The following is a 144,179-nucleotide window of genomic DNA, read 5'->3' on the forward strand; positions in this document are numbered from 1 at the left end:
CCCCAAATTAGTTTCATAGTAGGGCTGAGTACATTGGGTACTTTTTCTTCCATTCTTGAGATACTTTACTAAGAAGAATATGTTCCAGCTCCATCCATGTAAACATGAAAGAGGTAAAGTATCCATCTTTCTTTAAGGCTGCATAATATTCCATGGTGTACATATACCACAATTTATTAATCCATTCACACTACCAGACCTTTTATCATTTCTGATTGAGGTTATTAGAGATTTTACTTATCTAATTCTACTTAATCTGGCCAATGGTTTATCTATTTTATTTATTTTTTCAATAAAACAACACCTTGTTTCATTACTTTTCTGAATGATTCTTTTGTTTTCAGTTTCATTGATATCTGATTTAATTTTGGATATTTCTTTTCTTCTGCTGGGTGTAGGCTTAGATTATTCTTCCTTTTCCAATTCCATAAGATGGCTTGTGAAATTGTTGATGTGCACTCTTTCTGTTTGTCGAATGTAGGCATCTAAAGTGATAAATTTTCTTCTCAGAACTGCTTTTGCAGTATCTCATAGGTTTTAGTAGCTTGCATCTTCATTGTTGCTGTGCTCAAGGAAGTTAATAATTTCCTCTTTTACTTCTTCCTGCACCCAACTGTCATTCAACAGAAGATTGTTTAATTCCCAAGCTTTGCGTGGGATTGAAAGTTTTTGTTGGAGTTGAATTCAACCTTTATTGCATTGTGGGCTGAGAAGATACAAGGTAAAATTTCAAATCTTTTGATTTTGTTGAGGTTTGTTTTGTGTCCTAGGATATGATCAGTTTTGAAGAATGTTCCATGGGGCAATGAGAGGAATGTATATTCTTTACCTTTGGGATGGAGTGTTCTATATGCATCAATCAAGCATAGTTGTTCTGTGGTCTCATTTAAGTCCCTTACATCTTTGTTTAATTTCTGTTTAGAGGATCTCTGCTGTTCTGGGAGAGGAGTGTTAAAGTCCCCTGTTATTATGGTGTTATAGGATATCATATTGCTCAGACTGAGTAAAGTCTTTCAGGAATATGGGAGCATTTAAGTTGTGTTCATAAATATTTAGAATTGAAACGTCTTCTTGTTGTATTTTTCCCTTGACCAATATAAAGTGAACATCTTTGTCTTTTTCTAATTTAGTTGCTTTAAATCCGCATGTATCTGAAAATAAAATTGCAACCTCTCTTTTCTTCTGAATTCCGTTTGCCTGAAAAGTTGTCTTGCAACCCTTGACTCAGAGTTTAAATTTGTCTTTTGAAGCTAGGTGTGTTTCCTGCAGACAGCAAATGGATGGCTTGTATATTTTAATACAATCAGCCAATCTATGCCTCTTCAGTGGGGAATTTAAGCCATTAACATTTATTGAGATAACTGATAAGTGTGGTAGTATTCTATTCATCTTATTTTGTGAAAGACCATTGATTACTTTTATCTTTTGCATCATTGTGGAAGTTAGGTTCTGTCCTTTAATTTCTGAGTTCTTACTTTGCTGTTGATCCATTGTGATGGTCAGTGTGTAGAACAGATTGAAGTATTTCCTGTAGAGCTGTCTTGCTGTGGCGAATTTCCTCAATGTTTGCATATCAGTAAATGATATTTGATTTCTCCGTCAATTTTAAAGCTTAGCTTTGCAGGATATGGAATTCTGGGTTGTAAATTCTTCTCCTTAAGTAGATTAAAGGTAGATGACCATTGTCTTCTTACTTGAAAAGTTTCATTAGAGAAGTCTGCAGTCACCCTGATGGATTTGCCCCTGTAAGTCAACTGGCACTTACACCTGGAAGCTTGCAGTATCTTTTCTATTGCCTTGACTTTGGACAAAGTCATCACATTGTGTCTTGGAGAAGCTCAGTTGAGGTGACCTGAAGTCCAATATCCTCTGAAAGGAGTGTGTCAGAATCTTTGGTAATATTTGGGAAATTTTCATCAATCCACAAATGGATTAAATAATTGTGGTATATGTACACCATGGAATATTATGCAGCCTTAATGTCATTCAAGAAGAAAGATGGAGACTTTACCTCTTTCATGTTTACATGGATGGAGCTGGAACATATTCTTCTTAGTAAAGTATCTCAAGAATGGAAGAAAAAGTATACAATGTACTCAGCCCTACTATGAAACTAATTTATGGCTTTCACATGAAAGCTATAACCTAGTTATAACCCAAGAATAGGGGGCAGGCGGGAAAGGGAGGGGAGGGAGGGGGCAGGTGGGCAGAAGGAGGGCAAATGGTGGGATTACACCTGCGGTGCATCTTACAAGGGTATATGTGAAACTTAGTAAAAGTAGAATGTAAATGTCTTACCACAGTAATTAAGAAAATGCCAGGAAGGCCATGTTAACCAGTGTGATGAAAATGTGTCAAACGGTCTATAGAACCAGTGTATGGTGCCCCATGATCGCATTAATGTACACAGCTATGATTTAATTAAAAAAAGAAGAAGAAAAAGAAAAATATAGGGAAAGGAGAGGGGTTGAGTAAAAGGGAATATTGACAAAAAGAAGAAAGGCACAGAAAGAGGGAAACAGGAGCAATATAGGTGTACATTTGGGCACTTTGTCCCAACCTTAAAAACCCCTAGCCTGGAGGTGCTGGTTTGGGTGGTTCCCTTGAGGTCAGTAGCTCTTTGCCAGCCTGGTCAGACACAGTATCCCTCTTCCACCAAGTAGAGAAAAAAGACAAAAATGCTATAAATCAAACCAAAACAAGCAAACAGAAAACTTTATGAGATAAAATTTGGGGAAAACCAAATAATAGGGGTAGAAACATTAACAAAAATAAAGTTCTAATTATTAGAACTTCTCCTTGCCTGATTGCATTGGCAGGAACTTCCAGCACTATGTTGAATATCAGTGGTGATAGTGGGCATCCTTGTCCAGTTCCAGTTATATGAGGAAATGCTTTCAGTTTTATTTCATTCAATATGATACTGGCCATTCCTTTGTCATAGATGGCCTCTATCAGTTTAATAAATGGTCCACCTTTGCCTATTTTCTTAAGTGTTCTTGTTCAAAATGGTTGTTGAGTTTTGTCAAATGCTTTTTCTGCATCAATTGAGGCATATAGTATTTGTTTTTTATTTTATTTATGTGGGGAGCCACAAGCTATAAAAACATGTAAGATACTGCAAGGGCAGTCTTAAGGAGGACAGTTATAGCATTAGATGATGCCTTCATCCAGAAGACAGAAAAAGAGCAAGTCAACAACCTAATGAGCCATCTCTAGCAACTAGAAAAGAAAGAACACTCCAACCCAAAACTAGCAGAAGAAAAGAAATAACCAAAATCAGATCATAATTAAATGAAATTAAGAACAAAGGAAAAATTTGGGAGATCAGCAAAATAAAAAATTTGTTCTTTCAAAAGCTTAATATAGTCAATAAACCTTTGGTCAGACTAACCAGAAACAGAAAAGTAACATCTTAATAACCTCAATCAAAAATAACAAAGGAGAAATAACAACAGATACCACAGAAACACAAAAGATCCTCAGTGATTACTACAAAAAGCTCTATGCTCAGGAATTTGAAAATGTAAAGGAAATGGACCAATGCCTGTAAACTTTACCACCATCCTAAACACATCCAGAAAGAATTGGAAAATTGTATTGTTGGTGAAATTTCATTGCTATATATATAGTATAGCAATGAAATTTCACCAACAATACAAAATCTTCTCCCACCTCCAAAATAACAACATCAACATACACACACACACACACTCAAAAACCCACCTGGGCCAGATGATTTCATACAAGAATTAGAACAACTTTCAAAGAGGAAATAGTACCTACTTTGCATAACCTATTCCAAAATATAGAGAAGGAAGGAATTCTCCTCCAACAAGTTCTACCTTATTTCCAAAACCAGGAAAGGACTCCCCCAAAAGGGGTCCTTTCAAAAGGGAAAACTATAGACCAATATGATTAATAAATATCAATACAAAAAAAATTCATTAAGATCCTAGCAAACAGAATATACATACACATTAAAAAATTATACATCATGATCAAGTTGGTTTTATCCCAGGGATATAAGGTTGGTTCAACACACATAAATCCATAAATGCAATTCACCCTTTAATATTATTTATTATGCTTATTCAAATTATTTTTCTGTCTAAGCCCCTTGATTCTGTTTATCCTTCTGTTTTTATCATGGTTGTATCCCAAGCTTTACTTATCATTTATCTATTTTATGTTGTACTGTTTCTTCTCATTATATTCCCCATTGGGAACATTAGTTACTTTGATTCAATATTAACTGGGTAAGGTACTTTAGACAATTCTTCTTCTATATACCCCCTGTGTTAAGAAAGGAGGGGGAGGGAAGAGAGGGGAGAGAGAGAAAGAGACAGACACACCAGGACACTAGGAAGCAGATATGCCTTCAGGTAAGAGTCATGATGTTAAAATTAGGCCAATAGGACTCATCTAGTGTCTTCTTTCACAATCCTACATACATTGACCTAGGCTTCTAGAAATCCTCCACCAACATTGTAACAACTGATGTTTTTCTAAGTGATACCTCTTGGAAAGGTTGGATGGGGGGCATTAACAAATGATTCCATGACCACAATAGTTGTATGGGCTCCCTACTCCCACTATGCTTTCAAGATGTCATGAGATCATATATTTTGGAGGTTTGTTTTTTTTTATTGCCCCAAGTGAAGACTGAATGTAAAATGGTAGTCTGTGATTTTTCTCTATTAGATAATCCTCATTACTACAATATTTTATTTTCACTGCTTTAATTATCTTCATACTTTTCCAATTTCTTTGTATAACTTTAAAGTTTAGGAGGCACAAGCTAAAATATTATCAAGGATGCAAACAAACAAACACAAAAAAGAGCAAAACAAAAATGTTTAGGGAATCCTAGCTAATGCTCAGTGCTGTGAGTGGATTATTGAACTTTACAATACATTTTTCTTACTATAGGCCCAAAGATTCTTAAACAATGTCTTAATTCAAATTATTTGAAAAATACAATTCAAACTGGATGATTGATATAGTAGAGCCTTCCCAGAGAAGTCTGTTTAAAACAAATCAAAAGTCTTCTCTCTTAAGAGAGGATCAGGCTACACTTGGTTGGCTAGAACTTACATTATTGCTAATTTAAAATCTTGAAGATTTTTTTTTACTTGTTTTTCCAAAAAACATTTTTTTAAAGGAAGAAATTTCCATAGAATAAACCCAAGCAAACACCTTTACTTATTAATGGTATGTGTGAGCAGATAAGATAATAACAGCTGTGATATATATTCTCTAACAATAATACACAAATGAAAAGGAGAAGAATGTCTGAACAAGAAAAACTGACTCTTTTCTTCCATTTCTAGAGTTAGGTCACAAACAAAGAACCTTTCATTTCCTGCCAACTGGTGGGGCTCCTCAGTGTGATGGATGTCTCCAATTCCAAGCAGTATTACATCTAGTAGCAGTAACACTGCTCTGCTTAGTAGTGAAGGCAACACAATGTTTTCAACTGGCACTGCAGGGAAGCTGAGATTTTTTCATTTATATCATTTATAAATTGATATTGTAACTCCACCAAACAGCAGTCTTTTAAAACTTAATGAGGATGAAAAATTGTATGTTCACTTGTGCATGTGTCTGTGAGAATGAGTATATGTTTAATATTTTCTGTTTCTAGAAGATGTTAAGTGCAACAATTCAAGAAATTGAAAATATTATATCTTGATGCTTGTTTCTTATTTGTTTGTAAATATATTGTTACTTTTAATTTAGATATTTACAATAAAAAATTCAAGACAAATAATAAAAAATTTTTTCTTGTTTGAAATTGTAAAACTATTGCATTATAAGCATGATATTTCAAGCACTCTGTTTTTTGTCTGGGGTTGCCAGATATAACAAGTAAAAATGCTGGTGCCTAGAGAAATTTAAATTTCAGATAAATAATGAATACATTTTAATGTAAGTATGATTCACATATTGTGTTCAAAAACTTATACTAAGAAATTATTTGTTGTTTATCTGAAAAGCAAATTTCACTGGAAAATCCTGTATTTTATCTGACAACCCTAACATTATCTACCCAAGATTTAATTTTTATAAAGTATCATTTTGAGGAAATATGAATTGTTGCAATGTTTATGCATGAGTACAGAACAAATACTTAGGTAGATCAAATAGATCCTTGAGACTAGGAAAGCTGAATTTTTCCCCCTGCCTTTTTATTTTAGTAAAGTCAAGCAGTGAACAATGTTCCATAAAGGTCAATTGGCAACTGTACCATCTGCTCTGGGTTCCTAGAATAAATCTCCTGCTGGGATCCTGATATACATGAGCACATGTTGTTTTCACAAAGACCAAAATCATATATTGTATTCTTGCTTGATCCCTGCTGTGAATGGCAGCTTAACAGTGTCAGTAATGGTGTTTGTAGCCGAATTCTGGACCTTCATTATGCTGATTGTTGCCAATGTCAGGAATAAAGATTCCACTAAATTAAAAACAATGTGAAATGAAATGCTGGAATCTCTGTGTAGTGGCAAAATGAGTAATGCATTCAGATTACTTTTGCCAGAACTGTTTACTCGTGCCCCATGTTCTGAGACAACTAGCTGCTAAAGTTTCCCATTGCATCTTGCTCCAGAAAATTGCCCTGAGCAGGCAGAAATATCAGGAAGATCTCATATCTCTGTCATCTTCAGCTGTCCATAATCCATAATTAACTGATAATAGGTTGTACAATATATTTTCTAAAGGTGGGACAATTTTGTGGTGTAATTAACACTCCTGAGCTAACTGTGAAATCATGCTGCTTCTATCTTTGGGTAAAACTATATATTTGGGTAAAACTATATATATTCTTTTGCTTTGTCCTCAGAGGTTTTACCAAAGAACACTATCTCATGACTCACCCATAAAACTCCATATCAAATTCTGCTTTTAGGATCTCAAATCACCATACTACCCTATTGTCATAAAGAATATTGTTGATTCAGACAAAATCAAATCAGTGCCTGCAAGGATTACCTGTTAAATATAAAATCATATGAAAAAAGTTATTTATGATCAATAACTGTACTGTCTACCTTCTGTGGCACAGCATAGCACCGCAGTTTTGAAGCCCGGAGGAATAATGCCAAAATTACTGTGACTGTGATTGACCTAATAGCCTAAGAATGACTGAGTTAAGAACAAGGGTCAAAGACAAATCTAGCCTCCTTCCTGTTTTTTTTTTTTTTTAATTTCAAAGTATTGGCAATGATTTTATCCATTGCTCATTATAAAATTCAGTGTCTTGGTGGTGATTTGCATGATGTTATTCATTTTTTAAATTTGTACACTTAATTTTTTTTAATTATTCTTGGGAAATCATTCAGGGTATAAAGAACCAGGTTACACTCTTTGCATTTGTTAGCTAAAGTCCTCCTTTTAATTGTGTCCTGCCCCCAAAAGGTGCGTCACATACTGTGGCCCCCCCACTGCCTTCCCTGCTTCCCTCTCTTCACTCCTCCTTTCTACCACCTCCAACCATGTACTATCATCAATTGCTCTCATATCAGAATTGAGTACGTTGGATTCTTGCTTTTCTAATTTTTGTGATGCTTTACTAAGGAGAATGTATTTCAACTCCATCCATGTTAATACAAAAGATGTAAAGTCATCTTTTATTAGTCGCTAAATTGTATTCCATAGTATACATATACCACAGCTTGTTAATCCATTCCTGGATTGGTAGGCATTTAGGTTGTTTCCACAATTTGGCAATTGTAAATTGAGCTGTGATAAACAGTCTAGTACAAATGTTCTTATGATAAAATAATTTTCTTTTTCTTCTGGGTAGATGGTCAGTAATAGGATTGTAGGATCAAATTGTATTGATGTTAACTATGGTGATATCATTTACTTTTTGGAAGTAAGATAGCTATTTGAGAATAAATGTTGAAAGATTTTATGATTTGCAACACATTATCAAGTCATTTAAGGTATCAAAAACAAAATTTGTGCCAGAACTTGATGATGAAAACTGGCTCACATTTAAAATTTTTAGTGGACTTATCTGCTTAAAGAAAAATTTGATCATGTCTCTTTACTTGACTTTTATAGGTCCTATTTTCCCTAGCTTCATAAACATGCTTTATTCATATCATCACTTTTGGGCAGCACCTAGATTTTTAAGCAACTATTCTGAAGAATAAAGCACACGAAGAGTCAAATTAATACTAAAATATCTGAGGAGCACCTTGAGAAGTCACTGAGTATTGCAACTACTTCTGTTGAACTAGATATTAATGCAATAGTTTCTCAAATATGACGCAAAATATCCTACTAATTTTATGTTGCCTACCTTTGTTTTACTTGTACAATAAAAAAGTCAAAGTGTATGGTGCCCCATGATCAGCTATGATTTAATAAAAATTAAAAAAAAGAAAACAAAAGAAAAATAAAAAAATAGAAAAAAAATCAAAAATAAACCCCACAGATGTTTTATTTAAAAAATTTCAAAGTATTATGGTGATACAGTTATTTGTGGTTACATGGGTCACTGGATCACTTTTATAATGCTTGAGTTATGGTTATAAGTGTTCATTGTACCTGTTAGGTAGGTAATCACTCATGCCCTCTTCCCCTGCCTCCTGCTTGATTTCCATTGGATTTTATCTCTGTGCATATATGCAATTATCAGTTAATTCCAACTTAATAGTGAGACATGTGGTATTTGTTTTCCCATTCTTTAAATACTTCACCTGGTATAATGCTCACCAGTTCCATCTGAATTGCTGCAAAGGGCATTAATTCATCCTTTTTTAATGGTTGAGTAATATTCCAAGGTATACATATACCATATTGTGTTAATCCATTTATGAATTGATGGGCATCTGGGCTGATTCTACATCTTTGCAATTATGAATGTGCTGCTATTAACATTAAATGCCCATATCTTTTTGGTAAAATTATTTCTTTTCGTTTGGGTGAATGCCCAGTACTGTGATTGCAAGATCAAATGGTAGGTCTACTTTTACTTCTTTTGGGAATTTTTTTGATGTATCCATAGAAATTGTACTAATTCAGTCTCTACAACAATGTGTAAATGTTCCTTTCTTTCTTCATCCATGCCAGCATCTATTGTTTTTGTACTTTTTAATAAAAACCATTCTAATAGCAATGAGATTGCATTGATTTTACCAGTTATTTGTGAAGCTGAGCATTTTGCTCATATATTTATTGGCCATTTGTCTTCTTTTGAAACACTTTTGTTTATATCTTTTGCCCACTTTTTGATGAGATTATCTAATTTTTTTTCATGGTGATTTACATGAGTTCTTTGTAAATTCTGGATATAAGACCTTTATCAGATGTATAGCTTAGCCTTTTTTATTGACGTAAGCCATTCCCTTCTTTGTTGTATTTTATTTGACAAAACAGCACTAAACTTTAACCTCCAATTGGCATATGTTGGTTTTTATGTTGAAAAACTCCTTCAAAGTTATATAACCATAGAAATAGGATACTATTATACTGTACAGGGATAAACCATTGTGATAAAATTAAATGTACATTTTTAGGAGACACATTATATGTATAAATAGTTTATGGAAAAATTGTAATTATTTATAAGTATTGATTTCACAACAACTAGAATAAGATTAACGTGTGGCAACAATTTCTCCATATGGATGCAAGAGAGAGGAATGCTGTGTACATGTAGATAGGAATTTATAAAAACAATGATCACATTATCAGATTAAATTTAAACACTCTTCTGTGTACAGATGCTGATAAGTAAATTTGTGTCAGAAATTTGATAAAGGCTCAAGTATGAAAATTGCTGTCTTTTCATAAAATGGAGTTTCCTCCTCATAATCCTTTTATGGAAACAATCTATTATACTGACATTTTATATTAAGTTATGTCTTTTATTTTCAAATATTACCTGTATTGAAGTAAGTAAATTGTCTTTTTTAGGGTTGATTTCTTAATAATGTAACCTATAAAACACTTGAAAAAAAGATTTAAACTACTGCTTGCAAGTCACTTTATCATATTCAAAATATATTTTAATTCATGAAAATAATATGTTCGGTTATTGAAATGAATTATATAGATAAACTTGAAAGTTTTTTTTTCTAGGATAACAAAATGTCACTTCAAAATAGTATGTTCTAAAGTACAAAGTTTTTGTTATTTTGTTTTGGTATTGTTTTGTTTTTACAATTAGCATGCAATTGTAAAGCAAACCTACCACAATATTTTCCCATATATTTGTGCTTATACACAGATATACAGTTTTTCAAATGCAGTTATTGACTTTTTAATTGGGTATATATTACACATGAATGGAACTATCATTGCAAAACCTTTTTATCAGTGTTTTCTAATAGGATAATTAATGGATAAATTAAATAATAAAATAAAATATTTTACCAATACCAAATCTACCTTAAGAGAATACTACGGTATATAAGTATAATACAAAAATGGACAAAAGTCACAGAACCTTCAAGAAAACAGCTACTAAAGATAAAAATCACAGCAATAATAAAAGATTACATGTAGGACGGCGCCTATGGTTCAAAGGAGGAGGGCACTGGCCCCATATGCCGGAGGTGCTGGGTTCAAACCCAGCCCTGGCCAAAAACTGCAAAAAAAGAAAAAAAAAAGAGAGAGAGAGAGATATTACATGTAGTCTTGGCTATAGATAATTAAATTCTGAATCATGTCTCATTTTGATGTATTGTACAGGTACATATTTGTGTAGTGTTACTAAATCTTATTTTGAGCAGAAAAACTAGTGAACCCCTGGCAAATGGCAACTCAGAAGAGCAATCAACTTGTGCCAAAATAACTGAACCAAACATAATATCAGTATCCTCTTCAGCTAATTCCTGAGGGAAAATCCAGTCTGCAATGGCTAGAGCTTCACAAACCTGGGCTATCAAGACATATAGAAGCTCAGCAGAACAAGTAGCAGAGTTTTCAGATTAATAAGAGTTAGAATATCTAGGCAATTATGTCATTCACCCAAGACAACTGTTAACAACCATTATTCCTCTCCCTCTTAGTATCATCCGATGTGCAGAAATACTTTAGGTAGGTTTAGGGTTGGAGTTGTGTGTGATTTGTTGAGTTAAGTACTCCCTGTGTGTCATATAAGACAGAATAACATGGGGCTACAAAGGCCAACTCTTATTAAAAACATTTTCTATTCAAGAGGCCTCTAGACATTTAATGGCAACAAAAATTATCTGAAACTTATTTCAAAAGCCCTTGATCAAGGTCCAGTGCCCTTCAGAAGAGTCCCAAGCATCTGGCTCATTCCAACAGATTTTTTTGGTATCAACAATTTTTATTAAAGTTTTGAGACTTAAATAATGTTAGGTTAGTAGAATATTATTAATAATAATTAATAATCACTTCTTTATTAATTTGGGGAGTCCTAATATTTTTTCTGAGTTTCTTCAGGGGAAAAAGTGTATATGTTCAAACACATTGTGTTGACAATTCCTGTAATAAAAAAATTCAGTAACTATACAATGCTCTAGCCCAAAGGAACACAAATTCCCACTCTCCTACTTAGTTCAGACCACATCTTCACTCTCAAAATAAGATTTATGACTCCACTTGGGACTTGCATTACTGGGCAGTCAGGGAACTTTCCTAGGAAAGGGAACATGTATCTAAGTCATGACAGAGTTCTGACAGATTTTTCTCCTAGAAAGAATGGGAAGATTGAGAGTTACTTTAAATCCCCTTAAGACTCTTTTGATAGGAACCAGTGAAGCAAGTTTAAGGTAATGTCATTTTCTTCTCCTGCTTTATCAGTACTATCTAAAATAAATTTCACCTACTAAACTGCAATATATCAGCATTTTAGTGAAGCTGCAACAAATTTTTCCAAATAAGAAGTTGTTCAAAATGTTTTACCAAAAATAATTGTTTTTCAGTATTATGAGAGCTAGATAAGCTGTAATATTCTCAGTATGACTTAAATACTTTTTTAAAAATAAGCTTGCCTAATTTTTAACACATATAGGGTATTATATGTTCTATATATTTTGTAACTAACAGGAAAAGCTGTTTAAATACTGTGTATATTTCATTCATACCAGACTCAGAAAACTGGACTTCATATGCTGCTCCCAAGTTTTCCCTGAATATTCTTCCTGTTGATTACTTGCTTTAATAAAGGTTAAGAAATGTCTTAGAAACAGTTCTTTCATCCTTTTCTTCACTTGTTTTCTTTCATTATTTACCTTATAGTTTTCTTTTGTGTTTTTTACTGCCTGTGACAATGGTACAGAATGTTAAATGTCAGGTAATAATAAATTTCTCCACTAATGATCAACATAGAAACTAAAAATTATTTTCAAATTTTCTTTTTTAACTTTGCTGGAGGAAATAAGATATCAGTGTAAGAGTCTCTTAATATTCATGCACACTATTATAAAATATGCAAAACTTCTCTCACTCCTACAGAACAACAAACCATATAAAAGGAATTTTACCTTGGATTTCACCCTTTTCTGAAGTGCGTGGCTATTTCAAAGTAAAGTATCCTCCTGTGTATGATAGATCTAGCTCAGTTCTGAAATCTTTGACAATAGCTAAATGCAATTGAATAGGTAATATATGGTGCATTAACCTTCACAGCAATGTTCTCATTTTGTGACTTTAGTCATAATAGGCTTTTTAAAATATTGAGTATCTCTTTTAAAATTAATTTCCTTCAGGGTTATTTAAATATATGCTGTGGTTTCTCTTTTGCTTACCCAAAAGAATGGTCACCATGAAATATTTTCTAACCCCCCACATACTCCATTTGTATATAGTAGTTTTTTTGTTTGTTTGTTTTTTGTTTTTCCTAACAATAATGTAACCAACCTTAAAGCAGTTTCTAAAATGGGTAATGTATTACAATTTTCTTTTTTTTGTAGTTTTTGGCTGGGGCTGGGTTTGAACCTGCCACCTCTGATATATGGGGCCAGCACCCTACTTCTTGAGCCATAGGCACTCCTCTTTGTTAATGTTGTTTCAAGGTGAAAGATTTCTTTCATAAACTCAAATCTTGCCACATTGTGGAATGATTTTCCTAAAACATCAATGAGAGTTACAGTGTATAGGATATTATTATAGCTGATTTTGCAAAATTGAAATTAAAACATTAAATTAAGTCATGTTCTTCTTCCATATTTGCTCCTAAATACTCTTTTGTATCTAACTCTTTCATCTCCTTTTTGTTAGTTTCCACAAACTAATTGATATCAGCCTTTCTTTCGGTTGGAATTTTCTCCCACAAGTTTTCAGCAAAATCTGTACTGCTTGAATTCCATTGAGCTAGTAACAGTGATCAAAATTTGACTCCACATAGATAAAACAATAGGGAACATAATTGGGTCAAATAACTTGCTAATATCAGAAATAGACATATGTTTAGGCACAGATAAACCCTACTATTCAAAAATACCGTGGTGGCTTTTCACCTTAGGTTCTTCTTTTGGGCTTCCTCTGCCCATTTGTTTTGTACAATTGAATTACTCTTCTTGTCAGGAGATATGGTCATTGAGAAGACCAACAGGAGGCTAATGTATGTCCATATCTGTAAATGTTAACATTTAGTTTGTAACTATAAATTTGTTATCTATAAGGACAACAATTTCACTTGAAATATTAAATTGGATTTCATAAGAAAATACAATGTTTTTTTTAAACATTGAAGAAAATTCAGTTTATCAGATTTTCAGAACAGGTTTTCTTGGTCATAAGGAAATGATCCAGTCATTTCCTTTAATTCCTCATATTTCTCATAGTGATTAAGTTGAGGGATGAGTACTTACCAATTTTGTGACTCAGTATAATGATTATGGCCATTAAAATACTCCCTCATAAGCATATGAATGTGTATTAGTGTTCTGTTTGGACTAGCAGAAAACAGAAGAGGTGGGACATAATTACATTTTTCTCTATATCTTATGATCACCTTATTTCTCCTAAGCTTTTATTGATGTGTAAAACTATTAATTTCTTCTTGTCTTGACTTCTTTTCTTGCTTTCTCATTTTTTTCTTCCTTTCTTCTATTCATTTTTAGATGAGTATCACAAGACTCTAATCTACTATTCTGAATCTATACAAGCTTTAAAAGTTCCAGGTTGAGATAATAATTAAAATATTAAAATATAATAATTAAATAATTATTTAATTAATTTAATTAATAATAATTAAATATTAAAAATATAAATGATTTAAAGAAAGTCATGATCAGTCCTGAGACATTACCATTTCAGAATTTATTAAGTGACCCAGCTTAATTTGAAATTTTTTTTTTTTTTTTTTTTAGAGATAGAGTCTCACTTCATCACCCTCAGTAGAGTGCTGTAGTGTCACAGCTCACAGCAACCTCCAGCTCCTGGGCTTAGGCGATTCTCTTGCCTCAGCCTTTCAAGTAGCTGGGACTACAGGCGCTGGCCACAATGCCCAGCTATTTTTTTGTTGCAGTTTGGCCCGGGCTGGGTTGAACCCATCACCCTCGGTATATGGGGCCAGTGCCCTACCCAGTGACCTAGCCACAGGCACTGCCCTGAAATAAAAATTGTATTTAGTAATTGATGTCAAAATAGATTAATAGAATCTACCATATAATAATTGTCCCATTCAACTGGAATTTAAATATAATTATTTTATTAAATTTAGGGAAATATTTTGTGAAGAATACCACATAAGATGCTACAATGCAGCCTATGAGGGTCTTCAGAAACTTCATAGAAAGCATATATTATGAAAAAATCATCCATATATTTCAAAATTATTTTGTAGAATGAACTCACCCTAACTTGTTATAATATGGCTGAACAAGATCTATTTTGAGATATTAAGAAGTATAAGACATCAGTTTAAAAAGAGGACCCTATTGGAGCAACATTAATTCTGCTAAAGGAGAGACAAGAATAAACATCAAATGTATAGTAAAGACTGGGTGGAAAATGGTGAAATCACTCAGCCTTTATGAAAATTTTATGAAGACAATACCACAAAGAACCAACAGTTTACATATAAATCATATTTTTTCTTTTTTTAAGAAACAGCAAGGTGACATTGAAGATGACTTTGCAATAGCAGACCATACACATTAATTTATGAGGAAAAATTTATGTTGTTTGTGCCCTGGTTGAAGAGGACCAACAAGTAAGAGCAAAAAGAATACCAATGCCTTGGAAATCCCAATTGGTTCAACTTACACAATTCTGACTGAAATATTAATTTTGAATAATCTTTCCACTTGACAATGGCTAAAACTGTTGCACCTAGAACAGCTACAGAAAACAGTAGAACTCTTAATAGAAATTAAAAATTAAATCTTTTCACTTGATTAAGGCCAAAAATATTGTACCTGTATCAGCTATAGACAAGAGTAGAGCAGAGCTTGCTCTTGGAATTTTAAATCACTGGGTTCACCAATAATGATTCACCATTGAAGCATTTTTGTTTTTGATGAATTATAAAAAGAGATTAAACATTGGTTACCAGTATGATCCTGAAGAAAAAGCACAAGCAAAATAGTGGCTACCAAGCAATGGAAGTGGTCCAGTCAATGCAAAAATAGGCTAGTGAAGAGTGAAGTTCATGGCAAAGGTCATAGCTTTGGGGGCATTTTGGTTGTTGACTTTCAGGAGGGCCAAAGAATCATAGTATTGACTTCATTATGAAGGTGTTTTGAGAAAGTTAACCACAGCCTTAGCAAAAATAAACATTTGAGAGAGCCTCACCTGAGAGTTTTCTCCACCGTGACAATGTTACTGCTAATTCTTCTCATCTTACAAGGGAATTTTGCAAGAGTTTTGACAGGAAATATTAGGCATCAACCTTAAATCCTGATACAGCTCCTCTGACCTTTATTTTTTGTCTGTTGATCTTAAAAAATCTTTAAAAGACCATATTTTTCTTCAGATAATAGTGGAAAGAAGGACTTTATTGAGATGGTTAGATTCCAAGGATGCTTAGTTCTATAGGGATGACTATGTGGCTGGTATTCTTGCTTACAAAATGTGTCTTTAACTTCATAGAGCTTATGCTGAAAAATAAAGTTTGTTTTCTTTTATTTTTATCAAATAACTTCATTTTTTCTATGACCCTTTTGAAGTTCCCTTATGTGTAGTAACATCTCAAACATCACCTAATATCAGAATTCAGTCCCATGGGACTCCAGTCCCAAAGGTTTCTCCATACTTTCCAGGAGATCTCTCAGTCAGTGTCCCTGAACAACAAAGCATCCCTCCCAGGGGGTGCAGAGGCCACTCAGCTCCCCTCAAGGCTGAAGGCTCAAGAAAAGCAGAGGTGCTAGAGCTGGGCATGCTCTAGGACCCAATGAACTGGTCTGCCTGTGCCTGTGGCCTTCCCACAATGTCAGCACCCAGCCAGCCATCAAGCAGATGGGGCATCCACCTCACCCAGCATTCAACCCCAGCCTCTGGGTACTGTTAGAGTCTACTTGCTGCTGCAGTGAGTAGTCCAGTAAAAAAATCAATATATTGGAAGATAGACCTTTCTTGTCCCCAGACCTGCATGGGGAGCCAGCCATCTGACCAGCCTCTGCCCATACCAAGCACCTGCCTTACACATCAATTTTCCTTAGCCCCACACCTCCTCTTGGCTCCCGAAGTCTCTTGCTGCTTCACTGTCCCCCCAGAGTGATGTTTATGTGTAGATTTGCCCAACCAGAGGTGGCTGAAGTTCACTTTCCCCTGTCTCACCACGAGTAGTTAGCAAAAGATGTCTCCAGTCTGCCATCTTGCTCCAACCACTATACACGTTTTTAACTGGCTGTTTACTGTCACATAATATTCTTATCCTTTTTGTTAAGTAGTTTTTAATAATGATGATAAATACATTGGCATCATAACTTAAACAAGATTGGTGTCAATATTAGGTAAAGTAAAATTCACTTGAGAATTCACTTGAGAATCTTGAAAAAAGAAAGGATAATTCAGTTGCCCAGTTGAGAATTTGCTTATTTAAGGTAAATATATTTCTCTGCCCCCAGGAAATGTAATAGTCATTTTTAGAAAAAGAATAAAAGCCCAATGCCTAGGTTTCTAAGGAAAGCATATGACAGTGACAGAATTGGCAGTAAAGAAAGATAAGAGAAGAAGCTACCTCAGTGAAATAGTGGATGCTGTTTTACGTGGTCTCTCTACCTCATTTTGGATTTTAGACCTTTATATTATTTCTATAGGAATGTTCTGGACCTTAGGTTACTTACACTAAAAAAAAAAAAAAAAATGAAAGACGATTCAATGTGCATAGATGGTTTCCCAAGCCCTTTGATTCATGGTGCTTAAACTCCATCTTATTTATGCTCCTATAATTATGTAACTTATTTATGGTCTGAACAGCCAAATTCTCAATATGAATAATCAATTATGTCATTTGCTTTGCTTATCTACCATCTTCTATGTCCACTCCTGATGGGATGGCCAGGGAAAGGAATCACATGTATTTGAACTATAGAAATGGTCCCTTAGAATATACTATTTGAAACGATAATTATTTTCTTTTGTGGATTCTCTCTCATACACCACATTCATTTTCATCACATTAATTATGTGTTATGTGTACACTGGCTTTCAGTACTGACTTGCCTCTAGTTGAGATTGTTTCCAAGTCTGATTGGTAAAAGACATTGAACATTTCTTCCTGGTCTTAAGATATTCATTATTTGAACTAAGAGTAATATTATTTTTCCTCCAATATGTTGACAGCCTACAACTTGTTTAACTCTAAACAGAATGAATTGCATAATTAATAAACAAGAATAATAGGTTTTTTTAAAAATAGATTTTTTTTTCTAGAGTAACAGCATGCTAGTTGGGAAGATGGTTATTGTGTATTTAAAAACTCTTAACAGAAGATATGAATTCTTTGAATAATTATTGTTTTAAAACAGATATGAAATTATTGTTTTTGAAGCATGCTTCATGGAAAATATTACATAATCTGTGAAAATATCTAAGTACAAAATAGAAATATGTCAAGACGAAATTTCTCTCTTTTTTTTAAGTAAAGTAATAGAGGTACACATAAAACTTAGATTATAAATATATTAATCTTATCCTCAGTGCATCCTGATTAGTAAAACAAACAAAACAAAACAAACAAACAAAAAGACCTGGAAGATGTAAAAAACATGTGCAAATTTAAACTGACCAATGAGGGGAGGAGGTAAATGACCAACTAGAGACAGATTTCAATAGATGTTGCAGTCCAGAGGGAGAGATAATGGTCAGAATGAACCCAATAAAACTGAGGGTTGGGAGCTGAGCTAAGAGGATTGATGAGTGCCCATCATCCTTGCTGAGGCACACTTCAGGTACAAAACCCATTGCAAAAAGGATGAGAGTCCATCCTCTCCCCCAAGAGAGTGGATTGATGTGTGCTTTCTACAAGTGAGCAGTGAACAGAAGAACTCTTGTCTCACCCCATAGGAGAGAGCCACTGAATACCAGGACCTCTTCTGCAGAGAGATCCTTCTATGAGTCTGGGCATTCTCGTGCCCAACATAAGAGGTGAACAAATTTTTCCCCCTCCATTCTGAACTCCCAGTCCACCCTTCCCCCTTGCCTGGAAGTCTGGAGGCCTGCCCACTGCAGAACTCAGAGTTTCTGGTGGTTCCTTGCAAGGAGTTGGCATCACATGGGTGCAGTGCATTGCACTGAAACAGACTTGATTGAAGTGGAGAAATGCAGGGGTAGGGAGATTGGCCTGGAACCACAAAAGTGCTTGGCGGCTGTGGGAGAGACACCTTCCTGATTCTGTGGACCACTTCAGGGAGCTGGACCTTGCCTGCAGGGATACCAGAGGAGGAGTACAGCTGGGGCAGAGGCATGGACTCTGTAGGAGAAAAATATGGTAACATCAGCTCAGGACAGACTCTGGTGGAACACACCCCAGTTTCCATTGAGCACTGGATCATCTTAAATTTGACAAAGTTAAGATGAAGGAGAAAATTCTGTAAGCAGCCAGACATAAGGAAAATATAACCTACATGCGGAAGAATATAAGAATAACTGCAGATCTCTCAGCTGAAACTTTTCAGCCAGAAGAGGATGGTCATTGAACTTCAATCTCCTTAAACAAAACAACTTTCAGCCTAGGATCCTATATTCAACAAAACAGATTTTCATTTGTGATGGAGACATCAAATACTTTACTAACTTGAACATGTTGAAGAAATTTGCCATAACTAAACCAGCACTCTAGGATATTCTCACACTCATTTGCCAAAATGATCAGTTCAGTTCAACTGTCTGCCACCAAAGTCACTCACCCAGAAAGCTTTGAACAAAATCTAACATCCACAATGGTAAAAGGATTAAAAATATCCACTGGACTTCTGAAAATCATGACAACCAAAACACTACCAAGCTTATCAATTCTCTCAATTAATAAATAATCTTAAATTATCCTCTAAAGAGGCATAGGTTGCAGTTATCTGCTGGATACAAGAGACTCATCTTACCTCAAATGTACAAATGATTCAGGGTGAAGGGATAGACATCTGTAATATAAGTAAATGGAAATCAGAAAAAAGCAAGGTTGTAATCTTATCTGCAGATAAAATTGGCTTCAAACCAACAAAGATAAGAAAAGATAATGATGGACACTACATATTTTTCAAAGGAAACACTCAATGTGAAGAGATTTCAATAATTAACACTGTGTGCCCTTCTAGAATGCTCCTCAATTTATAAAGCAAACTCTAAATGACATGAACAATTTGATATCATCCTGCCCTGTAATAGTTGGAGATTTATACACCCCATTGGCAGTTTTGGATAGATCCTCCATGAAGAAAGCAAACAAAGAAATAACAGACTTAAACTCCACCCTAGAACAAATGGACTTAACAGACCTGTATGGAATATGTCATCCTAAGAAAACTAAATACACATTCTTTTCATCAACCCACGGATCATTCTCCAAAATTGCTCACATCTTAGGTCAAAAGTCAAACCTCAGCAAATTTTAAAGAATAGAAATTATTCCTTGTATCTTCTCAGACCATCATGGAATTAAAGTTGGACTCAACATCAGCAGGAATCTTTATCCTCCAACAAAGTAATGAAAACTAAATAACCTTATGCCGAATGATACCTGGGTCAAAGATGAGATTAAGAAGGAAATCACCAAATTTTTAGAACAAAATGACAACAAAGACACAAATTATCAAAACGTGTGGGATACTGCAAAGGCATTCCTAAGAGGGAAATTTATAGCACTGGAAGCCCTCCTCAAGAGAACTGAAAGAGAAGAAGTCAATAAATTAATGGATCATCTCAAGCAACAGGAAAAGGAAGAACATTCCAACCCTAAACCCCGAAAAAGAAAATAAATAACCAAAATTAGAGCAGTATTAAATGAAATTGAAAACAAAAGAATCATTCAGAAGATCGATGAATCAAAAAGTTGATTTTTTGAAAAGATTAATAAAATTGATAAAACTTTGGTTAACCTAACCTGAAATAGAAAAGTAAAATCCCTAATATTGCTGATCAGAAATGATAGAGGAGAAATAATAGCCACCTCAGAAATTCAAAAAATCCTTAATGATTACTATAAAATTCTCTGTTCTCAGAAATATGAAAATCTGAAGAAATGGACCAGTACCTAGAAGCATGCCACCTTCCTAGACTCAGCCAGAAAGAATTAGGAATTTTGAATAGACCTATATGAAACACTGAAATAGTATCAATTATACAAAACCTCCCAAAAAAGAATAGTCCAGGACCAGATGGTTTCACATCAAATTCTATTAAACCTTTAAAGTGGAACTAGTACCTATACTACATAACCTTTTCCAAAACTTAGAAAAAGAAGGAAATCTTCCCAACACCTTCTACAAATCAAATACCACCCTTATTCCCAAACCAGGACAGAATCCAACAAAGAAAGAAAATTATATACCAATATCATTAATGAATATTGATGCAAAATATTCAATGAGATCCTAGCAAACAGAATTCAACAACACATCAAAAAAAGTATACACCATAACCAAGTTGGTTTTATCCCAGGGTTACAAGGTTGGTTCAATATACATAAATCTATAAATATAATATGTCACATAAATTAAATAAAACAGAAAGACTGATATGATTCTCTCAATTGATGGAGAAAAGGTTTTGATAATATCCAACATCCATTCATAATCAGAACACTTAAGAAAATAGGCTTCAATGGGTTTGTCTTAAACCGATAGAGACCATCTACAGCAAACCCACAGCCAATATCATATTGAATGGAGTAAAATTGAAAACATTTCCACTTTGATCTGGAACTAGACAAGGATGCCCATTGTCTCCACTGCTATTCAACATAGTAATGGAAGTCTTAGCCATCACAATCAGGCAAGAGAAGGCAATCAAGAGTATCCAAATGAGTCAGAGGAGACCGAACACTCTTTGTGGATAATATTATTTTATACCTGGAAAACCCCAGGGACACAATTAAAAAACTCATAGAAGTGATCAAGGAATACAGCAGAGTCTCAGGATACAAAAATCAATATTTACAAATCAATAGATTTATATATACCAACAATAGTCAAGCTGAAAAAATAGTCAAGTATTCTATTCCTTTTACAGTGGTGCCAAAGAAGATGAAATATCTTGGAATTTACCTAACAAAGGATGTGAAAGATGTCTATAAAGAGAACTATGAAACTCTGAGAAAAAAAATAGCTAAAGATGTTAACAAATTGAAAAACATATCATGCTCATGGCTTGGAAGAATCAACATTGTTAAAATGTCATACTACCCAAAGCAATATACAAATTTAATGTAACCCCTATTAAAGCTCCATTGTCATACTTTAAAGATCTGGAAAAAAATAGTACTTCACGTTATATGGAATCAGAAAAAACCCTCAAATAGCCAAGACATTACTCAGAAATAAAAACAAATCAGGAGAAATCATGCTACCAGACTTCAGGCTATACTATGAATCTACAGTGATCGAAACAGCATGGTACTGGCACAAAAATAGAGAGGTTGATCTGGAACAGATTAGAGAACCAAGAGATGAACCCAGCCACTTATGGTCATTTGATCTTTGATAAACCTATAAAAATAATTCTTTGGGGGAAAGTGTCCCTATTTAATGAATGGTGCTGGGTAAGCTGGCTGGCAACATGTAGAAGACTGGAACTAAACCCACACCTTTCACCATTAACAAAAAATGATTCTCCCTGGATAAAATATTTAAACTTAAGGCAAGAAACTATAAAAATACTTGGAGAGAGTGCAGGGAAAATGCTTGAACAAATTGGCCTGGGAGAATATTTTATGAGGAAGACCCCAAGGCAATTGAAACAACACCAAAAATATATTACTGGGATCTGATCAAACCAAAAAGCTTCTGCGTACCCAAGAACACAGTAAGTAAAGCAAGCAGACAGTCCTCAGAATAGGAGAAGGTATTTGTAGGTTATGTTTCTGACAATGGTATGATAAATAGAATCCACAGAGACTCAAACTAATTAATAAGAAGAGAACAAATAATCCCGTTTTATTGTGGGAAAAAAGACATGAACATAAGCTTCTTGGAAGAAGACAGGTGCATGGCCTACAAACACATGAAAAAATGCTCATCATCTTTAATCATCAGAGAAATGCAAATCAAAACCACTTTGAGATACCCCCTAACTCTAGTAAGATTAGCCCACATCACAAAATCCCAAAACTACAGATGTTGGTGTGGATGTGGAGAGAAGGGAACACTCCTGCACTGGTGGTAGTAATGCAAGCTAATATGTCCTTTTTGGAAAGAAATTTGGAGAGCACTTAAGGAACTAAATGTAGACCTGCCATTCCATCCTGCAATTCCTCTACTAGGTGTATATCTAGATGACCCAGAATCATTTTACAACAAAGATATTTGTACCAGAAAGTTTATTGCAGCCCAATTCATAATTTCCAAGTCATGGAAGCAGCCCAAGTGCCCATCAACTCATGAATGGATTAACAAATTGTGCTGTGTATAACATTGAATATTGTGCAGTCATAAAAAAGATGGAGGGTTTACATCTTTTATGTTTAGCTGGATGGAGCTGGAACATATTCTTCTTAGCAATGTATCTCAAGAATGGAAGAAAAATAATCCAATGTACTCAATATTATTATGAAACCAATATATAATCACCCACAGTTTTATAAAAATGATAAAACACAACTATAGTCCAGAATGAAGGAGTGAAGAGGAGGGAGAGGGGAGGGAAGAAGGGAGGCCAGAAAGAGGGAGGGTATTTGGTGGGACCTTACCTGCTGTGCACGGTGCAAGGGTACATATCAAAGCTATTAAGAGTAGAGTACAGATGCCTTAACACAACCAATAAGTAAGTGAGGTGAAGGTTAGGTTAACCAGTTTGATACAAGCATTCCAAATTGTATATAAAATCAGTACATTGTACCCTATAAATGCATTAATGTACACAGTTATGATTTAATAAAAAAAATTGAAAAAAAACTGACCAATGAGAAGGGTACCCATGGACATGGAACTCTTGGCTGTAGATAAGAGGGAAAAGACAGAGCCAGTCAGGGAGCTTGGCCATTTTTGGACTCTAGTCTGTTGTGGCTCCACCAGCTGAAATAAAGCCCTTCCTCTATATATACTTTTTTTTTATATACATATATAAACATTTGCCCACCTTAGAATTCTACTCTTACATGTTATTTTTAGTCATTTCTTAAAATTAAGTAAAGTTTGAGCAAGTAAAACTTTTCCTTTGTGTTAGTTTTATTTGTGGAGCTGATATTTATGTTATCTTATCCATGAATGCTATAATTTTGCCCAGAAAAATTTGGGTAATCCATGTCTTTCTACTCACTTTCTTTGATAAATAAGGGTTTATAATTTTATTCTTAAGCAACTGATTTAAGTTTAAATGGAATATAGTTATAAAAAATATTTAAATTATATGGAAGACAGATGTACTTAGAAAGAATGAGATAATTTATAATGTCCCTTAGTTTTTTTTTTTTTCCAGAGGGATTAGTAGCAGGTTATATGTAATTCTGACTTTATATAATTAATCCATTAAATTATAAATAAAATGTTAACTACAAATTACTTTATCTTTACATATAATTACCTTAATAATAATTGCTGTGCTTCATTCATTCTCAAGCAAAAATTGCAAGACTTCTTTAAAAGTTCCCACACTATTTTAGCAACTACAGGGCATTATGGCAGTCTCACCTTACTGTGGTTCAGAGAACTGAAAAATGAATTTTTAAAATTAAAATATAGCTTGTCACATAGAATGAGCACCTGATGCCATTTATAAGGAACAGGTGGGTGTTTATTCAGGCATGTTTTATGTACCAGCAGGAATTATTTCAATTAAATATCAATGTTACTGCCAGTAGAGAAGACTGCAACAAGAGCAAAAAACCCACACAAACATACACACAGAGACACTTACACAGGCAAGTACCTGGCACAGCAATTTAAGTATCAAATTTGCAGAGGAATTGGTTAAATTTGTTTGGATTACCTGCAGGAAGAAAACATACCTTCTAAAATAGATAAAGAGAGGGCAGCGCCTGTGGCTCAGTGAGTAGGGTGTCGGCCCCATATGCCGAGGGTGGCGGGTTCAAACCCCAGCCCTGGCCAAACTGCAACAAAAAAATAGCCAGGCGTTGTGGCAGGCGCCTGTAGTCCCAGCTGCTCGGGAGGCTGAGGCAAGAGAATCGCGTAAGCCCAAGAGTTAGAGGTTGCTGTGAGCCGTGTGACGCCACGGCACTCTACCCGAGGGCAGTACAGTGAGACTCTGTCTCTACAAAAAAAAAAAAAAAAAATAGATAAAGAGAGCTTGACCTTTGTTGTTGCACTACAATGTGCAATACTGCAGGTGACATTATTCTTTGACATTTTCTCTGAGTGAGTGGAGATAATAATTTTTTAGGGGATTAGAGAATAAAAATGAATAAAAAAAGTAGTATATAATATGTTGAATTAGCAAGTTGCATGTTATTTTAGTGAAAAAAATACACAACATAAATATTTGGGTTAATCACAAATATAAAAATTCCAAATAGGAGAAAGAGAGAGAAAATATGAATCAGATGACCTATTTAAATATATTTTTACTTTAAAAATACTTTAAGATAGTATGATCTATAAACATGTATATATCTTTTCACAAAAATTATGGCAACTTAATGTAGGCAAAAGTAAGGCATGTTTAATACTAAAATACCACTCAACAAAACAGTATTATCAGGAACTGTTCACACTGAATGATGTAGATAATTAATCTAATTTTCCCTCTGCTTCATTTTGTTCTATTAGTTTTCTTATTCAAACTTTCAAGTCACAAATCTAATTTAAAACCTCTTAACTGGTCTAATGCATAATGTGTTCTATCTACGTTCAGTGTCTAGCAGTAAGCAGCAAAGCTGGAATACTAATTTGCTTCAGAGTGTGCAAACCACTCCATAATCAAATAATAAAATCCTGTATCCAGTATTTCTTAATGACATGACCAAATGAGACCAATGCCTTGAAATGTGAGCCTAAGTTAAAAGAAAGAACAAAGAATGCAATAATGTAATTGAAGAATGAGGAATCATGCTAACAAGAACTCTATATTCCATATCTTTAGTTTCTATTCCAAATGGTCTCCATTCAACATCAAGACTTGAAAATTAGCAATACAAATTTTGGTTAATGATTTTGCTTATTAGTATTGCCATTTTAGTATTTCTTACTATCTTCTCTCACTTCTGTCCTCTATCAACCTACACAATTATCATAATTTAGATTTAATATTTAAAATTATTTTCTATAATGTATTTATAAAAGTCCATATTGATTTTTTGTGGGTCTTCTTTTTCCTTTTCTTTCTTACTATGTTTTCACACCCACTTTAGTAAAATAAAGTTTATTTCCATAGATTCTCTTGAATTTAGAGTAAATTAAAAAAAAATATTTCACAAAATGAAGAACGAGGGTATGTCAGAAAAATTAACTATGTACTGAGTGATTAAACTATTTTGTGTAGGAATGTCATTTCTGTTTTATTTAAATGTAATGCAACTTACCAACCATAAAGAACTCCTTAGATGAAATGGCTGTTTTCCAAGCAATGCTACTCTGCTGCTGATTGCAATGTATTTTGACATCTATGACAGTTTTATAATTCTTCTATTCTGTGCTCTGAAGTGTCCCTACTGTGCTGAAAGCTTTCTCTTGGGAAAAGGCAGTAAAGTTTTCTGGACAGAGAGGACAAACAAAACAAATAAAATAGTTTGATTTTTGATGAAACAATATCATCATGTGATACATTCTTTTTGCTAAGTAGTTTAATGATAATGTAAGAAAATATTTCAAAACACCTTTACATCAAGATTAAGAGATTTTGTCACACATATGAATCCCATAGCTGAAAAATGAGGAAGAAAATCATGGCAAAACAAATAGGAGTTCACTGTATCTTTGATAGACTCTTTCATCCCATGCAAAACATGTTAGAACAAGTTGTAATTGTAAGGACTATGTTCATAATATATAGTTGTCTATGTCAGATCTTGCCATGGATTGAGTCCAAAAATTGCAATAAACCCCATTTTAGAGTAAACGATGGAAATGCATAATTCGGGAAGTAGTTCATCATAAGTAGTGTCTGAGGATTTTCCCTGTTTATAATATTCTATTAGAGCATATTTAATAAATAATACTCAAATTTTTCAATGATAAGTACTTGATTTCCATAAGTACTTGATTTCCATTTCAGTAAGAGCAGTGATATAAGAAAGTTCTTACTTAGAATGTGTTACATTAAATAACTAGATAAGAAAACATACACAGAAGAGTGAAATATGAAATGTGGCATTCAATACCCAAAAGATAGAATTACTAGGGGATAGTCCGTAATGTTATCAAAAAGGAAAAAAATCAAAAATGTGTGAGTGCATGGTGAGCAGACATTTGTGGATACTCAATGAAGTTATGAAACATATTGAAATGTGCAAATATTCTCATAACTTTCAAGTATAGAACTATACAAATGATTTACGTTGGACCACTATTTAATTTGAGAAGAACTATCTCAAAACAAATTTTAAAATTCATAATTATTTAATAGATGATTCTGTTTACAACAAAATGATAATGCAGTCAATTTTAAGAACATGGAACATGACTTTGATAACTTTTTCATTAAATGAGTATGAATTAATCTTAGAAACAATTTTTATAAATGAAGAGAAAAATCCAATCAATTCTAATAATGAGGAATTTTTTTTTACACTATTAACAGATTCTATGGACACTAGAATAAGGAGACATGCTGACATATATTAATTCATTTAATAATCTAAATATTATAAATTTTATATTTACTATTACACATCTATTACATGAAATATTTCTATAATCATTGTAGTTTTAGATTAGTGGCAAACTTACCTTCTGTGGATACCACATATTGAAAGAACCAGACCAGCACCATCTTAGGAGTTAAGTTTCACTCTCCCCCACCCCCCGCCATTTCACTCAGTAAATTTCACCTAACAGGCAAGCCCAGGCAAGCCCAGGCAATTTCTTGAAATCATGAGACAACTGCTCACCAATCAGGAACCCTTCCCCCCTACCTAACCAATCCAGAAACACCCCCTTTGCTTCAAGCTGTGCACCCCCACCCGCTGCATGGGGCCATAAAACCCCCCTGCTCCAGAGCTTGGGGATCCTGGCTTGGATCTGTTGTAACATAGACCCCAGGAGTCCAAGCTCGAACTTGCAATAAAACGGCTCTTTTGCTTTTGCATTGGATTCCGCTCCTTGGTGGTCTTTGTGGGGATTTCGACTGGACACAACATTTGGTGCATTGGCCGGGAAGATCCCCCATGACCCCCTGAGGATATCCGACCTGAAGAGCCGATACATGGTAAGTGTTTGTCTTGTCTATTGTGCTAACTTTTTGGGATTGAAGGTCTGTGCATGGTGTGGTCGGCGTAAAGTCAAGGTGGACTCCTGGAGGCTGCCAGGCAGGAGAGCCGCAGAGACATCCCGGCCTCTTCAGAAGTGCTAAACTCAGTTTATGTTGTAGAGGTAATCCCAACAGACTGGGACGAGGATACCCCAGGGCGTGGTGTGGAAGAAGTGGTTTTTGAACCCGGGCAATTTCACAGGTCACTCCCGCAGTATGGTCAGAGACTGTCAGATTACTTTCAGTTTTGTTTCCACGAACCATCTGTCTGGTTTGTCCTTTTGTGCGCCGTGTGTTTCATTGGTGTCTTTGTGTGGTTGTGGTTGGCCTTGATGGGGGGACTCCATGGGAGAGACAGACTCAAACAACCCCCCTTTCTCTTTTCCTTAACCATTTCTCAGACTTCAAGTCCAGGGCGCAGGACCTAGGATTCATGGTGAAAAGAACTAAACTCATCACTTTTTACAGCAGCGAGTGGCCAACTTTCAATGTTGGCTGGCCTCCCGAGGGAACCTTTCACCTTCCCATCATTTTTTAGGTTAAGGACATTGTCTACGCTCACAGACCCGTCATCCCGACCAGGTTCTGTACATTACCACTTGGATGGATTTGGTGGAAGATCCCCCTCTTTGGCTAAAGGCTCTTTTGCCTCCAGCAGATAATCACTGCAACAGTACAGCTGTTCTTGCCGGAAACGAGAAGCCCCTCACTGAGAAACCCAAACCCAAACCCTCTGCACTGCTTTACCCTATGTTACAGGACAGTATGGACCAAGATTTCTTTTGTCCTCCTCCGTATCATCCTCTCACCCCTCCACAGGTTGCTTCTCCACCTCCTGGACTGGAGGCAGTGGGGAAGCCAGCCACAGAAGCCACGCCTGCAGCTAGACCTGGTGCTGGGAGCCCTCCGTACACGAGGCAGCAGGCCCAGTGAGAGGTGAATGCTGACTAGACTGTCCTTCCCCTGAGGGCTATAAGCCCCCCAAATGCACATGGGGTACAAGATTTTTATTATTGGCCCTTTGCCACAAGTGATCTTTATAACTGGAAAATGCAAAACCCTACCTTTTCTGAAAAGTCTAGTGTGTTAGTTAATCTTTTAGATTCTATTCTATTTACACACCAGCCTACCTGGGATGATTGTGAGCAGCTTTTACAGGTGCTCTTCACTACAGAAGAGAGGGAGAGAATTCTGTTGGAGGCTCAGAAGTCGGTCGTGGGTGCAAACGGGGCTGTGACTACTCCCTGCTGAGATTAATGCTGTTTTCACCCTTACCCGCCTTTACCCGCCCTTACCCGCCCTGATTGGGACTTTCATACAGGGGATGGTCAGACGAGTCTCCGAGTCTACTGCCAGACTCTAATAAGGGGTCTCCAGAAAGCGGCCCGTAAGCCAACTAATTTGGCTAAGGTGGGGAATGTGCAGCAGGAAAAGAATGAATCTCCCGCTGCCTTCTTAGAGAGGATCATGGAAGCATTTCGTACTTATACTCCCATGAATCCTGAGGAAGATAGTAGCAAAGCTGCAGTAATCGTGGCCTTTGTTAATCAATCTTCTCCTGATATACGAAAGAAACTTCAGAAAGTAGATAGATTGGCTGAGAAAACTTTACAGGATTTGCTTGCAGTGGCTGAGAAGGTTTACAGTAACAGAGAGACACCAGAAGAAAAACAGACTCGCGCTCAGGCCAAACAAACTCATGATTTGGCTAAAATCCTGCTGGCCGCCACAGCTGCCAAACCTAAAGATCGGCAGGCTCGACTGAAGAAATTGACCACTGAAGGTGAGGAGAAACCCTGGGAGGGGGGACGCAGACACTTACAGAGAGACCAGTGTGCCTACTGTAAGGAGATAGGACACTGGGCCAGAGAGTATCCCAAATGGAGAGCCAGTAAACCTGTCCCCCATGGTAAAGCCTGCATCTTGGAGATGGGGTAATTAAGTGATTATAGGGGTCAGGGTTCAGCACCCCTCCCTGAACCCAGGGTAATCCTCAAAGTGGAGGGGACACCGATTGATTTCCTTGTGGACACCGGCACCCAGCATTCAGTGCTTTTAAGAGACCAAGGAAAACTAGATACAAAGAAATCTTGGGTCCAAGGGGCAACTGGGATGAAGCAATATTCATGGACTACCCAAAGAACTGTAGACTTAGGCACAGTCTGGGTATCCCATGCGTTTATGGTTATTCCAGACTGCCCATACCCCTTACTTGGAAGAGACCTATTAACCAAAATCGGGGCTCAGATGTCTTTTAGGCAGGATAACCCCCAGGTAACAGATGGGCAAAGGTGACAAATACATGTTCTGACTATTCAGTTAGAAGATGAGTATGCACTCCACCAAACACGGCATGAAGCCCTGGCTGACATGAGTGACTGGCTCCACTCTTATCCCTTGACATGGGTGGAAACAGGATGGGTAGGGTCAGCCCTTCATCGGCCTCCTGTCTTAGTAGAACTTAAGCTGGGAGCAGAACCCATAAAAGTGAAGCAATACCCCATGGCCGTAGAGGCGAAGAGGGGCATAATCCCGTACATCAGACGCCTCCTTCAGGCAGGCATTTTGATCCCCTGCCAGTCTGCTTGGAATACCCCCCTGTTGCCTGTTAAGAAACCCCTTACAAATGACTATCATCCAATACAAGATTTACGAGAAGTAAATAAGCAGGTAATGGACATCCACCCCGTGGTACCTAACCCGTATATACTTCTCAGTGCTCTGTCACTGACTCAAAAGTGGTACACAGTACTATATCTAAAAGATGACTTTTTCAGTCTGTCTCTAGCCCCACAAAGCCAGGCTATATTTGCTTTTGAGTGGAGCAATCCAGAGGAGGGCATCAGTGGACAACTGACCTGGACCCGCCTGCCCCAAGGCTTTAAGAACTCTCTGACCATCTTTGATGAGGCTCTACATGCAGACTCTGGTGAGTTTTGTAAATCTCACCCCAGCTTGACCCTTCTTCAGTATGTAGATGATATATTAATAGCAGCCACCGCAGAGCACGATTGCCTGCAAGGAACACGAGATCTTCTTACTAGCGTGGGAGACATGGGATATCACGCATGAGCAAAGAAAGCCCAAATTTGTCAGCAAAATGTGACTTATTTAGGGTATGTGCTTAAAGATGGCCAGAGATGGCTAAGCAAAGCCAGAAAGCACACTGTGCTTGGAATTCCTGTTCCCACGACTCCCAGGCAAGTATGGGAATTTCTGGGGATGATTGGATTTTGTAGACTGTGGGTGCTGGGGTTTGCAGAAATGGCTAAGCCCCTCTATGAGTCCCCTAAGGAAGGACAGCCCCTCCAATGGGCAGAGGAAAGAGATCAGGCATTTAAAAATCTTAAGACTGCCTTGCTAACCTCCCCTGCGCTAAGTCTTCCTGATATCACCAAACCTTTCCATCTATATGTGGATGAGCATAAAGGGGTGGCAAAGGGGGTACTAACCCAGACTCTGGGACCCTGGAACCGCCCAGTAGCTGACTTGTCTAAAAGACTCGATCCAGTTGCTTCGGAGTGGCCCCCTTGTCTACGTATTATAGCGGCTACTGCTATCCTAGTGAAAGATGCTGATAAACTCACCTTGGGGCAGGAACTGTTAATAACAACCCCTCACACCATTGAGGGAGTTTTGAAGCAGCCCCCAGATCTGTGGATGAGCAATGCACGGCTGACTCATTACCAAGGTCTTCTTCTGAATCCACCGAGGATTCAGTTCTTGCCCAGTACAGCTTTGAATCCTGCCACTCGTCTGCCCAACCCAGATGCAGAGGTACCGCTGCATCATTGCCAAGACATACTGGTGCAAGTCCACAGCCTCCGCCAAGATTTGACCCATCAGCCACTGCCGGATGCTGAGGAAACCTGGTACACGGACGGCAGCAGCTTTGTGAAAGACGGATACAGGTATGCAGGGGCGGCAGTGGTTTCAGAGACTGAAACGTTGTGGACTGAACCTCTTCCAAGGGGAACTTCTGCCCAATGAACAGAACTTATAGCCCTTACTAAGGCCTTAGTACTGGGAGAAGGGAAGAAGGTCAACATCTATACAGACAGCCGTTATGTATTTGCCACGGCCCATTTGCCACGGCCCATATCCATGGGGCCATATACCGAGAGAGGGGATTACTGACAGCAGAGGGAAAAATGGTAAAGAATAAGCAAGAAATACTAGACCTTTTGACAGCTATCAAAATGATGGCCAAAAAGATGATGGCATCTTTTTCTGAACTGCTAACTGGACACTGTTGAATGCTACATGGGGTATCCATCCTAAAAACACTTGGTACCAAGATTTATATATAGACCTAGATCAAGTAGTGGGGCTCACGCACAGTACCTGAGGCCCTTGACACAGCTTATATTATGTGTGCCCAGGTCATAAAACAGACAAGTGTAGGGGAAATAACTATTTTTTCTGTCAACATTGGAGCTGTGTATCCATGGGTCAGATCTGGTGGACACCACAGAATACCCCGGACTTAATTACAGTAAAGAGAAGTCCTGGTCCTTGGTCACATACGGTCAGCAGAGACAACTGCCGGCATATGGGGCTCCTCGGGGAATTAAGATTATGTGACCCAGTGAGCATTCCATTCACTAGCCTTGGGAAAAATCGTTACACCACCTAGGAAGTAGGAAAAATTTGCGGACTCCGTTTATACAGCCACACTAGAGTGGCAGGCTTTAACAGTGCTGTAGATGACAAGGGAGGGTTCATTAAGATAAAAGTGGAATACAGACCAGTTCCTGAAAAACCCACCAGAGTTGGGCCTAATAGTATCCTCCCTTGCCCAGCTAATGTTCAAGTATTTTCCAGGTTGATCACTCGTGCCCCTATGACGTTCCCATCACCATCCAATGCCAGTGAAAGTTGTGGTCAATTTGCATACCTGGGACCTGCTTACCAGTAGGTAGCAAGTGTTAAATTTAACCTAGCCAGACCTAACTGCAGCCTGTTGGCTCTGTCTCAGTGTAAAACCTCCTTATTATGAAGCTGTTGCCATCCAAGGGCAATACACTACTGGAGACGCCACAGCCTGCCGATGGCATCAAAACCACCCTAGACTTACTGTTCAGACAGTAGTGGCAAAGGGCTTGTGTGTTGGAAAGGTACCCATTTCCCACCAGCATTTATGTAATGCTACTAGCCCATGGGATGGAGTCGAGTATCTGATACCCCCAAGCGATACCTGGTGGGCTTGTTCAACAGGTTTGGCTCTGTGTATACATGAGGGGATTTTAAATCAGAATAATGATTATTGTGTCCTGGTACAGCTTATACCAAAGATAATCTATCATAAAGAAAGTGAAATACTTCAGAAATATTCAGGTAACTTGAGCCGAGCCCCACGAAAGAAACGGGAGATAATCACTGCTCTCACTATTGCTACTTTATTAGGGCTAGGGATAGCAGGGGCTGGGACTGGAGTGTCATCCCTAGTCCTCCAGAACAAGAATTATGGTGCCCTCTGGGATGCAATTGATCTAAATATTCAGCAATTAGATAAATCTATTATTCTCCTCCAAGACTCTTTGACTTCCCTAACCGAAGTAGTCTTACAAAACCGGAGGGGACTGGACTTACTGTTCCTCCAGCAAGGTGGGCTATGTGCCGCCTTAGGGGAAGAGTGTTGTTTCTACACTAATCATTCAGGGGTCGTGAATGATCAGTGGCACTTGTCTGAGAAAGCCTACGCCGACGTAAAAATAGAAAGAGAACATGGTCAGAGCTGGTATGAGTCCCTGTTCAATTGGTCCCCCTGGTTAACAACACTGATATCAGCAGTGGCAGAACCTCTAATAATATTACTGTTACTTCTAACTATAGGCCCTTGTATTATCAACAGGCTCATTACATTTGTGAGAGAACGTGTAGCGGCTGTACAATTAATGGTTCTTAAAGGCCAGTACTGGCCCTTAGCAGAACAAGAGATGATGGATACACAGGTGTAGGGGCAAGGCCCATGATTAGGCCTTTAATTTACAAGTAGAGGGGGGAATGAAAGAACCAGACCATTGCCATCTTGGGAGTTAAGTTTCACTACCATTTCACTCAGTAAGTTTCACCTTCCAGGCAAGCCCAGGCAATTCCCTGAAATCATGAGACAACTGCCCACCAATCAGGGACCCTTCCCCCGCACCTAACCAATCCAGAAGTGCCCCCTTTGTTTCAAGCTGTGCACACCCACCCACTGCGCAGGACCATAAAAACCCCCTGCTCCAGAGCTCGGGGCTCCTGGCTCGGATCCATTGTAACAGACACCCCAGGAGTCCAAGCTCAAACTTGCAATAAAACGGCTCTTTTGCTTTTGCATTGGATTTGGCTCCTCAGTGGTCTTTGTGGGGATTTTGACTGGGCACAACAATATGAATAGAAAAGAAAATAAAACCTAATTCATCTTAAGTAAAGTTACAAAGATATAAATATTGTAACTGGTTGTATATTCCTCTTTGTGTTTTTTTAACATACATTTTTTAAATTTTTAAATTTTTAATTTTTTTTATTTTTTTAAAGACTGGAAAACAATTCAACAGCAGAAGTTTTTGCAGCACTGACTGGTTTCAAGATCTACAGATGGGACAACATTGCATATAAGCTTTGAGATGCACTACTGATTTTTGTACAGTAAAATTCTTATTTGTTAGTTTCATAATTCTATGTGTAATTTCTGATTCTGTTTTAATTTGTTGTTTTCTTTTCTGCTTACAGAAACATTCCCTTTCTTTTGCACATGTATAATAGATTTTGATTAGCTACTGGATACAAATTATGCACGTGGCATAAGCTTTGTAAATGTAATGCTAGAAGAGACAAAACTTACCTAACAAAATAGAAAACTGTTTGAAGGTTACCCAGCGCTGAGAGTTGGGGGAACCCAATGAGAAAAGACCAAAGAGAATATCTGAAGCAATGGACATAGCCTCTAATTCAATTACAGCAGTAGTTATCTGCATGTATGCATTTGTATAATTTTTTAAAAAGATACAAACATTCAAGAGTTATATTTTATTACATGTGAAAAATACATCAAAAAAGCTAGTTTAGAAAGAAAACAGTATCACAGCAGTATACTTTAGACTTTAAGTCACGTCACTTGAGAAGGCAAACTATAAAAGCAAATTACATAGCAAACTATAAAAGCCCAGGCCTTTTCAAATCAGTCCTCATGTGGTAAAAATTAACCATTATCTTTGACACTTGGTTATCTCATGTACAAGGTGGAGAATGATTGCTACACCTCAGACTAAAAGAACACCTGTGACATAAGATATACTCAGAAATGTAATTTCCTCTCTCTCCTTTGGTATATATTCTGATTCCAGTGTATGATTTAAGTTATACTAGTCACCTACTGAAGACAGTGTGATTTAGTCAAAACACTGAGCTTCTCTATCAATGTAGACTTATATTTCAATTGTTTTAATTAGTATACTTAACACTTACATATTCCAGAGCTAAGACACAGAAGCTACTTATGTTGACTTTTCCAGTAAAATTAGCGATGGTCCAGAGGATGATCTGATTTGGGGAATTCAGAAGGTTAATTAATTATTGAAACTTTATTGGCTAATGCTAAACTAGCTTCCAATTTTTTATACATAATTATAACTAAGTTCAAAGTTTATGTCTTAAAATATGAACCACAGTGATTGCCAAATAATTCACTTCTTCACAATATGAACTAATTATGGAGAAAATATAAGCAAACCTTTATGTAAAAATACATTTGAGAATATATCAAAGTAAAATGAAACATGCATTGAAATCTGCAATTGCTGCAGATTGAAATAAAGTTTAAGAAGTTTTTTAACTATTCAATATAAACTGAATATATTTAGGTTTTCATTTTCTTAGGCTATCCCATTTTCCAATAAAAATCATCGCTGTGACCCATTTTGCATCATTAACTGACATCAAAAATTCATCTGCCAGTGCTGTAATAAACAGCCTAAAGAAAGGCTATATGGAAGTACATGGCATATTAAGTAAGCTTGGGAACACAAAGAACTAATAATTTTATACTTTCTTAGAGGACAAACTGTTTAAAAGAAATAAACAAGTAAAGGGAGATAATGGAAATCATATCTGAAAAAGAAATATACTATGGAATACCTATCAACGATTTTGTTATAGAACATCCATTTATCCTCACCAATTATTCCATAAATCATTTCCCAGCACACTTTCTCCAATGATACATTATAAAAAACTAAAAATGCTAAATAATAGATTCATGCTTATTTTATTAATATCTTACAAATGTGGACATATGTATTGGAAATAGATTTATGGTATGCTTTAAAAAAAAAACATGAAAATAGCCACTGGACTAAAAGCCAATTGAATACAATTTTTTTTATGAGAAGTAATAGAACACTTGGCTATTTTCTATTATATGTATATCATTCAAAAAAGTAACACATATTGGAAGCAATGAAGGTGTCCTTACTAAAAAAGATAAAAAATAAAGTATTTCTACCATTAAAGTACTAAAACTATATAATACACATTGGGGGTATTCTATGGATTGGTCAATATGATATGGACTCTGTATCTATTCAAATATTTTATTTTCATTAGCATTATGTAATTGGATAACAATATTCCATTTTATAGATGATTTGCAAGAAGTCAACTGAGAGTAAATATGGGAGCTACAAGTAAAATCCACACAACATAGTACCAGCATTTGCATACTTTTTAAACCTAGGAAGTATTATTCAATTTAATATCAATTAAAAGGGAAGAAAATCCAAATGAAATAAACTATTGTTAATTAATAATACAAACTGATAATTCTTTATAAGGATTTGTGATAAAAAAGACATGTCTGAATTTATGTATATAAAAGGTTTTTAAATCCTTTAAGTGTCATGTATAGAATATAAGAACTATGGGACATTAGCAAGAGATGGAATTTTAACAACTTTCTATAATATATAGCCCTTTAAATATACAAATCTAGAAATCTTTTCCTCTATTGCAATTTGTATGTGTGTGTGTTTCCTGTTTGAAAACTTACAATTGATTATAGTATGATGTTGATAAGTGAATAGAGAAGATTGAGAAGATTGAAAAACTTGACAATGATATTTAATGAAGAACTTCTAACTAGCATCATTTGGCTATCTCCAACTGCCCTTTCAATGTAGTTTCATGTAATTTGATTGATGAATAAAATGCTAGTTTCTAAGCATTTAAATCAATCATATTGTCCAAGTACTTGTCATATCCCATGTCAACCTATTTTACATAGTGTAAAATATTTTAGGAAAACACTATCAAGAGTTTCAAATGGATTATATGCTTTCACTTAAAATAATAAGTGGATTAAATTTATGGATGGATTTAAGCTATGGGTGGATTTTGTTCTTTTTGGATAAAATAACAAAAATGAGGCACAAACTATGTGTTTAAAATGCTTATTCATTCATAGAGTTGAAACTCTGAATGTAAAATATGAAACAAGAACAAAAGTAAAAATACTTTCATTTAAGAAAGCATTATGCCAGTAGATTACCCATACTGATATCCTTAAAAATAAATACATATTCAATAATTTACAAATTTTTTTTGTGAATTTGAGAAAATGTGAATAATAATGCACATACCTATAAAAGCAGCTTATATGTAATTACTTACTTAATACTTATTCATTCATCATATATAATAGGAAACTGGCTTATACCATGGAAGGGAGAAAGTGACAAAGCAAATTCAGAAAGCACAGGGCAGGCCCTCTGGGGAGGAAGAGGAAGAACTACACAGGCACAGGGAGAGCTTCTGTCCACAGTGGAGATTGACTCTCTGGGAAATCTGAAATGCTTGTTTAAAGATTCAAGTGATTCAGTCAGGTCTGCCAAGGGTACTCTCCCTCCCAACTGATTAAATCAAAGTCTCTCAGGATAATCCTCTAACTTGTTAACTGGTTATGAGATTTAACTGCATCAACATCCCTTGGCCTTCATGCTACAATTTAATCTCATAGCAAAATAAAATCTATCATAGCCAAGTCATCTTTAATTGAGGGAGGTATAAAGAGCATTGTTCACAGGGGGTGGGAATCTAGAATGTCATTTTAGAATTCTGTTACCAGAGAATACAAAGATGGCTCATTATTAGAAAACCCATCAATGCAATTAACTCCATTATTAACTTTCAATAGAAAAGAAAATCATATAAAGTGTTTCATCATTTTTAAGTATTTGATACATTATTGAATAAAAGAAAACGGTTCAGATTTGATAGATAATGCTAATTGTCACTAGACATGCAAAAAAGTGTAAGCAATAATAACCTATAGCAAAATTATTCTGGATAGTAAGCTGGAAGACTTTAGTCAATGTTAAGTAAAGGAACAATTTAGAAGCCTGAAATCTCAGGCTGTGTATACATTTCAGATAAATTTTCACACAAATGAATAGTGGGGCATAAATAATTATGTTCAATTTCTTTTTAATTTTTGAGTGTGTTTTGTTTTGGTTGCAGCAGGGAGTTGAAGCCTACATATTTCTTCATCACAGGGGAAAAAGCAAGTACAATTGTCCAAAAAATATACAACAGCAACAATTCCACAAAGCAAGGGAATATGTTCAAATTATATCACAAAACTAAAAAAAGGATATATATATATATAGAAAAATATAATTTATAAAATTAAAATTATACAAAACAGTTCATATGAAATAAGAATTCATACAGATGACAATCACCCTGCATACTAACTATAGTCAGCAAGAAGACACTAAGGGGCAATAATCGCCTGATGAGATTTTATAATTGAAAAATGGTAGTAGGTAAAAATCAAGGATGTGAATAAGAAATGGAAATCTGTTAAAAACCAGTGCATAAACAGTAGTTCATTCTTTAGGACAAATGAATTATACTAATATAAGATTTTAAAAATAGGGAAAACTAGATATGAGTTTTCTAGTACTACCTTCGCAACTTTTCTATGTGTTTATTTTAAAATATAAAGTTAGTAGAGATTAAAAAATCTTTTATGCTATTTTTAAAACTCAGCCAATCTTAATAGAAGCTACATTTCAAAATATTAACATAACAGTAAGATTAATATTGAACACATTACCATGTATTTAGTACTGTGTTGTTCATTATTTTGAATTGGTTATCTACATATTTTAACATTAACGTATTTATTTCCTTAATGTATAGACATATTTATGTACTTTAATCCCACCTTATAAACCAGAGAAAGAAGATCTTAGTGACTAAGTGTATAATGCTAAATGTTTTACATAAATACACAAGTAAGATGCTGCCACTAAGTGACACATGAGCTGCATTGTTTATTACCTTCATACACTGGGACATCTGGGCTGAATGGAGTAGCAGTGGTTAGCAGATTACTCCAGTGTGCCATAACATTATTTTGATTTATTATGTGTTAAGTGATGTGATAATTGTTGAAGAGAATTACTCTATGTTAGTTTGCCTCCATGTTTATACAGATAATGTAAAATAGAAAACTAAGCAAAACTGTTCTTCAAGTTAATTGTTTATGTAAAGGACATTTATAATATGACTGCTGAATACTGCTTGCAAAGATCTGTTTACATAAAAAAGAAGCACTTTTAAAATAGCTTATGATTGATATTCTTGGTGGCTGTATGGTATCTGACTCGTCTCTTTCTGTTTCAGTAATTTCCTACATTTGAAATGAATATTGAATTTCAATTTACAATCTGAATACCTGTTACCAAGGCTTCCTTGCAGCTATGGCAAGGAATTGAGGCTTGGGTAATCAGATATACCTGACAGGGAATCAAAATCCAGTGCTGCAAAGACATAAAAACTGGTACATTTTTCACAATCAAGACTTCTATTTGCATTGTTCCAAAGGAAAGGATCTTAGGGAAAAATGCAGTTTTGGGCACCAGAAGTTGATCCTGTTTTTATCAACAGATGTTGCTGCAAGATACATAGTAAGGACTTTCACTAATTGATTCCTTTTTTTTTTTTTTTCTGAAGTTGTTAAGGGAAGAGAGGTAACAAACATGATTGGAAATTATAGAAGATATAATGCGAAGAAAGTTTCTCCCTTTCTATGGTGGAAATTACATTGTCTGTGAAATAATCAGTTTCTGTCTTTCTGATTGCTTCCTAGATTTCACCTCTTCATGCTACCTCTGAAGCCCAAAGGGCCACAGAAAGATTGACTTACATGCAGTCTTTACCATATTATCAGTATGTGATTATGAAAAATGTGTTTTATTTTATATGGGGAAAATTCTGACTGAATTTTCTAATGATGAAATCATGTTTTGTTTTGTTTTGTTTTGTTTGAGACAGTCTCACTATGTCACCAGCAATAGAGTGCCATAGCGTCACAGCTCACAGCAACCTCAAATTCTTGGACTTAAGTGAATCTCTTGACTCAGCCTCCCAAGTAGCTAGGACTACAGGCGCCCACCACAGTGCCCAGCTAATTTTTGGTTGTAGTTGTCATTGTTTACTTCTGGCTGTGTTTGAACCCACCAGCCAGGTGTATGTGGCTGGTGCTGTAACCACTGTGCTATGGGCACCGAGCCAAATCATGTTTTAATAATCAAATCTTTCAAGCCAGTGATGATTGACATGCTGAATATTTGATCTTGTCAGTGTGCCAGAATAAAAAAAAGAAAGAAACAAACAAAGAAAAGCACATTTCCTGGTAATTATAGAGAGACTACGCTGATGGCATGATATTTTACCTTCAAATGCAGAAAATGCCCAAGAGTAAGCAATTTTCGAAATTTGCTATGGTGCCCAACAAAGAGAGGAGCATATGAAAGAATTGTTACACTGAACTATGATGAATAGTTTCTAGCTTTTCTGATTAATGGAGTGTTCAGAAATATGTGCATCTGGGAACATTGAGTTTAAAATTAAATTTGAGAAATTCCTGAGTTCTAATTACATATCTTCAAACAGTAAGACTCTGTAATTTATGCATACTCTGATGGATATTTTTAAGCAGCATTTAAGACGAGCAGTGTCAGTTTCACAGGAGAATAATAGTGAATTTGCTGTTGGCTCATTACTTCATAGAGGCAACTGAAAGGGAAAATGAAGTCATCCACTGTTTGGCATTCTATAGATACAGCACTTTAAATATTTGAATTATTTATTCAACTATAACTACTTTTTATATAACTAATATTTTAAAATCACATGGTGTCCTTGCAAAATGTCTTTCTGATTGCTTCCTAGCAAGTATTCTGTACATTTTGTTAACTGACTTTGATATTATATTAATTTTACATTTTTCAAAAATAAAGGTTCAGGCTGGATGTAGTGACTCCTGGGTGTAATTGTAGCCCTTTGGGAGGCCAAGTTAGGAGGATCACTTGAGGTGAGGTGTTTGAGACCAGCTTTACCAAGAGTAAAACCAGATCTCTACAAAAAATGGAAATATTAACCAGGCATGGTGGTATGTGCCTGTAGTCCCAACTACTTGAGAGGCAGATGCAGGAACATCATTTGAGCTTAGTTTAAGGTTGCAATGAGCTATGATTAGAGTGCAAGGTATCATTACACTTTAGACTGGGTGACAGAGCAAGACTGTGTCTAAAAGAATACAAAAACTATATATATATATATATATACACACACATAGATACATGCAAACACGCGCACACGCGTGCGCACACACACACACATATATAAATGTAAGCATCCCCAAATTAAAAAAAAAAAAAAAAGTCTTGGCATTTTCTCTCAGAATTAATGTCTTGAAAGTCTTAAACCATAGTCAAGAAAATTAATAATAAAAAAACATAAATAGCCATAGTTGTTTCTTTAACAAATTAAAGGAGATTAAAATAATATGCAACCAGTTGATTTTATGAAGAAAAAGAATTAATGGACTAGAAAGCAACAATAACACAAATCTATGACACATTAAGAATTCAAGATTCATTCTTTATAAAGAAATAAAAGAGGTAATTTCTAACTAAATTTTAACGAGTACAAGGAATCATGTATTACTATTCCATATGTAAAAAAGGACACCTAGTTTGTCCACTTTGCTTTCCACTTTTGTCATTTCCCACCTTATGGGATGACTGACAGGCTGGTGTTATATAACAGATTATAAAACAGGTTACATAACAGAGTGGCTATTTAACAGGTTCCCTCTCTATGCATGTGTATTCCCTAGAATTGTTCACAAAGCTCCACTCATCCTATGCTAATTAGATGGTAATGAGTTCTAAGCTAGTTAATAGTCACTAGGAACTTCTTACTATATATGGTTCCACAAGTAAATAGTTTCTAGCCACAGTTTGGTTCCTAGCTACAATTCAGTTCACCATCCTCACCCACTTCTTTGCCACCTTTTACCGTCCACCAGACCTAACAACAAACAGATTTTAAAAGCCCAAATAATTGAGTATACCTGTTCCATATACATTACTCCTCTAATCTCCTCTACACCAAAACAGAATCCAGAGTAAGGAGAAATGTTTGACAGAAACAAAGTTGAATGTGGTAGGGAGTATAAAAACAAAGAAACATAAAATAAAATAAAAGGCAGGAAGATAATAATGTAAGACAATTCAAAAAGCCAAGTCTCTATTTATTGGAACATAACATCCAGAAAAACACAGAAGAGAGTACTCTTTTTAATTAGAATGGCCATTTTGAAAATTCATCATTCTAAACACCCCCCAAAAAGAATTTCACAGAAAAACGAATAAAAATGTATTGATGTCAAATCTCATAATTTTAAAACAAAACATAGACAGAATTATTTCCATACAGAATATGAAATAAAAAAATATGCTCATAGAATAAATTTTTTAAAAATTAGCTTTTTTGCAAATGAGTAAATATGTTAATAAAATGACAAGGGGTCTGAAGAACATAAATAAAATCAAGAAAAAAATCAAGAACGAGAAAACACAATTCAGAAAAGAATTTAATTTCAAATATATTTCTATTTATAAAAATTCATGAGTAAAGCTTAATTTTATTCCTTATTACTGAAATATGAGACAGATTTTATAATTATAGTTGTTTCATACATGGACTGTTCACACATGGTCTATTTTCTGCTTATTTTATTGTTGAGGTGACCAATGATATGAAGGACTATTGGAGTTTATAATCTAGTTGATAATTTTTCTCCAGTATAGGCACATTGGATATTGATTATTTTCTTTCCATTTCATCTCAGTGTCATTAAGTAGAAAAGAGGCTTAAAATATGAGAATATTAATTTCTGTACAATCTAAATGATAAATCAGCAGTATACTATATTACCAGAGCTCTAACTATTATTATTTTTGAATAATAAAATAATAAATAACAATAATAATATTATTTAACCCGGAGGTGGTAGGTTCAAACCCAGCCCTGGCCAAAAACTGCAAAAAAAAAAAATAAAGGTTAACATATACTCTTCATAATGTCAGAAGTTGCAAAGGAAGGATTATCTTTGAAATAGTCACAGACTGTGAGTTAATAAAGGACAACATACTTTTTCTCTTAATGACTATTGGTAAATCACACCTGCAAATTACCCTTATTTTTTGTTATTATGTAAGATTTAACAATTCCAATCTCATAAAATTATACTGTGGGAACTATCTGCAAAAGACAACAGATTAAATTAATTTACAAATAAAATTGATCCCCAAAAAAGCATAATTGTCAAGTAAATATACAATGAAATGGACTATTGAATCAATTAATTATACAAACATTCCTAATGAAAATGAATGCTAGCAATTTTGTCCTAGTTAACTGTTTATATTCTTGTTTAATTTTTGCTCAATATTCCAGAAAATTTCCTCAAAACTAAACTCATTCTGTGTATATTAACATGGATTATATAGTATAAATTTCCTTGGAGTGAGACCACACAGATTGTCCAATATTCTTATATTCACTTAGGCAATGAACAATAATAAAAACGCAGAGAGAATCAATTAGAAATTTGTGGAAGAAAAAACTAGGAAGATCAAGAGAAGAAACTATACAAGGAAGTTATCACAATAAATGACAAGGAAATTATCAAATAATCTATCTCATTTATTCAATGAAATGCTATAAATAATAAATACAGTGTATTTACAATAATAATTATGAAATTCATTTCTCTGTAACTGTCTTATTACAGAACGAGCCAATGCATATTTTTCTTATATGCCAAAATCCTTACGTATTTTTCATGTTGGGTTAAAAATTAAATTAATAGTAAAAAAATGCATAGTTAATGTGGCATACAAGTGAGCAATAACAAAAGTATTTCATTCAAATGTTCAGTAAGAAGAATTTTTTAAGAGATATAAGAAATTTAGCCCAAATGAAATATAAAGAAATGTAAAGGCTTTAACTACTTTGAATATAATGTATACTTACAACTGACCCTTGAACAATATGGGTTTGAGCTGTGTGGGTGCCCTTATATGTGGATTTTTTTTTTCAATAAAAGTTATACTGATGGAGGCAGGGTCTTGCTCAGAAGTGCCCTCAGGCTGGAGTTCAGTTGCATGACCATGGCTCACTGAAACTTCTAACTTCTACTCCTAGGCTCACACTTCAGCCTTCTGAGTAGCTATGATACAGGGATGCACTGCCATGCTTGGCTAATTTTTTTTATTTTTTATTTTTTGTAGAAATTGGGTCTCACTATGTTGCCCGGACTGGTCTGAATCCCTTACCTCATCATTCCTGTCTTTAGCTTCCCAATGTTTTAGGATTATAGGGGTGAGCCCGACAAATTCTAATTTTAAGTAATGATGTTTTCTGAAGACAACATTCAATGTTATTATCTAATGTAACTATTGCTGCAAAATTATATGCAATTTGATATTAAAAATAGATAGTAAAATTATTTATATGTCATCATTCATCTCTAGCTTCTGTTGAGTTAAGGGAAGTTATTGGTAGATCCAAATATTATTCAAAAGTCTGATATAAATAAATGAGCTATTTATTAATTAGATTTTTAAATGAAACCTTTTTACTAATTGAAATTTTGAAAATAATTTTCCCAATCATAAAGGAATACAAAAAAAGGCAAGAAAAATCACATTGCTATTTTGATGGGAATATGTTAGGATAACTTAGGATATATTTAAAAATAAATAAAATGGTGGATGAAGACTACACTTATTACTTTGGCCCAAACTATACCAAAGAAAATTATGTAAGCAAAATGTGTGTACCACCTTAATATTCTAAATAAAAAAGAGTGAAATTAGAATGTAGCTAACACTAAAAAAATGATAAATAACTGAGATGATGGATTCCCTCCAAACATCTTGATTTTCTTAATTCTGTATGCCTATATTAAAATATCACACGTGCCCTATAAATGCTCACAACTATTCTTTACCCAGAATAATTAAAAATAAAAAAGTCAAAATCTGCCTATTGGGTACAATGTATACTATTTGGATGATAGGTACACTAAAAGACTTCATTTCCATCATTATAAAATTCATCTCTTTAAGAAAAAATACTTGTACTCTCTAATTCTATTGAAATAAAAATAAATGATATGAAACTAAATTAATGTTAAATATGCAAAGAAATTATTAACACCTAAAGATCATGCACTTTCAATATGCCTTCTGATATACTGTCTTTAAATGCTTCTTCTGGGTATAGTATAAATGGAATAGAATAAGCGCTACAATGCATCATTATTTAATGTACCCAAGAGAAAAGACAATTAATGAAGATGAATAATTTTATAGTTTAAATCTTAAAGTAGCCAAAAATTATTTAGTTTGTATTATTATGATTGTTAGAAAAAGTAAATTCACACATGAGGGAAAATATAAAAATTTCAACTAAGAAATAGAATGCATAAGAAAAGGGAACCTAAGGATAGTTATAGAATTAAAAAAAAATATGACTCTCTAGATAAACTTAATAATAGTGTTTAGTTGATAATAAAATTTAGTTAACTCACTAACATAATCACTTTGAACAATAAAAGGAAAAATTAATTGCTGAAATATGAGCAATATAAGAAGAGCATCGGGTTGAGGGGGCAAGAAAATAATCTAATCTACATGTAATCAGTTTCCTAGAGAAGAGAAAGATAATGAGGTAGAAAAATATTTTAAGAAACCACGGCCCCCAATTGCCCAAATTTGGTAAGCAAATTCAATAAGCTAGATATCATATTACATTTAAAATGCTATGAGAAAATACTTCAGAATGTGTAATTTATAAAGAATAAAATTTATTACCTACCATTCTGGAGACTGAGAAGTTAACAAGCAATGTGCTGGGCATTTAATGAAAACTTTCTGGCTGAGTTTTCACAGGGTGAAATGTGGAAGAGCCAAAAGCGGGCAAACTCACATGGCAGAAGATCAGAAGAGAGTGAATCCACTCTCACAAACCAATTTTATAGTGGCCTTTATCCACTCATGTGAAAAGAGTCTTCATGCCCTGAACAGGTCTTAAAAGGCCCCACGTCTAACACTGTTGGATTGGGGCTTAAGTTTCTAACACATGAATTTTAGGGAACACATTGAGACCACAACACTAAGCAAACACCAACTAAAACCAATATGAAAAAGAAAAATTAAGGCCTTACTCAATAGCTGAAAACTAAAGACAAAATTGTTCTTCTTTTTTTTTTTTTGAGACAGTCTCACTTGGTTGTCCTTGGTAGAGTGCCACCGCATCACAGCTCACAGCAACCTCAAACTCTTGGGCTTCAGCGATCCACTTGTCTCAGCCTCCCAAGTAGCTGGGACTACAGGCACCCACCACAATGCCCGTCTATATATTTTTTTTGCAGTTGTCATTCATTGTTGTTTAGCTGACCCGGCCCAGGTTGGAACCCACCAGCCTCAATGCACATGGCTGGCACCGTAACCACTATGCACTGCTGCTGAGCCTAAGGACAAAATTCTTGAAAGCAATCAGAGATACATAATACAAACAGGAGAATAAAAATTCTCAAACCAATGACTTCAGGACCAGTGAAGCCTTGAAGGAGTGATGAAAGGAAAAGAATAAAATTATAAGCCCAGAATTCTATATCCACTAAAAATATCATTAAAAATGAAATCGAAAAGATTTTTTCAGAGTCAAAATAAAAACACTACAAGTATTTATTGCCAGCAGACCTCCACAAAAGGAAATGTTAAAAGATGTTTTTCAGACTCCAAGAAATGATACCAGATAGAAAACTGGTTCTACAGGAAGAAGTAGAAAGCATTGAAAATGGTAAACGGTAAATGTCTGGGTATATGTGAAGAAAAAATACCTTTGGACAGTTTTAGTAGATAATGAAATTCTTAGAACCACCACAATGAGAATAAAAAGATTAGTTGAAGAGCTGAAGACTGGTCTAGTCATTTCTGAGTGTGCAAAGCAAGGACTAAAAAATTTGAGGGATAGAGCATGTTGATAAATTGGAAAATGCAATATTGTTTAAATGTCAAATTTTCTCAATTTTGTATATTGATTCAATTTTAAAAAGACAAGTTGAATATAAAATTTATGTGAAAAAGTAAGTAACCTAAAGTAGTTAAAAATCATCTTATATAAAAAAGAACAAAGCTGAAGTTACAATATGTGACATCAGAATCAACTATAATGCTACAGTAATTAAAATACGTTTCTGGCATAAGAACTGAAAAATTGATCAATAGAATGGAAAAGAGAAGGCAGAAACAAATACACATTATTATCCTCCTTCAATATTTGACAAAGGTGCCAAAGCAGTGAAGTAGGAATGTGAACTGTTTACAAGTGAGATAGGAAGTGTATGTCAACATCGGGAGAAAATAAACATCAAGCTCCAGTTTACACTATGTAAGAAATAAACTGAGATGTATCATAGAGCTCAGGGTAAAAAAATAAATGCTTACATTTTTATAGAAAATTAAAATGCAGTATCTTTGTGTCCTAGAGTGGGCAAATGTGTCTTCCACAGGAGAGAGACAACAATATAGATAAAATGGGAAGGTGACAAATAGAACTTATTTATTTAAGTATTTATTTGTATTTGAGGTAAAATCTAGCTGCTGCCCAGCCTAAATAGAACTTTATTAAAGCAAAAAAGTTTTGGTTGTCAAAGTGTACATTAAGTAAATAGGAAAGTCACAGAATAGGAAAATTATTCACAGATTGCATATATCAGAGTTTGTATTCAGATTATAGAGAGAATGTTCACAACTAAGAGGAAAAGGAAAACAAAAGAAAAGAATAAACAACCCAATGAAAATGGGTAAAAAGTTTGAGCACACATTCATAAATAAAGACATGTGATAGCCAATAAATACATAAAGATGTTCTCAACATCATTTGCCAATAGAAAAACGTAAATCAATATTTTAAGGAGATATCACCACACACATGCCAGAATGTCCAAAATCAAAAACACTGTCAAAACAAAATGTTAGTAAAGATATGATACAACCGAACATTTCAAACACTGTCGGTGGTAGCATAAAATGGTTCAATCATTTAGCAAACAGTTCGGGATAATTTCATACTATTAAGCTTGCTTTTCTGTATGTTTGAAATATTTTACAATAACATGTTGAATATGAACTAGAAAAGGTAAAAATAAGATTTTCTAAAATTCATTTGAAATTGAGATTTTAGAATTTAGGTAAGGACTTTAAAATAATCATGTTTCAATTTACTGGAAATTAGATAACTAGATGCAGAATTCAAGTACACGGCTAGAAACTTGGGGGGCGGGGGGAAGCCAAATGGAAAGACATTGAAAGCGTATGACTAAAATGAAAAGATGGATCCAATGGCAGATTAAACTCAGAGCATAGAGAAGGAGTAATCTGGAGGATAGATCAGATGAAGTATACAAATTGAGAGAATGAAGTGCATAAATTTATGGCAGTCCTTGTTAACAAAGAGACGTAAGGTCTACTGTACAAGTAAAATGATGAGAGAATGCAATGAAACACATTATTTCATGTATCCTCATTTTTCATCCACAAAATATACATAACAGTACATAATCACATTAATTTGGGGGACACTGACTTTCTAAGTGGTGTAACGGGCGGGTCCAGCTTCAGTCTTTTACACGTGGCCATCCAGTTCTGCCAGCACCATTCGTTTATTGACTGGGGATTCTGACCCCATCGTATGCTTTTTTGTTTGTTTGTTTGTTTGTTTTGTTTATCAAAGATCAGATAGCTATAAGAGACTGTTTTTATCTCCTGGTTTTCTCTTTGATTCCAAGTGTCTACTTCTCTATTTTTGTGCCAATTCCATACTGTTTTGACCTCTGTGGACGTGTAATATAGCCTGTAAATCTAGTACAGTGATGCCTCTGGTATTGTTTTATTTTTTTTTTTTAAATTGCCTAGGTTATACAAGTTTTTTTTCTGATTCTATACAAAACAAAGTACTATTTTTTCCAGTTCTTGAAGTATGATGTTGCTGTTTTCGTGGAGATTTGCAATGCATCTGTAGATTGCTTTGGGAAGAATATAGACATTTTGACAGTGTTGATTGTTCTCAGCATGGTGACCTTCCCAGGGGTTGTGGAGCCCACTCATCTCACTCCAAGGATGGATCCTCACGCTTAGCAGGCATGACAGAGCTGGCTGTGCATTAGTTATGAATGTATTTTGCTGTGCTATTAATATTCTATTTCTTTAGTCCTAATGGGATTAAAAGGTGCATTTTTGTGTGTCTTTTTTATTTTGGATTAATATAAAGGTACATCCAATTAGATTACCTTTTATGTATTTGTTAGGTAATTCCAAGTTGTAGTTGAGCCTTCACCCAGGAGGGGTGCCCTGTAACCCTACATTGTATCCACTGGTAGCAACCCTCTTTCTCTCCTGCCTTCTTGAATTTAACTGAGTTTTTCTCTCACGTGAGCATGTAGTTGTTCATCTACTAGTTTCATATTAGTATGGAGTATGTTGGATGCTGGCTTTTCCATTATTTTGATACTTTACTTAGGAGGATTCTCTCTAAGCTCTTCTAAGTAAATACAAATGATGTAAAGTCTCTATCTTTCTTTATGGCTGAATCATATTCCATGGTATACATATACCACAGTTTATTAATTTATTAATTAGTTCATGGGCACTTGGGTTATTTCCTCATCTTGGAAATTGTGAATTGAGCTGCAATAAACATTTTAGTGCAAGTGTCCTTACAGTAAAATGATTTTTTTTTCTTCTGAGTAGGTTCTTAGTAATAGGATCATGGGATCAAATTAAAGGTCTACTTTTAGCTCTTATTTATATGTGATAATTTATCAAGATGTCCTGTAAAGACATATTGTTTTTAAAACAATTTCAGCACAGAGTAAATGTTTATATGTATATGAAATGTATTGCCATAATAAAAATCACAGATAACCTTTGTTTTTGTAATCTTTAAGTGTGTAAAACTTAATTAATGTAGATATTACTAGTAGGCCAACAAGTATGTCATTGTTTATTATTTAATTGTGTATGATAGGTATATTTGTGTGAAAACCTGAAGAAGGCATTAGTACTTATGGTAATACAACAGGGATTCTCGAGTATATATATATATATATATATATATAGAGAGAGAGAGAGAGAGAGAGAGAGAGAGAGAGAGAGAACACCAGAGAACCACTTTCTTTCTGCTTTTCCCTGTTAAGTATACAATGAATCTTGGAAATAATGCAAGAGGAAACTTCAGAAATTCTCTGAAAGGAGTTAAGAGAGGAGGGCCATCTTGTTTACAGTCCCAGAACTGGAGGCCTTGGAGATGGCATCGTGTTTCATGTTTCCTCAACCAACAAAATAAGGCAACCTAAAAGCCAGCATTTCCCTATTCCCAACCTAGCAAAAGAAAGTATCATGAGGTGGGCTCATTCTCCCCCTAGATCAAATACGAGTACCTCCAAGGAATCTTTGCACCAAATGACAAAGGCATCAATTAGATGACCTGTTAATAATAGGAAACTAGGAAAAACAATTCACTTTCCCGTTGGCTTTGAAATTCTCCTTTAATCAATATTAGCCCTTTCTACTTCTGATTGATTTAGGGCAGAGGATGGAAACACCCAGAAAAATCCTGAATTAATAAGTAGCCTCCCAAAATTCTGGGACAGCCAGTGGGAAATGACAATGAGGAAGTCAACACAATTATTGACCCTGGTCAAAGAGGCCCGTTAACATAAAATTTCTCTCCTTCACTAGGAAACACAAGGGTGGCTGGGTCACACTGGTTACAAGAATCTTGCTATGACAAGTGGCCTGAACTAAGAAATTGTTTGTCCTTGTGACATGGGGTATCAGTCCCATTGGGAGATATGAGGGTATCCAGAAAACAGGAAAGAGAGACCCTAGCACAAAATGTAACCCAACTAAAGAATCTTCTCTATCCCAGTATACCTGAGCTACTGTACACCACACAGAGATACTTTTTATGCTTGGGAGCATCTGTAAAGTAGCTTTCTTCACAATAAGTCCTAGTCCAGGAAAGCCTCTTCATTGTCATAAGCCTAAGATTTCCCTTCCTCACTAAGAAAACTGAAGTGACCTGACCTGATAAAATCTATTTTGAACAGTCAGACATCACCTACAGGTATTACAGAGTAACTCATCAGTACCAGATAAACCAAGTTACCTAAAATAACACAGTACCAAACAGATCTCCCTGGATGGGCTCAGTAGCATAATGGAGTTTATTGAGGATAGAGTTGGTCAATGTGAGATAAATAGATTTTACTTTATTTAAACTACACTGCAATATTAACTAAGAAAAGGAACAGAAGCTCAGGGGTGTTTGGGCATAACAAAAAACATCAATTATTGTATTATTATTTTTTTCACAGAAAGAGCAGAGGAACAATATGGAGTTGAAATAATATTAAAAGTAATAATGGGTGAAAACTTTTCAAATTTGGCAAAAGATACAACCCTACATGTCCAAGAAACTGACTGAACTCCAGACATAAAAGCAAAGAAATCTGTTCCAAGACTCAACATAATCAAACATTTGAAATTGAGAGAGAAAGAAATTATCCTGAAAGCAAGCAAAGTGAAATAACACCAATTTCACTCATGGCACATTTCTCATCTAAAACCAGTGCAGCAAGAAGGAAGTGGCACATTTGGGGGGTGTGAAAATTTCTGTCAATAGCAAATTCTGTATTTGACAAAACTATCCTTCAGGGATGAAATCAAATAAAGACATTCTCAAAGGAAAACTAAAAATATCTGTCACTAGCAGACCTACCCTTAAAGACCAGTTGAAGAAGTTCTTTAAACAAAATGATATTAAACATCTCACAGAAAACATTAGAACAGAAAAAAAAAAAGCTGCAAAATAAGTACATATAAGTGGCAAACATTTAGAATTTACTCCATAGCCTCCTAATTCATTACTCTCTATAATTATCAGTTTCTCATTTATTATTTGAACTTCTTCTACAGTGGTACAGAGCTGTTCATTTCAGCTGTTCTATGGTGTTCATTTCACTTAAGGTCCCTTAGCTGTGCTGACCTTGCTTTTAAAGCAAATGGATTGTCACTATTGCAGGCACCAATCACCTTTTTATCACTGTACTCATTACAATGACCATAGTCATTGCCTGTGTCATTACCACTGACTTAAATACCTGAGATTTACTGTTCTTCCTCAATGTTTTCTCTACAAGATAGATTCCTATATCCTAGTCTCTAGTCCAAAGCACAATATTTCTAATGCACTGCTTTATAAAATGTAGGCTCTGATTTAACAGGTATGTAATCAAGTTTGACTATCACTATTAGAAATATTTAATTTAAAAATACTATGGTATATAACAGTAAGCTAGACTAAGATTACTTTGTGACTCTTTTATAAGTTAGATTATTTTTCTTTTCTCTAAGGACATCCAATAGCCTATGCAAATCAAGTAGTAGTAGTAGTAAAAATAATATTTATTATTATCATTCATCAATCATGGGGTCAATGAAGAAATTAAAGGGAAAATTCCTGAGACAAAAAAAATGCCAAAACAAATGGGATATAGCAAAAACCCCCAAGTGGGAAGTTTATATCAATAAACACCTACATGAAAAAAGAAGAAAAATCTCAAATAAACAACAAAATTTTGCACCTGAAGTAACCAGAAGAACAGGAATAAACTAGTCCCATAGTTAGTAGAAAGATCATAGAAAGGAAATAATAAAACAGAGATCAAAAATAATTGAAATAGAGACTATAAAAACTATTCAAAAGATAAAATAAAATAAAAGTTGATTTTTAAAAAAGAAAAAATAAATAGAGAAATCTTAGTTACACTGCCTAAGGCAAAAAGAAAAAATTTCAAATCAAACATGAGATAGGACACATTATAACTGGTACAACAGAAATACAAAGGATCATAAGAGATTCCTGAGAACAATGATATAACCAACAAATGAATAATTTGGAAGAAATAGACATTAATTGACACATAAAACCCACAAAGACTGAATTATGAAGAAATAGAAAAACTGAACAGATCAATAATGAGAAAAGACATTGAATTAATTTGACAAGAACACTATAAAAGTAATGAAAAGAAAAGAAAACTACAGGCCAATATTCCTGATGAACATAAATGCAAAAATTCTCAACAAAATGCTAGTAAACAGCATTAAGCCTCAGGTTAAAAATATCATTTGCCATGATCAAGTGTGATTCACCTCAATGATACTTCAACAAATGCAAACCAAGAAGGATGACATATCATATTAACAGAAACAAAAGAAAAACTGTGTGATATTTTACAGATGCTGAAGAAACTATTAGCAAACTTTAACAACTTTTCATAAGGAAACCCTGAACAAATCAGTATAGAAGGAATGTAACCTCAATGCATATATAACAAACCCACAGCTAACAACATACTCAGTGGGGAAAAGTTGGCATGTTTTCCTTCACAATTTGGAAGAAAACAAGAATGCCCATCCTAATCACTATTTAGCATAATACCAGAAGTCCTTGCCAGAGCAGTTAGACAAAAGAAAGTAACAAAAGGAATCCAGTTTAGAAAGAAAGAAGCTAAATAGTCCCTGTTTAAAGATAATAAGCTCTTATACACATAAAACTCTAAAGACTATACCCTAAAACAGGCATCCTCAAACTTTTTAAACAAGGGGCCAATTCACTGTCCCTCAGACTGTTGGAGGCCCAGACTATACTTAAAACAAACAAACAAACAAACAAAAAAGACTATGAACAAATTCCTATGCACACTGCACATATCTTATTTTTAAGTGAAAAAACAAAAGGGGAACAAATACAATCACACCACCTCATGTGGCCCACGGGCTGCAGTTTGAGGACCCCTACCCTAAAACTATTAGAACTAGTGAAGAAATTTACTAAAGTTGCACATTACTATGAATTATCTGTGAACTTTGGGAAAAAAATTTGAAAACTTACTTTGAATAGCTACAAAAGAAAAAAAAAATTAAGAATAGATTTAACCAAGGAGATTAAAGATCTCTATAATGAAAACTAGAAAACATTGATGAAGGAAATTGAAGAATTCACAAATAAATGGAAAAAAATCCCATTTTTATGGATTAAAAGAGTTGATATTGATAAAATGTACACACTACCCCAAGTGATCTTCAGATTCAGTGCAATCCCTATTAAAATATCAATAACATTTTTAGAGAAATCTGAAAAAAATAAATTTAAAATTCATACATGCTAATAAATGATTTGGACTAGTCCAAGCAATTTTGGGCAAAAAGAGGAAAGCTGAAGACATCATCCTACCTGTTATTGTATTTAACTTTTTTTAGTCCTAATAGATTTTTTTTCTTCTCAATCTCTCTCTTTCTTTTTTTTTTTTTTTTTTGTTTTTTTGAAACAGGTTGCATTGATTGCATTTGTTAGGTAAAGTCCTTTTTATAATTGTGTCCTGCCCCCAAAGGTGTGTCACACACTGGGACTCCCCACCACCACCCCTCCTCCCTCCTTCCCTCTCTCTGCTCTTCCCTTACTCCACCCACCACTGTGTACTAGGTCATTAGTTGTTCTCATATCAGAATTGCAAACATAGGAATCTTGCTTCTCCATTCTTGTGATGCTTAATTAAGAATAACATGTTCTGCTTCTATCCAGGTTATTATAAAAGATGTAAAGTCTCCATTTTTTTTAATGGCTGAATAGTATTTCATGGTATACATATACCACAGCTTGTTAATCCATTCATGGGTTGGGGGGCATTTAGGCTGTGTCCACATTTTGGTAATTGTAAATTGAGCTGCAATAAATAATCTAGTACAAGTGTCCTTATGGTGAAAAGGATTTTTTTCCTTCTGGGTAGATGCCCAGTAATGGGATTGCAGGATCAAATAGGAGTTCTAGTTTGAGTTCTTTGAGGGTTCTCCGTACTTCCTTCCAAAAGGTTGTACTAGTTTGTAGTCCCACCAGCAGTGTAAAAGTGTTCCCTTCTCTCCACATCCACACCAGCATCTGCAGTTTTGAAATTTTGTGATATGGGTCATTCTCTACGGTATTAGATATCTCAGGGAGGTTTTGATTTGTATTTCTCTAACAAATAGGGATGATGAGCATTTTTTCACATGTTTGTTAGCATTTGTTTATCTTCTTTAGAGAAGGTTCTTTTCATCTCCCTTGCCCATTGATATAAGGGATCGTTGGCTTTTTTCATATTGATTAATTTGAGTACTCTGTAAATCCTAATTATCAAGCTTTTGTCCAATTAAAAATATGCAAATGTCCTTTCCCATTGTTTAGGTTGCCTATTTGCTTTGGGTGTTGCCTTCTTATCTGTACAGAAGATTTTTAGTCTAATTAAATCCCATTTGTTTATTTTTATTGTTGTTGCAATTGCCACAGAAGTGGCATCCTACCTGATTTTAAAATGCTCTACAAAGCTATTACCAAATACGATTGAAATGTGCTAGAAATCTAACACTGAACATGGTAAAGAGATAAAGACGGGCACATAGATCAAGGAAAATGAATAGAGTACTCAGAAATAAATCCACACATTTATGGACATCTGATTTCTCAGTGAGTCCCAATGACACACAATGGGGAAAGGTATTATCTTATACCATGTACAAAATTCTTCAATAAAAGCTGCTGAAAAAACTTGAAGTCTACATTCAGAAGAATAAAACTAGACAATTATCTCATGCCATATACAAAACCAAACCCAAATAAATGAAAATCTGAAACATAATACTCCAAACAACAATAGTAGTATAAGAAAACATAGGAAAAATCTCTATAACATTTGCCTAGACAATATATTTTTTTATTGCCCCCAATTCATGGTCAAAACTAAAATAGATGGAATTACTGAAGAGATTTGGACAACTACAGAATGGAAGAATATTTATAAATGTATATCTGATAAGGAGTTAAAACTAAGAAATATAAGAAAATTAGTTGAATAACAAGAAAATAACTCAATCAAAAAAGAGACAAAGGGCCTGAATAGACATTACTCAACAAAAAACATACAAATGGCCAACAGGGGGAGACGGAGCATGAAGGCGGATGGGATGGACATGTAACCCACCTCTCCCAAGTCATCAGGTGAGAGGAAGTGGGGTCTGGACCTTTTCCCTGTGTGGATTATTGGTGTGGACAGACAGTTGGAGACGCACAGCGAATTGGCGGATTGCTATATATGAGGTGTAATTTAAAACCACGGACTCTGTTGTAGAGATTTTCCCTGCTTGGCCATGCTGGCCAGCAAGCCCCTCCCTTATGGAGGACAGCAGCTTGCAAGTCCTGGCAAAACCCATCTGACAAAAATTTATTCCTGAGCAGAGTTTGGCACCCAAAAGGGGAGCCACTCAGAATCACAAGGAATAAGCAACCCAATTAGAAATTGAAAGGAAGGGATCCCGCCCAGGAAACAGACATTTTGAATTGTCCTAAATGGCGGGCATCTTCCCCCAGAACAACAGGAGTGATGAAATAGACCGGACCATTCCTGGTTGGGAATATTGGTATGGGCTGGCAGTTCAGGCTGCGTAGAGAACTGGAGGGTGGCTGGACTCGAAATTTCCAGATTCAAAAGTGAGACTCTGAGCCACAAAAACTGAGTATAAGGTTTCTGCGCGCCACAGCTGCGGTGGCAGCAAGACCCGTTGGCAGCCAGCACCCTCCCCCACAGCCGATCATAGTTGCCAGTTTGCAAGAGAACACGGGAGCAGAGTGGAAAGATTTGTGAAGCGTGGAATCCTGCACTGAGTTGGGAGGTTGTATAGGAGTTCTGTCTGGGACAGAGCAGCTGAGGTTGCACAACAATTAGGTAAAAAAACTTTTACAGAAACTCCAAAATGGCGATTGGCCAGGTAGGGTGGTTACCATGGTAACAGTACAAACTGGGAATCAGATATAAGCCTGGGAAACCCCTGACAGCGCCACCTGGTGTCCAGAAAGTATATTGCATTATAAATATATTCCTACAAAAGTTGATTCCCTACGTCATATATATAGATGTGTATTTCTACATATATACAAGAATAATATTTTTGTGGTTGGTGCCTTTTTTATTTCTCATCATTTTCTTGGAGAAACTATGGTTAATTTTTATTATTTTTTATTTTTATTTTAGCTATTTTTAATTTTTTCTTTCTTCTTTTTTAACATTTTTATGAACACCACTTTTTTCTCCCTTCTCTCTTCCTCTTCTTCACTTTCTATAGTTTCTGAGAGTGCAAAAATCAGATTTCTAGAGGGTTTTTTGTTTTTTCACTTTGTTTGTATGTTTTTTACCCTTTTTTCTCAATTATTTTGTGATTATCATTATTTTTATGTAATTGATTTCTTTTGTTGTTGTTGTCTGTATGTCTATGTGTTTCTGACTGCATCTATGGACTTGTGTGTCTGGTAGCTTTTTTATCTGTTTATTCGCTCATTTGTTCTCAATGAGTTTGGTGTTTTGACTTGCAATTCTGAGCTCCCAGCACTCCCCTCCACTCTCACTCTGAGGTCTGGAGGCTTGTCCCCCAGGAGTCCAGATTTTTGGGTGATTTCTTGAGGGGTGAGGACAGGGCCTGAACTGCAGCAGGTCAGTGCTGATTCTGTGGCATGGGAGTGAGGAGACGACAGTCAGCTGAGAGGGAATCACACCAAAGTGGCAGTGCCCTGAGGCACAGAGCAGCAGCCATTTTTGGCAACAATACAGCCCAATCACAAATATTCTGAACCCACAACTGCTGTCTCCCTGTGCAAACAGAGGAGGCCATGCATCTTCTCAGATGGCAACCACCACGGAACAGATCTGGGACTGAAACACAGGCCCTGTGAGTAAAGGGTTTGCCTTTGGCAGTACCAGCCTGGGTGGAGCACAGGGACTAGAAAACGCACATGCAGAGCCGGGAAAATTCCAGGGAGGGGCTGACCAAAAGGACCACTTAACTGAGCGTAAGACGCACCCGGCCCTCAGGGGATCATCAGCCTACAGACAAAGTAAAGCAGGAGGCTAGAGCTGACCATGCTACGAATACAAACTTGCAGGAGTAAAGACAGGGCCTGAGGCACAGGTTCTTAGAACTCAAAACATCATCTCTTCTGCAGAGGAATTCAGCAGGGACAGAAACAAATTCCCACAAGTAGTTCTGTTCTGTCAGTAAAATCAATCAGGAGTGGGGCTGGAACTGAGTGAACAACCCCCAGCCTCCATCAAGTGCCTGAGGTTGTCAGGCCTCACCAGACCCTGCTGGACAGAGGTAGAGAGCAGTGGCATGGCTGAGCAGATACAGATTTCCTTGTGATTCAGGCAGGTGCAAACCACTGGAGTCTCTGTTCACGGGAGGCAAATGAGACACAGCCCTGCGGGGCTATCAGTGACAGGGTGTGACAGGGCTACAAGGTGGGGAAGGAAGCAGCAACCTTCCCAGACTACTCTATTTGCTGCGTGGGTCCTCCTGACTTCACAGAGCACAGGAGCAAGTCATATTTGAGTTGTCACCAGAACCCTGCGATCCAGTTCCCAGAGACCTTTGAAACTCTCACACCTGACACAGGTGCTGACTGAGACAATTGATTTAGACCTTTTGAACTGAGCCAATCTCCTGAGGACTATTCAAGTGGTGCCCTGGGTGTGTGGTTGTAGGAAGGTTTGATTTTCCTTTTAAATTGTAGCCTATGTGGGCGGGGTGACTTAATTGCAGGTATTTCTCCACAGCTGAGACTTCAACCCAGAGTAACTGTTTCACCAGGGTCAAACACAGACCAGCTGAAAACAAGACAGAACCACTTAGCCCCACTTCACCAAATGGATCCCCAGTTTCTCAGGCCATAGCACTGTATGGGTACACAACAAAGCTCCAGGGGAAAAGTCAAATGGTATAAAATAATCATGGGGTGGAATCAGAAGAAAAACTCTGGTAACATGAAAAACCAGAACACATCAAACCCCTCCCCCCAAGGAAAGATATGGCAGATGTATCTGAAGATCCCTTTCATAAACAGCTGTCTGAGATGTCAGAAATCGAATTCAGAATTTGGATTGAAAACAAGATTAATAGATGGAGGAAAAATTGGAAGCACAAATTCGAAGAGCAATTCAAAAGTCAGAATTAGAAATTCCAGGAGAAATTCAAAAGTTGTCTCAAGAATTTAATGAATTTAAAGACAAAACCACCAAAGATTTTCATGCACTGAAGCAAGAATTTGCAGCCCTCAAAGATCTGAAAAATACAGTAGAATCCCTCAGTAACAGAGTGGAGCAAGCAGAAGAAAGGATTTCTGACATTGAAGACAAAGCTTTAGAATGCTCCCAAACTCTCAAAGAGGAAGAGAAATGGAGAGCAAAACCAGATCATTCTCTCAGAGAGCTCTGAGATAATTCGAAGAAGGGTAATATCCGCCTCATTGGAATCCCTGAAAGTAATGATGTGGCCTCACAAGGCACAGAGGCCCTTCTTCATGAAATTATGAAAGAGAATTTTCCAGACATGACAAGAGATTCTGAAATTCAGATAGCAGACAGCTTCAGAACCCCAGCACGACTCAATCCAAATAAGACATCCCCCAGGCATATCATAATTAACTTCACTAGTGTTAATATGAAAGAGAAAATTCTGAAAGTAGCCAGACGTAAGAAATTCATTACCTACAAAGGGAAGAATATTAGAATGACTGTAGATCTCTCTGCTGAAACTTTTCAAGCCAGAAGAGGATGGTCATTGACTTTCAATCTCCTAAAACAAAATAACTTTCAACCCCGGATTCTGTATCCAGCTAAACTGAATTTAATTTATGATGGAGAAATTAAATACTTTAATGACATTCATATGTTGAAGAAATTTGCCATAACCAAACCAGCTCTTCAGGATATTCTCAGACATACCCTCCATAATAACCAGCCCAATCCTCTACCACAAAAGTAAACTCACTCAGAAACTTTTGATCAAACTCCAACTCCCACAGTGGCAAAGGATTAAAAATGTCCACTGGACTTTCAAAGAACTTGATACCCAAAATTTTACCAGATTTATCAATATTCTCCATTAATGTAAATGGTTTAAACTGCTCTCTAAAGAGGAACAGGTTAGCTGACTGGATACAGAAACTTAGGCTAGATATTTTCTTCATACAAGAGTCGCATCTTACCTTCAAAAATAAATATAGACTCAGGGTGAAAGGATGGTCATCCATATTTCAGGCAAATGGTAGCCAGAAAAAAGTAGGTGCTGCAATTCTATTTGCAGACACAATAGGCTTTCAACCAACAAAACTAAGGAAGGATAAGAATGGTCACTTCATATTTGTTAAGAGTAATACTCAATATGATGATATTTCAATTATGAATATTTATGTACCCAACCAGATTGCACCTCAATTTATAAGAAAAACTGTAATAGACATGAGCAACTTGATTTCCTCCAGCTCCTTAATAGTCGGAGTTATCAACACACCTTTGGCAGTGTTGGATGGATCCTCCAATAAGAAGCTGAGCAAAGAAATTTTTGAATTAAACATAACCATCTCACATTTAGATTTAGGAGACAGCTACAGAACATTTCATCCCAACAAAACTGAATACACATACTTCTCATCAGCCCACGGAACATACTCCAAAATCAATCACATCTTAGGACACAAGTCTAACCTCAGTAAATTTAAAGGAATAGAAATTATTTCTTGCATCCTCTCAGACCACCATGGAATAAAAGTTGAACTCAGTAACAATAAGAATCTGCATACTCATACAAAAACATGGAAGTTAAATAACCTTATGCTGAATGATAGCTGGGTCAGAGATGAAATTAAGAAGGAAATTGCCAAATTTTTGGAACAAAACGACAATGAAGACATGAATTATCAGAACCTCTGGGATACTACAAAGGTAGTCCTAAGAAGGAAATCGATAGCACTGAAAGCATTCCTCAAGAGAACGGAAAGAGAAGAAGTTAACAACTTAATGGGACATTCAAGCAACTGGAAAAGGAAGAACATTCCAACCCCAAACCCAGTAGAAGAAAAGAAATAACCAAAATTAGAGCAGAATTAAATGAAATTGAAAACAAAAGAATCATGCAACAGATCAATAAATCAAAAGGTTGGTTTTTTGAAAAGGTCAATAAAATAGATAAAACTTTGGCTAATCTAACCAGGAAAAAAAGAGTAAAATCTGTAATTTCATCAATCAGAAATGGCAAAGACAAAATAACAACAGATTCCTCAGAAATTCAAAAAATCCTTAATGAGTATCAAAGAAACTTTATTCTCAGAAATATAAAAATCTGAAGGAAATTGACCAATTCTTGGAAACACATCACCTTCCAAGACTTAGCCAGAATCAAGTGGAAATGTTGAACAGGCCAATTCTGAAATAGCATCAACCATCTCCTTAAAAACAAAATCCCGGGACCAGATGGCTTCATGTCAGAATTCTACCAAACATTTAAAGAGGAACTGGTACCTATATTACTCAACATGTTCCAAAATGTACAAAAAGAAGTAAGACTACCAAACATGTTCTATGAAGCAAACTTCACCCTGATCCCCAAACCAGGAAAAGACCCAACAAGAAAAGAAAATTATAGACCAATATCACTAATGAATATAGATGTAAAAGTATTCAACAAGATCCTAACAAACAGAATCTTGCAATACATCAAACAACTTGCACATCATAACCAAGTCTGTTTTATCCCAGGGTCTCAAGGCTGGTTAAATATATGTAAATCTATAAATATAATTCAGCACATACATAAATTAAAAAACAAAGACCATATAATTCTTTCAATTGATGCAGAGAAAGCTTTTGATAATATTCAGCATCCCTTCATAATCAGAACACTTAAAAAAATTGGCATAGAAGTGACATTTCTTAAACTGATACAGGCCATCTACAGCAAACCCACACCAATATCGTATTGAAAGGAGTTAAATTGAAATCATTTCCACTCAGATCAGGAACTAGACAAGGCTGCCCATTGTCTCCACTGCTCTTTAACATTGTAATGAAAGTTTTAGCCATCGTAATTAGGGAAAAAAAGGCAATCAAGGGTATCCACATAGGGTCAGAAGAGATCAAACATTTGCTCTTTGCAGATGATATAATTGTATATCTGGAAAACACCAGGGGTTCTACTACAAGACTCTTAGAAGTGATCGAGGAATACAGCAGTGTCTCAGGTTACAAAATCAGCATTCATAAATCAGTAGCCTTTATATATACCAACAATAGTCAAGCTGAAAAAACAGTTAAGTGCTCTATTCCATTCACAGTAGTTCCAAAGAAGATGAAATATTTTGGAGTTTATCTAACAAAGGATGTGAAAGATCTCTATAAAGAGAACTATGAAACTCTAAGAAAAGAAATAGCTGAAAATGTTAACAAATGGAAAAACATACCATGCTCATGGCTGGGAGGAATCAACATTGTTAAAATGTCCATACTACCCAAAGCAATATACAATTTTAATGCAATCCCTATTAGAGCTCCACTGTCATACTTTAAAGATCTTGAAAAAATAATACTTCATTTTGTATGGAATCAGAAAAAACCTCAAATAGCCAAGACATTAGTCAGAAATAAAAACAAAGCAGGAGGAATCGCACTCAAGACCTCAGACTATACTATAAATCAATAGTGATAAAAACAGCATGGTACTGGCACAAAAACAGAGAAGTAGATATCTGGAACAGAATAGAGAACCAAGAGATGAATCCAGCTACTTGCTGTTATTTGATCTTTGACAAGCCAATTAAAAACATCCAGTGGGGAAAAGATTCCCTATTTAACAAATGGTGCTGGGTGAACTGGCTGGCAACCTATAGAACACTGAAATTGGACCCACACCTTTCACCATTAACTAAGGTGGACTCTCACTGGATTAAAGATTTAAACTTAAGACATGAAACTATCAAAATACTAGAAGAGAGTGCAGGGAAAACCCTTGAAGAAATCGGTCTGGGCGAGTATTTTATGAGGAGGACCCCCCGGGCAATCGAAGGAACTTCAAAAATACACTACTGTGACCTGATCAAACTAAAAAGCTTCTGCACAGCCAAGAACACAGTAAGTAAAGCAAGCAAACAGCCCTCAGAATGGGAGAAGATATTTGCAGGTTATGTCTCCAACAAAGGTTTAATAACCAGAACCACAGGGAACTCAAACGTTTTAGCAAGAAAAGAACAAGTGATCCCATCGCAGGCTGAGCAAGGTACTTGAAAGGAAACTTCTCTGAAGACGACAGACACACGGCCTACGGACATCTGAAAAAATGCTCATCATCTTTAATCATCAGAGAAATGCAAATCAAAACTACTTTGAGATATCATCTAACTCCAGTGAGACCAGCCTACATGACAAAATCCCAATACCAGAGATGTTGGCGTGGGTTGGAGAAAAGGGAACACTTTTGCACTGCTGGTGGGAATGCAAATTAATACATTCCTTTTGGAATGGATGTTTGGAGAACACTTAGAGATCTAAAAATAGATCTGCCATTCAATCCTATAATTCCTCTACTAGGTATATACCCAGAAGACCAAAAATCACATTATAACAAAGATATTTGCACCAGATTCTTTATTGCAGCCCAATTCACAATTGCTAAATCATGGAAAAAGCCCAAGTGCCCATGGATCCACAAATGGATTAATAAATTGTGGTATATGTACACCATGGAATATTATACAGCCTTAAAGAAAGATGGAGACTTTACCTCTTTCACATTTACATAGATGGAGCTGGAACATATTCTTCTTAGCAAAGTATCTCAAGAATGGAAGAAAAAGTATCCAATGTACTCAGCCCTACTATGAAACTAATGTATGTCTTTCATATGAAAGCTATAACCCAGTTATAACCTAAGAATATGGGAAAGGAGGAGTGGGAGGGGAGGGAAGGGGGAGATGGACAGAGGGAGGGTAATTGGTTGGATTAAACCTGAGGTGCTTCTTACAAGGGTACATGTGAAACTTATTAAATGTAGAATATAATTGTCTTAATACAACAACTAAGAAAATGCCAGGAAGGCTATGTTAACCAGTGTAATGAAAATGTGTCAGACTGTTTATAAAACCAGTGTATTGTGCCCCATGATCGCATTGATGTACACAGCTATGATTTAATATTAATAAAATAAATAAATAAAAAGAAAAAGAAATCTCATAATACTGTAAGGGAAGGGGAAAAGGAACTGAAGGCTGTTTAATATTCACATGAACTAGATGTTCTATATATAGATTTTTCTCCTGAGAACAACTTTGTAATATGGATAATATTATATACATTTTACAGATAATAAAATGAATACTAAGAGGGGTTAAGGCATTTCTCTGGAATTAAACAATAAAATGAAGGGCATAACAGATTCAAGCTCAAAAAAAAAAAAAATGACCAACAGGTACACAAAATGGAAAAAAAAGAAAAGAAAGCTCAAATCTCTGATCATCGTAGAAATGCTAATTAAAATCACAATCAGATATCATCTCCTAGCTTTTAGATGTGCTAGTATCACAAAGCAAAGATAATAAGTGTTGGCAAGGATATGAAGGTAAACCCTTGCACGCTGTATTGTGAATGTAAATTAGTACATTATGGAAAACGTTATGGATGTTTCTCAAAACAATGAAAATGTTACCATATGAAAAACCAATCCCATTCTTGGTTATATATCCAAAAGAAATGAAATCATTTTCTTGGGTACATGCCTTCTTTCCATGTTAACTGCGGTATTATTTACAATAGCCAAAGTATGGAGTATACTAAATGCCCATCAATGGGCAAAAATGGATAAAGTCATTAAAAGCAAGGAAACCATGTCATTTGTTAACAACATGAATGAACCTGGAGGACACAGTGTTAAGTAAAACAGGACACACAGACAATTACCATATGATTTCATTCATATGTAGAATCTGAAGGAAAATGATCTCATAGAAAAAAAGATGAGAATGGTTGTTACCAGAGGTTGGAGTTTCGGGGGAAGGGAGTAGTTAGTAAGATCTTGGTCAATGGATTCAAAATTTCAGTTGGGGAAATAAGTTCAAGCGATCTTTTGATTGCAACATGATGACTATAGTTTACAACATTTTATATCCTGAAAAATGCTAAGAGAGTGAATAAAGTGTTCTTGCCACAAAAACAGTAACTATCTGAGGTAATTCATATGTCAATTCACTAAATTTAAACATTACACACTACATATATAATTCAAAGCATCATATTATATATACCAAATACATATAATTTTATCTGTCAACTTTGAAACAATACAAAATAGAACAATTCATATATACATATGACCTTATGTTGGTATTTTAATGTACTATTGTCAAATCTATGTTTAAGGACTTTTTAAATCTCATCTTACCCTCTGACAAAATAGAAACTCAGACATTTGAAATAACTTTCCTAGGTCATAGTTGTAATTGGTGACAGATCTAGGACTCAATTCTGTCCCAAACCAAACAAGGCTCATAGCCTCACGTGGCAGCCTCATTGCCCCAGAGCTCTATATGACAGTGAAGAATTTTGACAAGTGTTCAGTGATAAAAAACTAGTCTTTTCTACATATCTAGAAGGCTCTTGCCTCATTTCACTAGTAAGCCTAACCAAGTGTCGTTTTTGACCTCTTCAAATTCTAGTACACGTATACCCATATACATGGCTAAGCAGCTGGATTATATACTATGACACATTATATTAGCATTGTGTCCAAGATGTGAAATATTTTCTTTTAATTTTTTTATTAAGTCATACACACATAGATCATGAATACATTTATGTGAATGTGGGGTACAATGTGTTGATTTTTTTATACAATTTGTTGTGCTTATATCAAATTAATTAACATAGCTTTCGACTCATTTTATTGATTATGTTCTATACTGGACAGTTTGACTTGTACCCTTGCAATATGCTCCATAGGTGTGATCCTGCCATTTACCCTCCCTCTACCAAGCCCCTCCCTCCCTTCCCACTCCATTTCTCTCCTTCATCCTGGCTATAGTTGTGTTCTATCTTTCACAAGAAAGTGTGAGTGAATATAAGTTGGTTTCATACAAGTACTGAGTAAATTGTATACTTTCCCTCCATTTTTGAGATACTTTACTCAGGAGAATATGTTCCTCGTCCCCCCATGTAAACATAAAAGAGGTAAAGTCTGCTTCTCCAGAGAAGACAGGCACATGGTCTACAGACACATGAAAAAATGCTCATCATCTTTAATCATCAGAGAAATGCAAATCCAAACCACTTTGAGATACCATCTAACTCCAATAACAGTAGCCCACATAACAAAATCCCAAAACTACAGATGTTGGAGTGAATGTGGAGAAAAGGGAACACTTCTCCACTGCTGTGGGAATGCAAGTTAATACATTCCTTTTGGAAAGAAGTTTGGACAACACTCAGGGATCTAAAAATTGACCTGATGTTAGATCCTGCAATTCCTCTACTAGGAGTATATCCAAAAGACCAAAAACCACTTTGAAAAAAAGAAAATATTTACACCAGATTATTCATTGCAGTTCAATTTGTAATAGCCACGTCATGGAAGAAACCCAAGTGCCCATTGACCCATGAATAGATTAATAAATTGTGGTAGGGCCGCGCCTGTGGCTCAGGGGGTAGGGCACCAGCCCCATATGCCGAGGGTGGCGGGTTCAAACCCAGCCCTGGCCAAACTGCAACAACAACAACAAAAAATAGCTGGGCGTTGTGGTGGGTGCCTGTAGTCCCAGCTACTTGGGAGGCTGAGTCAAGAGAATCGCCTAAACCCGAGGATTTGGAGGTTGCTGTGAGCTGGGTGACACCATGGCACTCTACCAAGGGTGATAAAGTGAGATCTGTCGCTACAAAAAAATAAAATAAAATAATAAAAATAAATAAATTGTGGTATATGTATACCATGGAATACTACACAGCCTTACATTTTTTCTTTTTAAAATGACTAATATTTCTAATTTTGCTAAAATCCATACATGAGTAAGTAAGAAATAAGTGAAGAAATGTTTTACTCTGGGGTTTGGGTTGTGTTTATTTTTTCCCTAAGGGAGAATATGACTGCAATATTTTAAAAAAGATAATTATTATTTAGTTTAATTGTAGCAAGGGGGAAAGCTGGCTAGGACCCATGAACACAGTGGCAGTCATTTCGCTCAGGAAAAATCCCTTTTAGCCATACTAGATCAGTTTCCCTTACACTTTGAAATAAAAACTTCCTTAAAGCGATGCTGTTTAACTTTCAGATCTAGACAGATCCTAGACTGAGGATGATTGGCAATAGAGAATACAGTGTGCCATGGAATCAATTCACTGGTGATAAATGACAAAATCTTCCACTTAGATTGTGATATGGAAAATATGTAGTTAATAATTTGAAAAAACTGTAGTATCTCCCATGTGTCAGGTATTCTTTTAAATGCAGAAAATTTCCACTTAATTAGCTACTCTAAATTACTATAGACAAGTTTTCTTATTGCTGATATTGTCCAGAATTAAATCATAATTTAAATAATTTAAAACATTCACAAAATAACTGAATGAGATATTATCAATAAACTAACACCAAAATTTTGAAAATACTCCAAATATAAGTGAAAGGGAAAAAGAAAAAAATGGAAACATTAAAAGGATAGAAAAGTCAATACAAATTGGAAAAATATAAGCAATAGCCATTGCAAAATGAACATACATATATTGAATAAAATACTGAGAACAGGAGCAATCAAAAATAATACCACATACATTCTATTGCTATCTATCCATTCATTTTTATTATACCCAAATATGTGATAACTGCTATTACTTCTTTGAAGTATATGCCACTAACTCATTATCATATTTTAAAATATAGGTCCACAAACACTTATGGTATTTTTTTTTTTTTTTTGAGACAGACTCTCGCTATGTTGCCCTCATTAGAATGCCATGGCATCCCAGCTCACAGAAACCTCAAATTCTTGGGCTTAAGTGACTCTTTTGCCTCAGCCTCCCAAGTAGCTGGGATTACAGGTGCCCACCAAAATGTCCAGCTTTTTTTTTTTTTTTGTAATTTTCATTGTTGTTTAGCAGATCCGGACCAGGTTCAAACCTGCCATCCCCTGTGTATGTGGCCGGCACCCTAACCACTGAGCTATGGGTGAGGAGCCAGCACTTATGGTATTAATAATAATAGCACACATTTACCTAGTGCTATTAGGCACTGTTCTAACTACACTACAAACAATAGTATTTTTCTACTTAGTAATAGTGCTGAGATTATTCCTTTGAAGTTCAGGATAAATGTGGGTGTGTGGTGCGTGTGCATGTGTGTACATGTGCACATTAAATAAATGTATTATATTGAGTGGGGTAAAGAGACAAGTAGAATATTAATGGTAGCTCTTATAGACATTTAAAAATAAACAGCAAAAAAGTAAAAATTAAAGAAAAAGTATTTTAAGAGTAATTATTATTATCATATTCTACTCTGCCAAAAACAGTGGACCTGAAATGAAACGTTTACTGTCTACATACTCCTAATTTGTTAACAACAGGTCAAGTAGAGAAAATTGATAAGTTGTGACTAATATTGAAAGTTAAAATCACCATAAATTAGATAAGTGAGTCCCTCAGAATATCAGAATACTGTAGACCTCTCAGGGAGAGTTTTCTGTTAAAAACAAACCTCTTTAACTTGAGGGAAATGATCTAAAGGTTCAAATATATAATTCTCTCCTTTTTATTTGTATAGAACAATAATAAGCATTTTTAAAATTATAAAACAATGAGATAAAAATGTTCTGACTGATATCAATTATAAACATGATTTCTTGTCTCTGATATTTGGTATTTAGAAATGCTGAGTAAAAGCCAGTAGATTTAAATTTGACAGTTTCTCATTCATATGAAATACTTTTTGTCATAATTTCCTAACTACCTACTTAAAATATCCACAGCAAGTATAAAAACATAATAAAGAACATAAACCAAATTATTAGCCAAAACCCCGCTAAATAACATGTTCTAATGTAATTGTGAACAATATTTGAATTCATCAAAGATGCATTAAGTTTTTACTGTCAAGGTAAAACCATATTTTAGCTGTTTTTTAGAGAATTTTTTCTATCTGAGTAGGGGAAAAAGTGGATAAGAAAGAAAAAGAGGACTTTACAAAGCTCTGGCTACCTATCAAGATCTATCTAGTTAAGTTAATGCTTTGATTTGTGAAAGTATCTTACCTACTGAGAGGAGAGTGACAGGAATATTGACTCTGCTTTTTTCTTATTTCTCAAGTTATGTAGCATGAATCACAATAATAGATTTGTCTGCTGGTTATAAACTGTAGCTTACTGGATTCAACATCATTCATGAATCAAATTCTCTGACTGAATGTCTAGGGATCTACATTTGAAACAAGCCTCCTCCCCCCACAAACAAACAAACAAACAAACAAAAAACTGTTAGGAACATTGTTTTGAGAACCACTGGTCAAACTATTACTGAAGGCTACAGACATGTTACTACAATGAGATTAGAGACACAAAAATGACACTGTCACATGTACAGTTCCAGAAAAATGATAATTAACTTCTGCCCGAATTATTGGGTTGAAATGGCCATAAAATGGATTCTTTTTTGTTCGTTTGTTTTTTAATACAGATCTCACTCTCACCCTGGATAGAGTGCCATGGTGTCACAGCTCACAGCAACCACAATCTCTTGGCTTGAGCAATTCTCTTGCTTTAGTCTCCCAAGTAGCTGGGACTACAGGCACCTGCCTGGCTAGTTTTTCTATTTTTAGTAAATACGAGGTCTCTGTCTTGCTCAGGCTGGTCTCAAACTCCTGAGCTCAAGCAGTCCATCTGTGTTTACTTCCCAGACTGCTAGGATTACAGGCATGAGCCACCAGACTGGCCCTCTATTCTTTTGTGATGGTAACCTCTTATCAAGCCCATCTTCTCCTCTTCTTCCTGGGCCTGTGGGGGAACTAGAGTTCTACCTTTTCATCATACTTTTGTAGGTAAATACGACTTAATTCTAGCATATCCAATGTTAGTGATTGTGTGTTTCATTTCTGAATTGTTAATATTTTTAATTTTAACTCCTGTCCTTTTCTAGTTTGATTAATGGAATTGGTAATCAGGTTGACCTTGTAACCTAAGTGTTGACACCCATCACTGGATGACTGTGTAGAAGAGCAACCTACGACCATATGCATCCATCAAATATTGATAAATGGGCAAGAAATAGACTTTGACTTTGTTTGACATATTATTACTTAGAAATATGTTTATTATGCCTACTCCACTAAATATAAACAAATTGAATTATTATAAATTCATGAACTACAAAAGATTTTTATTTTAAACAATCTTGTATTAAAGACTAATACTAACCAAATATTTGACAGAGAGATATTGTCAATTATGAAACCATAATAAGATTTTGCTTTACACAAAGGGATCTGGAAATTTGAAAAAAAAAAAAAAAAAAAAGGCCTACCCCAAACTACACAATGAGAATCATCTTTATAAAAAACAGTTAAATCTATAGTTTCTCTGGAATATATCAGATTTCTGGGGTTGCAAAATCCATGAAAAGACAGGCACCAATGGTAACAAATGAGACTGGCACATTCACTTAATCAAGGCAAGATTCACCAGAAGCCAGTTAGAGTGTTCAGAGAGGATGATTGCTGAAAACGCAGAAGCTGAATCTTTACACACAAGAGAGGATGAAACTCTTGAGGCCTGCGAGTGTAGGGAGAAGCCAATCTCTTTACAATCTTTCTCCATCAACCCCTGATTTAAGTGAAGTTTGTATCCTTCAGCAGTCTCTTCCACAAATTCCAAGAAACACTCACAGAAAAAGATTGGGTGAGTCCTGAGAAAGTCTCCCTTATGGTACATAGCAGGGGGTGAGGCAGAAAGGCAGCTGCTGTGGTTAGGGCACCAAAACCCATTGGACATCTTCTCCCATGTCTCCCCTCTCAAACAAATGTGTAATCTGTGGAGACAAGGACAACAGACTGCGACCCACAGGAAACTGGTGAAAATCCATGGCAGCAAGAGAAAGGGAAGAGCAAATAGCATCTTTCCTGGGAAACAAGTGGATCTAGTAAGTGTTGGTCAGTAGGACTAAGAAAGGTTCATCAAGAAAGTCAAAGACAGTGCTTGCCTATGATTAAGACAATCAGAAACAGAAAATGCACTCTGCCCTCTACCACTCATACAACTAGGCTGCAAATGTTCAGCAGCAACAACAAAAAAATTGCAACAGTCAGACACCTTCACAGGGGGAGCACAAAGAGAATACTGAAGCTGATGTTCTAGCAGGCATCGAAGAAAACAAACAAACAACAACAAAAAAAAAAAGAAGGCTCTGGCAATCCCAGCCCTACCCTTAGTGTGAGACATTGGTAAGGGAATTTGAAGCCTCAGATACACCACAAGGCATCATAGAAAAAAGAAACCTCAAATCTAGCACAGTTCCTAATCATATTAACTTAACCCTCACAAAGGCCTAGAGGGAAAAAAGTTGTAGTGACTATCTGACATAAAAACTTATTATCTCAATATCTACTGTTACATAAAAGATGTTTGATTTTTAACAAAAAAAGAAACACACTGAAAGTCAAAAAATACACATACTGCCAAGATACAAAGCAATCATCAGATTCAAATTCATATGATACAGATGTTGAAGTTATCTGATAAAAAATACTCCAAAGCATATAATATTGGAACTTCTTGATGTAGTTAAAAATTAAAAATTTTCAATGCAAATAGAGATAAAGTATTTCAGGTACGGATTGGCGTAGTTGTCTTTTCATAAAAATATACAAGAAGAAGACTGTAAATTAGTATTTTGAAAGTGATAAAAGAACGGAAAGATAATCTCTTGTTCCTTGAACAGAAGACTTAATACGAATAAGATGGCAATGATACCCATGTTGATCTACAAAAACACTGTAATTCTTCTCGGAATACCAGATGGATGTTTTGCAAAGTTTGACAAGTTAATCTCAAAATTGACATGTAAATGAAGCATCTCAGAATAGCTCAAAGATCTTGAAAAATATGAACAAAGTTGGAGAACTAATACTTATTGATTTCAATACCTACTACAGAGCTACAATTATCAAGTCTATGTTCCATTGGCATATAAGTAGACTTAGTCAATGGGAGAATTGAAAGTCCGGAAATAAATCCATATCTGTGGTCAGCTCATTTTCAATAAAGATATCAACACCATTCATTGGGAAAAGATGAGTCTCTTTAACAGATGATGCTGGAATAACTTGATAACCACAAAGAAGTAAATTGCACTTCTCTTTCATATTACTTAAAAATTACTTCAAATTGAATCAAAGACCTAAATGTAAAACCTCACACAATAAAATTCTAAGAAAGCTATGTTAATCAGTTTGTTGTATTTCAGATTGTATATAAAACATACAATGTATTATTGTGCACAGCTATGATTTGATTTAATAAAATGATAAAAGTATAAATCTTTGTGGCTTTGGATTAGGCAATAGTTTCTAAGAACTGGGCCTTAAGTCATAAACAACCAACAAAAGAAGAAGAGGAAGAGGAAAGAGAGGAAGAGGAGGAAGAAGGAGGAAGAAATTTGGCCTCAAATTAAAGCTTTCTCTGATCAAAGAACAGTATCAATACAGTGATAAGACAAACTAAAAAATGAAAAAAAATTCTGTAAATTATATATTTAGAATGTATAAAGAACTCCTAAATTCAAGAACAAAAACAGAAACTAACTTAATAAAAATCACAAAAAATATTTCTTCAAAGAAAATATACAAATGGTCAAGAAGCACAAGAAAATGTGTTCAACAACATCGACATCAGTCATTAGAGAAATGTAAACCCAAACAACATTGACATACCACTTCACTCTCACCATGGGAGCTGCAACGTATTTAAAAGTTAAGAAACTTTGCAAGTGTACATGTTGGATCTATTAAGTATGGAGTATAAATATCTTAACACTATAATTAAGTAAATGAGGTGAGGGATATATTAACCAGTACAGTGTAAGCACTCCGAATTGTATATGAAATCAGGACATTGTACCCCACAAGTGCATTAATTTATACATGAGCTACCTCTTTATGATTTAATAAAAAAATTTTAAAAAGTAAAAAAAAAAACCCACAATATTGGAAAGCTTGTGGGAGAACTAGAACTAAATTTTGCCTATGAGAATATAAAATTATGCAGCTGCTGAAGAAAGCAGTTTACAGTTCCTTAATAAGGTAAGCATAGGGTTTTCGTTTGAACCAGCAATTCTAATTGTAGGTACATATACAAAAGAATTATAAACATTCCTCATATATAAACATATAATGGAAAGTTTATAGCAGAGTTATTCATAATAGTAAAAATGTTAAAATAATCTAAATATTAGATAAATTTAGAAATAATAGAAATTAATAGAAAATAAAATGTGGTATACATACAATAGAATGAAATACAACCATAAAAAGAAATGAAGAACATTCTATCAGTTAACCTTTTTGAAAATTTTAGGATATTACAAGGGTACACACATTTTGGTTACATAATTTGCTTTTGTACATCATAAGTCAAAGTTATAAGTGTGCCCTTCACCCAGAATGTGGGCATTGTACCAGTAAAATGTGAAGTAACTCAACCTCTCCTCACCCCTAACCTACTTAATTCCCATTAAGTTATATTTCTCAAATGCCTGACCTCAAACAATCATCCCACCTGAGTCTCCCAAAGCACTGGGATTAGAGGTGTGAGCCAGCATCCCCATCCCATCCCTGAGTTTTACCTCTATATGTGCATGTAAGTAAGTGTTCATCAAATCATTCCAATTTAGTACTGAGTATATTTTGGTATTTGTTTTCCTATTCTTAGAAAAATGGTCTCCAGTTCCATCAAGGTTGTTAGAAAAGATACTAGGTCACCATTTTTAATGGCATAGTAATACTATATATATAAATGTGGTATATACTTCATGGTCTATACATAAATGCAATATATATATATATATGTAATATCACATTTTATTAATCCACTCATGTATACCTATTGATCAGCACTTGTTTTCCCATTTTTGTTATTGTAAAGTGTGCTACCATAAACATTAGAGTTCAATTGTCTTTTGATAAAATGTTTTTTGTGTTATTGTTCCTTTGACTATACCTCATAGTGTAGTTACTACATCAGATGATAGGTCTACTTTTAGTTCTTTTAAGTATTCCCATACTACTTTCCACAGAGGTTGTACTAGCTTGTAGTCTTGCCAGCAATGCATAAATGTTTCTTTCTCTCCATATTCACAATAGCACTTGTTGTTTTGGGAATTTTTTATAAGAACCATACTCTCTGGAGGTAAGCAATATCTTAATGTGGTTTTGGTTTACATTTTGGGTACAGGGGAAGGGAGAGAAGTGGGTTAATAGAGGGAGGGTTAGTAGGGGAACCACACCTATGGAGCACATTGCAAATACAAGTTGGATCTATCAGGTGTAGAACACAAATGTCTTAATGCTGTAATTGGGTAAATGAGGTGAAAGTTATGTTGATTAGTAGGATGTAAGCACTCCAATTTGTACAAATAATCAATACATCGAATCCCATAATGGCATAAAAGTATTTATGATCTATGTACAAATGACTTAAAAAAAAAGAAAACAAAAAGATGTGGAACATTTTTTTTCATGTGTTTCTTGGTTATTAGACTGTCTTCATTTGAATAGTTTCTGTTAATGTCTTTTGTTCACTTTTTAATGGAGTTGTTTGATTTTTTTCTTGCTGATTTGCTTGAGTTCTTTATAGATTCTGGTTATCAGCTCATAATCTGATGTACAGCATGCAAGTATTTTCTCTCATTCTGTGGTAGGTCCATTTACTCAATTGTGTCCTTGGTTGTGCAGAAACTTTTAAAATTGATAAGATCCAATTTGTTTGTTTTTGTTGTTGCTGGGATTACTTTTGGAAACGTCTTCACAAATTTTTTTTTTTTGCATAGGCCAATATATATAAGAGTTTTTCTAAAATTTTCTTCTAGAATTCCTGTAGTTTTATGTCTTATGTTTAAGCCTTTTAAAACATTATGCTAATTGAAAGAAGCTGCCACCAAGGCCACATGCTATATTATTCTATTTATGTAAAATTCCAAAACTCGTAAATCTATAGGCACAGAAAATACAATTATAGTTATCAGGGATGGTGGGGAGGATTTTTGTCTAGAGACTGCTAATATGTATAAACTTGCTTTAGTTGGTGATAAAAAAATTCTGAAATTAAGTACTTACAGTCCTTGAAAAATCTTGTGAATATACTAAAAAATACTGAATAGTATTTGCTATTAGTGTGAGTTTTATATATAAATTATGTCTCAGTAAAAAAAAGGCATTGGCTTATTAAAACTAAAAGAATGAACAAAAATACACTATGCGAACACAAAACAAAGTTGAAATTGCTGTATCAGTGAGGAAAGACAATAGAAGAAAGAATGTTACTACCCTGTTTCCCCCAAAATAAGACAGTGTCTTATTTTAAGGTGTGCTCCCAAAGATGCGCTAGGTCTTATTTTTAGGGGACGTCTTATCTTTCCTGTATGTAGGTCTTATTATCAGAGGATGTCTTATTTTCGGGGAAACGGGGTAAGTTTAAAGTGAATATTATAAAAGGAGCCAATTATATAGGAATACATAAAATGTTTCTCCAAAGACTTTCTAATATGTAAAGCAAGAGATGACAGAAATGAAAGAGAGAAATAAACAATGCACAAATATACTTCAGTATTTCAACACTAGTCTCTATCACAGAGGGTAGAAACGTGTAGGCAGAAAATCACTGATGTACAGATGACCTGAAAATCAATATTAATAAACTTGACCTAATTGCTTTTATAAACATTATGTTAACTTTTTAATTATCTTTTTAAAATTAATACATGATAGATACAATTCTTTTGATGTTGCATGTGATATCTTCAAACATTTATATAATGTGTAAAGGTCAAATCAGGATTATTGAGTTATCAATCCCCTTAAACATTTACCTTTTCTTCAAGCTAGAAACATTCAGACATTCAGATTATTCTCTTTAAGTTATTTTAAAATGTAGAATAGATTACCATTAACTATCATTACTCTATGGATCTATCAGACGGAGTCTTATTTCCTCTAACTGCATTATTTGTACCTGTTAATCAACCTTTCTTCATCCTTCCTCCCTCCTACCCATCCCAGGCCTCTGGTAACCATTAATCTGTCTATCTTCATGAGATTCACTTTTTAATTTTCACAACTGAGTCAAAACATGGAATATTTTGTGCTTGGCTACTACTTCCATCCATATTGCTTCAAATGACAGGAGTTCATTGTTTTGGTTACTGAGTAATATTTCCTTGTGTTTAGATGTTACATTTTCTTTATCCATTCATCCACTTATCACACTTAGGTTGATTTGGGTTATCATAACGCTGTGTATTCCAGGTATCTCTTCAATGTAATAGCCTTTCTTTTGTATATACACAGTAGTGGAATTGATGAGTCATATGGTAGTTTATTGAGGAACCACCCTACTGTTTGTTGTAGTTGCTGTATTAATTTATATTACCAGAAATAGGATGTGAGCATTCCTTATTTTTCACATCTTTGCTTGTTGCACTTTTCTATCTTTTTGAAAGAAGCCATTTTAACTTGAGTGAGATGATATTTCATAGTGAGTTCGATTTGCATTTTTCTAGTGATTTTTCATATGTGTACTGGCCAATTCTAAGTCTTTTTTTGGTAAATATCTTCCCAGATCTTTCTTCTATTTTTAAATTGGATTTTTAAAAATTGAGTTGGTTGAGTTTATACTCTGGCTTTTAATTCCTTGTTGGATGCATAATTTGCAACTATTTTCTTCAATTCTGTGGAGAAACACACTGTGTTGAAAGTGTTCATTACTATGCAGAATACTTTCATCTTGATATGACCTTATTTGTCTATTTTTGCTTTGGTCGTTTGTACTTTCGAGATTTATACACAAAAAAATCATGGCTTATAACAACACCCTGGAATGTTTCCCCAATTTTTTTTTCTAGTGATCTTACAGAGTAAGGTTTTTAATTTCAGCCTTTAATTTATTTTGATTTGTTTATTCTATATGTTTGATTCTTGTATGTATACAGTTTTCCTAGAACAATTTATTGAAGACACCATTCTTTCCCTATTGTATCTTCATCATGAATTTTTTTAAAAACAAATTGCCAAAAATAAAAAACTGAAAATAAAATAAATAAATAAAAATAAAAATAAAAAACAAATTGCCTATAAATGTGTGCATTTATATATGAGGTTTTTTAATGTAATGCCTTCACCTTGGTATTTTTTACTCAGGATTTCTTTGGCTATTCAGAATTTCTTTTGTTGTTGTTCCACATAAATGTTAAGATTCTTTAATTTTATTTCTGCAAAGAATGTCATTGCTATTTTAATAGGGATTACATTGAATCTGTAAATTGCTTTGGACAGTATTGACATTTTTTAAAAAAAACAGCTTTTCTAATTCATGAGAATGAAATGTATTTCCCTCTTTTGTAGTCTTCGTCAATTTCTTTCATCAATGTTTTATCACTTTTCTTGTATAGATTTTTGACTTCATTGGTTAAATTAATATCTATGTATTTTTTAATTTTTGTAACTATTATAAGGGAGATTGGTCTCTTGATTTTTATTGTAGTTTAGAGGATGTTAGCATATATAAATTTTACTGATTTTTATGTGTTATTCTTTTATCCTGAAAATTGGTGTATCAGTTCTAACTTTTTTTGTAGAGTATTTAGTTTTCTTTAAATATAAAATCATGTCATCATGTAATTTGTGAGCAAAGCTACTTTGACTTTTTTCTTTTTCAGTTTGAGTGTCCCTTATTTCTTTTTCTTTCTTAATTGATCTGGACTGTCAATATATATCTCTGTGTGTGTGTGTGTGTGTGTGTGTGTATACATGAATATATATACACACAGATATATATTGATAGTCCAGATCAACATATATATATATATATTCTTTATATATATATATATATGTAAAGAAGCCAAAGTAGCTTTGCTCACAAATGACATGATGACATGATTTTATATTTAAAGAAAACTAAATACTCTACCAAAAAAAATGTTAGAACTGATACACCAATTTTCAGGATAAAAGAATAACACATATATGTATAAAAAAGTATTTATATATATATATATACATATATTCAAGTATATATATATACATACATATATATATATAATTTAATTGTTGGGGATTCCTTGAAGGTACAAAGAATCAGGTTACATTGATTGCATTTGTTAGGTAAAGTGCCTCTTATAATTGAGTCTCACCCTAAAAGTTGTGCCACACACCATGATCCCCCACCCACTCCTTCCTTCCCTCTCTCTGCTCTTCCATTTCCTCCACTCTCTCTCTCCTTCCCTCTCTCTTCTGTCCCCCTTCCCCACCTCCTTTCCTCCTTCCTTCTCTCTACTCTCCCCTTCCCCCACCCCCCACTGTGTATGAACATACATGTATATCCACTTGGTTTTGTTATAACAGAAGTCTGCAAAGGTGGATTCAACCAACTGTGGGTCAAATATATTTGGAAAATAAAGGTATATTTGTGTCTGAACTGAATGTGTGTGAAGAATTTTTTTGTTTCATTATTCCCTAATGCAATATAACAAGTACTTACATTGCATGCACATTATATTAGGTTTTATAAGTAATCCAGACATAATTTAAAGTATAGAAGAGAATGTGTGTAGGTTGTATATGAATACTATACCATTTTTATATAAGGAACTCGAGCATTGATGGATTTTGGTATTCATGGGAGCAGAAGGGACCATCTTCCATTGATACTAAGGAAAGAATGCTTTTGTATATAGACAGGGTGCCAAAACATGTATATGCATTTTAAGAAAGAAAAAAAAACTATATTAATATCGTAATTGTAATATTCAAGTTGCTTTTGCAATTCATCTTTTTTATCAGTATATATTGAGTATTTAATTTTACTATAGTTTTGCTTTCTTAAAATTTGTATGCATTTTGGGGGCAGCTTTTCTGTGTGTGGATACACATATACACATACACACTTTATTAAATCTGCAGAAAGAAAATCCACTGAGAGGACACAAGAAGATAACTTTTAAAAGAATGTTAAATATCTTAGAATTTTCAAATATGGTTAGAAAGAAAATTACATGGTGTGTTTAGTGTTGCTAAAATAGTGTGGTTGATTGGGTAGTTTAATAAAGACAAAAGATTTATTTGGCTCACAATGCTGGTAGCTGGCAAGTTTAAGTTTGGGCATATCTATATGGCAAGGGCCTCAGGTTCTTTCAACTAACAGTGGAAGTGGAAGGAAAGTTGGAGTTTGTGAAGAGATCCCATTGCCAGTCAGAGGGGAGCAGGGTGGGGGGGGAGTTATTTTGAATAGCCAGTTTTTGTGAAAACTAATTGAGAACCCATTTACTCCCAAAAGTCATTAATCAATTCATGAGGTTTCTACCTTCATGACTCAAATAACTCCTGGTAGGATCTATATCCAACAGTGGTAATCAAGTTTCAACATGAGGTTTGGAGGAGACAAACATTCAAACTGTAGCGTATGATAAATAAAATACAGCAGTGATGTTGTATTTTAAAGGTTTTTCTTGCAGAAGTAGTTACCTTCATCCAGTTCTACAAAATTTTGCAACAGTGGTCTGTAGTTCAAAAAAATAATAAAAAAGAGATACACTACTGGATCCAAAGTATTTATTTTAGTAAAAGAAGGCTTAGAAAGTAGATAATTATATGAAACTTTGATTTCTATAGAAAGCAATTTAGGAAAATATTTTTAGCGCTATTACTTCAATAAAAGAAAAAAGATTATGTAAGCATAAGTTTTAGGATGGAGACAAAGTGGTAAGCAATTTGAATGATATATTTATTGTAACACAGAAAGAAATTTCAGCTTTAAAATCATTATCTTTCATGTCTGCATAACATTCAACAAGAATTAAACAAAATTGAACAAAATAAAATAAAATAAATATAATGAATTAATTTTTGTAATGTAGATGTCTGTAATGAGATTGATGTTGATATTGAATTAAAGGAAATCAATGCTCTTTTTTATAAAATAACAGTTAATCCATTAACTAGACATCTACCCAGAAGAAAAAAATCATTTTATCATAAGAACATTTGCACTAGAGTGTTTATTGCAGCACAATTTATAGCTGCCAATATGTGGAAACAACCTAAATGCCCATCAACTCAGGAATGAATTAACAAACTGTGGTAAATGTATACCACAGAATACTATACAGCCATAAGAAAGATGGAGACTTTACATCTTTTGTATTAACCTGAATGGAGTTGAAACACGTTCTTCTTAGTAAAGTATCACAGGAATGGAAGGGAGAAGGAGGGAAGGGGACAGTGTGCTCCCACTTAATGGGTACCATGTAAGTGTATATGGCACATCTTTTGGGTGTCAGACACAACTACAAGAGGGACTCTATCTAACAAATGCAAATATTGTAACTTAGTTGTTTGTACCCTCATATTAACCTGAAATAAAAATAAATTAAATAAATTAACAGTATATTTACGAAATTTTAAGCAAATTGAACTTTTCTATAGTAAAGGTACACACAAAAAACGTAGTATATAAACTATGCTTCTTTATCATAATACTCCAGAAACTTTATAACTGAGTTTATAAAAAGTTACTGTTCATGTACATTATATATGTTTAGAAAACATTTTGCTCTGCATTCAATTAAACATAAAAAAAAAGTGGTTGTGTTTTACTTTCTCTGTTGGAATTTATCCTTTCCTTGATTATAATGATGCTGAGATTATTTAACACCATCCTGATGCATTCCAATTTTAGCTTAACAATATTCACAGTATGGGATAATTAAGACAATGTTGGACAGTGCCACCACGCGGCAACCCCCAGCTTTAAGTTACCTTACCTAATCAATACACCATCAAGGAAATAGAGGCTGTATAATGTCATATAACTGATTCAGAAATTTTTCAGGCAGTTTGATAAATCATCCTTCTCTTTCTAAAACAGTACCTTGTTAGCTAGCAGCTAAAATGGTCTCTATGTTAATATCTCACACACAATTCTGTAGCCTTTCTTGGGGAATTCATTTCATTGACTTCAGTTATGATTGACTTCAGTTATGATTGAGACTATTGATTCAGACCCCAAAGACTTGAGGTAACAACTTTTCACAGACCTTACAACTATTAAAATTGCATTGTCCCAATTCATCACAGTATACCAATCACACTTTGTAATAAAGATTTATTCATAGAACATAATGGATGCCATTTTCATGCTGGATAAAATTCAAAACAATAGATCTACACCAATGTGGTTTTATATATCCAGCCAAACTCCCTATAATAGTGTAAATTCTTTGTCAAATTATCATCACACTTGTGGAGACTCTTGGTTACCCATTTTACCTACTGACAGTCTGTATCCTACGATAACAAAACACAGATTCAGTTTGTTTTTAATTAGAATAGCTATGTGTATATATTGATTGGAAAAAAACTACCATAAGAAAAAAATGTCTAGGCATAAGCCTATAAATTATGCAAAATTTTTAAACACATCTGAAGAAATTTATTTCTCAAGGCCCTTCACGTAAAACCAAACAAAACATAACAAAAAATAAATTTTTCACAAGTCTTTCTTCATTCTGAATTAAATTTAATCAGAGAGGCTAATAATTATTGGAACCCTCCTAAAATTTAGACAGAGAAATATATTGCTAGGGAAATCAAGTCCAATTTTAATATTTATATTGAGGTCAAATAACTTTAAAAAAATCTCTGAAAATGCTGGAGTAAAATCCCCAAGCTTAACTGGCTTGACACAGCACAGACACATTTCTTGCTTATACTGCTTGCCTGTTGAGGCTGATGTTGGATCTCACCCTCAAATTCTGCTTCCACAAGTAACCATCACAATTAGATTAGTCATAATAATTCCAAACAATTGTACAGGGCATTTCTGTTTCCTCAATTTCCCCAACACATTTCTAATCATCTTAGAAACTTTTCCTTGTTTTCTTCTACCAGGCTATAACCATTTCTTCAGGATGCATGCAGGTTGTGAATAAAATGAAATGAACCTATTTACCACTCATCTGCCATTAATTCCCTGCCACCGGAGAGTGGCCATTTATAAAGCTACAGTTTTCTAAATAATCAGCACTATTCTTCCTGGAGTTGCCAAAAGCAGCCTTTGAATTCAAAGACCATCTAGCAAAATCTTGCTTAGCTGTGAAAATAAGCCCGAGGATGCTCCACCAAGCATACAGCCAACTAGCTAAATCATTTACTATAATCCACAACAAAGAAGCTTTTAAATAGAAAAGGAACTGAGATGGAAACTTTTCTTCGTGAGCAATAGTAGCAGAGAGGCAAGGTCAAATAAATAAAAAAAGATATGCACACTAGTTCATAGAACCAAAGAGGTGAGAACATTGTGATGTGTTACAATGCACTGCTAGTACTCAATTTCAAAGTGTGTATATGGGAAGAGTGCCTGAAAATATTATTATTATCTAAAAGCTACTTATGTGTTCCTTCACTAGTAAAAAGAATTATTGATATCATTGAAAATGACAGTATAAATAGTAACTTTTGCACTGAAATACCCAAGCACAACACTTTCTCGCTTGTGCAGGCTTGTTGTAAAATTGATACAAAACTGATCTTCGTAGTTGACAGATTGTTTATAGAAGAAAAGGTACATTTCCAGTTCCATCAAGGGTGAGGATGTAAAGGTCATGATATGGTCAGGAAGTACAAATGACTATCATGTGATTAGTAAATTAAACCTTTTTGCAAAAAAAGAAAAAAAAAAGATGCCTTAAATGACCTTTGCTACCTGACAGTGTAGTTGTATATGAGTAGAAGAAAAACAGGGAGTATGGCAAGACTTACGTAAAGCAACACAGAGGAGCATTAAAAGACATTCATTCACTCTTGGAGAAGCAATATTTAGAAGTATCTAAAAGATAGATTTGGAACAGAAACTTTTCATGTAAGTTACTTCAGCTTTCTGAGCCTAAGGGTCTTCATGTGATAAATGGAGTAATAATATCTTGTTTGCTGCATGGGAACAATTAGTAAAATACTATCAATACAAAGTCCAGAACACAGCCTGATGAAAAGTCGGTAAAATTTATAGTAGAACTGTGTTACTTAATGGCCTCACAACTAAGAATAAGTGAATCTTGGTTGTCCCAGTTAGGACACAAACCCACTACTTTGGTTTTTTTAGTTATCTTCAAACTTTCCATTTTTCTTATCTATAAAGTATGAGAGAAAAGAGAATGTCCTTGAGAACTTTATTTATTCACTTTCACAAAGCTCTACCTAAGGGCTAATCATAAGGCACAATGGATGCACATATGAATAAAACAAAAAAGGCAAAATGTTCTCTCCTCCAAACACTATCTAGTGGGGGATTAAGAAAAGCAGAAGAGCAAATGCCATGAAGGAGGGTAATCACCTCACAAAGAACTGCTGAAAGGCAAAGGAAAGATCGACTAAAAGGAAAAGCCAGTTCTGGCCAGGAAAAGCCAGGACTTGCTTAATCTATAAAGGCTATATGTGTACATAGAAGTGTACATACACAGTACATATATTCATATGTGTGTGTGTGTGTGTGTGTGTGTGTGTCTGTGTATACGGGTCACTACAAAAGTTTTAAGATGCACAAAGTTCAAGAAATATAAAACCTGTGCAGTCAGAAACCAATGAAGCCCTCCCAGCAACATTGATGAGCCAAGCAAGTTGAAATTTGAATGGGTGAATCAGAAAGAACATTGTTGACAGTGTTGCTTGGAATTGAAATAATGGACATAACACAGTCTTTCTCAAAGCTTTCATAGACACACACACACACACACACACAATGTAGCTAAAGTAGAGGGAAGTTTAATTTCTTTTCAGAAAAATAGAGCAAATACTAGAATACTAGTTGGGGATGAGTGAATGATCCCATTGAATTGACAGGGAGGCAATGAGCTCAGTGCCACCATTGCCAAGGTGAGCAAGTCTGATCCATCCTGGAGGTCTCTTCTAAGGGGGCAGTGTGGACTGCTTTATCCTAATTTCTGGAGCTTCAAGTTGGGGTTTGAATAGCTATTCATGAAGAATTCTGTAAAATAATTAAATATGTAATAAAATTTATGCTATGTCTGGAAGACATAACAGAAAGGATGTAGTCAATGACAGTGTTCTCCATCTTACCCATGTTTGGGGGCTAGTCTAGGGTTTTGAGCCTATAGAAGTCATAGTCAGAAGGACAGGCACAAAGCAAGGACACTAAATCCACCTCTCAATTCACTGGGCATTTATATTTCCATGTCACACTTCCCTCCTTGAAGAAGGTACATGAGAAATGGAGGTTCATGCTGTAGGTACTAGCATGGTTATCAGTGACTGGGACCAAGACTAAACACCAGGGAAACTGGGATTTCCAAAAATTCTCAACCCGAGGCTTTTTTTTCCAGGCCACTGACTTTTATCTCTTTCCAAAAAGATAATCTGTAACTAAAACAATTTTTTTATCTCAAAAAATAATATATTTAAGATAAGAAGTAAGTAAGATCTTTCATTATTGATGAACTTCTATTCTGTCAGGAATTTACAAGGTTTGACTTAAAAATCTGCTCTGCATAAGCTCTTGCTTGAAATCCAACTTGTCACTTTTTCTTTACTCTTCATCAGCTACAAATCAAAATCAAGACATAGATTTTCTCGTCTGAGATTCCAATTACTACTCATTCTCTCATCGAAGTGAACATGATTGTGATGCTTGGCAATCTTGGTAATTATCATGCAGGAGGGAAGGTGAATTATTCTGAAATGATCCTTAGAAAGGATGAAAATTTGTAATACGTGTCTCTTTTAACATTCGGAGAATTTTAAACCACCAGAATTACTTTGTTTTAAAGCTCAGAGAAAGGAAGGTTGTGGTTTTGAAATAATTTGTTTAAAAAAGAGTTTCTAGTTGGAGGCATGTAATAATGTAGCATCATGCTGACTAAACAAATCATTGGAAAACTATAAAATCCCACATGTCATTGATAGCAACCACACACTAGATTTAAGTGCAGTTCAACACAAAGACAATATTCTTTATCTTCTCTCTTCTCTAGTATTGTTCTGACAATGTCTCCCAATGCAATCACTGCCTTTCTCTGTACGTGCAGACTTTAAAATGTGCTGTGTTCTTCAGCATGTGCCTATTCTCAGTTTTCATCACAAAGTCAATTACGCTTTACTCGGCATGTTTTGTCTTACGCGACTTCCTCTTTTATATTACCTCTAAACCATAAACTTATCTTTAAAAGCATTTCTTTTCTGAGAGTTTCATGTTTCCCAAACCCTAACAAAAGATATTTGAACCATAGCCTTGCCAGAATTAATACTGCAAACACTTATTTACTCATTACAGAATAACATTTTTGAGATTTATGAAAATATGTGACTAGCAATATTAAGAGGAAGTTGGGATCAGGAGAGGAGAAAAATTAAACAAATACACACAAACACATAGACGTATTTCCAAAATCAAATCACTTCCTTATGGCACTTTACTAGTATAGCCTAATCTTTAATCCAGCTTGGGGTCATATTGCATTCTTTCTGCTTTAGTTCTTAAATAATTCAACTTGTATCAAATTACAATGCCTATTCTCACTCAAAATATAACATCCGTTCCCATGTTCTTTCCCTTTCTTTGTATTGTCATACATGATTCTTTCTGCGCTCCTGGATAAATCCAATCCTCTGTATGGGTACACTACATTCCATTTCTCTTTGCCTCTGTCATCCTTCAAGGATATACCACCAATATAATTTTCTGAACTCTCATTTTATGATCAGCTTTACCAATCAACTTTAATACTGGTAGAAGCTATCAGCATGAAAGTAAACTGCTATGTTTATGATTTTAAAGAACAGAGAAACAAACAGAAGTGTCTCAACACTACTCTCTTCAACTTCTTTCCCATTTTCCTATTTGTATTTATAACAAAAAACTTCAAATTCTTTTCTTGATTGTGATGTATATTTTTTAATGAGTAGCTACACTCTATTAGCTAAGTTTTATTGAGTATTTTGCATTGATATTCATTGTGGGGAGCGGATGGTGGCCAGCCGGGCCCCCACAGCCTGGGAAATGCTCAGGGTGTGACTCCCAGCCACTCTTCTCCTTTAACAACATTCCTTCCACCTGCCAGAAGTCACGTAGTCCGTGTGTACTTTCCTCACTATCAACAAGTACATAATTTTTCATCTTTGAGGATGATCTCTACCCCTTGTGTTAAGATTTATGCAAGCTTGTTAGACATTGTATAAACAAAGCTGCTTCCACGGTTCGGGGGCTGGCTGCAGCCATCAGCCCTGTCAGTTCTCCTGACACCATCCTGTCCCTCGTCTTGTGTGTGACCGTCTTCTTCATTTTCCACCTTTCCACTCAGGTCAACTCTCCCTCCTTGCTCTGATCATAAGAGGTCCCTTTCTTGCACCTGTATGTGATTATTCATTAGCAAAATTGGTCTTTAATTCTCCTTTTTGGTTGGATCCTGTCCTAGTTTTGGAATCAAGGTGATGTTTGCTTCATAGAACATGTTGGGGAAGGTTCCTTCCTTCTCAATGTTTTGGAATAGGATCTGCGGTATAGGTACGAGCTCATTTTTGAAGGTGTGATAGAATTCTGATGTGAAGCCATCTGGACCTGGGCTTTTTCTGTTGTTGTTGGCAGCTTTTTTTATTGTTTCTGCAATCTCAGTGCTTGATACTGATCTTTTCAAGAGATCTATTTTTTTCTGGTTAAATCCAGGAAAATGATATCATTCCAGGTATTGGTCCATTTCCTCCACATCGTCAAATTTTTGGGGCATAAGGTTTTTGGTAGTAGTCAGAAATAATTCAGTGAACTAGATTTCCATCTCTATCTTACAAATAATGTGACATCAGTCATTCTGTTAGTGACAAAATCAGTAGATTTGAGACTCAAATTCAGATTTTTTGACCTCAGAGCTCTTTTTACTAATATTACTGATGGTTAGACTTTGTTCTTATCTGATTATTAGAAAGTTTCAAAGTTCTATTCATAAGAAGCTGCCATAGTTTTCCTGGATTTCTTCTTCTGATAGCTTTACCTATTGTATCTGATTCTGTATTCCTAAAAATTCAAAATAGCTCATGAATGATTAGAGAAAATTTGGATTTTTCCAAAGTGCAGACAATGCACATTTTGACAGCAAAAATGGAACAAACAGCTCCTGCACTACAATCTTATCCAGGATCTTGCAATTAGGCCATGGGGACTCAAATTATTTTAAATTTGTTTCAACATAAATAGCAATTTGGGGTGATAAAATGTATTTTTAATTTTGAATTAGTCATTGAGAATAATACGTGTATAATATTTCAGGGTCAAAATAGGCTAGGATTTTTTAATTGAAAAACTAGAAAACTTTCCAATTACAAACAACTGCAAGATTGCTTTTTCATTAAACAAATGAAAGCCTCTAATAAGTCACTTATTTTATGTACATATAATTTTAACTCTTGCCTGCATTTGTTTTTAAAATGCAGCATGTATATTACCCATACAGTCAATCCAATTTGGATGTTTTTAGCTTCCAGTTATAAATGCATGCATAAGTTATTAGAAATATTTTAGACGTGTTGAATTGAAACTTTAAGAATAACTTTATTAACTTAATGACAAATGATAATTTTCCTGTATTTTTAAGTCTTCATGTCCATTATATAATTAACTCCTTCAATATTTAACAAAAAATATTATTAATTCCTTTTCACAAGTTTACAACTTTTATTGCAAATCTTTTTCATACTGATATTTATTACTATTTTTGAATGTTGAGAGTTTCAGTTACTCTAAAAACTTTTCAAACTATACTATATTTATACATATTTCCCTAAAATAGTTTCTTTTCTTTTCTTTTTCTTTTTTTTGGGGCGGGGTTAGGGCAGAGTCTCATTTTGTCACTCTTGGTAGAGTGCCATGGCATCATAGCTCACAGAAACTTCAAACTCTTTGCCTCAGCCTCCCAAGTAACGGGGACTACAGGTGCCCATCACAATGCCCAGCTATTTTTAGAAACGGGGTCTCACTCTGGTTTAGGCTGGTCTAGAACATGTGAGCTCAGGTAATCTACCTGCCTCAGCCTCCCAGAGTTCTAGGATTACGGGTGTGAGCCACCAGGTCTGTTCCTTTTTTTCTTTATTTTAATCATCATTTTTATCTCCAGTTCTAAAATATTGTATTATTCTTTTTCTTGTTTCATCTCTGTCCACAGAATTTGTGTGTACCAATCAAGAAATTGTAAACTGATTCAGAGTCACAAGAAAACTGGGTATGATATGTACTGCTAATGCTGCACTTCAAATTTTTCTTTTTTGCTTTAATTTTTGGCTTTGTTTTCTATTCCTTCTAGTATGATACATGACCTACCAAGGCCAGGCCTTTTTTAGTCATTGCATTCTCAGTGCTTAGCACAGGGTCTGGCTTTGAGAAGATATGCACATAAAATTTATCTTAGTGATTTACTGCAAAGCAGAGGGGAAAATGCAGTCTCATAATGCATAGTTTTATAACACAAACATTGATCAATCTCATTGGGAAATGACTTGAGAGAAAATATTCTTTCCCAAATATTTTGCAAATATAATCATTGGACAGTTTGTATGTATGTGAAATTTATAGTTTAATTTGCGAAGTATTTTCATCTTTAATCAACTATGTGTTGATGGTGTCTCTGAAAATTTATACCTTTACCTTGTGTCCAATTGAAATTAGTTTTAGAGATTTTTGAAAGCCTATATGTAAGCAACTGTGCAAAAGAGGTTCCTTTACACTGACTGAATTCAAAGTAATTTAAAACAAAATATTTAAAAGAATTAATATAGTTTTAAAAAATATTTGTTAAAACTAATAGATTGTAAATACCCTCTCATGAAATGAGTAGTAATAAGTAGCATGTGTGCCTATTTTGGAGAAAAGGATTGTTATTTTTTGGAGTATAGGTTTATAAGAATGTTTTTGCTCAGCAAATCTCCAGATATTAATACACATAACAGAGTGTGTTAATATCAATGCAAGAAAGACATTATGAAAAGAAATAAAAAAATCTACAAAGATCAGTTACCATAGTCCATTATATGTATTTTAATAATTTACAGATGCATGCAATTAATATAATATATATTCTTATTTCTTCAACTGAATAACAAGGGGTTATGAAGTTTTTGTTTGAATGTAGATGTGTGTGTCCACATATGTGTGTGTGAGAGAGAGAGAGAGAGAGAGGGGGAAGATTCTAACTAAATAGGAAGAATGACAAGTAGGTTATTAATCATAGTTGTATGTTACCTAGGGCTCTCTACCTAACATTTTTATTGCTTCCTATGCAACAATTTGGAACATTGCACTATATTTAACACATAAAAATTATATAATTGAATTATTTTTCTATAAAGCCTGTGTCTGAGGTTCTCCCCTCCAAAAAAAAAAAAAAAAAGAATTAAAATAAATTTAAGAAGTTGATCTCCCAATGATGTAACATAAATTTTAACAGCTACTTATAACTCTATGTGAAGATCAGAAGTAGACAGCCCAGGAAGATATCAGCCATTTCCACATTTCTGGGACTGAGTAATATAAAGGAATTCCTGTCTAAGTTTTCTGAAGCAACAGTATATTCCTTCAGTGCCCTGTATCTTATATAACCTGAAAAATGTACTCACACAACAAAAGACTTTTATTTTCTAGATTTACCCAGAGTTCTGGCTTTTATTTTCCATTTTAAAGACATTATTCACTAACAGATACCCAAACTAAAAGGGGAAAGTTTAGAAGTAGTTGCAACCTTAGAGAACATCAAGTCCCACCTATCATTAACTTGAGCAAATTTTTGATTTTAGCACACAACAGATGTAAAGCAAATGAGTAAACGTATACAGAAGTGAAGCAGGCACATGAAGCAAAGCATACCCTCTTGCCCCCAATTTCATGGGAAAAAGTTTTCTGATTTCATTTGGTAGCTTGGCTGTAACGCTGCTGCACATTGCCAATTGCTGAGCTTAAATCGCCTGCTGCCTTTGCCTTCTTCATTGCTGACGCCACAGAACGGCGGTGCACACTCACTTATTTTAGCTGTTTTAGACTTTTGTTCACCTATGTCCTCTGTAGTGGAGCACTGCTATTATAAGGAAAAATGTATTTGTAATGTGTCCTTTCGATTTTTAACTGAATTCCTATCACTTGATAAAATGTGTAATATACCCACCTATCATGTATTCTAAAAGAAATTTATTGGCATGCTATCATGCAGAAGAATGTTACGTACTGCACATTTCAATATTATATTTTGGTTGGAAACAAATAGAGATATTACTCTGTCTGATTTGCTGGTCAGTTGGAGATGCCATGCGGTCAAGGTGAATAATGACACAGTCTGAGAAAGTATATAGACTTAAAGCCATGCATTGCTTATCGATGGGGATGTTCCTCTGAGGCTCCACACCTGTACAGCATGTGACTGTACAGAATTCTGAAGGCAAATATAACACAGTGATAAGTATTTGTGTGTCTAAAGCTATCTAAACACTGGAAAGGTACAGTAAAAAATACAGTGTGAAAGAGAAACAGTGGTATAGCCGTGTAAAGCACTCACCGTAAGTAGAACTTGTTCTGCCCAAGTCAGCAAACGAGTGGTGAGTGAATGCAAAGGCCTAGAACATCCCGACACTGTGGTGTGGGCTTTATAAACACTACATGGGTAGACTGCCCCACATTGGCTAAAAACTTATTTCTTCACTAAGAAATTAATCTTAGCTTCCTGTAACTTTTTTACTTTATCATTTTTGAAATTATTTTTAACTTTTTGATTATTTTGTCATAACAGCTTAAAACACAAACACATTGTGTCCAGAGTTACATATTTTCTTTCTTTAGATCTTTATTCTATACATGTTATTTTATTTTTAAAAATACTTTTTTTTTTAAATTTGTAGTTAAAAAAATGAAGTTAATAACCCACATACATTTTTAGGTTGGCCCTCCACAGGGTCCAGATCATCAACGTCTCTGCCTTTCACTTCCATATCTTGTCCCACTGGAAGGTCTTCAGAGGCTGTAACTTGAATGGAGCTGTCCTCTCCTATACCAGTGCCTTCTTCTAGACTATATCTTTAATAACCTGCCTGTGGCTGTTTTATGCTTAACATCTTTTTTTATAAGTAGAAAGAGTACATTTTAAAATAATGGTAAAATAACAGTGTAGCACAGTAAACACATAAACCAGGAACTTAGTCATTTATTATCATTATCAAGTATTATGTACTATACCTAATTGTATGTACTATACTTTTATATACAACTGGCAGTACAGTAGGTTTTCTTACCCCAGCATCACCACAAACACATGAATAACCCATTGGACTACAATATTATAATAATCAAGATACCATTAGGCAATAGGAATTTTTCAGCTCCATTTTAATTTACTGCAGTAACCATTTTTATGCCATTTCTTATTGACCAAAACATTATTATGCAGCACATGACTGTATTCTATTTTATAAATAGAAAAGATCTGAGACTGGGTGGCGCCTGTGGCTCAAGGAGTAGGGCGCCGGTCCCATATGCCGGAGGTGGCGGGTTCAAACCCAGCCCCGCCATAAAAAAAAAAAAAAAAGAAAAGATTTGAGACTGATTTTCCCCAAGTCATCAATAGATCCCATTGAAATCACCTTTTTGGTAAAAGTAGGAATATCCTGCATTGTCACTACAACGTAGGCACCAATGATGTTCAAAAATTAAAAACTGATGCAATCATTATTTTATTATAGAATAAGCCGACATCAAATTAAGATCCAATTGACAATCCCCATATTTGCAAAGCAGCAACAAGTCAAGTAGTAAGAGAACAGTGCCTTCAAACAGAATCAAAACATTAACCGTTAGTACATGGAAAAAGAATAAATATGTAATGTGAAATGGGCTATCTTAACAAACAACTGTTACTATCCCTTTATCTCATGCCTAGGACTAAGTCCAGTTAATACTTTATTAGTTAGCCACATATTTTTATTCATATATATATATATATGTATTTTTTTTTTCCAGACAGGGTCTCATTCTGTCTCGTAGAGTGGAGTGCACATCATAGCTCTCTATAGCCTCCAACTCATGGCTTACATGCTTCTCCTTCCTCAGCTATCCAAATAGCTGGGACTGTAGGCACACACCACCACACCCAGCTTATGTTTTGTTTTGTTTTGTTTTGTATTGAGACCTGCGTTTGCCCAGGCAGGTCTGGGACTCCTGAGCTCAAGCATTCTTCCTACTTTGGCCTCCCAAAGAGCAAAGAGTACAGGTGTGGGTCACAACCACATCTGGCTAATTCTTTTACCTTTTAAGGAACTAATTGTCTTTCTTTCATTTATAACAAAGTAATAATAATCCTGCACTTATAAAATACCTAAAAAATTTTTAATCATATTTCTTGATAATATTCAAATTTGAGACATAGAATAATAAAATATTGTTCGAATAAATGATAATGTATTAATAATGTGGGTAATTAACCCACATATTAGTGTGGTATGCCAAATTCTGAAATGACCCACCAAAGTTTCCTACCTTTATCCCCAGTACTATGAATAACATGAGCTATCACACCCATGATTATGTTAGATTATATGGAACAATGAATGTTGCACCTACTAATAAGGTTACAATCAGCTGACTGGTGAATTCAATAGGCTAGTATGCAGGTAGGCCTAATCTAATCAGGTGGGCTCTGTCAGGAAAAGAGTGTTCTCAGCTTGTTGCCTAGGGAAAATCAGAGATATGTGAAATAAGAAAACAATTTCTTGTGCTATGTTGCAGATGGAGATGGCCACATGAAATGAAGGGAGAGTACCCTCTAGGTCCTGGAGCTTAGAGTGGCCCTTAGCCAAAAAATAGCAAAGAACACGTACTTCAGTCCTAAAACTACAAGAAAATGAGTCATACAAACAACCTATATCATACTGTAGGTTAATTCTTTCCTACTGTCCCGGATAAGATACTACTCTAACAAAAGCTATGATTTTACTCTTGGGAAACCCTAAGTAGACAACACAGTTGAACCTGCCTCGACTACTGTCCTTATAGTTTATATACAGTTTTATAAACTGTAAGTTAATATAGGGTGTTGTAAGCTGCTAAAACTGTGGTGGTTTTTACACAATGATAAAAACTAATACAATTAGTAATCATAATTTCAAGGACATTTAGTATGGAATGATAGTTAATATGTCATGTATCACAAAAATAAGAATATAAAAATAAATTACTTAAGCTAATGCAATTACATATAGGAAACATTAATGTTACTTAACTATAAGAAATGGAATAACAGTTGGTTTATCTTAAAATGTTTCTTTAAAATTGTATTTATTTCACAAATTTTCAGTACTACATACTGATTTATGGCTATACTCAGAAAAAAATTCTCACTAGAGTAAAGATAAATAATCTTATATAAGGTTTATAATTAAGCAAATAAATTCAAACACACATTATATATACACACACAAAAGACTAAGAAAATATTTCAAAATATTGATATAGAGTCTATCTGGTTATTAGAATTTAGGGGATGTTTCTGTTTTCATCTTTGGGGATATAGTTCCCTCTTTTCCACAGTGAAGGACACTAACTTCTAGCAATACCACAAAATTTTGATACTTTATTAATTTACTACTATGGATGAAACTGTTATACGATCTCCGAGAAGTGGGGCTGCTTTTCTAACCCAGCAAATTTCTTCCTTCCCTCCTCCTTGTTCTTCCTTTGTTTTATTCTTACTCCTCTCTCTCTTTCTCTCTCTTTTCCCCTCCCTCCCTCTCTCCCTCTCTCATTAAAACAAACCAGAAGTTTAGGTTGTAGCGATAGAAAAACCACTCAAACTATTTCTTCTTTAAGTCATTATCTGCTGTGTGCTTTCTGCCTGTAGATGGGTTTCTGCAGCTCTGAATGATCTAAGAACCTCAGAGTTATTATAGTTTACTCAGCTGTGACAGTAAAGGACAGGATGATTTTATCTGGTTTAAAAAGTGAGCATGATCAGGTAACCATTACAAAGGAAAGACACATTTTCCAAAATTCTTTCACCCCAAAGACATAGTTTGACACAAAAGCCTTATTTTGCTTTATATAGAATTTCAACGGATACATTTTTATCCAATATATGTAGAAAACTATATAATAAGAGAGGCAGTCAGAATTTTCAAAGTGGTGTTTATACAGATATTAGAATGTGTCTTTCCTATTTATTTTATGCATAATATATTCATATTCTACTATTCTATATTCATGTACTTCAAAATTTTCATAGCTAATATTTTCTCCATCTTTATAAGATAAATTTGAATACTATAATATCACCCATTTGAAATGCAAAATTAAGTGATTTTTAGTGTATTTACAGAATTGTATAGTCATTATCATAATCTAAGTTTAGAACATTTTCATCATCCCCCCCAAAATGCCTTGCTTCATCCCCCCCAAAATGCCTTGCTTCAGTAATAGTGATTTCTCATTCCTGCTGCCCAAACCATTTATTTGTTATTTATTAAGACATGGTCTTGCTCTTCAACAGCATCATCAGAGTTCACTGCAACCTCAGATTCCTCAAGCAACCTTACGGACTTAGCCTCTTCAGTGGTTGGGAGCACAGGAATGCACCACCATTCTGGGATAATCCTTCCTTCCTTCCTTCCTTCCTTCCTTCCTTCCTTCCTTCCTTCCTTCCTTCCTTCCTTCCTTTCTTCCTTCCTTCCTTCCTTCCTTCCTTCCTTCCTTCCTTCTTCCTTCTTTCCTTCCTTCCTTTCCTCCTCCTCCTCTTTCTTCTTCTCTCTCTCTCTCTCATTGTAGAGATGGAGTCTTTCTATATTGTTTATGCTAATCTCAAACTCCTGACCTCAAGCAGTGCACCTGTCCTCACAAAGTTTTGGAATTACATGCATAATTGGCCTGTGTTCTTCTTTAGTGTAAACATGAAGTCTGTTGATCAAAAGGGCATGAGTATGACGATTCAGTATTTAAGAGTTCAGGTTACGGAAATATAAGGACTGTTTAAAAATACTAGCTCTGTTTTTTAATCTGAGTTCTCCAGAATTCAGATTTGATATTATAGTTCTATTTCTATTTTTATCTCTCTATATAAAAGAGGTAAAGGCAAAAAGGCAGACATCTGATTTACTTAAGGGAACTGGCTCATGCAAGTTTGAAGGCAGAGAAGTTCCAGATATGCCATTGGCAAGCTGGAGACCCAGGAACCAATGTTATTGCTCCAGTCTAAGTCTAAAGTCCTAAGAATCAAGAGAACTGATTGAGTGAGTCCCAGTCTGAATAGGAACACCTGAGAACCAGGACAGTGATGGACCTTCCTGTCTGAGTCCGAGTCTAAAAGCCAGAGAAGACAGATGTCCCATTTCAAAGACAAGCAGGCAAAGATGAAAATGTGTCAAACCATTTATGAAACTAGTGTGTGATGCCCCATGATCATATCAATGTACACAGCTATGATTTAATTAAAAAAAAAAATCTTTCTTCCTCAGCCTTTTACTGTTTTCATGTCTCAAAAAAATCAGGTAAGTCTCATTCACATTATAGAGGCCAATCTTCTTCACTCAATCTACTGGTTCTAACGTTAATTTCATTCAGAAATACCCTCTCATCTAGAAGTAATGTTTAACCAAATGTTTGAGCACTTTTTGGCCCATTCAAATTGACGCATAAAATTATCCATTACACTCTGGCAATTAGTTAAGTCTGTGACTTTGGCAAGTAGCTAAACTCTGTTTTACTTTTTTCATTTTGAAAATGAGGGTAACAGTTTTATACATCATATAGAGCTGATATCAAGTTCAAATGAAATAATCCATGTATAGCAATAAAAAAACAATTTCAGCCAAATAGTAAGTGCTCATAAACATTAGCTGATGCAATGATAACTTAATAGTATTGATGAAATAATAGTAATGCCTCTTAATCCCATGAAAGAAAAGAGTATTGCATCAGGAATCTTCCATCCCCAGGAAGGAAATTATTTAAATTTTTCCATAATAGCATTTTAGTATGTTTGCTCTAGAATAAACATCTAGCATTATCCTTTAATCTATGAAGTTAAATAATGAAATAGCAAGGCTGTAGCAGAGAAAGCAACAGACCTTAACTCAGTTGTCACTATGTACAGTGGCATTTCTAAAGACGAGTCACATTGGGATCTTGTGTTTTCAATTCTCTGGCTAAGTAGGAACTGAGATTCTAAACACGTTCCCGTGGGATGCTAATGCTTTTATTCCATGGACCACAGTTTGCATAGGAATGTGTTGGAAAACCTCATCATGATTTCAGGAATGTACAACTTGGTAAGTAAAATATTTAGGTAACAAGGTATCAGGGTATATTTAATTTGTATTTATTTTCCTTTAAAGAAAATAATTACTGGACCATCATATTTAATTAATAAAATATTCTTTAAAGTATTTTATATGTATTATATTTTAAAGTAAAAATAAAAAATATCACTCTCTGTTGAATCATTTACCCTCCAGTTACCTTAACCCGTTTATTGGAGGAAGACAAATTAAATCTAAATTAAATTATACCATGCTCTTCTGGTAGAGCACCTTCATTTTCCATTCATTCATTTCTAATAATGTACCAAACAGAATTATTTTCTACCTAGTAAGAAATATACTAGTAAAATAGTATTTATAAGGCATCCCTGAGAAAGTGATATTAATCAAAAGAATAAATTAATGTTATTGGTAGAAAGAATGGAGATGAATAAAGGTGGGAACTTTTGTTCACTTACCTTCATCATTAATTTGAAAACAATTTGGTGGGTGAATATGTCAAAGTTATTTTCCTTATTTTTAAAACTCTTTTATAGACAAAAGTTGATTTCTGTCTGTCATCTAGAGAAAAAAGCCATCTAAACTGGATTAGAAAAGCTGGCATCACATAAGACTTTCCTGGTGGTACTGTGTTATTTGCTTTTATTCCCTACCCCAGTACCACTGATTTATAAGAATTATTTTAGCCCCTGATCTCTTGCATATTATCAGTTGTTATAATCTAGGCAGGGTTGTTATATATTTGCCCAATTAATGATGCAGTAGACAGTTCCTCAACACTTTGTCTATTTTGGGAGGCATTTGAACTATTCACAGTTTTCTATGTGTTTCTATTTATTTTGAGGGGGAATAATTACATATTTCATTAGAGGATCGGATAAAACCAATTCTAAATGACAATTGCTACAACTTATATTCTAGTTGCTTTTCTGTATTTTTGTAACTATTATCAAAATATCAAGTACATTTTTATTGAATGCTGCCTTTATTTATAATTCATGGATTTGTATATTTATAGGGCTACTCAGAAATATGCAATACAAAATTTAAAAAAAATGTTTTAATTTAATTTGCCTCTTATACTCATGTTAAGAATATTTAAAGAGGTTTTTGATATATATTATACATTTTTATTAAATATTGAAGTGATGGCTATATGTTTATCTAAAACAATTTATCTATGTTTAAATACATTTGATTCTTGAACAACACGTTTCAACAATATAGATCCACTCATACATTTTTTTAAATAGAAGTTTCATTGATTGTGCCTATCTTCCTACCTCCACTTCCAGCTCCTGATCTCTTTTCCTCCTGCTACTACTGACACAGCAAGGCCAATCCCTTCTCTTGCTCCTCCTCCTCAATCTACTCAACATGAAGACAACAAGGGTAAAGATAAATACAATGACTGATTTCCACTTAATGAATAGTAAATATACAGAATGGTCATAAAGTTGGTGTGCAACATAAAATAGTTTAATATAGTTAATTTCATATGAACTTTATGGACATCATGTATTTTCTCTTATGCGTATTTATTTATTTCAGAATATTGGGAGAGTACAAATGTTTTGGTTACATATGTTTCTTTTGCATACTTTGAGTCAAAGTTATGAGTATGGCCATTACCTGGATAGTGTTCATTGTACTGCACTTGGTAGGTTGGTTTTTATTTCTCCCCTCTACACCCTCTTCTTCTTGATTTCCAACAATTTTTACTTTTTTCTGTGACCATGTATGCCCATCAATTATTTTCAAATTATTAGAGAGTGCACATAGTATTTGTTTCTCCATTCTTGAGATACTTTGCTAAGGATAATAGTCTCAAGTTGCATCCAAGTTGCTGTAAAAGACATTAATTTATTTCTTTTTATGACTCTGTAGTACTCCAAAGTATATGTTTACAATATTTTTTAAATCTACTCATGAATTGATGGGCACTTGGATAGATTCAACATATTTTCAGTTGTGACCCATGCTACAATGTGCATTCTAGTGCCGGTGTCTTCCTGATAAAATGATTTATTTTCCTTTGGGTAGATACTCATTAGTGGGATAGCTGGATTGAATGGTAAATTCACTTTTAGTTCTTTGAGAAATATTCATAACATTTCCCATAGAGATTGTAGCAGTTTTCAGACCCACTCACAGTGTGTATATATGCCTTTCTTTCTGCATCTATGTCAGCATCTACTGTTTTAATGAAGCCATTCTAACAAGGGCAAGGTCATATATTATTGTGGTTTTAATTGTATGTTTATTGGCCATTAGTCTACTTGAAAAGCTTCTGTTCTTATCTTTTTCCTACTTTTGAAAGGGGTTGTTTATTTATTGCTGATTTGTTTGAGTTTTTTGTAGATTCTAGATATTAGCCCAACAGAATAAATAGACAACCTAATGAATAGAAGAAAATATTTGCAAAGTACACATAGCAGATCTTCTCCCTCTGCCTGGAATGTTTACCTAAACCTCCTTCAGCCCTCATTTTATCTTACTGAATTTACATTCTCATTTCTGAAATTATGTGTGGCTAGGTATTCTTGTCTACCCCTAACTTTCTATTAGCTGCCTGAAGGAAATGGCACTCCCTCTTTTGTACACAAGTTAACCTAGCCATTGATAAACTTAATTGAGCTGTACTGTAGTAAATGCACCCTGGTTAGAGAAGAAACAAACTACCCAAGCTATGTGGAGATTGTTCTTCTTCCTTTCCTGGGATTCTTTCGGTGGCCTCCATAGTTTCTTCACAAATATGTACTGATCATTACTCATCTGATGATTTGATGGAGGCCTTCTGTAGAACATGTATATACTTTGTCTCTATTTAGCTTTCTGCCTTCTAATACTCTGTATTAACAATTCTGATCACCTTAGTTTTCCTAAGCAATGACCTTTTCTTCTACAGGTAGTTTTAAAGCTTGAAAACTGTACAAGTAAGAAGTTCGGACCATTGCGAGGCTCACTTCATTACTTCATTTCTCTTGTAGCTCACTATCCTAAACTGCTCATTGGTCAATGTCTAAAAACCATTTCCTCAGATATATGTCTACTTTGTTATTTGTTTAAGTGTGAAGACTTAATTTTATTCTTCTTACTCTAAGATCCCCTTGGAAGCATATGTCTTGTTTCCTTTAAGTATCTTCATATTTTTATACTACCAAGAGCAAAAGTTTAATAAGTTAAGTCATAGGCTTTAAACCAGGAATGCAAGGCTAGTTTAATATATACAAATCTATAAATGTAATTCACAAAAAACAAAGACCATATTCTGCTCTCAACAGATGCAGAAAAATCTTTTGATAAATTGAGCATCCTTTCCTGTTAAGAACTCTTAAGAAATTTGGCATAGATGGGACTTTTTAAAAACTGATAGAAGCCATCTATGACAAACCCACAGCTACTATTATACTGAATGGAGTAAAACTGAAAGCATTCACACTTAGAACCAGAATCAACAAGGATGTCGACTATCGCCACTGCTATTCAATGTAGTGCTGGAAGTTCTAGCCAATGCAGTTAGGGAAGAAAAGGATATTAAGGGCAGTCAAATGGCAGCAGAGGGGGTCAAACTCTTGCTCTTTGCTGATGATATGATCTTATACTTAGAAAACCCCAGGTATTCAACCACAACAGTTCTGGAAATGATAAAGAAACACAGTACTATTTCAGTAATAAAATTAATGTCTACAAATAAGTAGCCTTTGTATACTCCAGTAACAATGAAGTGGAAAAGCAAATCAAGGACGCAATACCCTTCATGGTAGCTTCCAAAAAAACCCTAAAATACCTGAGAATGTAATTTACAAAGGAAGTAATGTATTTGAGATGTGAAACCCTGAGAAAATAAACAGCAGAAGACACTAACAAATGAAAGAACATACCATAGTATTGGCTGGGAAGAATCAACATTGGTATAATGTCTGTAATACCCAAAGAAATCTACAGATGTAACACAATTCCCATTAAAATGTCAATAGCATACTTTGAAGAACATGAAAAATAGTTCTTTGCTTTGTTTTGGAATCAGAAAAAATCCCATGTGGCCAAGGCAATCCTTAGTAACAAAAACAAATCTGGAGGCATCACTCTATCAGACTTCAGGTTATACTACAAGTCCCCAGTGATCAAGCCAGCATGGTATTGGCACAAAAATAGAGACATAGATCTATGGAACAGAGTTGAAAACCCGGATATGAAACCAACCACTTACCAGCACTGACCTTTGATAAACCAAACAAAAGTATACACTGGAGAAAAGAATCCCAGTTCAAAAAATGGTGCTGGGAGAACTGGTTAACCACAATAAAAGGGTGAAATTGGACTCTCGCCTCTCACCACTTACTAAAACTGACACTGTATGGATAAAATATTTAAATCTAAGACATGAGATGATAAATATTCTAGAGCAAAGCCTGGGAGACCTCTAGATGATAATGGCCTAGGGAAAAATTTTCATAAAGATGGCATCAGAAGATGGCGTCAGCAATGGAAACATCAACAAAAAATAAATAAATGGGACTTAATTAAGCTAAAAATCTTCTGCACAACTGAAGACACAACAATCATATCAAATAGAAAACTTCAAAATGGGAGAAGATTTGCATTTTACAAATCAGACAAAGAGTTGATAACTAGAATCTGCAGATAACTCAAATTAATCAACAAAAAGGAGCAAACAATCTGATTATCATTGGGCAAGGGATACTAAACTTCTCTGAAGAAGACTGGCAAATGGCCAACAAACACATGAAAAAATGCTCATCTTTCCCAGTCATCAGAGAAATGCAAATTAAAACCCTTCTGAGATATTACCTAAACCCAGTGAGAATAGCCAACATCACAAAAATCTCAGAGCTTCAAATTTTGGCATGGATGGAGAGAAGGGAAAACTTTTACACTGTTGGTGGGATTTCAAACTAATACGGTCTTTATGGAAATAAGAATGGAGACTCCTCAAAAAGATAAATGTAGACATTCCATTTGATTCCACAATTTCATTACTAGAAATCTATCAAAAAGTAAATCATTTTATCATAAGTAAATTTGCATTAGAACGTTTATTGCAGCTCAGTTCACAATTGCCAAGACATAGAAGTAACCCAAATGCCCATCAACTCATGAATGGATTAATAAACTGTGGTATACTGATACCATGGAATACTATTCAGCTCTAAAAAATGATGGTGACTTTACATCTTTTGTATTAACTTGGATGGAGTAGATACACATTCTACTTAGTAAAGTATCATGATAATAGAAATGCAAGTATCCCATGTACTCAATATTAATATGAACCTAATATTAACAGCTACATGTACATGAGAGAATAATTCAAGTGGGAGGAGAGGGAAGGCAGAAAAGGGGAAAGGAGAGAAGAGTTGGGGATTGGTAATCTCTCAGCTGAAAGGTATTTTTAGGGTACAGAGCACACCTCCAATATGAAGGGCTCAACTGCCTCAACTACAACTTAAACTTTACCTTAGAAACACAAAGTCTAACTTAATCATTTTTACCTTCATATTAATCTGAATTTAAAAAAGAAGTTAATACAACAATATCTATACAGCAAAACAGTATTTTCAGTTCTACTTCTTTTGACTTTAGATATGAGAAGTCAATTTAAAAAGTTCTTGAGAATATAACCAGGGAAACAGAATAAGAATTAAATGGAAATTGTGGAATTAAAAATACAAGAATTAAAATTATAGGCTCAATAGAATAATTCCACAGGATTTTGAACAGAGGAGAAAGATTATTCATGAGCTGGAAAATAAGGAAGCTGAAATACTGACAGCTAAAATAATTTTTAAAAGTCTGAGAGCTTCACAGCTTTTAGGATAGTATGGAAAGGTTTAACAATCAGCCGAAGTCTTAGAGATGAAGAAAATATATGGGACAAAGTAACCAGAAGGGATAAAACTATCTAAGCTTTTACTTAGCATAGCAAGTATAGAATGAGCAGATTTTTTGTCATATGTTCACACACTATTTATTAAAAATAAGGTATATAAATTCCAAAATTTGAGAAGAATAAGTATGTGAATTCTCATCTAGAGAATTTTGAGCACTAAGCTAGATAAGGAAGAAAAAAAAATCTATTATGTATTTGATAGTTGAGCAAAATAGAGTTATTTTATAGCTGGCCTGGGAATGCTCTATTTTTGTTTTTGGGGACCTCAAAATTTCTGGTTGAGACTCATGGAGAAGATAAGGGCAGTGGAGTTTACAGCACAGAGTTTAAAGTCTGTAACTCTCATGACGACCCCCAGGGCCATTTTGTTTGCTGACAGTTTTCACCCTGCATAATTGGTTAGACAACTTGGCTTGACTGTACAGACATAAATGAATCCATTGGGAACTTCTGCCTTGAAGTTTCCTGTAGCACCGATTTTGGTGACTGAAACTGGAGAAGTGTGTCCACTTGTGAATAAGGGCCCTAGTACAATTAATTGCACCTAGATCTTTTTAAGACCTCCAATGTTTGCCTGTAGTTTATCCTTTGACTTTAATGAAAAGCCTTCAAATATTGACACTTCTGACAATTGGAACAGTTAAAATATAAGACCTTAAAGACCAGGGGGAGGGGGAAGAACAAAACCTCTTTGAAAGTACAATGAAAACAGATGAGGACCATGTTTGATAGCCATTCCCTTGTCGGAAACAGTAGAAATTACAGTGAGTTAAATATTGTACTTATCATATAAAAATAAATAATTTCTAGACTTTTATAAAACAAATTATTTTTAAGGTGCTGAGTAAAGATAGTTTCAAATGCAGAAACAAAGACATTTTTACATAGCATTCTGTTCATTTTGAATTTATTAAAAAATGTTTGTATTTCAATAGATTAAGTATTAGAAGTGGTTTGGGGTTACATGGATAAATTTAATACTGGTGAAGCAATATTTTAGCATTCCCATTTTGTGAATAATGTACGTTGTGCCTGATGGATACTTTTGTATCCCTCACACCTTTGCCGTCCTCATACATTTTGAGTCTCCAATGTCCATTCTACCACTCACATGTCCCTGTGTACTCACAGTTTAGCCCCCACTTATAATTGAGAACATTCAGCATTTGCTTTTTTATTCATGAGTTATTTCATTTGGGATAATGGCCTCTTGTTGCTGCATGGTCTTTTTAATTACTGTGATCCCTAATGTATTTTGGCTATGATTTATGAATATCATTGATCTTTGAAAAGAATTAACATATAAACATTTAAATTTTCTGTATTTTTACATATGTTATTAATTTCTGCTAATATGACTATTATTTCCTATATTTAAGGTTCTTTGTGTTTAATTTTTTATTTATGTTAAAAATTCATGGAATACAGGCATAACTTAGGGATATTCTAGCTCGCCAATATTTAAGCCTCTTTCTATAGCACTCTTCCTTCAATAACAAACAAACAAACAAAACCTATATTGCTTTACATATCCACTCTTGATACGTTTTTAGTGTAAATTGTGTCTAAACTTCTCTAATTTTCATTGTTGTAAAATTATTTAGGAGAATGCTGCTTAATTTTCAATAAATGAGGATATTTCAAGCATCTTTTATACTTTGCTTACTTCCTAAATTTCGCTCTGTTTAAGGAGTAAGCTCAGTGATATTTTATCCCTTTAAAATATATTTAGATTTTCATTATATCCCAGTATGGTTATTATTCACATGTTTATAAGTGGAATTTGAAAATAGTTTGTTTATATCAGTTTGGTGTGCAATATTCTCCATATGTCTATTATTATTTATCATAAAAACATTATATGGTCTATTATTTTATTTTTGCCTGCTTATTAAATTAGTTACAAGAAAATTGTGCCAAAATCTACTCTGGTAGCAAATTTTTCTATTTCTTCTCTTAAGTTCTGTTAACTTTTGCTGTGTATATTGGGAGGCTATTTCATGAACTATACACAATTTTAGAATTCTTTGTTCTTCCTGATGGGTTGATTTATTTTTTAGCTTTATGAATTTCAATCAACATCTCCAGTAATAGCTGTTACCTTAACATTTAGTTTGTCTTGTGTTAATATAGATATGTTATATACACACACATATAATATGTGGTTTGTGTTTGTCTCTTACCATTTACCCCAGTATCTTTTAATATTTTTATTTTTATAATTTAAGAATATCCTCAGTAAGATACTGCTGCTTTAATGGGGATTGCAGTAAATCTGTGGGTTACTTTAGGTAGTATGGACATTTTAACAATATTGAGCTTTGGAGCCATGAGCATGTTATATCCTTCTATTTGTTAACATCTTCTGCTATTTCTTTTCTCAAGGTTTCATAGTTCTCTTTATAGTAATCCTTCACATCCTTTGTCAGATATATTCTCAGGTATCAGGTATTTCATTTTCTTTGGGGCTACTGTGAAGAGTACTGTATCTTTAATTTTATTCTGTTTGACTATTATTGGCATATATGAATGCTATGATTTGTGAACATTGATTTTGTATTCTGTGACATTATTATATTTCTTGATCACTTCTAAGAGTTTGTAATTGAGTCCCTGGGGTTTTTCAGGTATAAGATTATGTCATTCACACAGCATGATAGTTTGGCCTCCTCTTCCCATTTGAATACTCTTGATCTCCGTCTTTTTCCCATTTGCATTGGCTAAGACTTCCAACACTATGTTGAATAGCAGTGGCAATAGTGGACATCCTTGTCTGGTTCCAATTCTAAGTGGAAATGCATCAAATTTTACTCCATTCAATATGATATTGGCTATGGGTTTGTTGTAGATGGCCTCTATCAGTTTATAAAATGTACTACCTATGCATATTTTCTTAAAAGTTTTTGTCGGAACAGGTTGCTGGATTTTTTCAAATACCCTTTCTGCATCAATTGAGAGAATCATATGGTCTTTGTTTTTTATTTTATTTATGTGGTGAATTACACTTATGGATTTATATATTTGAACCAACTTTGCGTCCCTCGTTTGAAGAACTTGAAAAAAGAGTACTTCAATTCATATAGAACCAGAAAAAAAAAATCCAAATAGGCAATATAATTTTCAGAAATAAAAAGAAATCTGGAGGTATCACATAACCAGACTTCAATTTATACCACAAGCCTGTCAGGACCATAAAATCATGGTACTGGCACAAAAATAGAGATGTAGATATATGCAATAGAACCGAGAAACTAGAGAAGAACCCAGCCACATATCATGGTCTCATCTTTGATAAACAAACAAAGGCATGCAGTGGGGAAAATAATTCTATTTAATAAATGGTGTTGGGAGAACAGTTTAGCCACACATACAAAGCTGAATCTGGACCCCCCACCCTGACAAAAATTGATTCTCTCTGGGTAAAAGATTTAAATTTAAGACACAAAACAATAAAAATTTTGAAGAAAATATGGGGAAAACTCTTGAAAAAATTGGCTTGGAAAGTCTTTATGCAGAAGACCCCCCTGGCAATTGTAGTAACATAAAAAGTAAATAAATGGGATATAATCAAGGTAAAAAGCCTCAGCAGGGCTAATGGTACTACAACTGAACCAAACAGCCTTCAGAATGGCAGAATGTATTTTCATGCTATGAATCTGACAATGGGCTGATAATTAAAATCAATAGAGAACTCAAGTTAATAAGAAAAGAACAAACAATCCTATATAAGGGGGCAAGAGACTAGAACAGAAACTTTTCTAAAGATGACTGGCCAAGAAATACACACAAAAAAATGCTCATTGTCCCTATCTTCAGAGAATTGCAAATCAGAACCACTCTGAGATATTACCTAACTCCAGTGAGATTAGCCCTCCTTACAAAGTCCTGAATCTGAAGATGCTGTCATGCATTAGAGAGAAGAGAATACTTTTGTACTGCTGGTAGGTTACAAACTAATACAACCTCTATGGAAAGAAGTATGAAGAATTCTCAAAGAACTGAAAGTCGACCTTCTATTTCAGGCATCCTCAAACTGGGGCCCGCGGGCCACATGAAGCTGTGTGAATTGTATTTTTTCCCATTTTGTTTTATACTTCAAAATAAGGTATGTGCAGTGTGCATAGGAATTTGTTCATAGTTTGTTTTTTTTAAAACTATAGTCTGGCCCTCCAACGGTCTGAGGGACAGTGAACTGGCCCCCTGTTTAAAAAGATTGAGAATGCCTGGTATATTTGATCCCACAATCCCATTACTACATATCCACCCAGAAGAAAAAAAATTCATTTTACTACAAGGACATCTGTATTAGACTATTTATTGCAGCTCGCTCACCTACAATTCCCAAGATGTGAAGTCAACCCAAGTGCCGATCAACCCATGAATGGATTAATAACCTGTGGTGTATATGTACCATGAGTACTATTCAAGCATAAGAAAAGATGGCAACTTTTACATCTTTTGTGTTTACTTGAATGGAGTTGAAACATATTTTTTTCTTAGTAAAAAAAAAAAAAATCACAAGAATGGAAAAACAAATAATTTTGAAAAAAACAAATACCCAAATACAAAAAACAAAAAATAAAAATACCCAAATACAAAAAACAAATACCCAATGCACTCAATACTAATATGAAACCAATACAAAAAAAACTACACACTCACACAAAAGAAAAACATGAATATAGTCTAGCAAGAGGGAGGGGAAAAAAAGGAGGAGTGATAAGAATGGAGGATGATTGGCAGGGTCTTATGTAATGTGCGTAATGTAGGGGTGTTCCCCAAGGCCCCTGGGTGAAAGGCTCATTTGCTTGAACTTTACCTTACAAATGAAAACAAGGTAACCTAAACATTACAATAAAGAATACCTTCAGTAAGAAATATGTATATTTTATTGTTTTTATCAACCAGGATTACAATATTTTCCTTTAAATGAAACATCTAGTTTACTTAATGTTATTTATATAATTATATTGAAATCTATCATTTTCCATTTTGCATTAATTCTACCTTTTCTATTTCTCTGAATTCTTGGTTTTATGAATTGAATAATAATAATTTTTGTTTCCTTCTTCAATCAGATTGTTTATTATACATACTTTACTTTCGGTTATTTGTTGTTACTTTACAGATAGCAACATGAATCTTGACTTATCAGAGTAACTATAAATAAATACTTTACCACTTATTAGAAATGCAAATCTATACATCATTGTTATTGTATATTTTTGTGCAATAAGCATTTTAGATTTCCTGGATTCATTATTTTATAGAATTAGTTTCATTTAGCATTTATTTAACTCAAATATTTGACACTTTCTCTGGCTCTTTTTCCATCCACCCCACCCCCCCACCCCCGGAATATTATTGCTTCCATCTGGGATTATTTTTTGTCCATGGACACACACTTTTTATTATTTCCTAGTCTGTGTTGGTATGGACAAATATTTTCAGGCATTTTACTTTTATTTGTTTTATTTGTTTATTTCCTAGGAAAATATTAATTCATCTCTGACATATTTTCTTGGTCCTAAGGTAAAGAATTATAGATCGAAAGTTATTTATTTTTCAGCATTTTCCATTATTTTCTTTCTTCTATTGTTTATGAGATGCTTTGGCTCTTATTAGGGTTGTTACTTTCCTTCAATTTTTTCTAGATATATATGTCTAGCAGTGATTTTCTCTGTTTTTGTACAGTTGGTATTTTTGAAAAAGATCTTAAAAATTTTAAGCCTATGCCTCTTCCAGTATTACTTTGATAAATTTTTCTTTCTTTCTGAAGTGACCAAAATATGTGTGATGTTTTTCAACACTTCCTTTTAATCTTGTTTATTTACTGTCCACTTTTCTCTGTTTTAGTGTGAATATATTCTTTTGACATATATTTTAAATCTTATCGATTTTTTCTGTTTATACATTATGCTTCTACATCCAATTTTTGAGTTCTAAATTTCAATTATTGCATTAGTTGTACAATTTTAAAATGTTTTCCAGTTTTGGCAGCCCCTGTGGCTCAAGGAGTAGGGCTCCAGGTCCATATACTGGAGATGGCAGCTTTAAACCCAGCCCCTGCCAAAAACTGAAAAGAAAAAAAAAATTATTTAAAATGTTTTCCAGTTTTATTCTCCAAATTATCATTTTATACATATCTCCATCATTTTATACTCTTTTTAAAAGATCTGTCTTATGACAACATTGTCTAGGTTTTCCTTGATTATAAATCTTTATTTTTGCATTGCTGTCATCTTTCAGGCAAATGTTAACTGTTCATATGTTTGTTTATTTAATATTGTGAGGATATTTTGAAGCTCTTACTTTTCCCCAGTGAAGATATACTTTTAGTCCATAGGCACTTGTGCTAAGGTACTTAAAAATTTCTATAGAATTAATCAGTCATAGAGATTAAACCAAGGCTCCAGTCTCTATAGAGATGGATTGTCCTTATTCTTTAAATACAGACACTTAATAATGCAATTAATACTGGAGCTTGTATCTTAGGTCCTTTTTTGTAGGGTCATATTTGACCTGAAATATTAGCCTCCCAACATATACTTCTTTAAAAACACTCTCAATTTCTACATCCTTGCTATAGATGATGGCTATTATTGCCTCAAATGGATATTCACAATGCCATAAATGTTCCACACAATGACAGGTCTGACTGTCATTGTTTTTCTCCCTTTTATTACCTTGAACCAGTTTAGTCTTCACTACCTTGAAAACTCTTCAATATTTTATGTTAAATTATACTGTTATATTTCTAATTTATATAACTAAAAACTACCTACGCTACCATTTACAGCTGAAAAAGATCTCAATAAAATGGCATGAAAGAAGGAATATTGTTACATACTGTATAAGAAGCAAAAAAGGGAAGGAACAAAGATTATCCAGAAGGTAAAGCAGTAAATACTTGATCTTTTTTATGAGTTGCAGGTCAGAGAATAGTGGACCATTCAAGAAGGTTACTGAGTTAATTATTTATATGGCAAAACAGTAAGTTTAAACTTTAAGTCCTGCTATGCACAATATCAATTCCAGGCATGTTAAGGAACTAAAAGCACATCCTAAATGATGTAGATTGTAGAATACAATAAATAGTAATACTTAAGTCTTTTTTCCCTGTATTTCAGAATATCACAGGGGTACATAACTTTTGGTTAGTTTGCTTTGTATGGTTTGATAAAATATATTTTTAAATAAAAATTCATACCTACGCAAAAAAGACTTCAAAGAAACATTGATGTATTTAATGGCACTAAATTTGAAAGAATTATATGTGGTAATGTCTCTATGGCCAAGATGAAAAGCCAAGTAAAAGACAGGAACATGATTTTTATTAAGCATTTAATATATATATATAATTATATATATATGTACAATAAGAAAAACAAACTGCAGAAAAAAGTTCAAAGAAAATGTGTATGCTATTCACAGGAGAATAAACATATGAGAAATGTGTCCCATTAGTACTTCTGGAAATTTAAATGATCAATAAAAGTACATGATACTGTTCCCTATTCATAAGAATGGCAAAAGTTAGGCATTACATTTTCAAGAAATTATAATTCTCTCAGACTGTTCATAAGTAGGTAAACTGATAGCAATTTGAGAGGCAGCCTAATATTTTATAGAAAACTTTATAGATGCTTATATCTCCTAATCAAGACATCCACCCATATGGTTCTATTAGTGAGGCTGAGTTTTAATAGTCTATGCACCCACATCAGCTTGTTTTACTTATTTTTAATTAACACATGAGCATCTTGAAGCCTGAGAACAGTGACTGTGGTGTATAGAAAGAGGGTAAGTAAAGCAGACAGTTTATAGAGCTGACCCTGCTTCAGTAGTCTTATCCTTCACTTGTTGAATCTCTGTTGCTGGTTAGTTTCCTTCCCTTTTCTCTGTGCTTTGGCTCATTTTATCTGACAGGGGTGTGTACACAGCTGAGACCAGGAATGGGAGATGTGGACTAAGGGCATGACTTTGCTCTTTTTCCTCTATTTCTGTTTTGTAATTCCTCTTCTGCAAAAGCAGAAGCAGACCAGGAGATTTGTTTTTACAGATAATAATAGCGGGGAGGGATTGGAGGTGGGTGTTCATAATAAAAGTTGTCATTTGACATAGAAATGAACATGAGATAAAAAAGTTGAGAATATGTAAGTGTCAGGAAAGGATATATGTTCTGACCGCCTGTGCGTCCTTTGATGCCCTCTTTTTTGTGTGGTTTCTCTTCAGAGTCATTTTCTACTTTTTTTTTTTGTTGTTTTTTGAGACACAATCTCAAGCTGTCTCTCTGAGTAGAGTACTATGGTTTCATAGCTCACAGCAACCTCCAACTCTTGAGCTCTAGCAATTCTCTTGCCTCAGACTCCCAAGTAGCTGGGACGACCGGCGCTTGCCACAACACTCAGCTATTTTTAGAGACAGAGTCTTGCTCTTGCTCAGGATGGTCTCAAACCTGTGAGTTCAGGGTAATCCACCTGCCTCAGCCTCGCAGAGTGCTAGGATTATAGGAGTGAGCCACCACGCCTGGCCATTTCCTAATTTTTGATAAATATTTTTGCTATATTCTAACTTTTCTAAATCACCTTTGGATAATTGTGGTTATCCTTTTTATACTACCAAATATTATGAAATTTCTGGGACTCTTTGGAGAACGATTTGTATAAAAGAAACTTCATAATATTTGGTAGTAGAAAAGGCTGACCACAATTATCAAAAGGTAATTTATATATATATATATTATATCTACTATATCTATAGATATCTACATTAAGTGATATATAAAACTGATATATTTAAACTGATATATGTATACAATATATATTATATGATTTATATATAATATTTATATATAAATATATACATTTATATAAATATATAAATTTACATAATATTATATATAAATATATAAATGTATATATATATAATGTATATATGATTTAAATTTGAAAGTTTGTGGTGAAAATGGAGTGGTGTGATTTCCAGATTTATTCTATTTAATGAATTAAATACGCCAGTAATGATGTGATTCTAAGGCATAGAGAGTCTGCAGAACAGTTTTTTTATCCCATCTGAGCCATTTCTTAGTGTCAAATGCTGCTTCAAACACTAAAGCAACAGCAACAACAACAACAAAATGCAGAGACGTGGACTAGCCACAAATCAGTTATATTGGTTTGACACCAGTTTTTATTTTTAGATATAATTCTTCATTTCCCATTTTCCTGGGGGTTTAGAGTGTAGTATAGTGTACTTTTTTTTTAATAAATAATTTTGAAAATACTTCATAATACTAGTTGAAAGATTAGTAGTTAAAGTACCTGGCTGTGCATTTCAGACAAGCTATTTAACCGGTTGGGAACACAGTATCATTAATTCTGGTAAAGAACTATAGAAATGATCCCTGAAAGTGTAATCCTAGTATTACAAATTCTAAAATAAAATGTTTATGCTCAGTATTGTAGAATTACTTCTTCCAAACTACTCAGTATCTTTTCTTGATTCATCTAACATGGTTTTCTTGCTTAAAATTAAGGCTCGAACCTACCTTATTTTTAGATATTTGAGATTATATAAAATACAATGATTCTCTATAATTTAAATGAATATTTAAGTTAAAAAATTAGCAACTCGTATGCACCCATGATTTATTTTTGAAAGGAAAACAATTTTCAATGCATCATTTAAAAAATCTTCATAAAAGCTAGGGTTTGAAAATGATTCTGTTATTTTGTTCACTGTATTATACAAATCCTAAGCCTTCAAGAAGGAAAAATACTAACTTATTTGAAAAGGCCAGCAAATCAGCATAGAAGCATTTTGAAAACAAGATTTTGTAATGTTAATGTACTGTGTTTCTTTTTAGATCACGTACTAAATAATTTATTTGAAAATATACATTAAAACCTCTAGCAGTAAAATGATTAAAATGTGATATTCTTAAAACAGAAGAGAAATTTTTTTGTGCAAATGATTTGGACACAGACCTCTTGTTTAATAGCTTTTGGTTTCTTTCATTATAGAATTGTTTCAACACTTTCTTTTTTTCCTTTTTGGCATACAGGACAGATGTTACACAGATGGAGAAACAGTTGTGGTTTTATGGTAACTTCTTTCCTAAGAACATTAGTTTTTGTCACTCACAGGGGTCCTCTTTCTAAGAATGACAAATGCCTTCATGTGCACATACTATAAAAAAAGACCTTAGTATTGGGGAAGAAGCGAAGTCTTGTTTTACCTTTATTATGTGCAAGGTAGGAGGTGGGGATTTTCCTGGTACAGTTCTGATACTGATAGAGTGGTTTCTTGATCACATGTACTTATGGAAAACAGGCTATAGTTGCAGCATTAACTAGTTTTAAGCAGGAACTAGCCACCCGTCATGTCCATGCCCAGACACACACACAAACAAAAGGAAAATGCACACCAAATTGCTACGTAAACAGATGAAATGTCTCAGTGACAGTAATAGAAGAACGGAGATATTTATAGAAATGATAAGAAATATTGACAAGAAATCTACAGTTCAATGTATCTGCCTATGAGACGGCTTGACAGATTAAGCTTTGCTGTCTTTCTGTTAACTAGATCAGTTGTAACAGGAATGACACAAGTAAGGTTTGCTGCTTGAGCATTACAAGTAGAACACTGGATCAAAATGGCTCAAGTCAGTGACCAGAGATAGGAACTTAGAGACATGTCTCCAACCTTGTAGACTGGGATGTCTGGTTTTTATGGCTTCATTTAGGATTTGTCCACAAACTTAAAAGTGATCCACACCCTATTCTCTTACATAGTCTACTAGTTACAGTTACCATGTTCTCACTTCTCTCTCTCTCTCTCTCTCCCCTTGACTGTTCCTTTCTGCTTCCTCTCACTTGGGGATGAAAGAATGTCCTCTTGACTAATTGCTCCTTATCTACCCAGGATCCGTAAGTTAATGTTCAATCTGTACAATATTTTCAGCAGTATGATCCCTTTTAACAATGTTAATTCTTCTGATCTATGAGCAAGGAAAATGTTTTCATTTGTTTGTATTCTCTTAAATGACATTCATCAGTATTTTGTTGTTTGCCTTGTAGGGGTCTTTTACTTCCTTGGTTAAATTTCTTCCTAGAATTTTCTCTTTTGTATTGTAAATGACATTGCTTTCTTGATTTCTATTTTAGGTAGTTTCTCACTGATGTATACAAATGCTACTGATTTTTGTATGTTGATTTAGTCTACTGTAATTTAACAGAATTTATTTACCATTTCTAAGACCTTTTTGGTAGAGACTTTAGATTTTTCTATATATAAGATTATATCATCTACAAATTTGATTTCCTTTTTTATAATTTGTATTTGTTTTATTCCTTTCTCTTGCTGTAGCTCAGAGTTTCAGAAATACTTTGACTAGCAGTGGTAAAACTGGGTGTCCTTTCAGCTTTTCCTTTTTCAGTAATATGTTATCTCTTGGTTTCTCATCTATGACCTTTATTGTGTTGAGATATACTATTTCTATGTCTAATTTTGGGGAGAAGATTTTTCACAAATGGACATTTGATTTGTCAAATTCATTTCTGTATCTATGAATCACGTGATGATAATCACGTGGTTTTTGTCTTTCATTCTGTTGAAGTGATATTGCACATTTATTGATTTGCATATATTGAATTTTCTTCCATCTAAATCCTAGGAATAAATCTCAATTGCTCATGGTGTATTAACTTTTTGATGGTTCTTGGATTTTGTTTTCTAGTATTTTGTTAAGGATTTTTTCATCTGTCAACTTGCTTCCTGTTGTGGTGATATATTGAATTTGAAGAACTAGAGGCTTCCCCAGGCTGGGCTTCTCCAGGCATCAGATCCCCAGCACCAGAGTAATTCCAGATGGGCATAAACTGGACACAGATCATGCAATAACCACAAGAACATCTACCAGCATACATAAGTTCACCATGTGAGAGACACCTTTGTCATGGATCAGAGAACTAGGCATTATGCAATCTTCCAGTTAAAAAACGCATCCCATGAAAAGATATATCCCACTGTAAATATTCATGCCCAGCTTCTCTTCATTTTCTGTTAAAGTGTGATTACTAGCCTCTCTGGTACTGGAAACGTGTTAGCTGGAGCTCTCACAATCTGAATGGCAAGGTTTAGAAAAGTCTGAGGGCAGAAGTAAGTGTAAAATAATTGCTACAAACACTCTTTAGTGGTACAATTGCTGGGGTAGGAAAGAAAAATACGGGTATTTTTTAAATTTCTTTTGAGCTTATAACCCTTGATCCTATAAAGTTAATTGAAAATTTCACTGGACTCATTCCATAACATCTTTGTTATCTTTCACAGGTATGACCACATAGTATAACTATGCTAATGGTTATTTAAATTTCATAATTTGTGCCACATTCTGGGTAGGATAATTTTGTTTTTCAGTAGAGACCAATTTGATTTATCAATTATTAATGCATTTAAAAATGTGATGTGGTTATTAATACTTTAAAACTCTAATCATTCCATAGTAAAATAATGCTGGAGGGCAAAAAAGCCTACCTTTTATAAAATGTGTTTCTTAGAAAGAACAAGTATCAAAACTTCTGATAGAGCATTTTTAAATATAGCTTTGTTTTCTTGTGCTCTCTTTCATCTCATAAATACCAGATAACTTAGTGAATCCATGTGTTAACAAAATAAATGTAGGAAAAGGGTGCTTATGTCAGTGGTGAAAAAAAAAGAGTAAGATTAAATACAAATATTTACTTGGGAAAATAAACAAATACATGAACTAAAAATGCAAAAGGAAAGACATTATCCCTGTTTGTCTATAAAATATTTAGTCTTTAATCATGCACAATAGTGAATAATCCTTAAGCATCTTTTCTGGTCACTAGAGACAGATCTACAGGCAAGAGCATAATTACAATCTAATTAAAACAACAACATAAAACTTCACTAAAACAATAGTAATTCTTTGATATTCCTGAAATATAACCAGCATAAAAATGTGATACTGTGAAGTTATTAAAGATGAACATTAGTGAAAGAAAGAATCTACAAATGCAATTCTTTTTGTCCTTATAATTTTAATGTTGAAGACACATTTATAATTGCAAATTAGAATTTGATAAGTGATAAACGAAAAGTGAAAAAAAGGCTATATGTAAGATTGCTTAGGCCAATTAATAGTCTAAGTTAAGCAATAAATAACATTTTTCTACCAATATATTTTATGTAATTGGGAATAACGTATAAAAACTGAAGTCTGTAATGTAACTTAAACATTATAATATGAGATAAAAATGCAGTTATCAATTAGGCTAGGTGTAAACAAATAACATTAAAATCATATTAATAATTAAATATAGTACTATGAGCATTTATTTTAATAGAATTTTACATTTTTCTATGTTCATTGTTCTCTCCATTTCTTCTGAATATAATATTAAGAAGTAATCACTCACTCCAATATCCTGTGTTTGGTCTTCTATTCAGTTGTTAAATATAATACTAAGAAATTATCACCAACTCTATTCTCCAGGTTTCTCTTGCATTTTCAGTGATAGAGAGCAACTTGTTAATGTGAATATTGTGTACTTAATTACAGACAGTACACCCAATCAAAGACAGCATAGAAAAGGCATGCTTTATTCATCTGTAGGTTAATCTCTCTGAATACTAATTAGCATGTGCAAGCTTTGACCACCAGTTCTAATTCAGAGTAGATGATCCATAAATGTTAAATAATTGAAAGGTCGGATCTGAAATTTCACTCATAGGGAATAATATCAAAGGTCACATAATTTCAAAATTCAGTTTGTATACACATAATTAAACATCTCAAGATTAATTACTAATCCTTCAAATATAAAAAAGTGTTAGTATATTGCAGCTATGATTGATGGTTAAAGCTACAAGTATTTATTATTTCTATATTACTATGTAGCTAGCATGATCAAACAAATCTAACCCTTTATATATGAAAAAGACTTCAGTGGCCATTGCAACAACAACAAAAATAACTAAATGGGACCTAATTAACTAAAAAGCTTCTGCAAAGCTAAGGACAAAAAGTAAAGCAAAAAGACAATATTCAGAATGAGAAAATGTATTTGCAGGGTGTGAGTCTGACAAAGAGTTGATAATTAGAATCTACAGAGAGCTCAAAGTAATCAATAAAAAGAGAGCAAACAATCCCATTTACCACTGGGCAAAAGGTATGAACAGAACCTCCTCTGATGAAGACAGACTAATGACTAACAAACACTTGAAAAAAAAAAGTCCTTCATCCCTAATCCTGAGAAAAATGTAAATCAAAACCATGCTGAGATATCACTCAACTCTAGAGAGAATAGCCCACATCACAAGGCTCAAAGGTGCAGATGCTGGCATGGATATGGAGAGAAGGGAACACTTTTACACTGTTGGTGAGACTGCAAACAAATACACCCTTTTGGAAGGAAATATGGAGAATCCACAAAAAACTTAAATTAGACCTCCTATTTAATCCTACAATCCCATTACTGGGCATCTACCCAAAAGAAAGAAAGAAAACTTATTTTATCATACGGAAATTTGTACTAAACTATTTATTGCAGCTAAAATCACCCAAATGTGGAAACAACCTAAATTCCCACCAACTCAGGAATGGAATAACAAGCTGTTGTGTGTGTATACCATAGAATACTATTCAACCATTAAAAAAGATGGAGATTTGGCTGGCAAAGTGGCTCAAGCATGTAATCCTAGAGCTCCGAGGCAGAGGTCGGTGAATTGTCTGCCCTCACAGGCTCGAGACCAGCCTGAGGCAGAGTGAGACCCTGTCTCTTAAAATAGCCAGGCATTGTGGCAGGCACATGTAGTCCCAGTTACTCGGGAGGCTGAGACAAGAGAATCTCTTGAGCCCAAGAGCTAGAGGTTGCTGTGAGCTATGACACCACAGCACTCTACTGAGGGTGACAAAGTAAGACTCTGTCTCAAATAAAAAACAAAAAAGGATGGAGACTTTATATCTTATGCATTAACCTGGATGGAGTTGAAACACATTCTTCTTAGTAAAGTATCACAAGAATGGAGAAGTAAGAATCCAATGTACTTAATTCTAATATGAAGCCAGTAGATGATCTCATACATTTCCATATACAAGGAAAATTCAAATCAATTCAAGGTGGGGAAGGGGAACAGGGAGTGGAGAATGGAAAGGAGGCAGGAGGACAGGGCGTACAGGGTATGGCACACCTCTTGTAGGCAGGACACATCTATAAGAGAGATTTTATCCAACAAATACAAATAATGTAACCTAATTCTTTGTACCCTCAATGCGCCTGAAACCATTTTTTTTAAGTTTAAGAAAAAAGATCATCATCCTTAATCATCAGAGAAATGCAAATCAAAACTACTTTGAGATATTACCTAACCCCAGTAAGAGTAGCCCACATAACAAAATCCCAAAACCAGAGATGTTGGCGTGGATGTGGAGGAAAGGGCACACTTCTACATGACTGGTGGGAATGCCCACTAATACGTTCCTTCTGGAAGGATGTTTGGAGAATACTTAGAGACCTAAAAATAGACCTACCATTCGATCCTATAATTCCCTTTACTAGGTTTATATCCAGAAGACCAAAATCACAATATAACAAAGACATCTGTATCAAAATGTTTATTGAAACCCAATTCATAATTGCTAAGTCATGGAAGAAGCCCAAGTGACCATCAACCCACAAATAGGCTAGCAAATTGTGGTATATGTATACCATGGAATATTATGCAGCCTTAAAGAAAGATGGAGACTTTACCTCTTTCATGTTTACATCGATGGAGCTGGAACATATTCTTCTTAGCAAAGTATCTCAGGAATGGAAGAAAAAGTATCCAATGTACTCAGCTCTACTGTGAAGCTAAATTATAGCTTTCACATGAAGGCTATAACCCAACTATAGCACAAGAATATGGGGAAAGGCCAAGGAAGGTGAAGGGAGGGGGGAGGTTATGTGGAGGGAGGGTAATGGATGGGGCCACACCTACGGTGCATCTTAGAATGGGTACAGGCGAAACTTACTAAATGCAGAATACAAATGCCTACATACAGTAACTAAGAAAATGCCATGAAGGCTACGTTGAACAGTTTCATGAGACTATTTCAGATTGTATATGAAAACAGCACACTGTACCCCTTGATTGCACTAATGTACACAGCTATGATTTAACAATAAAAATAAATAAATTAAAAAAAATTATTGTCTATTAGGCTGAAAACTATTTCACAAATGAAGATAAAATCAAATATGCTCAGTAATCTTAACAATTAGTGTACAAAGAACAATCAATCACAAATGAACTTGTTACCTGACACACTCTACCAGTATATCTTAGGAATCTTTCCCTTGGTCAAACCCATTTTTAACATTATCAATATGAATATTTTTTATTTTCCATAATAAAATGAATGATAATAGTGATTATTTTCTAAAATGTGATACAACAAGTCTCTGAACATGCAAGAGGAGAAGGAGACATGCTGTAAAATTCCTATAGGAATTCTTTTAGTCCAAGAGTTATCCTTCTTTATATCTTATATTTTATTTAGGGAGTGAAATTATTAACACATTGATACTTAAGGAGTTAAAGACATTGTGACTGGATGTACCATTATCATAGACCAAATATTTCTGTCCCTGAGTTAAGTAAAAAAGAGGCAGAAAATGTCAACCTTTTGCAACATAGAATGTTGCTAGTGTTGAGAAAGTGATATTTCATAACTATTCTTTTCCTTGAAAATGAATTTACCTCATCCAATAGCATAGTGAATAGGCTACGGGTAAACAAACATAGGAAGAATAAGGCATTCTTGACATCATCACACTTCCATCACATAGGTACTGTACAAGCTGGAGAAGGAAGTCACCCACCTCCTATAACTGGAATATCTCTGCTATGTCCTTGGAAATTCAAAGTATGAATTCATGGACCACCACAAGTAAGCAAAAGTATACTTTTCTTTTTTTCATTGACAGATAAGGAGAAGAAAAGAAGAAAGGCTCCAACACATAGAAAAGGTTGTTCCCGAGTGCGTAGCCCATTTGGGACTTCTATCTGGGGGTTATATACAGTTTTTCTCACTCTATAGGCAGGTAGTTTTGGGGAGATGGAATGTATGTCTGGAATATGTCATCATTAGCAGCAGGGGTTTGTGAGCAGAAGTCAATTTTAAAATTGCCATTGTGCAGGAATGTGGTCCAGTTTAAGGTATGTTCTCTGCTCTGGGATGGCAGTGGAGTTGTAGCACTGGTCAGGTTGGTTTTATGGGCCTACTTGGGCCCAGAGATTAGAGTAGTGATCAACCTGGCTTGTTAGACTAGTAGGTGTAGAAATGGGGGCTTGTGTCCAGCCCTAGATGAAGGGGTACTGAATCACTGCCTTGTGGCAAGGTCCTAAAACTCCCCAAATACAGCTACATTTTAAATCTGTACACATTTTACAGACATGTTTTGGGGAAATCATTGCAAGTAAGTTATTTTATTCCCATTACTTTGTGGAGGAGGGCCTGAGGTTCTAATGTAAGGATTACTTATGCCAAGTGAGCTGTGAACTATTATTTGTAATGTCAAGGCTAAAACCTACTGTCTACTATTTTTATATCTTTAAGTAGATAATTTTATGTTTGTATTTGTTTCTTTACCATTTAAATATTTTTATGAACACTGTTGACTCTGTGATCTTCATAGTAACCTGTTACGCAAGAAACATATCTTGTTCTACATCTACTGTCAATAAAGTAACCTAATTTTAGAATCATGTATGATATCTATCACTCTAAAGAATTGTAGACTTTAGTTTTAGAAATCTCCAAATATATTTAATGCTTCATAAAGTTTTTCTAATTGTCCAAATATGCTTAGATATTATGACTCAGACTCTAAACTGAATTCTAAGAAAGACTCAAAACTTAAGCTTTTTTATTTGTAAAAAGTTTAACCTTGCCAATAACAGTACAAGAAATGTCATTTTTCATATGGCTACAGCAAGCTTCTTACGGATCTCCACAGAACTACTCCAATTCTCTTTGTCGTAGAACTGAGAAAATTGAAGCTATTCATCAATCCCAAAGAGTAGCATGCTAGGGTGTGAGACTTTCAATGACTTTGTTTTGACCTTGTTTCCTTCAGTGATTCAACACAGGTGAAATTGACCTAGTAGGTAAAGATTGTCAAGGTCACTCTCCAATAAGAAAAAAAATGCCAACTAATATTCATAGATCAATCTGAGAAATTATAGACTTAATGAAAATTAACTTTCTTCGGTGGCACAAGCTATTGTGAAAAACAATGTTGAAAAGAATGATAATGTCCACTTATTTAGCTATTTCTAATTACTGATCCTTTTAGTCTTTTGTTATTTACTTAATTATCATGTTTTAACGTGCCATATGACATTGTGGGTAGGAATATGGTTGAATTTATTATTACTTGTAGAAACTAACCTTCTGATTATGGGTGAGTAAACTCATTTCTGTTTATGAAATCAACATGTATCCAAAAATTCATCAAATATTATGATCTTTTGGCATAATGATCTTTGGCATCTTAAATTGTGAGAACACTAGCTGGGCATTGTGAACACTAGCTGCTACTGGGGAGGCTGAGGCAAGAGAATCACCTAAGTCTAGGAGTTGGAAGTTGCTGTGAGCTGTGATGCCACAGCACTCTACCAAGGGCAATAAAGTGAGACCCTGGCCTAAAAAAAAAAAAAAAAATTGAGAACTCTAAAACCAATCTTTCTATGTCCTAACAGAGTGTGTCTAGATAATAAATAACACTTGTTTTTTATCAACAAGTATTATAACAGCAAAACTAACAAACTTAATGAGGATGCCAAATCAGTAATTTAATAAAAAAAAAAAAAAAAAAAAGACTTAACTGCATGAAAACCTTGACCCGGTAAGGTGATACTATTTTCTTTAACTGAAAGAATATTAACCAAACATGTAAAGGCTATATGTTACCTAAGACTCTCTCACCTCCCACAAATATTCTTTAACTTTGGAATAACTTTCTTAGTACAAAACGATTAAAGTGTTTTAATAGCTGATTAATGTCACATCTCCATTTATCTTTAAAGTATTTTTCTAGTGTTTCTTTCTTTCTGTTTGTACTTTAAAGAAAAACATATTCTCTGTATGTGATACAAAAATAAAACTTAGCATTTGAAAGTGCTATAGTTACACATTGTTTAATAGGTCACATTCCTATTTTACATGAATTTTAATGTACAGAACATGACTCCTAGGTACTACAGAGCTACTCCAATACAAAAGAAGTACATCTTTCTAAGGTATAAGTATAAGTTATTTGTCATGAAATATAAGCACTTATGATGCATTTAGAAAGTTGAATTTTTAGTCATATATTCTGGCTAATTCCCTATTTTAAAATAAATGCACTAAACGTATGGTAGCTGGACAGATGGTTGGATGGAGAAATGCAACAAGATACATAGGTAGATAAATATTCTCAAACACTTATCTACTATGAGTAGCTCCTTATTCTTTTTCTTATCTGTATAAGAATCTATGTAAGTGACAATAATAACCATTGTTTCAATTAGGTTTTATTAGTAGAAATGATTATTTTACATTTATTTTTGTGGTGATATAAAATAATTCATTTACAACAGACCATTTTCAATGGTTGTACATTGATTTTTTTCACAACTGTCCTCAGTAAAAATAAATCATTTCATTACTAGTCAAATTTTCCAAATTAATACAGTTAATGGGTAACAAATCTGAGCTAGTTTCTTTCTTTTCTTTTTCCTTTTTCTTTTTTTCCAAATAACACAGTTTTTTCCTTCTTTCCTTTTTTCTTTTTTCCTTCTTCTAGAGTTAAAGATGTGAAAGAGTAAAGTACAAAAGGTAATGAATGAAGTAAAATGTTTAGTAACATGTAACCACCCATTCCATATGGAATTTTACCATCACTGTGTTTTGTTTCCCTGAAACAAAAATCTTTTCTTTGAATTTTGATTATTCAAATTGATAAACTCCATCAAATGGTCACTCCTATTTTGCATTTTCCCCTTTCAACAGGCGTTGCAATGTTTGATTTGAGCTATAAACTAAATTTGTGTCAAAAATTATAATTTTTCAGGCTTATAAAAAAACTTCAATTAAAGAAAGTAATCCTAGGCTTTTTTTCTTTTTGGTTTGGCATACAGGCATAATGTAAAAATAAATGTTTTCAAATAGCACTTTTTTTTTTTTTACTTTATTGCAACCACTTTGATAAATTATTTACAAGTCATCAGTTTTTATTTATTATATACTATTTCTCTTAAATATTAGTATATGAGAAAGAATCTTTGTAGGTACTTACAATTATACATCCATATGTGATTAAGGTAGTTATTGAATCTATAAACTATCACATTTGATAAAATAGAAAACACCTAAATGATAGATGCGAGAATTAAAAATTTAAAATTACTGAACACAGAAGATAATTTGAACAGTAATTTCTATAAATCAGTTCAAAATAGATAAGATAAATGTTCAAGTTGTGAAGGACTTTCAGGAAGATTGTCCCCAATCTTATTTTACTTATGATTCTTCATCTTTATGATGAATTTACTGAGGTATTAAGTACATTTTGACTTATGATATTTTCTTTTTTTTTTTTTTTTGTAGAGACAGAGTCTCACTTTACCGCCTTCAGTAGAGTGCCATGATGTCACAGGACTCACAGCAACCTCTAGCTCTTGGGCTTCAGCGATTCTCCTGCCTCAGCCTCCCGAGCAGCTGGGACTACAGGCGCCCGCCACAATGCCCGACTATTTTTTGGTTGCAGTTCAGCCGGGGCTGGGTTTGAGCCCGCCACCCTTGGTATATGGGGCCAGCGCCCTACTCACTGAGCCACAGGCGCCACCTGACTTATGATATTTTCAATTTATAATGGGTTTATTGTATTAGAAACCCATTGAAAATCAAGACCTATGTGTACAGTCTTAGAAATTGACCAATTATATATAGTAGTTTCCTCTTATCTGTAGGATTTAAATTCCAAGACCTGCAGTAAACGGATAAAACTGTGGACAGTACTACACCTATAAAGGCAGTCCCTTGGGTTAGAGATGAGATGAGTTCCTAAGAATATCTTTGAGTTGGATTTCTTTGTAACTCAGATCTCTGATGAACAGTGGATATATGATAACAATAATACAATGATTCATATACGGTAATAATTATATCACATAGTACTGTAATGATAATAATACCTATACTGTAATGACTAGTTACAGAAAACATTATGCTTTCTCTTTTAATTAAACACCTAGAACATAAACACAATTTTTTAAAAATATTTAGATAGGAGGTAGGAGAAATTTCAAAAAAAGAATATTAAAGTTTACAACACTTACCTAATGTTGCATCAACACTAGGTAAACAGGAATATTAACACTTATTTTGACTTTCTAAGCAAATCAATAATAACATTTTCATCTTAATAATTAATCGATCACCTTGCTTGGCTAATTGAGGCTTTCATTGGAGCACAACCTCTCACATGTTCCGTTATTCTCACTTAATCCTTTATAGTTATTCCACTAGTCAAGCAACTAACAACGTGTTCTCAATGAATGAATGATAGCACCTGGTCTTGCTTTGAATGCTTACAGATTTCTGCTTCCATTGTAATAACTTTTCTTTTGGGTGATGACTCACTTGCAGTGGACGTTCACTTTGAGGGTATGGTGATTAGGATAAACACAGACTAGCCATTAGTGTAAAGATGCTGTGCCAAGGAAATACTTAAGCTATGAGGGTTTTTTTTGTTTGTTTGTTTGTTTTGTAGTTTTGGCCGGGGCTGGGTTTGAGCCTGCCTCCTCCAGCATATGGGGCCGGCACCCTACTTCTTTGAGCCACAGGCGCTGCCCAGCTATGAGAGATTTTTTACATGTGTGGAATAAACTAGTTCTCAAATTTAATTTAATTATTTAATTATTATTAGATTAATCATTATTAAATTAATACTTTAAATATTTAATTATTATGAGATTAATAATTTAATTATTTAATTATAACATCCTTATGAGGAGTCTTGGGACCTTGTTAATAAGTACAGAATGCCATAAATTGTGCTTTCCTGACTCAGCACCCGTAGCTCAGTAAATAGGGCACTAGCCACATATACCGAGGCTCGTGGGTTTAAGTGCAGCCTGGACCTGCTAAACAACAACAACTGTAACCAAAAAATAGCCAGACATTGTAGCGGGTGCCTGTAGTCCCCACTACTCAGGAGGCTGAGGCAAGAAAATCACTTAAGCCCAAGAGTTTGAGGTTGCTGTGATCTGTGATGCCACAGCACTCTACCCAGGACAAAATAGTGAGACTCTGTTTCAAAAAAAAAAAAAAAAAAAAGGTGTTCCTTAACCTAGGGATGTCTATTGTTTGAGCATCCCTAATTCAAAAATTTGAAATCCAAAATGTTCCAAATCTGAAACTTTTTGAAGACTGACATGATGCTCAGAAAAATATTCACTAGAGCATTTTGGAATTAAGAGTTTTGAATTAGAGATGTTCAGCTGGTAAATATAACAAAATTATTCAAAAATTAAAAAAAAAAACAGAAATCCAAAAGTCTGGTGGTCCCAAGTATTTTGAATAAGGAACACTTAACTTATACTGTTTTTCTCCTATGTGTATATACCTCTGCTAAAGTTTAATTAATAAATTAGTCACAGTAAGAGATGAACAGAAGTAATTGATAAAACAATAAGCAATTATAATAAAACCTTAATAAAAGTTACATGAAACAATCTCTATCAAAGCATCTTATTGTACTCTAATTTCCTTCTTGTGATGAAGAAAGGATAGAAAAGGATGATACAGTATTCCATCACACTATTCAGAATAGTACACGATTTAAAACTTATGAATTGGTAATTTCTGAAATTTTCCATTTACAATTTTGGATAACAGTTGACAACAAGTAACTGAATCTTAGAAAAGAAAAATCACATGCAGAGACTGCCAAATTTGTAGGTCTATGAAAGGAGGTATATTATCATCTAGAACAAATGTAGTATTTTCTTATCTCAGGGTTTTATCATCATTATTTTATTTCAATAGACTCTTTAACCTTTTAATCGCTATACCTTGAAGAAAATAATAGCTCAAGTTCAGTTGGGAACTGCAGGAAAGCAGAAAATCTGAAGGAGAAAATGTAGGAACTGGCAGGTTAGTTAAGATCTATTCAGTTAGAGAGAGTACTTTTGTACAATTTTGTTTTCCAGCATTCTACATTATGTTTGCTGTAACAAAAGCAGTGTGTTTAAAGTAATTGACTACTAAATGGAAATGCTATGCTAAATTCCTATCAGGGTTGGGAAAAGATTTTATGGGAGGCAATGGAATATAAATGAAAACAATAGGAAGAATGAGATCTGCAGACACATGTGCCTGGCTTGTTTGGGGAGAGCAATGTGTAATTTTAGTGCAATTAGACCACACAGCATAACTACAGAAGCTGGCCAGGCTGGGAAAGGTAGCAGGTGGCAGGCTAAGGAGTTGGTTTTATTTTATTCTCACTTAGAAAGAAGATAATGGAGACTTTTTAAGCAGGGGAATGCCATAGAGCAGTCTGACTTGTAAAAGAAAATGTTGACAAAATGAATAGTATATTAGTGGATGAAAGACTGAGTCAGGGGGAAGAGTGAGGAGAATTTTGCAGTAGTTCTGAGGCAAAATGAAAGGAACTCTCCAGGGTAATGTCACAGGGGCTCAAAAGAATGAATAGAGGTCACAAGTGGGAAATAAAGAGATGATGAGATATGTGAGAAATTCAAATTACTCAGTCCAGATGATAGGCTCTGATTCCATTTTTTAAACTACATTATTCTGCAGGTAATTAAATTTTTACTTCTCTTAGCATAAAGATAGAAAAAGACTATCTCCAGAAAATGCTCTAATATTATGTCTTATTCAAATATTATACAGTAGTGCATTGTTTAACAACAGAGATAAAATCTGAGAAATGTGTCAAGAGGGGAGTCAGTCATCTTGCAAAGCTCATACACACAAAAAAATACATGGATGGTATAGCCTATTACACATCTAGGCCCCCTGGTATAGCCTGTAGCTCCTAGGCTTACAAACTTTTGGAACATGTCACTATACTGAATAGTAAGCAGTTGTAACACAATGGTAAATATTTGTAAAACTAAGTATATCTAAATAGAAAAAGTATAGTAAAAATACAATATTATAACTGATGGACATACATACTGTTTGTGTGTATATGTAAACACTTGCTACATATAATATATATATATTTTACATATATAAATGTACTTACTATTGGTAGAATATTATTGAAATTGTATGACTTTAAGAGAACAAATTTATTTAATTTTTTTAAATTTATATTTAATTGATTTGATTTATCTTAGTTAGAAAATAAAACTTTTATAATGAGAAATTTTTCTTTTCACATTTTTAGGACATGCTATCGACTTACCTGGAGGTACTATCAAGAAAAGGTAAAGATTCAACATTAGAAATAGGGCTGTTTTAAAGAAGTGTAATTGGAAATACTAATGAGATAACAAAACTAATGAACACATGTATATATTATGTATAGATTTTTAAAAGCTGTTTTTTTCATTCAAAAATTTATGTTAAGGGAAACTAATAGAAGAAAACTTCATAAGCAACTAAATGATTACTATTTATTGTTATTTTATATCACTACATCAAGCTATATTGATTGACATAATGGAAGTAAATGATGTCAAGTAATTATGCAATTGAGTAAGTCATGATTATTTGTATTTATTTCTTATTAGAGCAATTAGGGAAGAACATTTGATGATGGTTCACTTTTAATTTGTTCAAAGAATAATAGGCAAGAGCAATTTGAAACATTAAATATGTATATGTATATTTAATTAATGTGCAGTAAATGATAAAGACAGTAGAAAACCTCTGTAAGTTGATCACTCAAAGGATTGTAGCCAACTGGTCACCATACACAGGTGGTCAACATAAAGAACTAGGCCCACTATACTGTTATGTACATGTAGTGCATGTCTAGTATATGAAAATAGGGCACCTTAAGGAGGTGGTCAATGTAGGAAGGGGGTCAGTTACAAGGGTTCTACTATATCACCAATAGCTGATCTGGGTGAGAGAAATCCACAACACAGGTTCCTGTTCAGACATCACTTTGTCCATATCTCTAAAGAATCACAAACATTTGGTCTCTACCACCTGATCGTATATTTATAGTTTTTCTAAATCAAACATAGATTTCAAATTTTCTTTCTTTAAAGTTAGCAATAGAATGATGTTTGCTGACTCAGAAGAACATATTTTTCGTCTCTTGCTGCTTTTGTGAAGCATTTGATAAACTTGACTATGCCTTTTTTCTTCTTAAAATGATACCCTTAGTTTCAAAGATAACGTATTGACTTATTTCTTCTTCCTATGTGATCACTATTTATTCCTTTGCATAATTTATGTATTCAGTGTGGATCTTTATGGCAGTTTTGGTTTATACTCTATCATCTTTTTATTTTCCCAATATGGCAACCAATATTGTAAACTATACCAAACAACATGCCAAACTTTTTGGATATAATCCTTCATATCTTATATGACAAATCTAGGAAGTTTTTTTTTTATTATATTATCCTTATTTTATATATAAAGGTACTAAAATTCAAAAACATGCTCAAGGTTTTGAAAATATTATCTGGCAAAGCTTGGTTTCAGTGTACATTTTCTAGCTAAAAGGCAAATGTGCTGTTCTATCATTTATCTTGCCTAACATTCACCTACTTTAGCCCTAGCATTGTTTACTACCATTAACAGAAGCCAGCATTTATACAGTGCTTACCACATTCCAGATGTTTTCTAGACTTCTATTATATGTTACCATATGAACTTAATCCTCACAACTGTGAGGCGGGTACTAGTATTATTCTTGATTTATAGATGCAGGAACTGATTCACTTAAATAATGTGCCCCAGGTAATTTAGCTGTAAAGTGACAGAAATAACATCAAAGCCAAACTATGTTGTTCCAGAGTCTGTACTCTTACTAACTACCAAATACTGCTTTAAAGGAGGTATAGCCTATATTTACTACACATATTAAGTTCATTATTATAAAAATATATTCTTCTCTGGCTTCTGATTCTTATTCATATATTTCCATAAAAATTATTCTCTTCTGGTGCTCACTGTCTCAGTAACAGCAAAACTAGCCACCAAACTCAAAACCTGGACTTTGTTGTTTATTATCTTTGACTCTCCAATCTATGAAAAATTAAGCAACAATTCATTTACATTTAAAATATGCCAACTCTAATCATTATATTTTTGCATTTTTTCCCATCTGTTATAGAGATCGCTCTCTTACTTCTCCCCTTTCACTACATAACCTTTTCCATGTAATGGCCACTTGAATTCTTCACTTATCAAAAGAAAAAATATGTAAAACAAATATACAAGGACATGACAAATAGTGCTCCTATTCCTTTGTATATTGCATTGTAGTTACTTCATCTGTCATTTTTTTCAAATTGAAATGCAACTAAGAAAAAGAAAAAGAACATTATATAAGGCAGTGTTTATGAACCTATTTTTACCTTACAGCACACTTGAATCGGTAGTTAAGCTTCCACAACACACTTAAATTATGTTGATCAAAAATACATATATATTTTTTTCTGTGCTTTGAATTTCTTTCAAAAGTAATTTAATTAATGATCTTTAAAATTTTTCATGGCACACCTAAAATCCTCTCATGGGCATACCAGTGTGGGCAGAATACTGGCTGACAATTATTGATCTAAAATGACAGAGAAAGAGTTGAAGAAAATATAGAGGAGTTGAAAATTTGGACTGGATTTAAGGGTTCCTGATATCCTCTGTCACTATTCAGAAGAGCCAAAAAAAACAAGCTAAGTCTTTTCTGAATTCTCCACAGGAAATAAATGAACAAATAAAATGAATCGTCCTCCTCTTTGTCTTCCAGTACTTCTTGTTTTTATCTCTACACCAATATTTGTGATGGTAGTTTATACAATACCTGCAACAACAGTAGCTGGATTATCATGACTTTGATAATTGTTTGTCAAATTAATGAATAAGACAACTATAATCCTAAGCATGGTCTCTGTGTAAAAACTTCACTCTCTTTCTCATTTGATATCTCAACCTATTATTTCCAATCGTTCCACTAACAGTTTTGAGAGATGCTGCAGAGATTATTGAATGTTCAATAAGTTGAATTTGATCACATTCAAAGTCCAGTGAGTTCAATTCTCCTGTCATTAGTGAGAAAAGTTTACCCGTGCCAGTTAAACGTAACTGAAAGATTGCATTGGATGCGAAGCCACTTTTGAATGATGTTCTTTAGAGGTACGAACTTTGAAGTAAATAATGAAAACATTAATATTTCAGAAGATTATTATAAGTATCCATGGTGTTATTTAGGATACTTACTCCTAATAGCAATATTCACTAAGATATTGTATGTATGTAATTATGTAGGTATTTCCATGGTTGCTACTATTTTGTTTTCATTTTTTCTTTTGTTTTATTTTGTGACTCTGAGTATCACTGAGTCAAACAAGAAATGGATGACTGATTTAGATGTAAAATGTGCCAAGAGTAGAGACTCCAGCTCAGATTACATTAGCTTCCCCTGCAGTTTGCCACTCTGCCTACAAAGAAAACAAAAGTAAACGTGTGAGAGGATGCAGATTCAGGATATCCTGATTCCTTAGAAATGAGGGCATGATTTTGACGGCCAATGCAGTTAACATGGAAAGAACATAGCTCCGTTTTTATAAGATAGTTTTAAACTAGTGAAAGACAAAAGGCCAAATAAGCATACAAAGGCCCAGAATATTAACATTTGGAGCTATTACCTTACAGCTCTATACTCTTGCGTTCAAAAATGCAATGCTCTCGTGCCCACCCAGGGACGCAAAAAATGCAATGCTTTAGGAGGACTTTAGAAGTCCTGATCATTGCTTAATATGGCTTTAAACTAATTCATTTTCTATGATGAATTATAAATAAATATTTAAATAATTATAAGTAAATAGTAATGTAATATTTATTATGAATTATAAATAAAAAATGTTTTCAGATTAATTTCTAATGTGTTAACATTTTCATTATTACATGTAACAAAACTGCTTCTTTAAAGTTTTATTTCTAGCATTAAAACATTTACTTATGCATTAAAAACATTTTATTAAATACCTCCAAAATACCAACCCTGTTCTAGGGACAGAATATACAGATGTGGAGTCAGGCTTTCCTTACGAGACTTAAATTTGAGTGGAGAGAGCTCAAATAACCAAAATAAAACCAAACAAGAACAAACACATAAAATAAGTTTAGATATTTATAGATGCTCTAAGGAAAATGAGAGAGAACAATGTACTAAGGAAATGATTACAGTCATAGGATACTAGGCTCACCACTATAGAGGGCTTTCAGGAAGGAACTAAGGTTAGAGTAAAGAACTAAAGATTAGAGGCCTGTTGCGGGAAGAGCAATCAAGAGTGAGTGAGTGAAAAGTAAGCAAATGGGGCCTGAGGAGCAAATAAATTTCCTATTTGCAAAGATTAGTAAGACCGCAGTCACTGAAGTGCAGTGAGTTAGGTGCAGAGTGGCACCTCATGACAGCAGAGAAACAGACTTGACCAGCTCAGTTAGGACATGGTAAAGGGTCTTTATTTTATCATGTGTTAAACAAAAGGCATATGTAAAGGGAAGATTGGGACAAAATTTGTTTTTTGTATTTAAAATATTGTACAATTTCTCTATAGAAAGTGGAGAAGTTTCTCATTACAAATTATTTTTTGACTGTCATTTAACTCACACAACCTTCACAACTGTTTAAGACTAATTGTTTAAATTCTATCTACAATAGTGAAGTTTTTCCAAATAATTAATAGCCACATAATAACAAGGGATGATCTGATTTGTATGTTGGGTTTTGGCAACAAAGGTTCTTATGTTGGATCAGTGATTTTCAACTGGTATCCCATGAGAGGTTCTTCAGTATGCCTCAGAAATTTTTAAACATCATTAGTTACCTTATTTTCACAGAAGTTCAAAGCACAGTAAATATATATATTTTTTTCACTAGGGTTTGTGATCAAAAGAATTTAAGTGTGCCATAGAAGTTTAACTATAGGTTCAAATGTGCCATAAGGTACAAAGGTTGAAATACACTGCATTAGGCTGAGGTTAAATTATTTAGAAAAGGGATTATGTGTGCTAATCATAAGGATGTACAATAGTGCCATCCCTCACTAGAATCCTGACTTCTGATTGTACGTGGTGATTTCTCAAGAAGAATTAATACGGATGAGTATGTTATCAAAGAATAAATTGTGTGTGGTATATATAATACAATAAGACTAGATAAAATTGCATATTTGTGTCCATAAAAAAAAAATCTAAGCTTTTTTTTAAAAATTTCAGATTAATGTTAGGGTTCAAATAACAGGGTTACAATATGTAAATCTGTTAGGTAAAGTCCCTCTTGTAGTTGCATTTGGCACACAAAAGTTGTGCCAATACCCTAACATTGTGTCCATTACTGGGAGTAAACTAATCCTCTCTTTCTTCCCTTTCCCCCCATCTGCCTTTCCCCCAACTTGAATTGAATTTTTCTCCTTATGAGGGCATGTATTAGATCATCTACTGGCTTCATAATAGTTTTTAATGCATAGGATTTTTTTTTTCCCTTTCTTATAATACTTTACTAAGAAATAAAGCTTTAACTCCATCCAGGTTAACGCAAAAGATGGAAAATGTCTGTCTTTTAATGGCTGCATAGTATTCCATGGTATACATATACCACAGTTTTTTAATCTATTCTTAGGTGGATGGGAATTCAGGTTGTTCTACATCTTGGCAATTGTAAATTGAGCTACAATAAACAATTGAGTATAAATGCCCCTATGATAAAATGACTTCTTTTTTTCTAGGTAGATGTGTAGTAATGCGATCACATGATCAAATGGGGGTTCTAATTTGATTTCTTTGAGAATTCTTCATATTTCCTTCCAAAGAGTCTGTATTAGTTTGCAGCCCCACCAAAAGTGTGAGAGTGTTCCCCTCATTCCACACCACACCGGCATCTGCAATTTTGGGACTTTGTGATATGGGCCATTTTCACTGGGGCTAGGTGACATATCAGTGTGGTCTTGATTTGCATTTCTCTGGTAATTAAGGAAGATGAGGATTCTTTCATATGCTTGTTAGCAATTCGTCTGTCTTCATCAGAGAAGTTTCTCTTCATGTCTTTTACCCAGTGGTAGATGGGATTGTTTGCTCCTTTTTGTCGTTGTTGATTAATTTGAGTTCCCTGTAGATTCTCATTATTGACTCTTCATGTGATCTGTAACATGCAAATATCATTTGCCATTCTGAAATTTATCTATTTTCCTTAATTTTTGTGTCTTTAGTTGTGCAGAAGATTTTCAGTTTAAGTCCTATTTGTTTATTTTTTGTTGTTGTTGTAATTGTCACAGAAATCTTCTTCATAAAACCTTTCCCAAGGCTGACATCCTTAAGAGATTTTCCCACACTTTCTTCTACGATTTATCATTTCTGTCTTAGATTTAAATCGTTTATCCATCTTGAGTCAATTTTTTTAAGTAATGAAATGTACAGGTCCAATTTCAGTCTTTCACATGTGGTTATCCAGTTCTCCCAGCACCATTTATTGAACAAGTCTTCTTTTCACAGGGTATGCTTTTGTTTGGTTTATCAAAGATAAGATGTCTATGAATCTGGTTTCATCTCTTGGTTTTCTATTTGGTTCCATAAGTCTATGTCTCTATTTTTGTGCCAATCTTGTTTTGATTACTGTAGACTTGCAGAAGTCTGGTAGGTTGATGTTGCCAGCTCTATTTTTATTATTGATAATTGCCTTGGCTATACAGGTTTTTTTTTCTGTTTCCAAACAAAGCAAAGAACTATTTTTTCTAGTTCTTCAAAGTATGATGTTGGTATTTTAATGGGGACTGCTTGAATCTGTAGATGGCTTTGGATAGAATTGACATTTTAACAATGTTGATTCTTCCCAGCCCATAGCATGGTATGTTCTTCCACTTGTTAACATTGTCAGATATTTCTTTCTTAGGGTTTTATAATTTTCTTTGTAGATTTTCTTCACCTCTTTTGCTGGATATTTTCCTAGGTATTTAATTTTCCTTGAAGCTACTGTCAAAGGAATTGTGTCTTTGATTAGCTTCTTGATTTGGCTGTTATTGGTGTACACAAAGGCTACTGATTTGTGAACCTTGATTTTACACCCTGAGACTTCACTATATTTCTTGATCCTTCCAGGAGTCTTGTGGTTGAGTCTCTGAGGTTTTCTAAGTATAAGATCATATCATGAGAAAATAATGAGAGTTTGACCTTTCTGCCTCCATTTGGATGCCCTTTATATCTTTCTCTGGCCTGAATGCATTGACTGGAACTTCCAGAGCTATGTTGAATAGTAGTAGCAATAGAGGACAACCTTGTCTGGTTCCAGGTTTAAGTGTAAAAGCTTTCAGTCTTACTCAACTCAGTATGATATTAAATGTGTGTTTGTCATAGATGGCTTCAGTCAGTTTAAGAAATGTGTCAACCTAGGGCGGCGCCTGTGGCTCAGTCAGTAAGGCGACGGCCCCATAAGCCGAGGGTGGCGGGTTCAAACCCGGCCCCGGCTGAACTGCAACCAAAAAAATAGCTGGGCGTTGTGGCGGGCGCCTGTAGTCCCAGCTACTCGGGAAGCTGAGGCAAGAGAATCGCTTAAGCCCAGGAGTTGGAGGTTGCTGTGAGCTGTGTGATGCCATGGCACTCTACCGAGGGCCATGAAGTGAGACTCTGTCTCCACAAAAAAAAAAAAAAAAAGAAATGTGTCAACCTACCCAGCGCCTGTAGCTCAGCAGCTAGGGTGCCAGCCACATACACCAGGGCTGGCAGGTTCGAATCCAGCCCAGGCCGGCCAAAAACAATGACACCTATAACCAAAAAATAGCTGAGTATTGTGGCTGGCACCAATAGTCCCATCTATTTGGGAGGCTGAGGCTAGAGAATCATTTAAGCCCAAGAGTTTGAGGTAGCTGTGAGCTGTGACATCATAGCACTCTACCCAGGGTGACAGCTTGTGACTCTTGTCAAAAAAAAAAACAAAAGAAAGAAAGAAAGAAAGAAAGAAAGAAAGAAAGAAAGAGAAGAAAAAGAAATGTGCCACTTATACCTATATTCTTAAGTGTTCTTTTAGAAAAGGATACTGAATTTTGTGAAATGCTTTCTCTGCATCTATTGAGAAGATCATATTGTCTTTGTTTTTTCTTCTATTGATATAGTAGTTTACATTTATGGATTTGTGTATGGTAAAGCAGCCTTGCATCCCTGAGATGAAATCTACTTGCTTGTAATGTATAATTTTTTAAATGTGTAGCTTTAACCTATTGGGTAAGATTTTATTGAGTATTTTTGCATCAGTATTTATTAGTGAAATGAATGTGTTGTCCTTTTTAGTGGGGTCCTTTCCTGGTTTTGGAATCAGAGTAATGTTTACTTCATAGAATGTGTAAACATTCCTTCTCAATGTTTTGGAAAATGTGCTTCAGTGTAGGTACAGCTTTTCTTCTATTTATGTTTGAAGGCTTTGTGAAGTCTCATAATTCTCTGAAAGAATTCAGGTGTATAGCCATCTGGTCTAGGGCTTTATTTTGTTAAAAGGGTTTTTATTGTTTCTTCAATCTCAGTTCTTGACATTGGTCTCTTTAAGAGGTCTATTTCCTTTTGGTTAAATCAAGAGAGAGGATGTGATTCCAGGTATTGGTCCATTTCTGCCACATTGTCAAATTTCTGGGCACAGAGATTTTTATAGTTGTCAAAGATAATCTCTTGTATCTTTGTGTTATTAGTTGTTATTTCCCCTTTTTTCATTTCTGATTGAGATTATTAGAGATTTTAATTTTCTGTTTCTAGTTAATCTTACCAAATTTTTATCTATTTTATTTGTCTTTTCAAAGAACTAACTTTTTGTTTTATTAATTTTCTGAATAATTCTTGTGTTTTCAAATTTATTTATTTATGATTTAATTTTGGTTATTTCTTTTCAACTTCTAGGCTTGTGATAAGATTGTTCTTACTTTTCCATTTTCTTAAGATGATTCAGGTTGCTGATGTTTCTCTTTTTCTTTCTTTCTTTTTTTTTATTTCAGAAGTAGGCCTTAGATGCAATGAATTTTGCTCTTAGGACTCCTTTTTTGATATCCCATAAGTTTTGGTCACTTGTAGTTTTATTATTGTTATGTTTGAGGAATTTAACATTCCTTTACTTCGCCCATGACCCTTAGGTATTTCAACATAAGGCTGTTTAATTTCCATGCCTTTGTGTGCAGATTAACATTTTTGTTGGTATTGATTTCCACCTTTGTTGTCGTGTGGTCTGAGAAGATATATGGTATAATTTTAATTATTTTAATTTTGTTGAAGTTTGATTTGTGTCCTAAGATATGTTCTATTTAAGTATAGACAAGGGATATGCTCCATGGGCTGATAAGAAGAACATATATTCCTCAGCTGTGGGATGGTGTACTCTGTATATGTCTACTAAGCCCATTTTTTTCTAGTATCACATTTAGGTCATTTGTATCTTTGTTAAGTTCCAGTTTAGAGGATCTGTCCAGTTCTGTGAGAGGGGTGTTAAAGTCCCCAACCCATTATGGTATTATGGGATATCATTGCTCAGACTAATTAAGACCTGTTTATTAAATTTGGGAGCATTTAATTTGGGTGCATAAAAATTTAGAATTGAAATATCCTCTTGTTGTATTGTTCCCTTGAGCAGTATGAAGTACTTACCTTTATCTTTCTTAATTTTAGTTGCTTTGAATCTACTGATATTTGAAAATAAGATTGTAACCTTTCTTTTGTCTGATTTTCATTTGCCTGAACTATTGTATTCCAACTCTTCAACCTGAGTCTTCTTTCTTTCTTCAAGGTTAAATGTGTTTACTGAAGACAACACACAGATGGCTTGTGCTTTTTTATCTAATTCGCTGGCCCATGCCTCTACAGTGGGGCATTCAATGCATTGAAATTTATTGCGAGAGAAATTTATTTATTAATAATGTGCTTGAGTTCTATGCATCTTATTTTATGAAATTCCTTTGGTTACTTTTGACCTTTGTGTCATTGTGGAAGCTGCATTTTGTCCTTTAGTTTCTGGATGTCTAGTTGCTAGTGGCCGATTGTGATGGTCAGTGTGGAGAATAGGTCTATGTACTTCCTGTAGAGCTGGTCTTATTGTATTTGCATGTCAGTAAAATATTTGCATGTCAGTAAAATATTTGATTTCTCCATCAAGCTTAGTTTAGCAGGATATAGAATTCTGAAAATTGTTTTGTTTAAAGGGGTTAAATATAGCTGACCATTCTCTTCTGGTGTGGAAAGTTTCAGCTGAGTAATACAGTTTCAGCTGAGTAATCCACTGTGACCCTGATGGAGCTGCCCTATAGGTCAATTGGAGCTTACTTTTGGCAGCTTGCACAATTTTCCCTTTTGCTTTGCCTTTAGACTGGTTCATTTCAATGTGTCTTGGAGATGCTCCATTCATGCTGAGATGACCTGGGGTATGATATCCTTCTAAAAGCAGTGATTCAGATTCTTTATTGAAACTTGGGAAATTTTCAATTATGATACCCTCTAGTATGGCCTCCATTCCTTTGGGTCATTTTTCTTCCTTTTCAGGGATTTCTGTAATATTTATTTTTGAATTCTTCATGAAGTCTCATAATTCTCTGTGTGACTGTTCTTTTTTCTCTCTCCTCTTTTCTGCCTCTTTAATTACCTGAGGTAGCTGAAGAGCTTTATCCTCAAGTTCTGAGATTCTTTCTTCTGCATGGTCTAATCTGTTATTGATACTTTCTACTAAATCTTTAAGTTCTATGATTTCTTCCTTCAATTCCTTAAGCTCCAATATATCCTTTCAATATTCTTCATATCGCTCACCCATTTTGAGGGGTTCTGTTTTTCCTCCTTCTCATCAGTTTACTTTATTTCCTTTGCCATTCATATTTTCAATTCCCTTTATTATTATTATTATTATTAAATCATAGCTGTGTACATTAATGCGATCATGGGGCACCACACACTGGTTTTACAGACTGTTTGACACATTTTCATCACACTGGTTAACATAGCTTTCCCTGCATTTTCTTAGTTATTGTGTTAAGACATTTACATTCTACATTTACTAAGTTTCACATATACCCTTGTAAGATGCACTGCAGGTGTAATCCCACCAATCACCCTCCCTCCACCCACCTCCCCCTTCCCTCACCTCCCTTTCCATCTCCCCCCTATTCTTAGGTTATAACTGGGTTATAGCTTTCATGTGAAAGCCATAAATTAGTTTCATAGTAGGGCTGAGTACATTGGATACTTTTTCTTCCATTCTTGAGATACTTTACTAAGAAGAACATGTTCCAGCTCCATCCATGTAAACATGAAAGAGGCAAAGTCCCCATCTTTCTTTAAGGCTGCATAACATTCCAGGGTGTACATATACCACAATTTATTAATCCATTCATGGATCGATGGGCACTTGGGCTTTTTCCATGACTTAGCAATTATGAATTGGGCTGCAATAAACATTCTGGTACAAATATCTTTGTTATGTTGTGATTTTTGGTCTTCTGGGTATATGCCTAGTAGAGGGATTACAGGATTGAATGGCAGATCTATTTTTGGATCTCTAAGTGTTCTCCATATCTCTTTCCAAAAGGAATGTATTAATTTGCATTCCCAGGAGCACTGTAGAAGTGTTCCCATTTCTCCACATCCATGCCAACATCACTGGTCTTGGGATTTTGTGATATGGGCTAATCTTACTACAATTAGATGATATCTCAAAGTAGTTTTGATTTGCATTTTTCTGATGATTAAAGATGATGAGCATTTTTTCATATGTCTGTAGGCTGTGCGCCTGTCTTCTTCAGAGAAGTTTCTCTTCAAGTCCTTTGCCCAGCCTGAGATGGGATCACTTGTTCTTTTCTTGCTTATACATTTGAGTTGTCTGTGGATTCTGGTCATTAAAATTTGTTGGAGACATAACCTACAAATATCTTCTCCCATTCTGAAGTCTGTCTGCTTGCTTTACTGTTTTCTTGGCTGTGCAGAAGCATTTTAGTTTGATCAGGTCCTACTAGTATATTTTTGAAGTTGCTTCAATTGCCCAGGGGGTCCTCCTCATAAAATACTCACCCAGACTGATTTCTTCAAGGGTTTTCCTTGCACTCTCTTCTAGTATTTTTATAGTCTCATTTCTTAAGTTTAAATCTTTAATCCAGTGAGAGTCTATCTTAGTTAATGGTGAAAGGTGTGGGTCCATTTTCAGTCTTCTACAGGTTGCCAGCCAGTTCACCAGCACCATTTGTAAAATAACGAATCATTTTCCCAGTGAATGTTTTTAATTGGCTTGTCAAAATCAAATAAGTGTAAGTAGCTGGATTCATCTCTTGGTTCTCTATTCTGTTCCAGACATCAACTTCTCTTTTTTTGTACCAGTATCATGCTGTTTTGATCATTATTGATTTATACTATAGTCTGAGGTCTGGTAGTGTGATTCCTCCTGCTTTGTTTTTATTTCTGAGTAATGCCTTGCCTATTTGAGGTTTTTTCTGATTCCATATAAAATGAAGTATTATTTTTTTCAAGATCTTTAAAGTATGACAGTGGAGCTTTAATAGGGATTGCATTAAAATTGTATGTTGCTTAGGTAGTATAAACATTTTAACAATGTTGATCTTCCCAGCCATGAGCATGGTATGTTTTTCCATTTATTAACATTTTCAGCTATTTTTCCTTAGAGTTTCATAGTTCTCTTTATAGAGATCTTTCACGTCCTTTGTTAGATAAACTCCAAATATTTCATCTTCTTTGGCACCACTGTGAAAGGAATAGAGTCCTTGACTGTTTTTTTAGCTTGACTATTGACGGTATATATAAAGGCTACCGATTTATGATAGTTGATTTTGTAACCTGAGACACTGCTGTATTCCTTAATCACTTCTAAGAGTTTTGTAAGAGAATTCCTGGTGTTTTCCAGATATACAATCATATCATCTCGAAGAGCGAAAGTTTGATCTCTTCTGACCCTATACAGATACCTTTCTTCACCTTTTCTTTTCTAATTTTGGTGGCTAAAACTTCCATTACAATGTTAAAGAGCAATGGAGACAATAGGCAGCCTTGTCTGGTTCCTGATCTGAGTGAAATGATTTCAATTTAACTCCATTCAATATGATATTGGCTGTGGGTTTGCTGTAGATGGCCTCTATCAGTTTAAGAAATGTCCCTTCTATACCGAATTTCTTAAGTGTTCTGATCATTAAGGAATGCTGTATATTATCAAAAGCTTTTTCTGCATCAATTGAGAGAATCATATGATCTTTGATTTTAATGTGTTTATGTGCTGAATTATACTTATAGATTTATGTATATTGAACCAGCCTTGAAACCCTGGGATAAAACCAACTTGGTCATGATGTATAATTTGTTTGATGTGTTGCTGGATTCTGTTAGGATCTTGTTGAATATTTTTGCATCTATATTCATTAGTGATATTGGTCTATAATTTTCTTTCCTTGTTGGGTCTTTTCCTGGTTTGGGATCAGGGTAATGTTTCCTTCATAGAATGTGTTGTGTAGTCTTCCTTCTTTTTCTACATTTTGGAACATGTTAAGTAATGTAAGTACTAATTTCTCTTTAAAGGTTTGGTAGAATTTGGATGTGAAGCCATCTGGCCCCGCACTTTTCTTTTTAGGGAGGTTTTGTATGGTTGATGCTATTTCAGAACTTGATATGTGCCTGTTCAACATTTCCGCTTGATTCTGGATAAGTTTTGGAAGGTGACGTACTTCCAAGTATTGGTCAATTTCCTTCAGATTTTCATATTTCTGAGAATAAAGTTTCTTGTAATATTCATTAAGAATTTTTTGAATTTCTGAGGAGTCTGTTGTTATTTCGTCTTTGTCGTTTCTGATTGATGATATTAGAGATTTTACTCTTTTTTTTCCTGGTTAGGTTAGCCAAAGGTTAGCCATTTTATTGACCTTTTCAAAAAACGAGCTTTTTGATTTATTGATCTGTTTTATAATTCTTTTGTTTTCAATTTCATTTAATTCTGCTCTAATTTTGGTTATCTTCTACTGGGTTTGGGGCTGGATGTTCTTACTTTTCCAGTTGCTTGAGATGTCCCATTAAGTTGTTAACTTCCTCTCTTTCCGTTCTCTTGAGGAAGGCTTGCAGTGCTATCAATTTCCGTCTTAGAACTGCCTTTGCGGTATCCTAGAGGTTCTGATAATTCATGTCTTCATTGTCATTTTGTTCCAAAAGTTTGGCAATTTCCTTCTTAATCTCATCTCTGACCCAGCTGTCATTCAGCATAAGGTTATTTAACTTCCATGTTTTTGTATGAGTATGCAGATTCCTGTTGGTATTGAGTTCAACTTATTCCATGGTGGTCCGAGTAAGATGCAAAGAATAATTTCTATTCCTTTAAATTTACTGAGGTTAGACTTGTGACCTATGATGTGATTGATTTTTGAGTATGTTCTGTGGGCTGATGAGAAGTATGTGTATTCAGTTTTGTTGGGATGAAATGTTCTGTTGATGTCTGCTAAATCCAAATGTTGGATGGTTAGGTTTAAATCTAAAATTTCTTTGGTAAGCTTCTTATCGGAGGATCAGTCCAACACTGCCAAAGGAGTGTTGAAATCTCCAACTATTATGGAGCTGGAGGAAATTAAGTTGTTCTTATCTGTTAGAGTTTCTCTTATAAATTTAGGTGCATTCTGGTTGGGTACATAGATATTAATAATTGAAATCTCATCATATTGAGTATTACCCTTAACAAATATGAAGTGACCATACTTATCATTCCTTACTTTTGTTGGTTTAAAGCCTATTGTATCTGCAAATAGAATTGCAACACCTGCTTTCTTTTGATTACCATTTGCCTGAAATATGGATGACCATCATTTCACCCTGAGTCTATATTTGTCTTTTAAGGTAAGCTGTGACGCTTGTATGCAACAAATATCTGGCCTGAGTTTTTGTATCCAGTAGCTAACCTGTGCCTCTTTAGAGGACAGTTTAAGCCATTCACATTAATGGAGAATATTGATAATTCTGGTAAAGTTTTGGGTATTGAGTTTTTCGAAACTCCAGTGGACATTTTTAATCCTTTCACCACTGTGGAAGTTGGAGTTTGATCAAAAGTCTGAGTGAGTTTACTTTTGTGGTATAGGATTGGGTTGGTCATTATGGAGGATAGGTCTGAGAATATCCTGAAGAGCTGGTTTGGTTATGCCAAATTTCTTCAACATATGAATGTCATTAAAGTATTTAATTTCTCCATTGTAAATGAAACTCAGTTTAGCTGGATACAAGACCTGGGGTTGAAAGTTATTTTGCTTTAGGAGATTAAAAGTCGGTGACCACCCTCTTCTGGCTTGAAAAGTTTCGGCAGAGAGATCTGCAGTGATTCAAATATTCTTCCCTTTGTAGGTAATGGATTTCTTACAGCTGGCTGCTTTGAGAATTTTCTCCTTCATATTAACTTTAGTGAAGTTAATTATGGTATGCCTGGAGATGTCTTATTAGACTTGAGTCCTGCTGGGGTTCTGAAACTGTCTGCTATCTGAATTTCAGAATCTCTAGGCATGTCTCAAAAATTCTCTTTCATAATTTCATGGAGAAGGGCCTCTGTGCCTTGTGAGGCCACTTCATCATTTTCAGGGATTCCAATGAGGCAGATATTACCCTTCTTCAAATTATCCCAGAGCTCTCTGAGAGAATGATTTGTTTTTGCTCTCCATTTCTTTTCCTCTTTGAGAGTTTGGAAGCATTCAAAGGCTTTGTCTTCAATGTCAGAAATCTTTTCTTCTGCTTGTTCAACTCTGTTACTGAGGGATTCTACTGTATTTTTCAGATCTTTGAGGGCTGCAAATTCTTGCTTCAGTGTGTCAAAATCTTTGGTGGTTTTGTCTTTAAATTCTTGAGACAACTTTTGATTTTCTTCTCAAATTTATAATTCCGACTTTCGAATTTGTGCTCGAATTTCTAATTTTAAATTTTCCTCCATTCTATTAATCTTGTTTGCAATCCAAATTGTGAATTTGATTTCTGACATCTCGGCCAGCTGTTTATGAATGAAATCTTCAGTTACATTTGCCATATATCTTTCCTTGGGGGAGAGGGGGGTTGATCTGTTCTGGTTATTCATGTTACCAGAGTTTTTCCCATGCCTTCGACCCATGATTGTTTTACACCATTTGATTTTTCCCCTGGAGCTTTGTATAGGATCCATACAGTGCTATGGCCTGAGAAACTGGGGACCTGTTTGGTGTGGGGGGGCTAAGTGTTTCTGTCTTGTTTTCAGCTGGTCTCTGTTCTACCCTAGTGAAACAATTACTCTGGTTTGAAGTCTCAGCTGTGGAAAAATACCAGCAATTAAGTCACCCCGTCCCCCACAGGCAACAATTGGAAAAGGAAAATCTAACCTTCCTACAACCACACATCCAAGGCACCACCTGAATAGTCCTCGGGCGATTGGCTCAGTTCTAAAGGTCCAAATCAATTGTTTCAGTCAGCACCTGTCTCAGGTGGGAGAGTTTAAAAGGTCTCTGGCAACTGGATCACAGGGGTCTGTTGACTACTCAGATATGGCTTGCTCCAGTGCTCAATGGAGTCAGGAGGAGCCACCCAGCAAATAGATCAGTCTGGGAAGGTTGACTCCTCCTTCCCCACGTTGCACCTCTGTCACACCCAGTCACTGATAGTCCCACAGGGCTTTGACCAAGTTCTCTGTAGTGAACAGATACTCCAGGAGTTTCCACCTGCCTGAATAACAAGGAAATCTATTTCTGCTCAGCCAGGCCACTAAGCTCTGTCTCTATCTAGCAGGGGGAGGTGAGGCCTGACAACCTCAGGTGCTTGATGAAGGCTGAGGGTGTTCCAGCCCCACTCCTGATTGATGTTACTGACAGAACAGAACAACTTTGCAGGAATTTGTTTCTGTCCCTGCTAAATTCCCCTGCAGAAGAGAAGCTATTTTGAGTTCCCAGAGCCTGCACCTCAGGTCCTGTCTTTGCTCCTGCAGGTTTATATTTGGTTACATGTCAGTTCTAGCCTCTTGTCTTCCTTTGTCTATAGGCTGTCGATCCCCTGAGAGCCAGGTGCATCTCAGGCTCAATAAAGCGGTCCCCTGGGTCAGCCCCACCCTGGGAACTTCCCGGCTGTGCACATGCATTTCTCGTCCCCGTGATCCACCCAGGCCGGTACGGCCTCAGGCAAACCCTTTACTCACGGGGCCTGCATCCTGTCCTAG

Source organism: Nycticebus coucang, chromosome 15 (genome assembly GCF_027406575.1).
Source record: "Nycticebus coucang isolate mNycCou1 chromosome 15, mNycCou1.pri, whole genome shotgun sequence".
Lineage (NCBI taxonomy): Eukaryota > Metazoa > Chordata > Mammalia > Primates > Lorisidae > Nycticebus > Nycticebus coucang.